The 144179-nt window shown below is 34.8% G+C and overlaps 10 protein-coding genes, 1 non-coding gene and 1 pseudogene across 15 annotated transcripts; 6 read left to right on the forward strand and 6 right to left on the reverse strand.

Moving 5' to 3' along the window:
- Positions 1-2326: 2326 nt before the first annotated feature.
- Positions 2327-17241, reverse strand: LOC109010309. Its single transcript, XM_018991093.2, has 19 exons — positions 16873-17241; positions 16525-16712; positions 16029-16133; positions 15865-15936; positions 15494-15641; positions 14645-14727; positions 13802-13857; positions 12822-12958; positions 12619-12709; positions 12457-12522; positions 12057-12279; positions 10167-10268; positions 9907-9992; positions 9698-9820; positions 3265-3334; positions 3087-3178; positions 2881-2985; positions 2673-2801; positions 2327-2589 (listed from the first exon to the last, which is right to left on the reverse strand). The coding sequence occupies exons 1-18, from the start codon at positions 17181-17183 to the stop codon at positions 2688-2690; spliced, it is 2172 nt and encodes a 723-aa protein (XP_018846638.1). The 5' UTR covers positions 17184-17241; the 3' UTR covers positions 2327-2589; positions 2673-2687.
- Positions 17242-25542: 8301 nt separating this feature from the next.
- LOC109010308 (protein MIZU-KUSSEI 1-like) lies at positions 25543-26976 on the forward strand. Its single transcript, XM_018991092.2, has one exon. It carries the CDS (start codon positions 26103-26105, stop codon positions 26793-26795), a length of 693 nt encoding a protein of 230 aa, XP_018846637.1. The 5' UTR covers positions 25543-26102; the 3' UTR covers positions 26796-26976.
- A 13041-nt stretch (positions 26977-40017) lies between these two features.
- Positions 40018-41289, forward strand: LOC109010305 (transcription factor MYB56-like). The gene has a single exon (XM_018991088.2). The coding sequence runs from the start codon at positions 40181-40183 to the stop codon at positions 41099-41101; it is 921 nt and encodes a 306-aa protein (XP_018846633.2). The 5' UTR covers positions 40018-40180; the 3' UTR covers positions 41102-41289.
- A 5448-nt stretch (positions 41290-46737) lies between these two features.
- On the reverse strand, positions 46738-47563 carry LOC109010307 (blue copper protein 1b-like). Its single transcript, XM_018991091.2, has 2 exons — positions 47328-47563; positions 46738-47161 (listed from the first exon to the last, which is right to left on the reverse strand). The coding sequence occupies exons 1-2, from the start codon at positions 47512-47514 to the stop codon at positions 46905-46907; spliced, it is 444 nt and encodes a 147-aa protein (XP_018846636.1). The 5' UTR covers positions 47515-47563; the 3' UTR covers positions 46738-46904.
- A 656-nt stretch (positions 47564-48219) lies between these two features.
- On the forward strand, positions 48220-50675 carry LOC109010306 (thioredoxin-like protein HCF164, chloroplastic). Of its 2 annotated transcripts, none has more exons than XM_018991089.2 (3): positions 48220-48581; positions 48664-49236; positions 50350-50675. In XM_018991089.2, exons 2-3 carry the CDS (start codon positions 48775-48777, stop codon positions 50506-50508), a joined length of 621 nt encoding a protein of 206 aa, XP_018846634.1. In that variant the 5' UTR covers positions 48220-48581; positions 48664-48774; the 3' UTR covers positions 50509-50675. The 2 variants fall into 2 exon arrangements, with proteins under 2 accessions (XP_018846634.1, XP_018846635.1); XM_018991090.1 differs by having other exon boundaries at positions 48695-49236.
- Positions 50676-50869: 194 nt separating this feature from the next.
- Positions 50870-62661, reverse strand: LOC109010304 (CST complex subunit CTC1). 4 transcript variants are annotated; one of them, XR_001999186.2, is made up of 18 exons: positions 61482-62661; positions 61161-61279; positions 60708-60782; positions 60503-60581; positions 60314-60376; positions 60145-60222; positions 59833-60030; positions 58223-58327; positions 57806-58084; positions 57107-57598; positions 56406-56987; positions 56225-56316; positions 55301-55508; positions 55047-55158; positions 53708-54042; positions 52859-53028; positions 51282-51448; positions 50870-51191 (listed from the first exon to the last, which is right to left on the reverse strand). XR_001999186.2 is itself a non-coding variant. In XM_018991086.2 (18 exons), exons 1-18 carry the CDS (start codon positions 62607-62609, stop codon positions 51445-51447), a joined length of 4029 nt encoding a protein of 1342 aa, XP_018846631.1. In that variant the 5' UTR covers positions 62610-62661; the 3' UTR covers positions 50870-51444. The 4 variants fall into 4 exon arrangements, 3 of the variants coding, with proteins under 3 accessions (XP_018846631.1, XP_018846630.1, XP_018846632.1); XM_018991086.2 differs by having other exon boundaries at positions 50870-51448; positions 57806-57927; positions 58018-58084; XM_018991085.2 differs by having other exon boundaries at positions 50870-51448.
- On the reverse strand, positions 55839-55957 carry LOC118348799. The gene has a single exon (XR_004801807.1). It is a non-coding gene; the product is annotated as a 5S ribosomal RNA (ribosomal RNA).
- A 3090-nt stretch (positions 62662-65751) lies between the features above and the next one.
- On the forward strand, positions 65752-69449 carry LOC109010275 (glutamate receptor 2.3-like). Its single transcript, XM_018991051.1, has 5 exons — positions 65752-66025; positions 66285-67600; positions 67758-68070; positions 68221-68627; positions 68720-69449. The coding sequence occupies exons 1-5, from the start codon at positions 65752-65754 to the stop codon at positions 69362-69364; spliced, it is 2955 nt and encodes a 984-aa protein (XP_018846596.1). The 3' UTR covers positions 69365-69449.
- Positions 69450-92433: 22984 nt separating this feature from the next.
- LOC109010338 (glutamate receptor 2.3-like) lies at positions 92434-98316 on the forward strand. The gene is made up of 5 exons (XM_018991135.2): positions 92434-92760; positions 94557-95902; positions 96281-96593; positions 96949-97358; positions 97470-98316. Exons 1-5 carry the CDS (start codon positions 92487-92489, stop codon positions 98073-98075), a joined length of 2949 nt encoding a protein of 982 aa, XP_018846680.1. The 5' UTR covers positions 92434-92486; the 3' UTR covers positions 98076-98316.
- A 708-nt stretch (positions 98317-99024) lies between these two features.
- LOC109010303 (mitogen-activated protein kinase kinase kinase 5-like) lies at positions 99025-110725 on the reverse strand. The gene is made up of 11 exons (XM_018991084.2): positions 109924-110725; positions 108712-109485; positions 108528-108615; positions 107880-107942; positions 107617-107780; positions 107194-107269; positions 102291-102350; positions 102085-102210; positions 100143-100352; positions 99850-99947; positions 99025-99732 (listed from the first exon to the last, which is right to left on the reverse strand). The coding sequence occupies exons 1-11, from the start codon at positions 110310-110312 to the stop codon at positions 99495-99497; spliced, it is 2286 nt and encodes a 761-aa protein (XP_018846629.1). The 5' UTR covers positions 110313-110725; the 3' UTR covers positions 99025-99494.
- A 9016-nt stretch (positions 110726-119741) lies between these two features.
- On the reverse strand, positions 119742-132927 carry LOC109010273 (annotated as a pseudogene).
- A 1255-nt stretch (positions 132928-134182) lies between these two features.
- LOC109010302 (probable disease resistance protein At4g33300) lies at positions 134183-137802 on the forward strand. The gene is made up of 5 exons (XM_018991083.2): positions 134183-134999; positions 135204-135592; positions 136003-136358; positions 136451-136653; positions 136794-137802. The coding sequence occupies exons 1-5, from the start codon at positions 134312-134314 to the stop codon at positions 137624-137626; spliced, it is 2469 nt and encodes an 822-aa protein (XP_018846628.1). The 5' UTR covers positions 134183-134311; the 3' UTR covers positions 137627-137802.
- The last annotated feature ends 6377 nt before the right edge of the window (positions 137803-144179 follow it).

A 144179-nucleotide genomic window follows, 5' to 3' on the forward strand; every position in this document is an offset into this window, starting at 1 on the left:
ATAAAAATTTGAAAAAATTATAACGATAAAATGAGATAATTTATGTATCCAAACGAGCCTGCCCAACAACAATTATCCTATAATTTTGTTGAGATGGAACTCAAATTTTCTCGGCCAGATGTGTTGGAATGAAGACAATGTGGTAGTTACCCATTTTTTTTCCGTCAGATGTGCTGATTTACATTCTTGATTAAGAACCAAGATTTTAACGGTTAAGATTGATGCAAAATTGAAGGTACAATCTTAATGGATTGTGAAAATTCGAATTTGGGGTACAAAATAAAATTGGGTGATAAGTTGTGGGTTAAACGTATATTTCCCTAAAAATAGTTACAGAAAAAGGTGGAAAAATAATTCAATAATGTTGTCTATTATTGACCATTTACGTGGCTCAGCCAACACCAACCATCTAGAAAGTCAAAAGATCTCATAACATGAGACGAGCATGCAGCAATCTTTGGAGTAAATTTCTTGGTTTATAATTTATGTTTAGTAAAGAAAACGACCAGATTATATAAGAAATAAAGAGTCAAAGATAATGAATTGGATATAAGAAATTGAAAAAATCTATTCATCCATTTTCTCATCATCTCATGATGTAGTATAAGATGACAGATTCACAAATGTAATATAATAAATAATCTCCAATCATCTAATGCCACATCATGAGATGATGAATAAAATTATTCTAAAAAAATATTCTATTTATAAGCCGATATGAATAACACTTAGTAAAGTACTTACATGGCATAATTTGATTTGAATTTTATAAATCAAATCTTATCATTTAAGTGAAATGGATCGTTGAAAATAAAATAACTCTAAATATAAAGATTTTCTATTTCAGCCTATGAATTTTATTAATAGAGTTGTCAATGAAAAGATTTGGCAACTTCTAGAAGTGGGAAAGACAGCAACTGATAAGCCAAGTTGGATGAGGGGTATACCAATTCCACACCTCAAATGCAACTGGGAAGGCTACCAACCCTCCTCCCTCCCTGCAGAAATCATTAAAAAAATAAGTCTTGATAAGGATATCATGTTAAACTGAATAATATCCGTCTAATCTAGAAGACGAGATATTTTGGTCATTTTACTCTTAAGAGTTTTGCCACTTGCAAGTCTAGAGCGTCAACATACCACTTCTTCTTACACCATTTATTGTTATTTAAAAGACCTATTTTAGTGGTGTATTAAAAAAGCTTGTAGATAGATTTTTTTTATCTTACTTGTAAACGTAATGTGAAAGCACTACAATATCTCATATTTTACGCTAAATGAATACTATCCATTTGAAATGAAAGGATCATGTTCTAACTTCTAGCCATACTTCTCCCGTCATAGGATGTAAAGTATGAGATAATAGGGGTATAGGCTAGTTTGGACAGTAGAGTATTCTCATAATACTCCACTATTATTCATTATTTTATTATTACTTTTCACCTATTTTTCATTATTATTCACTACTATTCAATATTCTATCATTACTTTTTCACTAATATTCACAGAATATCTGAGATCACCTCACTTATAGTTTGGGAAGGTTTGGGACATAAAACAAAACACAAAATTCTCATCTCATTTCATCTCATCATTACATATTTTTCAAATCTCCATACAAAATATAATAAACAATTCAACTTTTTCAAATCCCGATACACATTTTTCAAATCTCAAAATAATAATAATATTAAAACTTAATATTTTAAATTTCAAAACAAAACACAAAATTCTCATCTCACCCCCCAAACCTAAAGAATACCTCTCAGAATATCTCATTACTATTCATTATTTTATTATTACTTTTCATTTACTTTTCACTACTATTTAATATTCTATCATTACTTTTTTATTACTATTCACAGAATATCTGAAAATACCTCAAGTGAACAGTGGGTAGAAGAGCAATAGCTGCTAAAACTGTATTTGTTCAAGGCTAAAACTAAAACAACCCAAAGAATAAAAAAGCTAAGACATTTGGCCATGGAGTAATGATATTGGAACCAAATTGTGACCCTAGTAGCTCCATTTTAGGTCCTAGGGGGAAAAAAAGCCAAATTGTATGGACTGGCATGGGCGTAGGGAAAAGAATCGCCAAGGAAACTCCCACATCAGACAAAATTTAGTAGTCTTGAAGGTTTTTAGCTTGCTTAAAATTTTGCAACAATCAACATCTAAACTCAATCCCACATGACCTAAGAAACCGTAGAAAAAACCTTGCTGGATCTGGCTAGGGTTCCACCGAATTGCGCTTCTAGCGAGTCTGAGCTGTCTTTTCTAATAACAATTCATATAATAATGTCATATATTTGAAATGAACATCGAATCAAAGAAAAAAATCCTTCATTAGAAACTCAATCAAATATGTCATATAATTGACCAGGAACAATAATCTCTATGCTTATTTGAAAGATAAAATTATACAGAACGTGATGCAGTCATTTTTCAGGTTTTTGGAACTACTGGATAACAAGATAAGGAGATTGCGCATGCCTGTACTCACTTTCGAGACCCAAAGCTTCAGCTTGTATGGTGTAGTAAAAAATTCAAGGCGATGAAAGCTTATTGAAACCAACAAATTGATTGCTCCTGTCAGATTGCAAATGTTAAACTCTTGGCCAGTAAATTTATGAAACAGAGATGCAAATGCCAGATATTCTGGAATGCTGTACCTTTTCACTCACAGCTCAGTCGAAGTTATCAATTTTAATTGGATTAATCTCGTCTGCAACATCGAAGTGTCCAACCAATCGTGCAAAGAAAACCATTTGTTGTTCCAGTGTGAACTTAATGTTCTCAGCCTGTGCAGAGCAGTAGATCAATCTTTATTGTTTCCCTCACAGTTTCTTGTTGGGTAACAAATAATATTACGTTATATACCTTGCGAAAACCATGTTGTTCTCCTTCATACTCTACAAGAGCAACCGGAAGACCCTTTTCTTTCAATGCCTGGTAAATTTTACGGGCTTGGTCAGGAGTTACAACCTGCAAATGAGAACATATGTTCAACTCATCTATCCCAAGTTTGTCAATTCTTAACAACAAAAAACAAAATAAAAGAAATGCAAAGGAAAATATTAATGTACTTTGTCCTCCAATCCTTGGAATAATATTATAGGGCAGGAAAATTTATCAACAAAATTAATTGGAGACCTCTCGAAGTAATCCTTTTCACTTCCTGCAATCAGTTAAGAACTGCCTCAACATAAATGAAGAAAATAAAATCAATGAACAAACGGTGTCAAATGTAATCTTTTAACTTACCTACAAGATTATCAATATAATGGGATTCAAACTTGTGTGTTTCTGCTCTCAACAAGCTCAAGTCAGCTACCTGTTCATAGAGCAAGAAGACATTTGAAACCTGTCAGTTTCCTATTTCAGGTAGAGTTCTTCATATTTTTTTTTTTTTGATCGGTAATCAAAGATAATATATTCATAAAAATAGGCATAGCCCAGGTACACAGGAAATATACATGAAAACACGCCTAGTTAGAGGAAACAATAGAAAGAAGAAGATCATGGACACTACTTCCGTTACAAACTATAGCCCCCGCCCATAGGAACAATGTCTTAAAAAAGAAAACTTTAAGCTCGTCCCTTGTTCTCTTTTGATCATCAAAACATCTAGCATTTCTCTCCCTTCAAATACACCAACACATGCATATTGGTACCAATCTCCAAATTGCCGCTACCTGAGAATCTCCGTGTAGTCCTGTCCAGCTTGCGAGGAAATCCACCAATCTCCAAGGCATAACCCAAGACAATCCGACTCTTAAAAAGACATCATCCCATACAGCCTTAGCCACCTCACAGTGTAAAAGCAGATGATCGACAGACTCCCCCTGCTTCTTACACATACAACACCAATCTAGGATAATGACCCGTCGTTTCCTCAAATTATCTATGGTAAGAATCTTGTCCAAAGACACTGTCCAAACAAAGAAGGCTGCTTTTGAAGGAGCTTTCGTCTTCCATATACTCTTCCACGGGAATATAGACAAACCGGAGTTCATAAGCTTTTGATAAAAAGAACTAACCGAGAAGATACCTTTTTTAGAATGATTCCAATGCAACTTATCACCGAAGCCCCCTGGAATACTTGCAGAATATAAAGCCGCAAAGAACTCGGTAAAAGACTCCAATTCCCAGTCATAGGCTGCCCTAATGAAGTCAATATTCCATTGAGGGGTACCATTTGCTAAAGAATGAAGAAAGGCAATCGATGTCTCCTTAACTCTTGCAAGCGCAAAGATGGCAGGGAAAGTATCTCGTAAACAATGGTTACCACACCATATATCAAACCAAAACGGACATGCGAACCATAGCCTACAACAAAATGTTCATGTTCACGGAATGTCCCCCAAAGACTCCTAATGTTTTTCCATAAACCCACTCCATAAGTGTCTCGTACCTCATTCAAACACTATCCTCCCCAAGCTTCCCCAAATTGAGAATCTATGACCGCCCTCCCTTTCATTTTGGTACCTCCACAACCACTTATCCAAGAGGGCTTGATTGAATTTCAGCAAGTGGCAAATCCCCAAACCTCCCCCAGAAATTGGGGTACAAACTGTAGACCAATTAACCAAATAGAATTTGAACACTTCCCCCGATCCACTCCATAAGAAATCCCTTTGTAACTTCTCAATTCTATTAGCCACCTTTGTGGAAAGCGGGAACAGAGACAAGAAATAGGTGGGTAAGTTAGAAAGAGTGCTTTTAATCAAAGTCAACCTACCACCTTTTGACAAGTAAAGCCTCTTCCAAGCAGCCAATCTACGCTCCACCCTTTCGACTACATCATTCCAAATCCTTTCAGATTTAAAAGAGACACCCAACGGTAAACCAAGATACTTCATAGGAAGCAAAGATATCTTACAACCCAATGTAGAAGCAAAAATCTCCACATCGGGGGTGGCCCCCACTGGCACTATTTTCGACTTAGCGAGGTTAATGCTCAATCCTGACACGACCGCAAAGCAAAGGAGTAACGCCCTCAAGTCTTGGACTTGACCAAGGTGTGCACCACAAAAAATAAGTGTCATTAGCAAATAACAAATGAGAAATGTTAAGATCACCATTCCCTACCGAAAAACCATGGAGTAACCCACCATCCACCATCCCCTCAATCATCTTGCTGAGAGCTTCCATGACAAATAAAAAAAGTAGAGGGGAGAGCGGATCTCCCTGTCTCAGGCCACGAGAGGAGCTAAAGAAACCCACCGGAGAGCCATTTACCAAGATGGAGAAACGAGCTGAAGTGATACAAAATTCTACTCATTTATGCCATTTCCCCCCAAAACTACATCTTTCAAGTAAATAAATAATGAACTTCCAATTGACATGATTATAAGCTTTCTCTATGTCTAACTTGCAAAGTAGCTCAGGCTCTCTAGACTTAAGCCGACCATCCAATACTTCATTTGCAATAAGAACCGAGTCAAGGATTTGTCTATTTTTGACAAACGCATTTTGCGGTTTCGAGATTAGTTTTTCCACCACCAAGCTTAGTCTATTTACTAACACTTTGGAAAGAATCTTGTACATCCCATCCCGTTCACAAGACTAATGGGACGATAGTCCCTCACATCCCTAGATCCCACCTTTTTAAGAATGAGGACTAAAAAGGTGGCATTGAGGCTCTTTTCAAATCTAGCATCAAAATGAAATTCAAGAAAGACTTGCATAATATCTTCCTTGACCACCTCCCAACAAGCTTGAAAGTAACCCAGGGTAAATCCATCCGGACCGGGAGCCTTATCACTTGACATACTTCTGATAACATTGCCCACTTCCTCTTCTGTAAAAGGCCTTTCTAACCACCCTACAATGTGCTGATCTAAAGTAGTAAAAGACAACCCATCCACTCTCGGTCTCCAATTATGCTCTTCTGATAATAATTGTTGATAGTATTGTAGAATGTGGTTTTTGATAACCGTCTGATCCGAAGAAGTTGCCCCATCTACCATCAGTGTATCAATAGCATTATTCCTCCTGTGAGAGTTAGCCATCTTATGGAAAAATTTCGTGCATTTGTCCCCCTCCTTAAGCCAGAGTACCCTTGATTTCTGTCTCCATGAAATCTCTTCCATCAAAGTAACCCTTTTAAGATCAGCAACTACCTGGTTCTTTCGGATTTTGTCAGAATCAGAAAGGGATCTGGCAGCCACCTCACCTTCCAAGCCCTGAATTCCTCTAAAAGAGAGCGCTTTTGCTGAAGCACATTGCCAAAAATTTGTTCATTCCACTGTTTCAAGTCCTGTTTCAGTGCTTTCAACTTTTTAGCCATAATGAAACTTGGAGAGCCTTGGAAACTATAGGAAGTCCACCAATGTCTGACCCTGTCTACAAAACCGTCAGTTTTAAGCCACATATGTTCAAATTTAAAATACCTTCTACCCCCATAGATGCCTCCACAATCTAAAATGATAGGGAAATAATCAGAACATAAACGGGGTAATCTTCTTTGAGCCACATCCGGATAGTGTGACTCCTAATCGGGTGTTAGCAAAAATCTATCGATCCTCGACCATGATGGGCAGTCACGGTTGTTGGACTAGGTAAAAGTGCCTCCTGATAGTGGAATGTCCATGAGCTCCTGTTCTGAAATAAAATCAGAGAAATCTCTCATGACAGGAGTGATGTGAGAAGATCCCGACCTCTCGCTTGGAAAGCGAGAAGTATTAAAGTCACCCCTATGCAACTCGGTAGCTCCCACCAACTGATGACTCCCGCCAGTTCTTCCCACAAGAATCTTCTCTCTAAATCAAGATTAGGGCCATAAACCCCAGCAAAAGCCCACTTAAAGCCGTCTTCTAAATTAACAAAAGAGCATGACACCGAGAAATCACCCACACTCCTCCACCCTTTCCACCACCCTTGTGTCAAGCATAATTAAAACTCTCCCGGAAGCACCTTTTGATGGTAGGAAGGACCACCCATTATGTTGTCCTCTCCATAAACTGCGAATTACTTGTCTAGTAATAACTTCCAATTTAGTCTCTTGTAAATATATGATGTCCCATTTCCACTAGCGAAGTAAATTTCTAACTTGGAGCCGCTTATTAGGATCATGCAACCCCCTCACATTCCAAGAAATTATTTTTGGCTTCATGGGACAACCAACCATCTTCCCCCTACCCTTACTACGCTCCCAAGTAAAGCTCTTCTCACATCCACCCTCTTTCATTGCCCAATCTAGCCTTTTGAGTTCTCTTTCCCTTTTTTTGGCCGAAGCCAAGGATTGATCGGACTTTGCTTGGGCATTCACCACCTCTACGGCTGTAAGGCCATAAATTCAGCTTCAAAATCCCCATAAGAAATTCCTACCATGTGCTTAATTAATGTCCATTGCTCTCCAGATAACCCAGTCTTACACGTTGGGATGAAAGGAATAGAGTGGAGTAGGTTCAACCTCCCCATCCCTGTTAGCCGTAAACAGAACTAAAGAACCAGTATTTTCGAGAAAACCGGACTCTTCTACCACCTGTTCTGACGCAATGGCTACTATTTTTGCAGCCAGGGAAACAGAAAACAGCCCAGAAGGAGCTGACGTCTCTGTCTATGCCATTGCTAGGCCCAAAAGTTCAACTACATCCAACAAATGATTATGAGACGGCACCGGCAACGTATTCGTCACCAGAGGGTCGTGAAGTAGGCCAGAACATACCAACGGCAAAGTTTGTGCCACCACGAAAGGTGGCAACCCCTCCAAAAGCACCCCGTGTTCCAACGCAGCTTGCGCAGGGCCGCTAGCTTCATCAAGGACTTCCATGGAATGGGTTGGCGTATCAGTGGCTGCCGACGTTAGAGTCACCGTCGCGAGGGAGACCATCGGCATCTGTTTCAGTGAGGATTCCGGCGAACCAAAGACCCCATGTTCCAACGAGGCTTGCGCAGAGCGACTGGCTTCATCGAGGACATCCATAGGGAAAGTAAGCGTATCAGTGGCTGCCGGCGTTTGAGTCGTCGAGTTTTATTTCAGGGATGCCGACGTTTGAGTCGCTGACACGAGGATTCCGGCAGTACTAAGAATCGGATCATCAACTCTGCAACCTGCCGACACCACCTTAGGCAACACAGAACTCACCGGCGGGCCCACCACCGCCACCGCCACCGTCGAACTCGCCTCCACCGACGAGGATCCCTGACCCGCCACCAACGATAGCGACGACACTGGGCTAGCTCCGTGGGCTTCCCTTCGTCTCCACGTAGGCTTCGAGCCCTGAGCTACAAGCTTAGCCAAATCGATGGGCTGCTAGATAAAATTGGCTTGCAAATGAGGCCCAGCAAAAACGGTTCCCTTCCCCTTAAGCCCATACTCAAACACAAGCCCATTAAAGAAGCCTTCACCCTGGCCCCCCACGAAAATCTTCTCCCTCTGAAGTCCCTCCTCAACGCAGCGTTTTAATACACCCATATTAAGTATTAACCCACCCACTTGCTTCTCCATCTCTGCCAACGACAGTAACAAAGTTTCCAAACTTAGCCCCGACAAAGGCCTGCGTACACTTGCTTCTTCACAAGGCCGCGTCTTCACCAAAGGACCTAACCCCACTGCAGGTTTTGGAGCTCCAAACAGAGCCTCCTTGTACGAAGAAAAAACTTCATGCCCCTGTGGTAGTGGAGGCGGCAGCGTCCATGGGTGGTTCCCTCTATTATCCCTTCGCAAAACAGAGGAGGTTGCGGTTACAGTTGCAGCAATTTCCTTCAACAACTCACCAAAATTCCTCCAACCAACACCTTTCCTCCCTTCCGGAATCACTAGTAAGCCGCGCCGTTTCTCATGACCGAACTCTGATGGGGAGAAGAAACTCCCATAAGAGTTGCTTCGTCTCTGAATCACCAACACGTGAGAGCCAATTCTACGCGACCTGATGAAAACAAAGGGGCCCTCTGAAACTATACCTTCCTCTATCATGCCAGCCAGCCACCCCAAGGAGTCTTGCTCAATGAAGATGTGATTCACCGCGCGACAACTGCTCTCGGTGATTCTCCACCACCTTGCATTCGTCTTCATAATCTCAAAACATTTTTTATCAATAATAACATTCCTACTCAACCCCATCACAAAACAACTACTCATAAAATCCTGAAAACTCTAGGCTAACAAACACTGGTCTCAACCAGCAAAAACGGAAAACCAATGAGAAAACACAGCATTTTCCCTCAAGTGTACGGAGAGAAAAAACACTGGTCTTCATATTTTTATTATTGCCTTTCATTTCATGAACCAATTGCTTTATTTCCTAATTCAACACCAAATAACAAACAATTTTGTATTAGTAAACCGAACACTAGTGAGAACCGAGCAATGATAATATCAAGAAAACGAACACTAATCTAATATCAAACAAACCATATATTTAAAATGGTTATTATTTCATACTAAAAATGTAAGAGAAAAAAATTCATACAGGCAACAAAGTTTCTTCCACCGAAACACATTTTATTACAATGTAACACCTTCATAAGAAAATCTTGAACTAAAAACAGCTTCAGGTATTCGTAAGAAATAAGAAACACAATACAGGCAGGATCCTTCAGCAAAAACTTATAGAAGTGCGTCGCATGGTAAACCAAAGAAACCAATGAGTTGATACAGAGCTATGTTGACCAGTGGCACAGTCTTACTAATGGCTGTCTTGTAAGACTAGCGAAAAACAATATCACAGTCTGTCAACACAACACTTACACCATACAAGGAAGCTCCAGCCTTAAAAGTTTCTTTAAAGGCAAGAGCAGCTAAGGTTGTATATCCACCAGCAGAGCCCCCAGTTATACATAGTCGTTCCCCATCTACCTTTCCAGAGTCCACCTAAACAAAAAATGCATATTACCATAAGCTGATAGGTACACATGAATCTCATTCTAGAGAGGAAAATAATTATAGAACATAATTACCAAAAATCTAGCACAACTACAACAGTCATTAACATCAACAATTCCCCACCGCCCCAAAAGCCGATCTCGATATTCTCTACCATAACCTTCAAAATAAAGTCCATTCACCTTAGCAACAAGTATGCATATTTGTAAGGCAACAAAAAGTAGAAGATTGAGCAGGATCAATCCAAACCTAGAGCTAAAATCCATTGTTTAATAGCGAAATTATGTTGATATGGAATCCAAAATTTAATAATAATAGATTAGGAAGGACAAACCAGTGCTTCCACCATAGTTGACATCAACAAATGCCCAACCTCTACTAGTCCAGTACTGAATGTTCAGATTTAACGACCCATGTGTTTCAGATGTGGGGCCTCCTGCAATATTTCATGATGACATTTATGACAGATATATCTACATAGTTGGATGAGTATCAAGTTGCACTTGGAGTAACACTTATACAGTCAAACACCATTCAATAACTTCTCATTAAATCGATGTTTTGCCAGTCCTGCCATTAGTCACATGATCTCTACATGTTGATCTTGCTCCATAAACAACAAGATGATTAAGTATACTTTCTTACATTTTAAAAATCTGCCAAACTAATGAGTTTCAGATGGTATAATAAATGACATCTGAAGCAGGTTTTTCAATTGTGTCAATATTTTGCTAAACCCACCACTGGTTACCTGATCTCTACATATTCATCATACTTCACTAATATCAATATACATAAGAAAATTTAGAATAATCTCATCTAAAAAAGTGTGTGAATTTACTTATATTTGAGAAAACTAAAAAACATGTGTTTCAGACAAGGCTGGCAATCTTTTTTTTTTCCTTTTTTGATTGGTAATGTAAAACTTTATTGAATCAAAGTAAATAAGCATTGCCAGAGTAAATAGGAAGTATGCGAAAGAGAACACCTAGTTACAAGTTAATCGCTAGAAGACGATACAAGAAAGTCATGAACTCTAGTTTCATTGAGTACAATAACAGAACCACAGAAATATAAAGCAATCTTTGATATGACTCGTGAATCTGACACAAATACGACATAAAATAAAAGAGTTAGAATGATACTTAATTGGGTTCGGTTTGACAGGAATTGACCTGGTTAATTATCTGCTCTATTTTTGTTATATTTTTGGCAAACATTCACAATTCTTGTGTTTTTTTCTTTTCAACACCTAATCCTTTCATGCCTATTGTTCTATGGTTTTATATTCCTTTCATATCGATGCTACATTGTACTGATGTATACAAATGAATGTCAAAGCAAATGAGGAATGATGTAGTGAAGAAGCAGATGCTAATGATATAGTTGAAGTAGATTAAAAAAATGAGTCTGGGCATTGTAAGAAGATCCAAAAATGGCTCAAGCCACATCTGGGCTATACTCTACATGGACTAGCCAATGGTACAATTGGAGTTCATTGGAACCATTATAAAAAGCAAGAAATTCTCACTCACAAGCAATGGAGGATCCCATTCACACCCTATAATCACTCAATATGGGGTATCACATTCCTCCCTTCAATCCCAATGTTCTTGTCGGACCATTCCACCATAGGTGGCACAACTCAAATCCCAAGTTTATGGTTGGGATAGGCTCCAATATATTTGTAACAACCCAAGGAAGACCCCAGCCATATCTAGGTCATACTCCAAAATGACTAGTTAATGGTACAATTAGACCCTATAGGAATCATTATAAAGAGCAAGAACTTCTCCCTCCCAAAATGCGAGATCCTACTCACCACCCATATCACAAGTATGGAGAGTGATAAAATGGACTAATTTGACACGAACCCAATTGGATCGTTTAGCTATCTGGGTTGGATATGAGTTTACTCATTTATGATCTAAACCCAGCTAACCTAACATTAAACTGAATGACTCAACACGAGTTGTCATCCCAAGTTCCAGATTCAATAGTAAATGGCATATGATGAAAAGGTATTGTACAGAACAACATTACAAAGAGTTACACTATGTATAACTTGAACTCAACCTTGTGCGCGCGTAAGTGCAAGATTTTGGGTACAGAAGAAAGTCCCATTTTAACATACAAGTTTTAAGTGGAAACATTAAATACTATGGATTTTGAAAGCCAATCCTAGTTTTTTTTTCTTTTAAAGAAAAGATTAACCATAACGTACCATGGCTTTTCAATAGCAATGGGGGCTTTTCTCCCAAACTACCTTGGAACACAGCATTGGATGGTGGATAGAAGTATGCATATGCATTTTGACCAGGCACTTCTGTTGGGAATTCTATGAACTCAGGCACACTAAAGTATGACTTGTAATTTAAAACATCAGATGAAGAACACCAAATAATCTCAAATTCAACTGCTTTTGTTTTATGTTCATCTAGAGTCACCTGAAAGACAAAAAAAAAGAAGTGAATATTACAAGACATTGAATTAACTAATCATTTAAATCCACTGAATTGCCTTTGCTGGTAGGTATTGAAAAAACAATAGCCTTCGAGTATTTCTAGCTAGTAAATAGCAGAAACCACGATAGAGGTTACAGGAAGCAAAAGTAAGAGGCATTCCTTAGCTACTGATGGCGGATGAAATGTAGATGCTCCCTCCACATACAAGCATTGATTCCCTGAACTCTGCATTCACAAATAGGCACATTTTACAAAATCATCACCTTCTTAACAAATTTTCTCATCTCAGCAACATATTGAGGATCAGGATTTGGAAAGTACGATATTATCTATATCTGTGAAAGGAATATCAAGCAGAGATAATGAACTCTGAGCATCATCCAGAATTGCAAGATATGATGTCCCATTCTGCCTACATGCACAATATTTCGATCAAAATACAGGAAACAAATCATGAATTACAAGCAAAAGCAAGATAAATCCATAAAATTAATCATGTGAACCAGTAGCTATGTCAGGGTTACCTATAGCTGCAAGCAATTAAATTTGTCTGTTCATTGCTCTGAATGAATTCATAAGAATTCATGCCAAATACCCATAATGGTCTGGCAAACTCGGCATCCAAAGAATAAACTGCTACTACCTTATTCTCAGACTCAACCTGCCCTCAAGGAGGAAAATATAAGATAATCAGTACCATACAATGCCATCTGCCTAAAAAACATGGCCAAGCAATGTAAATTCTGCATGAGGAAAAACTATGCTCGGGAGTTTATAGACAAAGAATGGTTTAGGGAAAATAATAATTAGTCACAGTACAATTGTGTTTGCACCATAGAGTTGTTCATTGTATTGCATAGCAGTCTTCTCTACTGTGCAGTTGTACAGTTGTCCTTTTTAACTTCGTGTTCTCTACCGTGCAGTTGTACAGTTGTCCTTTTAACTTCTGTCATTTTTCCTTTTGTGCTTTGTTGTACTTTATCTCGCTTTTGTACTGTATACAGCCCTTTAAATATATTCTATGGGATTATATCAGATTATTGAACTCCATTTTTTGAATATCCACATAATTTTCTTTGCTTTCAACCTAGCTGTCATAATATCAGAGATTTTTAGCTCTCAATAATCTGTTCAAATTTAAAGGTACTTGGTTCAAGTCCAAATTATCATTTCAAAAAGTTATGTGGCTGTGTATGATCACTTTTGATCCTAGATTTGGGAAGAGTTCACTTATTAAAAAAATAAAAAAAGATTTGGGAAGAGATCGTTCAGCTTTCATCTGAATGGTTGATCAAAGTTGTGGTCTCACATTTGGGAGCAAGTCATTGGGATTGCTGATGCATTTCATAGATCTGAGTTCAATGGCATTAGAGAAAGCAAACACATCTCAGTAAAATTCAATGCATCTAATTATTTTGCACGAAGTTTCACTTTCAGTTCTTCTCTGAATGTACTATGAACTTAGTAACCTAATGATATATACAATTCAATGTAAGTAATTTACCCATTTGTAGATATTCCAGAAGCCACTTTCTCTATCAGTAATAAAAAATAGTTCCCCTGCAGAAATTCAAACACAACAGATTATTTTAAGCAATCAAAGCCACTAAAAATTTAAAAATTAGCTAACTTATAAACATTTCATAGCAACCATTGATCATATATATGAACCATTTTGTTCTATAAGCTAACACAAGACTCCAGAAAAAAAAAAAAAAAATAGAAGAGAATGGAAGAGGAACTCGAAGGCATTTTATAGCACAAAGTAGTTTTCATAAGTAATTTTTTTGTTGGTAGTTTTTCATAAGTAATTAGTAAAAAGATTGCACAAAATGGGGGGCAACCAATGTAAATGGTAAGTGTACAAGAAAAACAACCAAAAAAAATTCCCTAGCAAAAAGCAGGCCAGGAATTTGCCTTCGAATGAGGAATTATTTATTGATATCATAGAATTTATTAAATGGCTGTGCAAGCTCATCAACATCAATCCAGTGAAACCGTACACAAATACATCCATGAAGTTCGGTCCCATATGTGGAACATGTGTCCACGTCATGAATGGCCAAGACCATAAAATTCCTCAGATGAATGCTAGGGGAGACATTCAAACTGTTGTTGATTCCGTAAAGATTATCTGAAGAAAAATGGAATTTTATTTGGGAAAGAGAAAAGGATGCAAGTGCAACCTTCCCCATGATAAAAGAGGGTTTGAGGAATTTTGTTTGTACATATATAATGAGATTTACTAAGTAGATAAATTTTTTTATAAGTATTTACTAAACAGATAACTTTAACATGAAATTTTGCAATTTAGTTTGTTCATCAACCAAGGTGATCGGTAGAGTACCATTAGCGGACCACTTAGGTTCGGTTGGAGACTCCACAAGCGTAGAATCCGAGCCAGCAACACAGATGCGCTTGTAGACCTCTCTAAATGACAGCATACAGAAAGTTAATGGTGACAATCTAATGATAAATAAGATTTATGTTAATATTATATGCAAAAATAATTTCAACACAGATAAGTGTTGATAGAACTAAGGCTCTGTTTGGATACAGAAACGATTTCATCTCATCTCATCATTACAACTTTTCTCCAAATTTCAACACAAAATATAATAAAAAATTAAATTTTTTCAAATCTCAAAACAATAATAATATTAAAAAAATAATATTCTAACAATATTTTATTCAACTTTCATCTAAAATCATCTCATCTCACTATCCAATCGGGGCCTTATACATTGAGCTATCAGTAAAACTAACTAACTAATAGTACTGCAGGGCGTGTGGGAGTGGGACTGCAGAGAATTAAGCTCTATGCATGCAGCTGGGAAAAGAAAGTGCCTGTCTACGTATAAATGCCATGTTTTACATCACATGTGGAAAAATGTCTCCAACCATGGAGCCTAATTATTCTCTTCTATAAACTTAATGTTTTGAATGCGTATACATAATCAATGTAGCATGAGAAGTTGAAACAACATCCAACGATTTTCATCAACTGCTCTCAATGCCATTTATTTTTGCCTCTACAGATCTTGTGACTTTCTGCATGACAACAAACAAGTGGAAATTCCTGCAAGCCCCTACTGGCAGGTGTACACATAAAGTCCATGTGATCAAGAAGGGAAATTTAACACCTAGCACAAAGATATTTACTGAAATATTAACCTATGAAGGGAATTGTGCTCACCCACTTTCAGAAATATAACCAACCCAGAGTTCTGATTTATCCCATGGCATGTTAGGGTGACACCATTCAATCCATGCCATTTTTTCACCCCTGGAATCCAAGCGTGGAAAAGCATAGAAATCGTTCCCGCCTACTAATACTTCTGGCTCTGAATATAATATGATCCATACATAGAATGCAATGAACATCAAATATTGAAAACAATAGATAATAAAAGATTGAATGAAAAAATAAAAATCAACAATCTAAACCTCTCGCAGACTTGGTAGCATAGGACATAATCTGCAGCATCTTAATCATTTTCAATACATAGACACACAAATGAAAATTAAACGGTTAGTTGTGCCCCTGCTGATGCAGTTTCATCTTACCCTGAATATCCTTGTCGCCAATCCCTATTGTCACAATTGTTGTGGTTGGATTCAAACTACTTTCACGATGGTCTGCCAAGTAATTAACCAGCATATAGATTAAATACTTAATGCTGTTTATAGAAAATGGTGATCTACTAGAACAATAGCAACTCCCAATTTACCTTCCTGTACAGTGATATAACGATTAAAGCGTGCATCAAAGACTCCATCTGCATAACTGACTAATGGTCCGCCATAATCTGGGGTAAGTGGTAGAGGAGTAGAATCTGCTTGGAACCAGTTAATAACATCAGCGACTTGCAATTGAACATTTAAATTAGCAGTCGTTTTCTTAGATCTCTCAGAACTTAGAAGACAGGTTTTAGTGCCCTCACAAAAATATAAGGGAGATTAATTAGTCTTTGCAGGGTCAACTAAGGATTAAAAATCCAAGAAAACGCATGAACTAGAACCCCATTAAAAGTGTCGTTTGACGATCTCAAATCCGCAGTAGTGTTATTCTTTACAACACGAATGACATTGTTAAATAACAATTCCATACCCAACCCATATAACATATATATCTGCAAAGGTATGTGCTCGCATGGAGCGAACAGGTGAAAGAAAATAGAAAGAAGACTAAGCTTCGGCAGAGTATATGCAAGTGATCAAATATACCTTTAGCATTTAATGACTGCTTGTACAGTCGTTGGTCCTTGTAATTCGAAAATATGACCGTATCACCAGAAACCCTGAAAGCTCCACCACCATATTCTTGAGCAACTGTCCGTACCCCAAACTCCTTAGGCGTGATATCAACAGGCTCATCCCCCGGTTTCCCCGGCTCCTTCACCAGAACCCCTCGTCTGAATACATTACAAGAATACCCCAACTCAATTACTTGATTCCAGTTTAAGAAATGACTCTAGGGTTTAGGAATGAATTGAGAGATAAAAGAATTGAGAGATAAAAGAATCTCGCGCACACACATGCATGTATAGTTCATTATATTTCACATGTACGCACCCTGATTCAGTGGGGCGCGATTCAAGCCAGATGAGGCTGCCATGGGCGTCAACGGCAGTGCCTCCGAGTCGCTTGGAGGAGCCAGAAACGACGTCTGCGGTGATGGGGGACTTCCAAGAGCCGTAAGGAGCAGGGATTTTGTCTTGCTGGGGGAGTGAAGAAGCCGCCATTCTCTTACAGCTGCAGTGATGCCTTCTAGTGGAGACTGCCGCGATAAGTCTTCGACTGATTTGGTTCAAGCGGAGAGCAGAGTAAGAAGATGAAGAGGAGGCAGCAGAGGTGTAGAAGCGAGTGATGAGACTGACCGCCATTGACTCAAAAGATTGTATATATTATCTTTATTTGAGGACACTGATAAGCTCAGAAGATGAATTTTGATCATTCCGCGTATCACACGTTACGCCTATTTTTATTAGATCAAAAGCCATCTAGCATGCACCATAAACGTTAAAAAAACATTAGATGAACAAAACAAAAGATACCAGACCCAAGTTGCACTGCCTAGGCATTCAAAAACATTTGCTGTCGTGAATGCATAAATTGTGTAATTATTTTTAAAAAAATAAATATATATAAAATTCTCGTGAAAAAAAAAATATTAATTTTTTAATAGTAGACCTCACTTTTTTTCAAAGTGACTGTATGGCATTTACGCACTCCACGACTGCATGTAACATTACTCTAAACACTATAGACCTAAAGCAACACAACTCCAAACACATTGTCATTAAACTCCAATATCATTCCCAATTACTTGGCAACCAACCAACTATAATAACACAACTGTAACATGTTCCCAACTCAATTATAACGAAATATCAACACAACACAACTCTAATAATTATATTGGTCATTAATTATACAATTGCAAAGGTTAAAGTACACTTCATAGTATAAAAAATGACGAAATAAAAATATGTAAGAGGTGGTTATGATTTCAATAATATTACCATAGTCGAATAATTTTGACTTGAACATATCACATATGGATGTAGGTTTCAACCAATTTTGAATGCACATAAGAGCCTCCACCATTCTAGGATCCAATGAACTACTTTGAAACAAATCCAACACGCGACCTCTTATACTAAATGTTGACTCAGAAACTACAATAGTGATGGAAACAATTAAGGTATCTCTTGCCATTTGAGCAATGATCGGATATTTGCTAGTGTTAATCCTACACCAAATTAATATATCAAATGTATCTGTGAGAATCTCAACGTCCTCTAATAAATATCGTTTTAGCTCTGATTTATAGTCCATCCAAGATGTTGATTTTCACTCTTTATGAAAGTTTCTCAAAAAAGTCAAAAGGTCAACTGAACAACTACTCCTCATCGATGTATTACCCTCACTACAAGTGTGAGAGATAGCCGAACTAAAACTCCAAGAGTGCCCACCACTGAACCTACAATATTGATCATTCAATAATTCAAAGTCCCTCTTGGGGATTTCAACAAATTCTTTACCTTTCTCGTGTCCAATGTTTGATTAAGGCCCCGTTTGAATATTAAAAATGTTTCATCTCATCTCATCATTACAACTTTTTCAAATTTCCACACAAAATATAATAAACAATTCAACTTTTTCAAATCTCAAAATAATAATAATATTAAAAATTAATATTATAATAATATTTTATTTAACTTTCATCTCAACTCACTATCCAAACGGCACCTAAATCAATATGCTTGAGTAATCAACTTATAAAGGAGATTAAGAATGGTAACAATAAACAACAACCTATTGATTTTGTGAAGGTCCCCCAATATTTATCATACTTTAACTTCTTTTTATAGGCTATTGTACTCAAGCATGAATCACTACTATCACAAAAAGCACGAGTTTTCATGAACATTAATAAGCTTTTAAAAGTACAAATATTAAGTAACATACAATGATACATGTACTCATAAGTAATATTGTAAAAGACATGCATAAATTTCGTAAAATTTCTGATATTATCCAAATCCTCAAAATTAGGAGAGCCTATATCCTTCTTTCCCAACCCATCCTCAGACAAGTAATAATATAGGTACAGATCCTCATTAGCTATAAGTTGGAAGGCTTTCTTATACTTCTCAACCACATCCAACATAAGATAAGTTAAGTTCTATCTATTAAGTATATCAAAACACAAGAAAATAGAACATAAAACTTTTGACCTATCAACGCTAGACTTGAAAGTGGCAAGTCTTTGGAAAGACAATCTTTCATATACCGATTCAAATTACAAACCCTTATGATTGAGTCATCAACATCTTTTAATCGCTTATTAACAATAAGGTTCAAGATATGTGATCTAAACTTCATGTATATGAATTTATGATCTCTAGCACAATATGCACTTCCAATTTTCCTTTTTTCTCAACAAATCAATGACAGAGTTATTAGAGGTAGCATTATATACTGTAATTGTAAGAATTGTATCGGTATCAATAATCCAATCAAGTATACACTCCTCCAATCTCCCTCCCAATTGTTGCCCATTTTTTATCGATAATCTGAGTAAATGAAATTATTCATTTCTACAACATTCACTTGCTATCAATAAAGTGAGTTATAACACATATGTAATAAATATTTTGAATAGACATTCAAGTGTCGGTGGTCAAACACTTATTGTCTAGTAGTTAAAAATATTTTCTTCAAACTATCATTCTTCCTCAAGAATAGCTTCATATAATACCTCATTACCATAAAACGAGAAAGTATAGAAAAATAAGGATCAAGGATTTTAGTATACTCTCAAAACCCTTGGCTCTCAACAATCATAAATGGCAACTCATCCACTATTACCATCCTAACTATGATAGCCCCTTTTTTTTTCTCATTATACTTTGTCATCCTAAGATTCTTCTTCTCTTCCCTTCCTCCACATTTTTCTTCTGGGACCAAGAATTGTTGACCCTTATCCAATGTATATTTACCCTTATGGTTTTTACGGTAAAGGTGGATGCGTTGTCTCATGACTGAAGTGCCTACCTTTTGGGATGGCATTTTCACAACTTCTCACAATGGTTACAAGTTTCTGTAAGTTCATCGGAATCACAATCAGGCACTCTTGTGAATGGATCCTATACCTCATACCTATTCTTGGAGTTTTTACTACCTTATGGAGGGTAGAGATAGAACGAAAGATAGTGGGAGTGTCTATCAAAGATGTAGAGAATTCTCATTGTTTCTTTGTCATAAATATAGAATCTCAATTTTTTCTTTGTTATAAGTATTAATAAAACCCAAGATGTCTAACAAAGAATTGTGTATATATTTCTTATCAAATTAATTAGATAATATGATCATCATGGATTATGCATCATCAGATATCCATTACTAATAACTAATAGTTAAGGCAATGCAACACCTCCTATATAGATTCATGCTTAAGCATATATACAAATTAAAACCACGTTTAAAACAATCTTCTACTAAAAAACTAGAGTCACTAGACCTAAGACCATCACTAACAATAAGTTTATAAGCTAACCTAAGATAAAATAGAGAGAAAGTAATTTATTCAAATCCAACATTTGGCAAAAGAGATGTTAGCGAGAGGGGAGAGATGATGTTGGGATGCCCGGATGAGGGGAAGTGGAGGTCGTCGAGTGAAGGTTGACAACTTGGACAAGACACAAGAAAGGAGCTGCAGACACAAGGATAAGAGAGAGAGGGGAAAGACCAGTAGTCTGAGGTTGCGGGGCTTAGGGTTAGGTTTTAGGGTCCTATATCTAAATGATGTCATCTAGATTGGGGCACACAATTTTGGTCGTAATGGGATGGAGCACCAAAATTTTTATTAAGACGATGCCCTTTTTTCAAATCCAAACGATGTCATTTTGTTTGAAATGAGTTGGGCAATGGATAAAGTAATCAAAACAATGCTGTTTTAACCCTAAATTTGGGCTTCGACTAGGCTGATTCGGTTTTGAGCTTCATTTATTTTCTAAACTTTTTTTTTTCTAAACCCTAAATTTCTTCTATGTTTTTTGAAACCCTAAATTTTAATCTTTGTTTTAACCTTAAGTTTTTATTTATTTATGAATTTTACAATTTTTTAAACATTGAGTTTAATTGTTTGTAGTGATTATTAACAATGACTAATTTACTAATTTCTAGTATTGAGATATGAGTATATCCAATTACTAATTATATGTAGTTTATAACTATTAAACATTGCTCTAAATATAAAATTAACACCATTTTTCTAATTACATACCATTATACCAGATAATGAATTGCTAGTATTACATTAATACATATTGTACATGATTAACTATAATAATATACTTGACTATGTATGATAGGGATAGTATGATGTGTACATTTACTAGACTACTAGTTTGTTAACATTAAATAATGAATACTATAAGTATATTACTGTAGAATAATCATCACATACTAGTATAGTATTGAATATAGATATAAGCTATAAAATTTCAAAATGAGTATATATGATCACTATATAAATAATGCATATTTTCTTGTAAAAAAAATATAATACATATTTGTATAACTTATGTATACTAATATCATAATCGGAGGTATAAGTCGGAGGCAGATTTTTTTGTAGAGTCGAAGTCTAAACTCGGAGTCAAAGTTGGTCAAAAAATAGATTCAGCTCTGACTCTAACTCCGTCCAAAAATGCAATAAAACCTCCAAATTTGACTTTGTTTTCTCGGATTGAAGAGAGGATTGCTAAACTGCATTATTAATTGATGTTGTGGCTTAAGGTAATAGTAGATAAAACTACAACATAGTGGACCACTTCAAGGACATTCCACGTCCTAACCTTCCATTCTCGAGAATGGAAGAAAAAGGTTAATATTTTCTTTTAACATAATAGAAAATATAAAAATTTTTATTAGAAAGGCAAGAAAAATCAAGAAAAACTATTGAAATGGGTGGCGCCTGGATCCCATGTGCTGCCTCAAGCCCTACAAGCCATGTGGTGAAGGTTGGTAGTTCAATGTGCCTCTAGGCTACACCAAGGTGTGCCCGTATGGTTGGTGTAAGTAATAGGAAAAAAGATTGAGGAAGAGCCCTACAATAACACAAAGAGGATCAAGGGAGGTATAGGGGCATTGTGGTGGGCAATGTGTGAGGGACATATGCTGGTGGGTTGGTTTTGGCAATGGTAGGGTGTGGTGAAGATCATGATTCATGAAAGAGACTCCATGGATAGAGCCTGTGCATAACTAACATGGATGAAAGATAATAAATCTAGCCTCCAAAGTTTGAACCAAGATGTTGAAAACAAGCTAAAAACCATAAAGAGAAAAATAAATAAGGAGGAAAAATAGTAGCGTAATTGTTAAAGATGAAGTAAAGGGAAATTTTGAGGAAGGCAAATGGTGTAGAGGGGGAAGGAAGGGATAAGAGCTTGTCTCCCCTCCTCCCCCATTTTAAACCATCAAGGGGGTTTAGAGAGAGGGAGAAGGACCTTCTAGAGAACCCGATACTAAAAAGATACCTAATTTATTAGCCAATTGTATCACAGTGAATCCTAATTTTCTAAAATTTTCTATTGAAACAAGTTTTGATTTGTAAATTTATTTTTATAAAATCCTTTTGTGGATCTAGCACTTCTCACCATTATATATAAATATTTATATATATATATATATATACACGGGCAAATTCTTCTTTCTTGACACCTAAAAAAGTGAAGTGCGATTCACAACCACAATACACACACACACACACATATATATATATATAATTCCAAGGCAAAGACAAATAATGCAGCTTATATGCAACTTACGATAGATCACTTTTGTTAGTCATTGAAGCTGCTTAAAAAATAATCTCGAACTTAAAAAAATATACTCACACTGCATTATATATCCTCCGTTGATCATGTTTTGCTAGCTAATCTCTACTTTGTTTACGATGATCACTCATTGATTTATAGTACCATTCCACTTTATCTATGTCTCACTTGAAATGAAACTTCAAGCGTAGCCTTTTTTTTTCTTTTTTGGTGAAAATTTATGTCCGGTACGAAATAGAAATGTGCCCAACTTTCAAAACTCATTATACATATTTGATTTGTTATGTGTCTCGAATATATAGTGATACTTAATTGAGTAATATTAGATATAGTCATAAAGTACGCAAACGTCGTGCAATCTTTTTATAAAAGTGTGTACTCTACTATTGAAAAATTAAATTTTTTTTTTCATGTGGATCCCGTATTTACTCAATTTTTTTAAAGAGATTACGCAATACTTGCATATTCCACGACTGTAAATGTCATTTATCGGCTTAATTTATGGGAAAAGTATGTATTGCATCCTCCAACTACATGCTATGAGTTTTAATTTGTATCTCTGAATATTTTACAACTAACACCTCAAACTACCAAAAGTTTACAGGACACAATTCACACCCCAATTGAATTATGTTTTGTGATCGAGAGAAAAGAAAAATAGATCATGTAACACAATCTTGACCGTCGGATCTCAATGAATAGTGCAAATGTCACATTTTTATAGTTTGAGGTTACAATGTATCAATTTTTTGGTAGTTTGGGATGTAAAATGCTAAATCCGGAAAAGTTTGAGGGCACAAATAATGGTATTTTTTCCTTATCTTATTTAATTTGAACGGTCATAAATCAAGTTTGAGATATTTAAAGAGATATAAGAGCGAGTGTAGAAGTGATCGCTCAATATCTATCCTCGATTGAATTTGATAAATTTAAATGATCTTGTCATGAAAACCTATTTGCTTGTAGCTTTGGTGCATGCTTCAATTTGGCAGTAAAAGAGAGAAGCCAAACTGTAAAGGCAATACTGTTCGGCCTTGTTTCGGATTTATTATGCATCAGTCACTATTCATTCTCACACCCTATACTTAAAGTTTTTCATAGGATGTGGAGGTATTTTTCATAAGGTAATAAGGTGTTTTTTATAAGATGTAGAGTGGTAAATAATAGTAGCTAATAAGAATAATTTTTCTTTTATTTATAATTTGAAGAGATGAGATTTATTATACATCAGTCACTATTCATTCTCACACTCCACACTTATAATTTTTTCATAAGATATGAGAGTGTTTTCTATAAGATATAAGAGTTTTTTTTAATGTGTAGAGTGTGAGGTGATAAATAATAACTGATGAAAAAAATTTTTCTACGTACATTCCATAATATCATGTGTTGTATGTGAAGAACGTGGAATTCTAATATTAATTATAGCGAGATGGAAAATGTTAGATTGTCCATTGATTTTGACTTTTAATACATTTTTATTTTTTAAAATGTTAAAAAAAATTAAAATCCGTCAAAATCATGAAACAAAACCAGTGGTCCAGGCCGATATATCCGATTCACATGTTTTGTCTATATATATTTACATGAAGAAGGTTATATATATTCCTTGAAACAAGGGATACTGATTAATCTATCTGTCCCAACGTCACATAATCATGTACATTGTGAGGGAAACTAATCGCAAGATCATGTGATCATTCCCTTTGAAAGGACTAACACTTTTGCAAATTAAAACGTAGCTCGCTTTGATTTTCAACTTCATAAATAACATAGATTAGTAATATCAAGGGTTACGATCACTCCAGCTAGCTAGCAACACTTTGACTGCTATGTATCTATCTGCCTATTAATTTGCAGGCCGTGACCCTTAGTTGAAATTAAAGTACTTGATTCGCGCTATCAAAAGGATCATTTATTCCTCCTTTGAATAGTGAGATAAAATAATATAATTTTAAATAAAAATTAAAAATTAAATAAATTATTATTATTATTATTATTATTTTTTAAAATTTTTTAAAAATAAATTATTTATTATATTTTATATAAAAATTTAAAAAAATTATAATGAACTAAAATGAGATAAAACCGTTTCAGTATCTAAACGGGACCTTAGCCGGAGGTGTTTGAAGAATAAGATGAGATAAAATTTTATGAGTAATAATAAAATTATTTGAGTTAAAATGTTTTATTGAATTTTAAGAAAAAGAAGAATAAATTGAATAAAAAATATTTAAAAATTAAAATATTATTAGAATATAATTTTTATTTTAAAATTTTAAAAAATAATATTATTTTTTATATTTTATTTAAGAGTTTAAATAAATTATATTTAAATAATATTTAAAAAATTATAAAAAATTTTGAAATGATAAATAAAATAAAATATATTTTTTAAACAAGCCCTCAAAGTTTGAGCTAGCTACCTCCATTATGCAATAAGAGATGTAGTACTAGTCCAAGTACCCACAAATGAAATAGATATATATAATATATCTAATACAATAAATATGGTTGAATCTATTAAATGCTCATGCAGGTACATGGCAGTGCATGCCGACACTGCTACTTTCTTTGTAAGTCATGTCATGGGTTAATTTTTATGTAGACCCCTTAAATTCTGTTTGTATTTTTTTCTTCCTCCATCAATAATTGTAGGTTGTGCAAGAAAAAAACTCAACATCATCGCCAGCTGTGTACCAGACATGGGTTAAACCAGACATTATCTGTGTCGACTCTAGTTCTGAGCTAATTAAACAAGCTCTGCATGATCATAAAAAATAATAATAATAATAATAATAATAATAATAATAATAAAGAACTAGGAGTTTTCCAGATGAAATGCTGGACCCTCCTTTCTTAATTACAATTGCCTGGCATGCCTCTAACTAGTGATCTGAACTATACGAAAATATTTGTATATATGATATGACATTTTGGAAAGAAGGAAACTAAAAAGAGGGTCACAAGGAAGAGAAAAATCCATGGATAAACAACAGGAGAGGAGATGTATTTGCGTTTGGAGGAGTGTTCATGAGCTGCTGCACCTTCAATAATTAAGCGAGGGTTTTGGAATGTGTTTTTGGTAAAAAAGCAAGTGATGTTGATGCATGCTCTATGTAATGATCAGAGAAGCACATGTCAAACCAGCATAGCCTCAGTCCCTAGCTTTAATTTCCTTGTTTTTCTTGAGTTTTTTCTTCCATCCCTTCCCCACTTCTTTGTAGTCCGACCTGATCTCTGACTGATCTTATCAGGTTTGAAGTTCAACCCTTTTCCTTTCTTTGCATGCTAAATTTGGCACTAACTTCAAGCTTTTCTGATCTCTCACTTCAAAGATTCCAAGGACAACCCAACCTAGCTAGAAGTTTCCTGACACCCATCTCATCCCGACAAAGCATTATAGTTCGTTTTCTTGAACCAAAACCTTAAAACAAAAGACACAGATCTCCAAAAATGTCTACTGTGCACTCTAGTCCGTTCTTCCAAATGGAGAATCCGGCAATACTATCTTTGCTCCGGCATAAACCAGGAGATCATCAGAAACGCACAAAGTCCACCGGAGGGCTCTTTAAAATGTTCAAGATCTTCCCTATGCTGACCTCAGGGTGCAAGATGGTGGCACTTTTGGGCAGACCCAGAAAGCCTTTACTCAAGGACAATGCTACAACGGGGACTCTTTTCGGCTATCGCAAAGGGAGAGTGAGTCTAGCCATACAAGAGGACCCTCATTGCATGCCAATCTTTGTTATCGAGCTGCCGATGCATTCAAGTGCTTTTCAAAAGGAAATGGCATCAGATATGGTCAGAATTGCTCTAGAAAGTGAAACCAAAACTCACAAAAAGAAACTGTTGGAGGAGTTTGTCTGGGCTGTTTACTGTAATGGGAGAAAAACTGGTTACTCCATTAGGAGGAAGCAAATGTCTGAAGATGAACTGTATGTGATGCAGCATTTGCGAGGGGTTTCAATGAGTGCTGGGGTTCTTCCAAACCCTTCAGAGAAAGAAACAGCAGATGGAGAACTGACTTACATGAGAGCAAGATTCGAGAGGGTTGTTGGATCTAAGGACTCTGAAGCTTTGTACATGATAAATCCAGATGGTGCAGCAGGGCCTGAATTGAGTATTTTCTTTGTGAGGGCTCATTAACTAGACTAGTTTTAAGCTCTTGATTCCATGTTTATGTTGTAAACTATATAGGAATTACTTTAAAAGTCACATATTAAGATGATTTTCTCAAGCATTTTGCTTTGTTCTTGGCTGTACTGTACGTACCCAGTCCCTGGTTTAAGCCTGTATATGGAATTAAGAGCCTGCCTTCTTTCGTTGAGATGATTTCCAGAAGGATATCATAATATCTTCTTCATAATTTAGATTTGGTTAACATTCATTTGCCAAATCTTTCTGCACCCCCCTTCTGCAATTGAAAATTTGTTCATTGAATATGATTTTCTGGACCAAGTCCCAGAAGTTGATTATTGGCCCTTGAGAGGTGGAGGGTAGTGGTTGTGAAGAATTCTCTCTGTTTTTTTCTTCTTCTTTTTTTCGGCAATAAATGTGTGTATGCGCGCGTGTGTGGAGGAGAATTGTTTCGTCCAAAACGTTGTTTATAAATTGACCCAACTTACGTGATTCCTTTGACTATAGGATAAACCTTAAAACAGGATGCGGCTTAAAAGGCTTACTTACACCCTCTAATAACTAATTAGAGGTTAACACCAAAGTTTTGAATACTGTTTGGATTAAGATATTAGAATAAAATATTTTAATATTGGTATTATTTCAGGATAGTCTATATATAATAAATAAATTATATATATATAAATTATATTTCAAAATAACATTAATACAAATCTTAAAACGTTGAAATACATATTTATAAAATTCAATAATACTTTTAAAATTTCAATCCAACTATTAAAAAAAATAATCATCCATCTTCATCACGAAAGGGGAGTAGAGATTTCATTTTCAGTTCTCAAGAAAAAATGATTAAAAAAAGTTAAGAAAATAGTCTTTAGATATGAGAATTGGAGTGAAAATGATGAAAATATACTAGAAATATAAAATTTCAACTGATATACTGAAAACCGGCCGGTATACCAAAAATAGCCAGTATTGACCGAAACATACCGAAATGGCCGGTATTTGACCTGGTACAAAAAACCTATCTCCCTCGTGCCGGTTACTGGTCCAAAACGATAAATACCGGCCGGTACGACACGGTATTCAAAACCTTGATTAACACTTTACTTTTTGTCAATAAATAAAATACTCCCACGAATTCCGCCAAAGGGGTGCAGTTGGCCTCCCTAGAGTGGCCAAAACCACCATGCATTAGGGTGGTCTGCAAAGTAACGGATGTTGAAGAAAGTTGTACAGATATAATAATCTAAAAAAATAAATGTGACTTTGAGACTTGTATAACACTATCTTTAAGGTGATAATTGCCCCCACTCGAAAGAGTTTGCTACCGGGTTACAAGCAATTCATCTATTGGATACAACAAAGTCACCAACTGCATATAACAATTATGAAGTTTTTCCTTTAGAGTTTCTCTACAAAGTTGCGTAAGTGACTAAAGATATGGGAGAATTGAATGAATAAATTCATGGGTCTCATCCCCTATTTATAGAGAATGAAGTAATATCATGTGAAAGATCACAACTCTTAACTTGTGACTTTTCAACTGGTTATTACTGGTTTACAGGTTATGATGTTTCACTTAAAGACCAAAGGGTATGTGCCTAGTCTAGTGGTTAGCAGGTGCCTCCTTTGGAAAAGGGAGGGCATTGGTTTGAGTCTCCAGAAGTGCATTTTCAATTAAATTGATTTTTGAAACATTGCATCCTATCAAAGTGCCTATTCGGCCCATGCGCAAACATCCAAGGGTTGTGACTCTTTGACCCACGTGCAAGACTTGGCCGGCCCAAGCATTGTGTCTGTCCAAGTCCAACACTTCACAAAATTATAAATCAAATTGCACTTGTGGAGTTTTGAACTCCTATCCTTTCATTTGAAATAACACACCATTACACTAAACCAATACATCTCTTTGAGATAATGGTTCACGTAAATAAATAATAACTCATATTCAATAAACTCACATATTTAATATCACAATCTATAATAAATATAATAATCCCCCACTTAGATTGCGATATTGAATTTTCAGTCAAACACTGATATCTTCATGCATACAAGAAGGTATCTCTCGACTTAAACCTTCAATTAGTGTAAGTATCTCAAATTCTTAACAAAGTCAATGGTAGCTTAGGCTTAAACCAAGACTCTATATGCTAAGAATGGAAATACCACACATGATTCTATCGAATTTTAGCAAGATAACTCACCAATTATTTGCACTAATCCACGTGCCCCATCCTGGAATTCATGAACATTTACAAAAGTAAATCTTAAACTTTTGCTAAAAGTTGTCCCCATCTCTTATGTTCATATAGGTAAAGTTCCTTTTGTGACTCTGTTACTTTAGACACTTATACAACTATTGAACTTCATTAAGAGTATAATACTCATCCTACATTTAGTATAACAGCCAACACTGACCATCCTGGAAGGGTTTCTCAGATTAAATTAAATTTTAATGCTATCTCAGCCACATAACTGTAACTTGTTATTACCCATTAAACCTTAGACTATTTATTAATAATGTAAGATTGGGTTCTTATTTACAGGTGACTTTTAAAAGAAAGGCTTCAAACCAATTTCACTAGATGTACTATTCACCATATCTCTCGAGAGTCCCTTTGTGAAAGGATCTGTCAAGTTTTTACTTGACCGCACATATACAATAGTGATAATACCATCACTTATTAATTGTTTAATATATTCATGTCGCAAGCTAATATGTCTAGATTTTTCATTATAGACCTTACTATAAGCCCTAAACATAGTAGCTTCACTATCTTAGTATAAAGAAATGGCCGACATTGGTTGTGGCCACAACTTTATGTCAAATAACAAATTCCTCAACCATTCTGCCTCTTTTCCCGCTGCCGCCAAGGCTACAAATTCAAATTCTATTGTAGAATATGAAATACATGTCTGTTTCTTAGAAGCTCATGAAACAGCTCCACTACTAAGGGTGAAAACCCAAGCAGACGTAGCCTTATTATCACTTGAACTAGTAATCCAACTAGCATCACAATATCCTTCTATTACAGTAGGAAAATTGGTATAATACAATCTTAATGAACTAGTTCTTTTAAGGTACCCAAGAACTCTACCAATTGTTTTCCAATGCTCCGTACTAGGATTACCCAAGAACTTACGTGATGCCTTCAATTATAGAATAAACCTTAAAACAGGATGCGGCTTAAAAGGCTTATTTACACCCTCTAATAACTAATTAGAGGTTAACACTAAAGTTTTGAATACCGTTTCGGTTACATTAGAATAAAATATTTTAATACCGGTATTGTTTTGGGATAGTCTATATATAGATAAATTAATTATATATGTATAAATTATATTTCAAGATAACATCAATACAAGTCTTAAAACGTTGAAATACATATTTATAAAACTCAATAATACTTTTAAGTTCTCAATCCAACTATTAAAAAAAATAATCATCCATCTTCATCACAAAAGGGGAGTAGAGATTTGATTTTCAATCTCGAGAAAAATGGATTAAAAATTGTTAAGAAAATAGTCTTCAGATTTGCGAATTGGAGTGAAAATTATGAAAATACACTAAAAATACAAAATTTCAACTAGTATATTGAAAACCAGCCGGTACACCAAAAATCAGTCGGTATTGACCGAAACTTACCGAAATGGCTTGTATTTGACCTGGTACAAAAACCTATCTCCCTCGTACCGGTTACTGGTTCGAAACTATTAATACCGGCCGATACAGCATGGTATTCAAAACCTTGGTTAACACTTTACTTTTTGTCAATGAATAAAATAGACTCCCACAAATTCCGCCAAAGGGGTGCGGTTGGCCTCCCTAGAGTGGCCAAAACCACCATGCATTAGGGTGGTCTGCAAAGTAGCGGATCTGGCTAGATTTGTGCCCAATACTGTAAAACCATGTCAGATCTTGTCGAGACCGATGGTTTTCCGACCAAGTTCTTTCCAGCGTGGGGTGCATGGTCAACTGCAACCTTACAACAAACTGATTTTTCGATTGCTTTCAAAGTGGCAATCGCCACTCAGAGTGACAAATAGTCGAAGGTGGCTGGCGATGATGAACAAAATGGATTAGGGTTTGGATGATGGGTGAGCACTAGAGCTGAAGAATTTTTGGTCCGGACTGGAAAAATAGACCGGACTAGACTGGACCGAAAATTCTTGTGGTCAGTTTCAATCTATCATTTTTTTTATTTTTTTATTTTTTAAAATAATTAATAAAAAAATTATTTAAAATACTAAATTAAATTAAGTGACTTATTAATGTGGATTATGTAACAAACTCAATAAAAATATATTTTATATGGTCAATGATAATAAATTAGATGAAAATTATATTATTAATTTATATAATTACTATATAATTAACTAATTGATATTATATATTAGTTAATTCATAGAATATTAACAAGTGTTAATAACATATTTAAAATTTTATATTGTTAATAGTGATAGCTTAGATGAAAATATATATAAAATATTGTTAATTGTACAATTATTATATATAAAATATTTTTTTAATTTTATTTTTCATTCAGTCCGGTCCAGTCCGGAAAAACCCTAGACTGTAGACCGGATCAAAATTTTTCAATCCTCTAAATGTGGACCGAACCGGACTGGTCTAAGTCTCAATCCGTTCGGTCCGACCGGACCGTTTATCACCCCTAGCCCTGACTCCCGTCGATCACTCACGGGATTTTGTATTTTCCTTGGCTCATCACTTATCTCCTGGCAATCAAAGAAACAAGTTGTTGTTTTCCTATCTTTAGCCGAAGCCAAATATAAAGCCATGGCTACAACTTCTTGTGAACTACAACGGCTATCTTATGTTCTTAGTGATTTACATATGTCCATTCCTCTAACTATTGACATGTATTGTGACAATCAAGTCGCGCTCCACATTGCAGCAAATCCGGTCTTCCAGGAGTGCACCAAACACATAGAAATGGATTGCCACCTTATCCGTGACAAGATTCAAGCTAGTTTTCTTCGCACTTGCCACATCCATTCCTCATTCCAACTCGCAGATCTTTTCACCAAAGCATTGCCCTTAGCTCAATTTTCTTTTTGGTTATCCAAGATGGCGATAGAAAATATCTACGCTCCATCTTGCGGGGGGATGTTACCAGCTAATATACAAGCTGTCAAGTTGCTCATCACTCAGCAAAATGAATCAGAAAAATAACAAACAAGCAAGCAGGAGTATATATGGTTATTTAAGGGCATTTATGTATTATCATTCTTGTATAGAACATTCATTTTTCTTTTATAAGTAGGACACTGTACAACATAGTTTCTTTATATTTTTTTACAGAATTTATCAAATGGAAGAATGTTTTCCCACATCTCTCTCATGCTCTGTTTCTTCTCCATCTTCGTTTAGCATCAATTAACTTCCCTCTTTCGAGCCAACTCTGACAGCAAGTACTGCCAATGGGTCATAAGCTGATCTTCTCTTTACAAAAACTTCCCACCTTGGGCCAAAGTGGGCACGCCACCCTTCCTGTGTAGTGCAATGGAGCAGATATTGCTTGACCCCTAGATGGGTTGTTTCACAGAATTCTAGAATTTTTTTGTTGTTGAGTTAAAATATATATGTAACTTCTGATAGGAAATGTGTTGATGTAATATAGCTAGACTGAGACATGTAGTTTTCAATTTCTTGCATAGTTAAACAAAAACATGTCAGTGTCAGTAGGAGAAAGGGAGATTGCTCTATATTTCTTGCTCGAGTTCTCATTAAGAGTTTCTCTTGTAAACATGTTAGCACAATTTTAGTTATTTTTTTGAAATTGTTATTAGTATCAATTTGAATCTCCAAGGTTTGTATATAATTTTTTAACTTATATTAGACAATTTTTCTATGATCATTTTTGGCTATCTTTTTTTGCTTTTACAATATATTTTTTCTAAATTCTTTTAGCGTTTGCCGCAAAGACAACTCACGGCAAATGCTACTTTGCCTACTCAATTTGCCTTCTTATTTTGACACCTCATGTATTTTAATAATTTTTTACTTAATAGTTAAGGAATTGATTATTAATGTATTGTTTTTTTTTAATATTGTTTAAAAATGTTTTTAAATGATAAAAAAAAATATGAATAAAAAAAATAGATCAATTTAGCCTAACGATCAAATGGAGCTCTAGGTTATATGAGTAGTAAAAGCAAGGACTAAGTTCAATGAACTCAATTACATGTGAAAATTAACATAATATTTATTCAAAGTAGAGCTTGTAGTAGTTGAAATGGCTTTTATTAGTAAGGCAAAATATAGCATTTAATAGTAAGACTAGTCTTAGGCTTCATTTGATTACGCAGTTCAAATGAGATGAGATGTTTTATTGAGAGTTGAATACTTTATTGTTAAAATATAATTTTTTAATATAATTTTTATTTTAAGATTTGAAAAAGTTAAATTATTTATTATATTTTGTGTGGGAGTTTGAAAATATTGTAATAATGAGATGAGATGGTTTTGTGTATCCAAACCAGGCTTTACATGCAAAATTATCCAAATTAATAAGCTAGAGAGATCTCTTCATGATTTGGGGATGTATGGAAACATGTTTTATTTCATCTCATAGCATCTCATTCCTAAACAACATTCAAATACAAACACTTCCAAACTAATCATTACAATTTTTTCAAACTAATCATTTCAATTTTTCCAAATTTTCAAATAAAAAATAAAAAATAATTCAATTTTTTCAAATCTCAAAATAAAAATAATATTAAAATATTATATTCTAACAATATTTTAGCTTTACAATTTTTTTATTCAATTTTTTCTTTCATTTTTAAAAACTCAATAAATATTTAACTTAAACTATTTAATTACTATTCACAAATCTCTTACTATTATTCATAAAATTTATATTTCATCTCATTCCTCATCTCTTTGATTTTGATTTGAGAATGGGACTAGTCTCTTGGGCACCTATCCAAACAAACAAGATCCTTCTGTGAGAAAAATATTAATCCGTGTAGAAGTCCAAAATTATTCATATGTGGTTGGGCTTCTTCTAGACTCCTGGTAGTGGACATAATAGCATTCCACACTCTCTCTCTCTCTCTCCCCTTTTGCACAGAAATTTCAATTTGCACGCATTTCATGCGGAATTGGGCTTTGGCAGATGGGGGAGGTGAGACTATCTCTGGTTGATGCAGGTACACACATATTCGTGGAAAAGAGGGTAGCATCCTGACAAGCTTTTCCTATCAGCTTATTAATTATGATTCTTCTTTTCCTATATGTAACAACAAATGGATGTAGTAGATCTTTTTAGGCTTCAAGGTCTAAAAGAAAAGGAAATACACACATGAAATTAATTCTATAGTATTTAATGAGCACATTATAGAAATTTTCTTGATAATTATAAATATTATAAGACTCATATTATGTGTTTATCTTTTTTTTATTTTAAATTTTAGAGTTCGGATCAAAACTGTAGGTGATCTGAATCAGTAAAAATCTATTGAAATCGGACTACAGCTACTCTACTTAAGTTCTATTTGGATAGTAAGTTTAGATGAGATGAGTTAAGATGAAAATTGAATAAAATATTATTACAATATTATTTTTTAATATTATTTTTAAAATTCGAAAAAGTTGAATTGTTTATTATATTTTATATAGAAATTTAAGAAAGTTATAATGATAAGATGAAATGAGATGAAACACTTATTGTAACTAAACCGAGCCTTACTCTTAATAAAAAAAAAAAGAGAAATGATAGTTACAGTCGTCAGTGTGCAAGCGCCGCGCAATCATTTTGAAAAAAATGAACAAATACGATACCCACATGAAAAGAAAATTAATTTTTTAATAGTAGACCCCACTCTTTTTTAAAGTGACTGCACGACACTTACACATTTCAAAACTGTATGTAGCATTACTTATCATTGGATATTTTATTAAAATATGATGAAAATGTATTATCAAAACGGGTCATGCTCACTTTGGAGTTTGGAAGAGTAAACTTCATGAAGTTCCAAAGCTTTTCCCCAAAACCCAAGTCCATATTGCCTGTAGTATAGACAAGGGTGGGTTAAAACAATGTGCATAAATTTGCCTCGGGTCCTCTACCAAAACAACAAAACAGAGTTAGTGATGCTGTAAATCCTAATCCTTGATTCTTTCCTGTCTATGGGCGTCACAAAGTCGAGGTGGGGTAGCTTTTCTTTTCCTTTGCATCTCTTTCTTTCTTGTGTATCAACAAAGCTTTTACCATCTTGCTTTTCTTTTCTTTTCTTTTCTTTTCTTTTTTAAAAAATCAATTTTCTTTTATGAAAGTGTTAGATTTATATAAAGATCCTATAAAAATGAATTTTTAACCTGATATAATTTGATGTGAAATATTAGATCGACTTCATAATAAATACAATTTTACAATATGACGTCTCATATCAAATCCATCAGTTTATAAATTCACTTTCATAAGATTTATGAAGAGACCAAACATTTCTCGTAATTATTGAATATAAGTTATATTTTGTTCAAATATAAAATTTTCTCTCAACATAAAAAACAAACAAAAAAACACCATCAAAATGGAATTTCTTTCTTGACACGTGTTAATTGTAAATTGAAAAACTAGCTCGAGGTATCAATTAGTTTTTTGTTTTTCTATAGGGCTTGAAATTTGAACACATTTTTGGGGTAACTAATGGTATTGTTATTCATTATTTTAATCTCTTTCTTGAAAATAATTGTATTTTCTCAATATTCAAAATAAGTATATTAATATTTGAAAGAGAAATACATAAACAGATAAAAAGAAATCTAAAAATAAGGCCATAAAAATAGATGCGACATTAAAAATAATATCACAAATTGACATGTTTTGATATGGTAAGTTAGATTTTAAGGCTTCTTTTTATTATAAAATAAATTTAACATATCACATGATCAAGACGTCCCAATTTATTATTTTGTATTTGTTATATTACAAAACAAGATCACAGATTGGATCGATCTTTTTCATAATCAAGCTGTTTTAGACTATTGAGGGAAAGAGAAGCAGCAATTGATTACATATCAAAGGCGAAGAAGGGACAAAACAAACAATAGAATCAATAAAATAAAAAATTATAAAATATATAAATATTTTATATTTTTTTAAAAAAATAAATAAATACGAGATCAGAAATACTGCTCAACTACTATTAGCATAAGGACAAGGACAAATCACCCACGCGGTTTTGGTTTTGTCATTGGTATTGGAATTGGGCACGAGGGCTTCTGTGGACCAAACCGACCGGCAAATGGGTTGGAAGGGAACATCTTGTGTTTCAGCAAATTTCAAATGGCTGCTATAAGGTCTTTCATTTCTTTTGACAGATAAGATGAGTTAAATTAAAAATTAAATAAAATATAATTAAAATATATTTTTTAATATTATTTTTATTTTAAAATTTAAAAAAATTATATTATTTATTTTATTTTATATAAAAATTTAAAATAATTATAATAATTAAATAAAATGAGATGAATTAAAAAGAATTGTAAAGACAAACGAGACATTCTCATTACATTTTAATGGTGTGGATTAATATATTTGGTGTTAAAAGTATTTATTTTATTAAAAAATTTATAGATAACGACACTTCACAATATTAAACGATCGTAACAATCAAAACTATATGATATGCTTTTGGACTACGAAAATTTGGCAAGTTTCGCCCTCATACTGCTTACTGGCTTGAATTGAACGAAAGTATGATGTGCCAGTTTCGTGTACCTATACACTGATTTTGATATTTTATTTTCTTAATGTTTATTACGATATTTAAAGAAGTTAAGCATGGAAAATATCTAATAATCTAGAGGATAATAATAAGAAAAATCATTATTCTCACACGCATAATTTTTTTTTTTATCAAATATGTGTTATATGAATGATGAGTAGAATAACTTAATTAATTTAAAAAAATAAAATAAAATAAAAATTTAAAAATAAGTGTGGTGTGTGATATATGATATAATGACTATAAAAACTCTCCTAATAATCTTAATTAATAATCTCGATTCGATGGTTTGTATAAGTATATGATTGTATAAATCTGACCTCCAAATTATTAGAGATACCGTATTGAGAAGCCAATCACTTAGGCCTCGTTTAGATATAAAAATAGTTCTATCTTATCTTATTATTATAATTTTTTTAAATTTTTATATAAAATATAATAAATAATTCAATTTTTATAAATCTCAAAATAATAATAATATTAAAAATAATATTTTATTTAATTCATTTAAAATTATTTTAACCAATCTCATCTCGTAAACGGACTTCAGAGATTTTTACTTGAAATATTATTTTTAAATAAAATAAATAGAAATGATAAAGTTGAAAAAGGAAGAACAGTTATTTTTATTAAAAAATAATAAAAAAAAGACCTTTCGATGTCAATTATCAATTACAAGGTCCCACAGTGCAACCGCTTGCGGAGAATTATTTGTGTCCGAACATCTGAGGAAGGCTTTGTCCTTTTTTTTCCTTGCAGTCCAGTCCAAGTCCACTGGTTTTTGAAAACCCTTGCGAGCAAGTCGGTGACTTACAATTAGCTGCCAGCTGTAATATCAACTGCCCAACTGCCTCTCCCTAAACTTACATCACTGATCCTCCAATTTTCCATTCATATGCCACGTGGCCGGCTAAGATGCAATCATATAGCTCTACCCGTTCAGATTGTCCAAACTCAATCCCCTCTATTGTATACAGCGCGTGGTCTCACGCTCCAAAACATCCTTTCTTTTTTTCTTTTTTTCCCTTGGTTGGGATAATTCCTCCATCCTTTAATTTGTCTTTTTTTAAATCAAAATTTTCAATTTAAAATTGATTTAAATTATTAATTAAAATTTTTAATATTGATTTAAAAATTTATAACAAGACTTATTATAATTAAAAAAAAATCAAAACAAAAATAAGTTTTTAGAATTGCTTTCCACATTAACAGTGTGCTGAATATATAAAAGATAAGACTTACAAATAAATTTTTACGTGGCTAATTATTCTGTTTGAAATGCTTACTAGATGATAGAGTATAAAAGATCGAATGCTGCTTAACAACGAACTTCTTTGTTAAATGAACGATATTCTCCTTAATGAAGTTATTTCTTTTTAACATTCTGTTTGAGAAATTATTATTGCCTTTTGAAAAATGACACAACTTAATTAAAGAAGATTTATATGCCTTTAAAACCAAGTTCAAGTTGTTGTGAAAACTATGCAAGAAAAGTAAAAAAGGCAAAATAGGAAATCAATTACACCACACACAGATTTACGCAATTCGATAGCATGTCTACGTCTACAGAAGTGCAAATGATTTTATTATCTTGAAGAATGAAAAAATATACTATTCAAAACAATCATATAATTCTCAATAAACATATATATATAAAGTTATATGGCGAAAATCTTAATTTCATAATTACTAGGTTAGTTATTCGAACGAAGTGTTGAGCGAATTCTCAGTCTGAAGTTCACTCGAGCGATTTGTCGAGTGAGCCTATTTGAGCAACTTATCACGTGAACATCGAATGAATTTTCTTTCTAGTTATTTTTGAGTCACAAACAAGATAAAAAAATCTTAATCGTGTTTGCTTTGTCTTGGGCCTCATTGAAAATTTACCAAAAAATATAACGAATCTTTATTGGATCGGATCATCAAATTGATCTACCACAAGAATAAACCAGGTTTCAGAAACCCAACACAAGTTAGTATGGAAATGGTAGGATGGAGCTATAATTGTAGGAAAAAAACAGCATGGGTGAATTTTATTTCATTAAAGAAATAATAAAAAATGAGTAGGCAACCCTATTGTTTAGAACTTTTTTTTATACTCTCCATTATTCTTACAATTCTCTCTTATCTATTTTCTCACATATTTCTTTATTTACCTAAAATCAAATTAGCATACTATATCTTTAAGTTATAAAGAAGTTATAATGTTAAGATCCGGCCTTAATATATACAAGATCACTTGTTTTTAATTTATTTAAATAATAAATATTTGACCAATATTACATTTTTTAAATATTTCATCCACATATATATATTATAGTTTTGGAAATATTTGTTTTTTTAGATTTGAATAATTATTAATATAATTATCATATTAGTAATACTAAATACAATTTTATAATATATATTTAAAAAGTTATTATTAAAAAATATATTTTTCTATTTTTTTTTAAAATTAAAATACATGAGAGTTGTACGATTTTAACAACTTGGTTGGGAAAAGTTGATGGAAACAGTGTCACGCTCCGGGGGGAGGGGTGTGGGAGAGTACCGAGTGAGCATTCTTTAGATAACACCAAAAAAGTCAAAGGGATTCAAACTCAAATCACGTGAGATTCTTACAGGCTGTTAGTGGGCCCATCCGACGTGGAAGACGTTGAAGTCATCTTCAAACTAGTTATTTTAAAAGAAGTGGCTGCCTCTCTGTGTTCCCTTTGGTTATCGTCTTTGCGACGGTTGATTATGGCCGTTGATTGGAGTGAGCCAGCGGCTCTGGATTAGGACTTACAGCTAATGAGGTTGGCAAAGTAGTCAAAAAGCATGCGGTCCCACATGCCGTTTTTTTTTTGTAAATAATAATAATTATTATTAAAATATATATATATATATATATATATATATATATATATATATCGTTGGTTATGTGTTCGTGTTAACAGCTCTGGCTTTCCTGTCATGTTTTAAACGCTCCCAATAAGCACTCCCCATTTGTGACGGTACGATAATTGTTTTTATTCATTAAACTTCTCTTTCTGTTTACCCGATTTTCCATTTTTAACCCCCCAGTAGTGTATTATATATAATATTCACATAAAAAAAAATTATATAAAATTTTTTTTATAAATTAACGTAATTTTATTTAATCTGTTAAATTTATTTTATAATATAACAAATTATATTAAATTATATCAATTTATAAAATTTTTTTATAAAATTTTTTTATGATTAAAATATTTTTTATTTTAAAAATATGATAATCATGTTAGAAGTGAAAAAAAAGCATGGTAGCTATTGAACTTGATAGAATACCAAATCGATCCGTACCGAAGATTTGCGTTCATGTACTGATGATATCAATGGAGGGGTAAAACCGTCAAATGAGATAGTAGTCCAGAGTCCAGACAAGGCAGAATCAGACCGCGACAAAACTTGCTCGCCGAAAGAAAATCCTTAAAAATAAAAATAATAAAAATAATAAAAATAAAGAGAAATAGAAATGAAAATGAGGAGGGAGGAGGGGATGCGTAGATGGTTAGAAACTTAGAATCCCCTACCCACTTTACAAAAGCCAGTTTCCTAGAAGTATCCCACCTCTAAAAAGACCTCCATTGGCGCTCATCAAGTGCATGCACCTGATCTTCTCTCTCTCTCTCCATCTCTCAAACGCTCTGTCTTCGCGTCAGTGTCTGTATATAAAAACCCAAACACTTCGCTCTCTTCATTCTGTCCACGCCCCTCAGCTTCTTCTAAGAACTTCACTCTCATCAGCTAAATCTCTCCTTCTCCTCCTCCTCCTCCTGTTTGTGTTTCTGGTTGTGGTATTTTGTTTTCTCCGAGTTTCTTTCATGGAAAGAATTAATAGGTGTTCTTCTAATTCTTCCACTTCCTCCGACTCTTCCTCTTCAGATTCTTCTTTATCCAGTAAGACACACAGAGATTGTAATAAACCAGATAGGATCAAAGGTCCTTGGAGCGCGGAAGAGGACCGGGTTTTGACTCGCCTTGTCGAGCGTTATGGCCCCAGAAACTGGTCCCTCATTAGCCGTTACATTAAGGGTCGGTCGGGGAAGTCGTGCCGGCTCAGGTGGTGCAATCAGCTGAGCCCCAACGTGGAGCACCGGCCATTCTCTGCGGCCGAGGACGAGACCATCTTGGCCGCGCATGCCCGGTACGGGAACAGGTGGGCCACCATTGCCCGCTTACTCCCGGGTCGGACCGATAATGCCGTGAAGAACCACTGGAACTCCACGCTGAAGAGGCGGGTCAGGGGTGGGCAACACATGGACGGTAATGGCGGCGGCGGCGGTCACGACGGGTGTGCCTCCGGATCCGTGCAGTGCATGGGAATGGAGGAGGACGACAACCCGTTGACCGCGTTGACTCTAGCGCCGCCGGGGATCGGCAGTGGTAGAGGTGAATGTTCGGCGACGGAACAACGGACGGAGAGTATGCCGGCGGGGTTTTTGGATTTTATGAGGGATGTGATTGCGAGGGAAGTAAGAGATTACGTGAGCTCTACCATGTCCGAAAACTCGGGTTTTCACTGAACGACGGATGTCTTAGCAGATCGGGTATCGGGTCGACTTATACTAGCTTGTGGGTGGTTGGTTGGATTGATTTTTGCTGTTTAAGATGTTAATATAATTTTCAATTTTTCCAGAAGGAAAAAAGCTCTAAAAACAAAGCATTTTAATGACTAAGCTTGAAGACTTGTTTGGCTTCTCAAAACATTTTTATTCATCTCATTATTATAATTTTTTTAATTTTTTAAATAAAATATAATAAATAATTTAATTTTTTTAAAATTTTAAAATAAAAATAATATTTTATTTTAATTTTAATTTTCATCTCAATTCATCTATGATAAACCTTGGCTAAAAACACTGAACATTTAACAAAATTATTATTATTATTATTATCATCTCTTGCTGCGATAATTATACTGGCTTTGAGCTCTGAATTTGATCATGACCAAAATGACACCTCCCAGCCTGTTTCAGGTCATTTATATAGAGATTGACATGTTGGTATTGAAACAGAGCTCGATGAATTTGCATCTGGATAAACTACCTGCTATTAATTAGGCTCATACGACTGGAATTCTTACAAGAAATGTGCATGCAGATCATGTTTGTGACACACATCTAGGATTATATAAATATTAGACGTGACCGATTAAACTTAAAAGTACCAAATGTTCATCTTATATTTTCATATTGCATAAGCATTTATATGGTTAAAAAGATCTCTTCAGATAATGTTTGATCCAAACTCCTCTTTAGATGATGATGATGTACGTAGAATCATTCCAAAAGATAAACTCAATTTGTAACAAGAGAATGAATACTAAAGGCACATTTATTTTAAAAAGATTAGGCAAGATTACTGTTGATGACCTGTTTCACTACTACGCACTCCCGAACTCCTGCAACCAAAGGATAAGAGGGATTGGAGGTTGAAGAGGGCCCTTCCAATGCCTAAGTCAGTAATGATATGAATAACCTACGAGCCAATTTTCTAGAGAGTTTCATTAGTATACCTGGATCATTTAAATAGAGAGCTTATCTTCTTGAGATCACCTAGATTAATTGCCTTACCTATTATTTGAAATCTGAATCCCAGTTCCTTTGAACTATCTTCTTGTTTTGAATGAGTGAATATCCTAATAGTCTCAGGATAAATGGGTGGTCATTCCCCTTAACGATTGACCTAAACCCTATTGGGTCAGAGGGTGTTTAGGCCTTGAGTGACTTGTTGGGCTCCCATGGCCCGGGCTTAGGGTGGCACTCCGCGAGTCCTTATATATGGTGGTATTAAAACCCTTCTATTTACCTCGCGAAGTCTAATTACATATAGTGTGATGTGACTCTAGTATTAAGTAATTTTAAGCCCTCTCGGATAACTTAATTTGTGCCCCTCTAAATACAATGGGAGCGCCTTAAAACCATTAAGTTTTTCCCTTCTAAATAATATGGGATGGCATTCGCCTCATTCTCAAAAATAACTTGGGCGTACTATTACAATCTCCTTTAATTTCTTGATGTATGAATTAGTCATTCTATCATATAAAAGTATGACTTAAGTCCCATAATTCTATCTGGGTTTTGACTTTGATACTATCCGTAAAAATTCAAGAGAAGTTAAAATCACTTATGGGCTTATATTCTAAAAATACTAATAAATGTTAGAATTAAGACCTTATGAAATCATTATCAAAACCTTAAATTCTCGATTCATATTAATACGAGGTCTTATTCACCACTGGTGAATCACCAATATCACCATCATCCCATCCCATCCACGGCTATTGTACAATTTGCTACAATAAATTTGATCTCTATCATACTCGGATTTGTTATCTAAGATTGTTTTAGTCCATCGCTACAAAATACAAATGTACATCTTTCCTATGTTCGAGGTTGAGATATTATTTACCAAACATATTTGGGTAATTCCATATATACACTTACCATTAATTGGTAATTCATGCTACATTAATTACGGTTATAGACCATGAAAACTACTAAACTAATTTATTATGATCCTTTGTATTGAAAAACAAATAAATAAAGAGCAAATAAAAGGAAAAAAAAAACCATGAATTAAATGGGATTCCACTTGGGAAGAAAAAAAGAGAGTCCAACATTCCTTTTTCAAGGTGTGATTATGGCATTTCACATAATGGTGTCTCACCACACAAGAATTCTACTTATTGAATTACAAAATGTCAATAATCTAGAGAAATTTAAAGTAGAACTACTCAATCATATTATTCCATGCATACAAGTCGGCCGTCTCCAATAAAGGCTGCTTAGATTGTTTTTGGATACTGAGGTGATCTCAAATGATTTCAATTGATATGTGAATAATAGTATTTTGTAAGTACTATTGAGATGTGTTTAAATGTAAGTAGGATGAGATATGTATTTAAATGTATAAAGTAGGTTGATATGAATTTAACTTTTTTATAAAAAATTGAAAAAGTAATAGGTTTCATTAATGATTGACTTGAGATGAGTTGAGTTGATTTCACTAACCAAACACATCCGTGAGTAATGTTATTCATCCTCCTTTAATATTTTATTCTCTTATCATCTCATGATGTGATATTAAATGATTGAAAAACTCTTTATTATATTTCACTTGTTAAACAATTAATGTTACGAAGATGATGATTAAAACTTAAAAGGATGATGACTACATTTTTTAATTAGATAAATATTAAATTCCCCCCTCCAAATTTGTAAATATATTTTTAATCCCAAATTAAATTTTCTAGTTCCCAATTGTTAGATTGTGGTCGAAGGTAAGAATTTGGAAACCCTTTATTTATTCGAACATAAAAGTTTTTAGAACTTAAGATAGATATGAGTCTTGAGGTGATCATGATGAGTATAACCATGTGTGAGAGCATTCTTTCTCGTGCATTGTTTCAAGTGGGTTAGGCTTATTTCATCATTTGACCCAACCATAGTTGGAGTAGTGCCTTACCAATGGTATTGGCCTTGTAATAATATTGAAGATTATATTCTTTGCGAGATTCAAACTCATAAATTATAATTGAAGATGTGAAAAAAATATCGACATGTTCATCAACCTTATGAAATGCTTAAAGCAAATTATGGTTGTAACATGCAGATAATAAATAATAAATTATGATTTGCTATCTTCAACAAAAACTTAATATTTTCGTTCAAAATCATCAATGAAAATTGTTTATTTGTGACCAGTTATTTTTAGTAAAAATGATTATTTTTTATCAAAATGAGTCTGTTTTTATCGTAAATAGTCGTTATCATCGCAATTTGTCGTTAATACTTATTTTTCTTGTAGTAGTTGAAGGAAATAAGAAATAATAGAAAAAAAAAATTCACCCGTTGGTTGAATATGCATGGGTCTAACTAGGAAATTACATTTTTTTTTAAAAAAATTTTAGAAGTTTTTTTGGGTCAAAGTTTTGAGTTAGAAAGATCAAGAGTTTATTAAATTAAAGCTGATTCTGGCTAAATTATGTGTTTTACAAAAAAACCTCTATATATTTCTTAATTACATTTTCCAAAGGGAGATGTGAGGTTTTTCAAACTGGTTCTTAATTATGGGATTATTTTTAGTTTTTTAAGACTAAAAATTTTTTGAAATATTTTTTTGAAAATAGGAGAGAGATTTTGGGGATTCGAAAGATTTTGAGGTGTCAAAAGTTATTTTAAAATTATAAGATGCAGTTTTTTGAAAACTATTTAGAAGAGGGATATGATTTTTTTTTTGGATAAAATCAATATTTTAAAATTAATATTTAAGGATAAAAAATTATTTAAAATTTTTAGAAATAATAAAAAAAAAAGATTTTAATAGGTTTTTTTATTATATCAAGTTACGTCAATTTATAATTTATTTTTTTCAATTCTTTATTATTAAATATTTCTCTTATAAATGAAAAGAGAAAAAAATGACATATTTTTGCAAGTTTTTTTTGGCCATAATTCTTTTATAATTAAATGCAGAATCTTTTTGATATTTTCTTGGCAATACAGCTTTTTATAAAAATCCGACATGATGGACCACACATTAGGAGACCAGATTGATTTACCCAAAGAAGAGTCCCGCTTTACATTGACACTTTTGGATTTTCTAAGTTCATGCAATGCATGTTTTAAATGTGTATGAGTAATTGATTTTGGGAATGCAATGAATAAAGTGAAAGTGAGAATAATTTCAGTGGCTTATAAGGCATTTGAATCATGAACATGATGATTCCTAGCTACTTGTAGGGTCCTATGACTTGTGTTTTTTTTATATGGTGATACATAGAGGTGACCATGGTAATGGAAGTACATGGGAACAACCCCTTCCCCAACCAAAAAAAAAAATAAATAAAAAAAAAGGAAATAAAGAAATTTATCAGAAGGCTTGGCAGGATTGTGGAGGAACTTGTGAAATTACCATAAATTCATTTCAAAATCTCAAACTCATGGGAATATATATATATATATATATATATATTTTATTATTTATATTTATGTCTTAACATTCACCCTCACGAGTAGATCATATTCTCCCTTACAAGCGTATCTAATACGTAAAATATTTAATTAACACTTAGTGAGGTGTTAAGTTGATCTCAGATGTTTTATTAATTGTTATAAAAAAATAATGATAACATATTAAATGATAATAAAAAATAGATAAAAAATAATAATAAAATAATAAATAGTACTGAAATATTATTATAATACTCTAGTACCCAAACGAGCCTAATTGGGCTCGACTTAGTTATAACTGATTTTTGTGTGTTTCGTTTGTATAATGGGCCTAAATATCAACTGATTGAGAAATATGGGCCTCGGAAGTATTTTACACCAATATTTCGATAGTATTTTTTAAGTAGTTTTCGAATACCAATATCTAATAACATTCATCTAAAAAAAAGAAGTAAGATTTAACATTAAAAAAATAATTTTTTCATCCACTTTTTTTAAAATTGAGTACAAACTTTACGCATCCTATAACTGTAAATATTATTTCTTATCTTTCTATTATATCATAAAATAATATGTTGATAAACTTGAATTCTTATATAATTTTATGATAAGATAGCTTAGATTGGACTATGAAGTCGTTCGTATTTCGCAAGTATTTAATAATTTTTCAGTTTTTAGGATTAAATATTTAAATAAATACTCTTGTGATTTTCATTTTAGATAAATTGATTTTTTATATTTAAATTATATATATGCTAAAATCACATGTCACGTGTAAGAAGACTTATATTCTTATTATATTTGATTTTTTTTTTAAAGTGTGTCATGTGGCATATTATATCAAACCACATCTATTCGTGAGTTTATTTTTGTGAACTTGCAAAATATTTCTATGAGATTCAAATATGAGAAAAGATATCTGCAATCGTGAATTGTGCAACTGCCGTGTAATTACTTTGAAAAAAGTGAATAAAATATGAGACCTATATGAAAAAAATTATTTTTTTAATAGTAGATCCCACTTTTACAAAATGATTATGCGACATTTATGCACTTCACGATTATATGTAGAATTACTCTTAAAATATTTCTCTTAAGTTAGTATAACAATTAATCAATCAATCATACAGTTTAAAACTCGCAAATTTAAAAACAAAGTTTTATTTTTTTTATTGAAATTTGCATAACATCCAGGAGAACCACAATTCACCTCATACTTTTTGCTATAAACCCTCATAATAATAATAACAGTAAAAACAGCAATATTAATACAACCATTGCATAGAGATGGTCTCCAAATGAGCAAACCCTACTTAAGCAGCACTGCGTCTTCCCTGGCCCTAGCCAGCTCTGTGATTTCTGTGAAGACAGATTAATAATGGGGGCGCGGCCATGGAATAGCAAAGAACTTCATTTGGCCTTGGCTGCAGTGAACGCCATTGTTCACAGCACATGCAAAGTAGTATGGCCTCCACTGTTTCAGCACAAACTCAAACCCCTTCCCACTCCCCTGTTTTGCGTCTGCCACAATCCTTGCCTTCCTGAAGTCACAGTTTATATAGCTCCACAGGTTTGGCAGTAGGTATACATTGTGGGAGGAAGTGTTGCTTGGTGCTGCATATTTGAACACTGCATATATATATATATATATATATATATGCATATATAAGCAGATCATGTCAGTGTTCAAGCTTAAAACACATGATACTTTAACGTATACTATCATACTATGTTAATTCATCTTTTGTTCTTAAAGTTTAAGCTAAAATTAGGGCTCGTCATCAACAGTACTTACCTAGTTTATCGTTTATGTAAAAGGGACTGTTTTTGATAGCCCAATCAGTGTAGTTGAAGCCGAAACTCCAACCTTTTGACCCTCCAACCACAATGGTTTCGGCCTCACTCATGAGTACCAACAAAGAGGCAGTGAAAAGAAGCAAGATGAATCCTCCTCCTTGTGCACTTCCCTGACTAAAAGCCATGATCTTAATCCTGATCAAATTGCTCTCTTTTGAAGGGTTTTAATCAAGGAATGAAGGAGAGATTGTGGCAAGAGAGAGTGAACTGATGTGGGTTTATATAGACAGAGACATGATTTTCTTGGGAATGTGGGGGGTCAAGAAAACTGGCTAGAAAATTTTGGCTGGCCAATCTTTTTCCACTTAGCTTTGGTTGGTAAGTGGAGGAAAATTGTAGGATGCTTCCAATTCAAATTCCATGTTAATTGGAATCAAATTACGTATGTACGGATGTACCCCTGGGTTTAGGTGAAGTAGTAGGGGAGATATGTTTTCTATGTTTCGGGCATAGTGGTAAATTCGAGGGGTTTAGGAGCACAGTTTAGTCTTCAAAATTTGGGCAAGTCTCCATTAAGGAAAAAGGAAACGGTTATGATTAGTGAGGCATTTAAGTCAAATCCAAAGCAACTGAATAATAAGTGTGGGTTGTTGGGCCGTTATAACGGGTTCATCGGTCAACTGACGGCACTCCTGTTCACACTTGTGGGCCTATTGTTAAATGGGCTGATAGCCCAAAACATTCTTGCAAAATTGCACTATTCAAGTTCAACAATAGGCCCAAAGCTGATTTAAATGTCCAAGCTCTAATCCAAAGCTCATCTTAGAGCCCAACCCATTTGTTAAAGAAAATGGGAACACTAAAACGAAGCCGTTTTGAGTGCACGATAAACCCCTTCTCGCATACCCCTCCCCATCACACCCCCGTAGCCTGCCTCCACGCCGTCCGTCCACTATTCACGCAGTGCCTCAGCGCCCACTCCGTTCGTCCTCTCCGGGTTGCGCCTCCACGCCGGTAGCCCTCTACGGCTCCTTCCGTATCTCTCTCTCTCTCTCTTTTCCCTCTGCAACAAACCGAATGTCCCTTGTTCGCTCTGCCCCCCGCCGTCCCAGCCATAGCCAGGCTACACGCCGCAAGCCGGTTTCTGCGCCTCCGTACGTCACTCCTGGCCGATCGACCACGAGTTTCCGCCGTTAAGCTCCTCGGTTCCCTTCTCTGTCTTCCTCTATAGCCCTTTCTTTTTGAACCAGAGGTTGCTACTGAAAAGTTGTTTACTTTTTCATTATTTTTTAAAGTGGTATCAGTATCATTTACTTATATTTTTTTCCTTCCAGGCTGACCATTTCCTTCCTCTATTGCATTTAGCATCCTTGGATTTGTCACTGTTGGGGTAGCAAACGAAGGATCTTGAGGTCCTCCTATCTAGGAAAGGGAAGTTTGAGAAAATGAATCCTTTTCCCAAACAACCTTTGTTTTGCCTGAAATTTCCTTGGGACAACCATCAAAATCCAAGAAATGCCAACATCTGCAGCTTTGAGGGTCCGTGGGTATTCAAATCCATGCAGAGTCTTGGATCTGCTGCTTTCAATTTTGTCAGCTCCGTTTCAAAATCCTCGTATCCATGGATGGGTACCTTTAAGCCTTTCCAATTGGATGCTGGAACCAATCAAAGTCAGAGTTTGAAGTCAAGAAAGATCTTGACTCCTGAAGAGCAAGGAGAGGCAGAGCATAGAGCGTTTGCTGCAGCTTTGGCAACAGGGAAAGAGGCTACAGTGATTGAGTTTTACTCACCAAAATGCAGACTGTGCAATTCTTTAGTTAACTTTGTTTCCGAGGTGGAGGGCAGAAACTCAGATTGGCTCAACGTTGTGATGGCAGATGCAGAAAATGAGAGATGGTTGCCTGAGGTACCCTACGTTCCTTCCGTTTTAATTATATTTTCCTGTTTTTGGTTTTCATAGCTTGGCTGATTTTTGCTGAGCAATTGCTGGTTCTCCTGGGGGTGGTGTCCCCACTCCCTATGACTTGTTGCAATTTTTAACTACAACAGTAACTGTAGTTTTTTCTTATAAGTAGAGGAAAATATCTCGTATTAGCCCATCTATTCACTTCTGTGTTTGAACTCTTCCAATTGCCTGAGAGGCCATTGATCACTCCTCCTAACATTCCTGTAATGCAGTTCTCCTTAATAGCTGAAACATATTTGGGTTAGGTTTAATGCAGTTCTCCTTAACAGCTGAAGCATATTTGAGTTAGGTTTAATGTATAGTCACCGCATTGTTGGATTTTTCTTACATTGATCTGTTTGTGTTGAAGAGTAATATACTAGCTTTAACGTCTTCGTGTCACGATCTTGCCCTTGCCCTTTGAAACGGATATAACAAGTCTAGTATGACTCTGTCGCTATGTCTCATATGTTTTCCAGATGAAGAAAGTTCTGATGGCTGATATGATTGTTAAATGCGTTGGCAAAATGTTAAACAAGAGGAAACACTTTTATCTGTTGGGGACGACTAAGATTTAGGATTATTGTTCTTGTATTGTAGGATTTATGCATTAACTTGGTATTGATTTCTCAACTTGTTTTATTATATTTGTAGCTATTTTGTTTATGATATTGGCTGCAATCTTGTATGTGGAAATGCTATGGAAACCCATGTCTTGATTCAATTTCCAAGCAGCATTGCTTGCAACGCTCATGTTTAGCCAGCTGAAATATGGGTTTGAATTAGGGTCAATCAGCGTTCCTTTTTCAGCATAAGCAAAGATGTTAGGGTGATATGGCTGGTGGAGGTTTTTATTATTTTGGAGTATGACAAACAGCTGAACAACTTTTTAATTCCTTATAAAAAACTGTTTAATTTCATTAGATTAATATAAATTTCCAACTGTCTCTGTTTCCTTCTTTCATAGGAAGTTAAGTGCCTGGAATTCCCAACATTGTTTGGTTCCCCCATGATATGAATTGATTAGTATATGGCTTTAGATGATTTTTATATCCTTATTCCTTGTCAATGCAGCTTCTTCATTATGATATCAGATATGTTCCTTGCTTTGTGCTGCTGGACCAGAAAGGGAGGGCACTAGCCAAAACAGGTGTTCCAAGCAGTCGTTTACATGTAGTAGCGGGTCTCTCACATCTTCTCAAAATGAAACGTTCCCAGAAAAATAATCACTAGTTTCGCATTGTGCCCATTTGTAAGCAGCAGCAGCAGCATGTAATGTTTCCAACTGATTGGAATAAAGATGGTGAGTGGGTCATTATGGATACACTTCCACACGGAGTCCTCATTTGGATATGGACACAGACAATTGCAAACCTCCACATATATGTGGCTTTTGGTTAGGTCTGGTTCTGATGAAAACGACGAATAGACAGTTGCCACTTCAGCAAAACGACAACATATAGCAACCAGACAGATTTTAAATAAAAAAACCTCCGATTCTCAAATACCAATTCTTATTAAAATATTCTAAATATGAAAAAAAAAAAAACTAAAATTAAAGATGTTAACTTGGTAGAAGCAATAAATACTCCGTTAAATTTCCAAACATTTGATTTGAAAACAATGGTGGAAAGTAAAGAGATTTACGTGATTAGACATCTTTTGATCCAGTATTGGCTTCAAATATTCATATAATTACTGAAAGAAAATGGCCTTGCAATCCAGGAGATGCATTCCATATAGAACAGGGAAGAGAAGAGAGTGCAATGGAACATCAAGATTAATGGAGATAGCCAATCTTGCCATATCATGAGCCACCGTATTAGCAAAGGAATGGATGTTGTTAACTTCCTCTGTATTCCAACACAAAATCGAATCCCACCAGGGGGGATCAAGGTGGTGGTAGTCTGGCTATCCTGTGCATACAAAAGGAATACGATTTCAAAATCTCAGCGACAACGGTCTGATCGGAGTGGATGGCCATATCAATCTAGACTTTTAGGAACCTGTATAGAGGGGGTGAACGCCAATGGGAGATTATTGGATGATTTCAGGCCATTCAACAAAGTGTTGCAGAGACTGGATGTGCTCGATGCCAAGGATAGAGCATCGAGGAGGACGTGTTCATGAACCACTTGATTCCATTCGCTCCATATATTGTCCATGGCATTAGCTGCAAAGAGAATAGAAATATTATGAGTCGTTTCCAAGATTGACTGAAATCCATTCAACTATTTATATTCAAATGCTAGAAAATGTCGATGTTCAGCGTCCAAGGATGGCAGGATAAGTTATTGGTCCACTTTCTTAGTGGTCTTATAAAGTGCAGGTTTCTCACCCCCGAGCCCCCATAATTTCTTCTGTGTCTCTCCTAACATTCTCCCCCTTCTGCCTGCATTCTCTCCTACCAAATTCACTCTACCCCTACAAACCTGCCCTATCCCTCTAAACTCCAACCAAATCTTACCAAACCTTCCTCTTACCCTGATTCCCCTAGCAAGGGTCTCATCTCTTTCTCTACCTTCCCCAGGCCCAGCACTTGTACATACCTAAACTCATCTCATCAAACCCCCGTGTGATCAGAGACAGTCACCCCCTCCCCCCTATAAGAGATGCAGAATGGGGGCTCGCTCACAGAGAACTATTACATTCTACTATATAGAGATCAAACTTAAATAGCTGCGTATTACAAAACATCCCCCCATATACTTCCCATAGTAGAAATATATTCTCCATAACATTCCCCCTCAATCTGGACCATATGTACAAGCCCAACTTGCAAGAAACAAGCAAACTAAAACAGTAAAAACATACAGAAAAAAAAAATCTACTACCTCCCCCTCAAGCTGGAGGGGAGCAAACAATGACATAAAAAAACCAAACAGAAAGAAATCGTATTGATAAAGTCCCACAACTGGCTAATTGTTTTGAGAACAGGATTCACATCAGAAAGAAATCGTCAGCAGAAAGAAAGAACAAGTAGGATAATTTTTTGACAAGTTGAATCATTTTCATAAAAACTAACAGAAGGAACTCCAAGCTGAATAGAAAGCAACCACCAATAAGGGAAAAATGTACCTCTTCTATTTTTTAAGATGAACTAAAGAAGACTATGAGCAGCCAAGAAAAAAAAACAGTAGAGCCATCTGCCTGGAAGGATTTAATAGACAGGAACAATGGCTTCACAAAGGGAGATAGATCTAGAACTCAATTCACAAAGGGAGTTCAAAGCAAAAAGAGAATGGATGTGAAATGCTGGTAGAGGAACAATGGCTGTGATGCTAGCCTCAGCAGATAAAATATCAATTATAGCCTTAACGTTTAAACTCAATGAAATAATTTTTCCACTACGAGCTCAAAATGAGTAAGCTAGACGATGTTATAAAGTAGGCACGTAAATAAATATACAAATCGTCCATTCCTTTCTTATTAAATTGGGCCAGTAGACAACAGTTACATGAGACAACTAGGACCACCACAACAATGCTCTGGATTGGGGAGGACATCATGCGGGAAAACAATAACATATAGAAGATTTGATTTCTCATTCCACACCCAGTATTTAGTAACAGAAAAAGTTTACCTATTAAGCAGTTCTTGGATCATATTCCTACCATCAGCAAGTGGGTTCGTGTAGCAAACTTCCATAGCAAAAATGTTTTGCATGGCATCCACAGTCATCTCCATTTCTGCAAGGTGTTCTTTCCCCAATTGCCAAACAGCTTTCCCATCAATCACTCTAGCAATGACAGTCTGCCAAGATGAAAGAAGTACCTCATTGAGCCATACATTCTCAACACGTGAGAAGCAATATGATTAGAAGATAACAGATAATTCAAGACAGTTAATTCAACAAGACTTGTCAAAATTTGTGCAAAGAAGAGGAATGATCAACTCAGAATGCCTCTCTTTTGTACACAAACTTAGTTGCACCCCTTCGCACTTTTTAATAAGATGGACTGACAAATAAAGATCAACCAGAATGCATGCAAACAGCCAGGACAATAACAATAAGACTAATAACAACTTCTCAAGCAAAAGTAAATCATCTAGACTAATCATCACTTAGCCAAATTAAAAAATGCAAAAAATTTTTGCATAAAGGGCACTCAGGCAGAGCATGTGAAATTGTGAATTTGATATGCTTAGTTTGTCAAAACATTTATGAAAGTAACATCCCCACAACGGTAAGAAAGCCTTGGTTTCATTTTTTTTATACAGTATATTCATCCCACTTTACATCAGCAGCTAATGTAACATTCTGCAATAGGTGGGTAACAAGGTTTAAACCTAAATTCCCAGAAATCATAACCAGATCATTCCACCTCCATTAGTGTTCAATTATCCAGTCACAAGTCATATAACCATTCTATCTGTAAGGAAGTAACAGAACTTTATTCTGTAAGCAGTTAAAAATTGGATGTAAACTGACCCAGGATGAGCTAAAGGAAGCATTTAAAATCATGAACTTAAGAAGGCTCTCATCCAAGGCACTAAGGGCATTATCTGAACTGGTAGAAACAGCAAGGTCTTGATAAGAAGAATCAAACATTGACCCAAAGTTCTTCACTGTAATTCTATCATGGTTTTTGAAAATCCTCTCAAGATGATGAATGGCAGAGCTGCAGGCACTGTCATCTATCCCAGCCCACTTATGAGTCCAGTGGCTGCTTTCAAAAGCTCGCTGTGGGAGTTTTTCATGCAGCCGAAGCATGGTAGATGCTCTTTGGGCATTAGCCCAGCAACGACAAGATGACGACCCATCATCTACAGGGGGAAATAATATATAAAAACCAAAAGGAGATCAAGATCATACAAAAGAAAGTACGATGATAACAGCAGATAAGTCACTTGCAAAGCTGAGAACTCATGGAAAGTGAAGATTGCAACTTGCTAGGAATTTTATTTATGCAGTAATCACAGGAAGAAAAGGCTTGCTTCTGAATATTACCCAGCGGTCACTGAAAAATCAACAATATAAAAAATGTAACAATTAGCATAAACATCTTGTATGCCCCACTATATATTATTCATTTTGATAGGAAGCGTATGATGCAGAGAATTTGGTCTTGCCTCTCCATGTTAATACCAATGAGATTGAACCCAGGAACGACAACGTTCAATAGGAGACAGTTTCAGATTATGAATAGAGTACACAGATGAATTGCAGATTGAGTTTTTTCACATATCCTTTTTTCTTAAAGGAGATAAGGTAACCCTAAAATTATTTGAGATGTTCCACGATGAGATCCAAATTCGTTTCACCTTTTGAAAAAAAAGGAAAACTTCAATTCAATATACTTTGATGAATTCAAATAACTGCATCTTACTCTCCCCAATTGCATTTTCATACACTAGGTATTAGAGGTTCAATCTTTAGCTTTGTATCGTAACTACACAACTACAAAGCTCTCAGTCATTTCAAGTAGGTATATGCATTCAAAAAATGCAAATGATGCATAACAGCAAAAACACTACCGCGTCATATTAACATATGCCCAAAATTCCTATGATCTGAAGAACCTAACCAAATGTAACAAGGAATGCAAAGAACAATAAATGGAAAAAAGACAGATGAAGAGAGGCCTAAATGGTAAGGCACAAGACCATGTCACCAAAACTAGCTGGTGCACAGAACCCAAAAGGCTTGCCCTGGATATGGGAAGTGGACAGTAGTGTCAAGCAGCCACTGCTTTCATAACATTGACTAGACCTTAACTCTCCACAATCTCAACATCTTAAAATTAGACAAAAATAGACAAATAACATACCTAAAACGAAACAAGCAAGGGGAATGTCAACAACAGGTGGCCTGGACGCAGCTTTTGATAGTAAACCATCATATTTTACCTTCTCCAGAACCAGTAAATGGATTGCAACAACCTGCAATGACCAAAAGGTAAATCACAATTCACAGCCCTAACAGAAAACGAGTGCACTTCATCCATCAGGAACAAGAACCTTTTGAAACGGAGGAAAAATTAACCTGCATATAAATCATGTCAATACTAAGATATCAACTTACCCTGCAGTGAAACCGCATTGGCTTGCAATCTGAGCACTGACTCAATTCTGAAAACTGACCAGAAGAAACAGTATCTGGAGAAGCATTGCTGTAAACATCTGGTATAGGCTGAAAACTAAGATAGCTGTCACTGTATGGTCCACTGACAGCACGGATGGAGTTGATTACAATATATGTTACGGGAGTCAACATAAATCTATTCTTGCTCCTGAAGCCAAGGAACAAAGTTAAATTAAGTATGTGAGTACATATGACTTCAATAGATAGAGCTTGGGCCACAACTTCAAATTTGCCATTTTGGAAAAAATTATTTATTTGATCGATAATTTTGATAAAAAATTATGATTATGGAACAGTTATCTCTCTCACCACTGACAAAAATAAATAAAGAAAGATCTTAGAGCCACTACTTTAAGTCTACAACAGGAATAGATAAAGAAATCCATCTCGAACCTCATTTAATTTAACAATTACACTTCTCTCTTCTCACTCTGTTGACTCAGTTCATTTTTGTATTATTTTTGATAGGTAAAAATGAGGGGTGCAACATGAGGACTACTCAAGAGGTCACTCATCCTAGTACTACTCTCGCCCAAGCACGCTTAATTGCGGAGTTCTGATGGGATCCAGTGCATTTGTGCTGGTATGATCGCACCCTCATTTTTGTATTCTGAGGCAATGACAATCCCACCATATTTGCTTCTTCAAACTAACCCATTAACCATAATTCCATTTGCAATATACAATTTCCCCAATCATAGACCATTGCACGTTCTGCAAAGCAGAGGCTAGGAGGCAAACAGAAACCAGATTCATAGAAATAAAAGCAAAATAACACAAACATTTGAAAAAGGAACCACAGGCACTAAAAAGAAAGGACAATTCAATCTATAATATCAAATCACAACAGAACTAAGTGCATACCCCAGTTCAAGAACCCGATGAAACGTTGCATATGTTCCAGGTCCGAATCCAATAGGACAAGCATGCTTATTCAGGGAACCAAAAATCCTCACCTAATGAATTAATAAATGTAATGATATAACATGAAAAATATGTAAAAACTAAATCCAAAAAAAGAAACTAGAGTGAAATAGGAATTTACAACGTGATTGTCCACCAAAACATGAATACAAAAACTTTGTATAGTTCTCTGAAAGGATCTTGACTGTGGAACATCACTGTTTTCTTGGCTCAGAAGTACATCAATGGAGCTATCATCAGTGCTATGAACAGAAATCACTTGCCCCTGGAGAGAAGAAAACTTTCCCTCAGGAAACAGGCAATTAGGGGACCCAATTGACAGAGAAGCATTAGCAAGCTCTTTGGTTGTTAAAGTTGCCTTGGCTAGGCCTTCTTCCAATCCCTTAATATTTTCCTCAAAGAGATCTATTAGATGGGCCGGGAGACACAGATGAACATCTGAACAGGTTCTCAGAGAATTTTGAGTGGACACTTGGAGTTCAATTCGATCTTCAGACAGAACCTCATTATTTCTGAAAAAACTATCTGATGCAGGGTAGTATGATGAATTGTTCTCTGGGATGACCTCATCAGAAGCATATGAAAGACTCCACAAATGTGTTTCAGAAGTGACATGAACTTTGACACCACTGACGTCCTTGAAATTACAGAAAAAATCATCTCTATGATGCCTTGTTATGTAATGACCACCAATCTGCAACAACTGGAATTCAGATGAAAAAAACAAAAGTTCGATCACATTAGAAGAAGCACAATATAGCACAATCTTCTCATCCCCACAATAGGAAATTGCCATGAAAAAGAAAAGAAATCCAAACATACCTGATACTTGACGAAACTTTCGGACTTGAACTCCAACAGTACCTTCTGCATACTTGATCTGCAACTACCGCCAGTATTCAGATTGAGTCTTGTGCAGTGCATGATACCTGAGCTAACTGCTCTGTTACCATTAACACCTCTAACAGTAACCAAACAAGAAATTTCATAAGAATTCGAGTTGCAGCATCTTGGCTCTTCACTGGACTGAGTAGAAGAACAAGAACAAGCACTTAGTTCACTGCTAGACTTGCAGAACTCAAACATTACACCTGAACTCGATTCCCTGATCGATGCATGATCACTTTTACGTCTCTTGAGAGAGAGACGCTCATAATTTTCATTAGCACTATGTTCTGGGCACTCCTTCAGCTGTTCCCCTGAAACCTTTTCTAGATTCACTAGTCCATCTTCAACAAAATATAAATCCCAAGGCAAAACTAAGGCCTCAACATATAGGCATGACCTATCTGGAATAGCTGGATCACCATGTACCTGTGACATTACATGAAACTAATATTTTCATGATGACCAAAGTAATGAAAGAAAACTTTTCTTTTCAAACAATTAAAGTTGATTCACCTAGACCTTATTTGTTTTCTTTCTTTCCTCATTTCCAATTTGACAACGTAAATGAAAATTGCTTGGAGCATCTTCTAAGAACAAGACAACAATAATATAGAAAACACAGTTGAAATATACCTTGTACAGCACAGGAAATTTGTGTGTTACATAAAGCAGATGAAATGTTCCACCCTCAAGTTTCTTGAGATCATCCTTCTGGTCAATACTAGGATAAAAGGGAAGATTTTTGCAAGTCACTTCTGCCCAATGAAAATAAATATATACTGTTAAATTTATCTCTCTTGCTGGTGAAATATGCTGAAAGATGCTTCTGCACGAGAATGGCTCACTGTCAAGCAATCCCAAATGATCTACCAGATTAGGCGCACCCTCAATAACAAGCCTATAGTGAATTACCTGAAAAGCAAGAAAACGGAAGTCAATATGGAGACCAGAAAAATATAACTGGTGTATACAGAGAACCTCTTATCCCAGTCAAGGGAACTGCAGTTAAAAGAATGGAGAATAGGTTCCAGCATCATCACCGTATATGACCTCATATATACTGTTGGCATTCCATGTTGATGGAAGATCAGGTATAAGAACATCAATGCTACCAGTTACGTCAACCAACTGTAATCTTCCAGAAGAGGGAGAAATCTGAGCAGAACGTATTGTCATGATGATTAGATCAACAACAGTTCAAAACAAGATCGGCAACAGGTCATAACTTAATTCATGTTAAATTGTAACACAGAAACAACATTTAGGCAACATAACAAACCACTGCTAGCAGAACCCATCTGTTTAGAAATGAACTCCTAATTGGATAGACTCATTGAGATAATCACAAAGATTCAAATTATAGAAGAAAAATCAGATTGGCTACAGAAACTGTTAATTTGTTTTCAACCTCTGCCAACTTTTCTCCCTATGAATAAACAGCTGTATTGTCAGCCAATGGAGAGCATTCTGAGAGAGAGAAAGGATTAAGGCCTGGTTTGGTTTCACCAACCTTTCAAACCATCCCATCTCATCTCAACATCCAAACACCATTCAAACACAAACATTTTTTAATTTCAAATTTTCAACTTTTTCATCTAATCATTACCAAATCATTACAACTTTTCCAAACTTCCAAGTAAAATATAAAAAACAATTCAACTTTTTCAAATTCCAAAACAAAAATAATATTCTAACCATTTTTTAACTTAATAATTTTTTTATTCAATTTTTTCTCTTTCCTTTCCCAAAACCCCATAACAATCTTAACTTAAACCATTTCACTACTATTCACAAATTTCTCATCTCATCTCATCTGTGTAATCAAACTTGGTCTACAACTCTGCTTGAATTTCTTCAGAATCCACTGCTGCTACAGAGAGCAGGTGAGGAAAACTGGTGAAGGAGACAAACAATTTCCTGTTCTATTCTACAATGATTCATTGTGTTCATAAGGTTTGATCTTCTCTGAATGCCTAGGATTAAATATCTACGTGAACGCCTCAAAATCATAGATAAAGCAGAAAGTTTGTTTATATTTTATTACTTATGCTCTTGTCATTTTTTCTAGTCCTTTTCTTTTTGAATCAGAGGTTGCTACTGAGTCTAATTGAGATATGGATTAAGAGTAGAATTCTTTCATCTCTTTAAAAAGAAATTTGGTTATACTAGTGTTAGTCATATTAAACCTATAGCACCTGTGCAAATGCCCAAAACAATTTGACCACCCAAAAGTACTATCTATTTCTTTGCTAATTATCGACCTGACTTTTAGGGGAGGTTTGGATAGTGAGTTGAGATTATATGAGTTGAGATGAAAGTTGAAATAAACTATTGTTAAAATATTATTTTTTAATATTATTATTGTTTTGGGATTTGAAAAAGTTAAATTATTTATTATATTTTATGTAAGAATTTAGGAAAGTTGTAATGATCAGATAAGATGAGTTGAGATGAGTTGGGAGACTTTTGTATCCAAACCGGGCCAGTCACAAATGGTCTTTGCCCTCTATATTAAAATATTATACACTTTGCAACAAGGGATGCATCCTACTGCTTGTGTGCAGCAACCAAACCTAAAATTGAAGAAATTGATATAAACAAGTCCATAACGCAGTTTTTATAATAGAAACTAAGATAATGTATCATCTCAGATTACTAACCTTAAGACTTCCAAGCAAAATAATGCCAATATCGTCACTTGTAAGTATTTTCCTGACCGACCGTTCATATAATCTCCCTTCACATGATTGAAGGCTGAACAGGTTGTTTTCACACAGTTTCTTACAATCATTTTTTAATTGTAGAATTCTCATCCATGTGGCCTCACAATGATGGAAAAAACAAGATATGGGTATAACCTGAAAGAGTGGCAAGATCATCGTATTGGGTATACACACTAGAAAAAAAATACCATCCAAAAAGTAAAGCAGCTAATCCAAAGTATTCTAACTGAATTGATAGCCTGGCTTTACCAGTTTCAGACTATCAGAATACAGTTCACTACCACAGCCACAATGGTTGTGTTTAAATATTTCCATGAATACTCCATGCTGCCAAAAAGAATTCAATGCAGAATATAAGAAAAAAATTAAAAATATAATGAGTTGTATTCAATTATCTAACTGATAATTACCAATTTACCCGAGATAGAAACACTGAGGTAGGCAGACGTAAACTAGCGTACACCTGAGCCAGTCCTTCTTTCTGGTAACACCTTGCAAGTGCCAAAACCATCTTATTGGAAAACCGCATGACAATGGTAATCGAAATGAGATGGCTTCAAAATTAAACAAAAACAAGAAAATCTGTGACCCAAAGCTAGTAGATTACATGTTTTGTTCCCAAAATCTTCTTCTCAGATATTGTACCTGCAAACTTTTTCCTAAGGCATGAAACAAGAAGTAATACCCTGAAACCCAACCATTCAGTTAAGAGTAAATTATATAGAAACATGACATATATCAAAAACATTCTATCGAAATAATATAAGTTAGAAAAATAAACTAGGTATAGAAGCTTTAAGACAAATGCCTACCATAGTCTAGCAGAAAAGGCTAGAGACGCAACAAACTTGCCCAGCATACTCTCTGATTGTGAAACAATATGACACCTGTGGCACAAAGTTGGGGTTATTTTTAACACACACTTGGCACGAATGGACATCCCAAGGGAACTCAATGGTTTGAAGGGACAGTTCCATCATCCACAATGAGGCAAACAAAGATAACTGGCCTCATCACATATCTGATGGTTTGGGACCATTTAAGGCATATGTTCTGATATGGTTTAACAACCACATTAATAATAGTGAGAACAAAACACAAAAACAATGTGTGTGTGGGTGTATTTTATAAGTGACGCATGTTTTATTAGTAAAAAATGGTGTTACCCCAGTATAAAGGAGATATACAACAGATATGCCATAGGTGATCACACACACCCCAGGAACTCATCAAGATAACAAAATTAATTTTTCAGTAACCCGTACCCAGCTTCCAATGGGGAGAAGGACTCCACGATTATGTTAGTCTTGAAGCAAGCCCCAAGAATAAGCATTTTCTTCCAAGAAAATCTTGGATTCACAAAATGGACATTTCTCACGGATATCTACAAACGAGCCAACAATTGAAAAGAAATGAAAAAAGTCACAAACACAGACGCTAGCAAGAAATATCACCCTTTTTTTGCTTATGTGTATAATTGGATACATTTTTTTTTTTTATAAGTATGTGTTACAATGTATAATTGGATACATTGTAACACAAAAATAAATTTGAGGTAAGAAAACAGTTATTTCATTCTTACTTACAAAAGCACCAACCCTAAGGCTATGGGGCTGAGAAATTATATGATCAGTAAGTAACAGCCACACTTCATTATCCAGCTCGACAACCATTCCTTGCATGTACACGCCTCTGATTATGCCCTTATACGAACCACATTCACCCTTCCCCTTAATTACACTTCTCTCACACGGTACCCGATTGTCGGATAGCCCTGGTAAGTGCAAAGTAGATTTCTCCGTTGTTACATACATCAAACGAGACTCTTCCTTGTCAAAATATATCAACTTCTTCTTCAAGCCCAATAGCGTAATAGCATTACCAATAAGTTTCATAATCACGGGATGCCACGATGAAGCGGAACCACAAAAATATACAAACCAGGCTTTGTTGTAAGAATGGCTCCTACTCCGACCCTGTTCTTGAATTGAATCATTCAAAGCCATTGCCGCAGTTTTGCAAGTACATACTTTACACTCGCAAGCCAAAACTTGAAGCAAAAATCCTCTTAAATTTACCGAAGTGCTTGAACTTAGACCCATATAGCATGGAACTAAGGTAACAGGGCTTACTGACTCTAATAAGCCGTGAATGCGGTACCGAGCTTTGGAACTGTCCTCAGAGGAAGACGAAGAGCCGGAAACCAATGGAAACAAATCGACATTCGAACACCGGCCGAGTCCGCCGCTCAATTGCGGAAATCCCCATTTGATAATCTCCAAGAACCCGGCGCCAGGTTTCATGGGAACGAAATTCCAAGCAAGAACGTTGATTTCCTTCCCAAGAATCCGCAAATCGAGGTCAATAATGTCGCAGCAAATCGTAGCCGAAGTGTCAGAGAATCGGAAGCAGTTGTTGTACGGGCAACGAAGAGTAGGGTTTGGAGCGAAGGCAGACTCGTCGGTTGGGAGAGTTAAAGTTCCGACAATGATGGCGGGGTGGTCGAGAGGAGTTAGAAGTTTAGGGTTAGGGTTAGAGCCGGTGGGATCAGGAGGTGATGGGGGCCGGCACGAGGGCTTGAATCTTTGGTTTTTTAAAACGGAGAGTTTGGGGAGAGGACGGGCACGATGGGGCGAGTGGAGAGAGTTCGTGGCGGTGAGAGGACGACCAAGCCGGAGCAGCTCTGCGATTGTGAGGACTTTGGGGTCTTCCATTTTCTGTTGCCTCTGTTTACTACTCGCTGGCTTTGATCCCGGGGGAGAGCAAGAAAACGAAAATGACGCTCCAGAGCGGGAACATAGTGACTGCGGTTTTAAAAAGTAATGCTAGATGTCGTGTGACACTTGCTGTACGGTCATTTTTTAAAAAAAAATTGAATTTTATTATTAAAAAAAATCGTCCTACTCATAAACTTCACACTTATTTTTAAAATATATTATTTTATATTTTTATCTTATTTTATTTACAAATATGTCTAAAATTATTTTTCGGATAAAAAAGTAAGATGATATATTTTTAAGTAAGTGTATAAAGTGTGAAACTTATGTCTAAAATTTTTCTTAAAAATATATATATTTTAAACATATTATATATATATATATTTAATTTTTTTAAAATAATTATATAATAATTATATTTACAAGAAATATGATACTTACGAACGTAGTGAGTATTGTATAAGTTTTTTAAAAAGATGAAAAGATGTTAAATTTATATAAAAAATTATTCTTTAATAATATATCATAATTTTTTAAAAGAATTGTTTTGAGGACTCTATAATTATATTTAATATTATTTATTTAGAAAATTTTTACTTAGCCACCTAGCCGGTACTCATGATCTTTCCCTCTCTCATTAACCCAGTTGTCAATTCGTTCATATGTGGGAACCTTGATAAGATCTTGATTTCCATTATAACCTCTTTTTTCAGTTGTATTCCATTTTCAGGTGATTTTGTTAGGAAGCTCGTGGAGGAACGATGGCGGGAGCTAGGAATTAGATGTGAAGCTCTGGTCAGAGAAGCCACTGGAAGAAACTGAAGAGGAGATGAAGATGAAGTTCGAAGTTAGTATAAGGATTTTATGTTTGAAGTCTAAAATACAGTCGTTTAGCTCTTATTATGTTTTTAGATATTGAAACACAGCGTTCAATTTAATTGAAATGCAGCGTTTCCTATCTTACTGTTTGTATTTTTATAAAAATAGTGTTGGTTAGAATCTCTGACATCCTTAAGGTATAGGAGGTGGAGGACGTGATGAGAATATCTGGAAAATTATCAAATGCTTTGATTTACGTCTGACTCTCTTCAGCATTTCTACAATCAGCTTCCATCCATCTCTTATTTCCATTGCAACAAACCATTGTTACTACTTCCATCATTTCCTGGGTACATAATAATACATTACAACAATTCACCATAGGTTCCTAACAGATTTTCTATAAATTTTATATTAGCTCTAACAACTGATAGATGGTAAAATACATGCATGTATCTGCAAATTGAGATTCACTAGAATGAAAACCCTTTTGTTCTTTGCTTACTCATAGTTTTTAGAAACTATTCGACACCATTAATTGGTCCCACCTCATGGTCTTAGTCTTCATCTTCCTCTCCCTTCGATTGTTTTATTTTGTCACAAAAATGTGTATGAAGAACTTCAAATTTCTGTAAAGTTTGGTTCCTGGCAATCTATATTAAGAATTTGTTATGGGTCTTTAAAATCCTAGTTATTCAACTTTTACAAATCACAAAATATAAATAATATTAAAAAATTACATTCTACCAATATTTTAATTTTATAATATTTTTATCCAATTTTTTCAATCTTTTTCTCCAAAGGAAAATGCTAAATGTACTTAATAAAAACTTACTTCTCCACATGTCAGTTATTGATATGTTAAAAATCATAAAACTTGAAATTCAAAATTAGAATTTCAAAAGAAAACTAACAAAATGAGTGTTGTAAGCTGTAAAAGTAAGAGTGAAATTATAAATACATGTAACACTACTCTTTCTCAAAATATCACAAAATATTTTAACTCAAATCATTTTCACCACTATTCATATATTATCTTACTACTATTCACAGATTTCTTATCTGAATAACCAAACAAGACCTGGCATGCGGCTTGCAAAAGAGGTTTCGAGGATCAAAATCAATAAAAGATGAAGATGGAATGTAAAGGGGTTGAACAAAATGTAAAGGCAAAAAAAAAAATGCCACTCGACCAGGGGTAAAAGATAGGCACTTGATTATATGAATTGTGGGAGTTACTCAACGTGATCAAGCCACATGCATGATTGAAGGGATAAATTGAGATGCCACTCAATAATGGGATAACAAAAGCCACTCGTCTAATTGTCGATGTCACTCAATAAGACCAAGTCAAACGCTTGAGATTATGAGAAGGAGATTAGTCAACTTCAAGAGAATAAACGTCAGAAGTTTGAAATCAAAGGGCACTGATCAATTGAACTGCAATAACTTTACCTACCAGAATGCACGTACCTTATAATATGATCATGAGTATAATGTAAGTCATGTCACTTGGTCCAAAATTCATTATAGAAAATATATATGGTATCTTTGATCTATTCAAAGTAAACGAAGATGAAGACAAATTAATTAATGAATACTGTGTGTCAATATATAATATTCATCTAAGATTTTATAAATGTAATCAAGCTTAAATGTCTTTATAATATATCTGTCACTTAAATGAATCTCTAATTAAAATATGACAAATTAGGAATGACCGCGTCAAAAGGATAATAAATACTCACTATAAAAAATTTGTTTAATTGTGACTAGTTATTTTCTACAAAAATGATAATAAATAGCCTTAAATAGTCGTTCGCGTTGCAAATAATCTGTCACAAATACTCCCAACAACATGTGACTTGTCAATGAGTGGCACTACAACCACCGAAAAAGTGGTCCGAAGAAGTATCCCGAATAGTATATTTCACTTTTTAAATTTTTTTAATTATCATAAATATTTTTTTTAAAAATAAAATATTCATTTTTAGTGTCACTACAACAACATGTGACTTGTTAATTGTTGCTGGCATTGCAAGTTTTGACAACTAATATATGTATATTTTTGTTTTTGGCAGGCACATTAAATTAAATATCATTACAATTAATTAAGCATTCGTGATCCTTTTAGAGTTGAAAATTAACAAGTTATTAGTTGGCTGCTTTCATCTTATCATCCCATTCATATCATATAATAATTAGCAAGATTCTTATTCTGACAGCTTGACAGCTTGAATCTTATATATATATATATATATATATATATATATATATATATTAAAACTTCCTTCTTGGCACTGCATGTTCAAACCTAAACATGGGGGTGCCTACCAGACTTGCTTTTTCTCTTTTCTTCTTCATTAATGTTATTTCTGATACGATTATGTTGGCCAAGGCACAGATCAACACGACATTAACTCCAGTTAATGTGGGTGTGATTCTGGACATGGATTCGTGGTATGGGAAAATGGGGTTCAGTTGCATCCAGATGGCTCTTTCCGACTTCTATGCCTCTAATAGTCTCTATAAAACCAGGCTGGTTCTTCATGTCAGAGACTCCAAAAGGGATGTTGTTGAAGCAGCTGTTGCAGGTCTCTCTCTCTCTCTCTCACTCTCACACACACACACACTCTAGGGTTCCATTCCTTTCTGCACTGATTTTAGAATCATATTATTAAAGGCAATAAAGTAATAGATCATGATATAGAGCAATTTCATGTTGTTATATGCGTTCGCTCTCTCCATTTCATATTTTCTGTTGTAACCCTTTGGTTGTAGCCATGGACTAACGAGATCAACTGATTTTGAATGTGATATTGCCATATTTTGATCTTTCGTTTTGGAACACAGCCCAAAACCTGATTAAAAATACAGAAGTGCAAGCCATCATAGGGCCACAAAACTCGATGCAAGCCAACTTTGTCATCAGTCTTGGACAGAAAGCTCAGGTGCCCATTATATCATTCTCAGCAACAAGCCCTTCTCTTACTTCACTTAGGAGTGAGTACTTTTTTCGAGCCGCTCAAAATGACTCAGCTCAAGTGAAAGCAATAAGTGCAGTTGTTAAAGCCTTCGGATGGAAACAAGCCGTGCCCATCTACATAGACAATGAGTATGGGGAAGGTATCATACCCTTCTTGATTGATGCCTTGCAAGATGTTGATGCTCGTGTTCCCTATCGGAGTGTCATTGCTCCATTGGCCACAGATGACGAAATTAGTGAAGAACTTTACAAGTTAATGACAATGCAAACTAGAGTCTTCATTGTGCATTTGTCACAGAATCTCAGTTCTCGGCTTTTCACCAAAGCGAAAGAGATTGGAATGATGAGTGAAGGTTATGTTTGGATCGTTACCAGTGGGATAGCCAATTCCTTAAGCTCGATAGAACCTTCAGTACATGACTCAATGCAAGGAGTATTGGGTGTAAAGACTTACATTCCCAAGACAAAAGAGATTGAAAATTTTGCAGTTCGATGGAAAAGGACATTCCAACAAGAAAATCCCAATATTACCAATGTTGACTTAAATGTCTTTGGCCTATGGGCTTATGATGCTGCTTCAGCACTAGCCACAGCAGTTGAGAAGGTTGGGGGTGAAAATCTTGGTTCTGATCAACAGATGAATGCTTCAAGCAACTTAATTTCCCAAAATGGTCCAAAACTTCGTGAAGTGCTGTTGGAAGCCAGATTTAGAGGCATAGCTGGGGAGTTCAGCCTTCCTAATGGGCAACTGAGATCATCAACTTTTCAGATAATCAATGTGAATGATAATGGAGAAAGAGTAATTGCATTCTGGACTCCAGAGAATGGACTTAGAAGGAAGTTGAATTCAATGAACAGTACAGGCGAATATTCCACTTCGATGAATGATCTAGGACCCATTATATGGCCAGGTGATCAAACCTCTGTCCCAAAAGGTTGGGAAATTCCAACAAATGGAAAGAAGATGAGAATAGGAGTTCCAGTGAGTTCCACTGAATATGTTAATTTTGCACATGATCTTAGCACTAACACAACGCATGTCACTGGGTATTGTATAGATATCTTCAACGCTGTAATGGAATCATTGCCATATACTGTTCGCTATGAGTTTATTCCTTTTGCAAAGCCTGATGGTCGAATTGCTGGTACTTACAATGATTTGGTCTATCAAGTATTTCTCGGGGTCAGTATTATTAATCTTCATCTTATTAGACTCTATCTCTTAGCTTTCTTGATCATTTTCCCTATAGATTTCACTTGCTATCTAAACGAAGGCACTTGTTCTGTTAATAGAAATAAAGAAAGTAATTAAAGAGATTTTTCTTGACGCGTGCATGCAGAAGTTCGATGCTGTGGTTGGAGATACAACAATCATAGCAAACAGATCCAAGTATGTGGATTTTACATTGCCCTACACAGAATCTGGAGTATCAATGATAGTACCACTCCGAGACAGCAGAAGGAGAAATGCATGGATATTCTTGAAGCCTTTGAGCTGGGACCTTTGGATTACGAGCTTTTGTTTCTTTGTTTTCATTGGCTTCGTGGTGTGGCTTCTTGAACACCGAGTAAGCGACGATTTCCGTGGGCCTCCTTCACATCAGATCGGGACAAGCTTATGGTATGCCTTCTCCACCATGGTTTTCGCACAGCGTAAGTTCCCACTTCCCAATTTTCTCGCATCCCTTTTGATTGCCATGAAAAATATACTTGTATGAATTGCATCTCAAGTGCCTTATTAACTAATTAGTATTAATGATGCAATCAAGTTCTATTCTAAAACCCTTTCAAATTTATTTACAGGGGAGATAGTGATAAGCAATTGTGCTAGGTTTGTGGTGATCATATGGGTTTTTGTGGTGCTCATACTTACTCAAAGCTATACTGCAAGTTTGGCGTCCCTCTTAACAGTGCAACAGCTGCAACCAACAGTTACTGATGTTAACAAGCTTATTAAGAATGGGGAGAAGGTTGGCTATCATAGAGGTTCTTTTGTTTCTGGAATCTTACAAGAAATGAAGTTTAAGGAATCTCAACTCAAGGAATATGAGTCCAATGAAGGATGTGATGAGCTTTTGTCTAAAGGAAGTGCAAATGGTGGTATAGCTGCTGCCTTTGATGAAACCCCTTACATGAAGCTATTTCTAAGACAATATTGCTCCAAATACACCATGGCTGCATCAATATACAAAACTGACGGATTTGGCTTTGTAAGCTTTCTCATTTATCATTTGCATGCAGTTTGTTTTTGTTAGCCTATAGTTTCCCAAGCAGATTTCGTTTGTTTTGTCATGACTTGCAGGTATTCCCAATAGGTTCCCCTCTTGTAGCCGATATTTCAAGGGCGATTTTAAAGGTGACCGAAGGAGAGAAAATGAAAAAGATTGAAAGTGCATGGCTACATAAACAAACCAATTGTCCAGACTCCTCCAACACCCAAGTTTCTTCTGACAGTCTCAGCCTCGCTAGCTTTTGGGGCCTATTTCTCATTGCTGGTGTTGCTTCCTTATCAGTTCTCATCTTCTCCATATCTATGTTCCTTTACAAGGAGAGGCAACACATCTTCATACCTTTTGATCCAGATCAAGGCTCTATATGGAGTAGATTATGTCATATTTTGATGATTTTCGATGGAAAAGACTTAAGCTCGCATACGTTTAGAAGGAAAGCACTGCAAGACCAAAGGAGCATTGATAGTGCGCATTGTGCAGGTGCAAGTGAAGCCTCAACAAACATTAAATGCTTTGCATGTACATCAAGCTATTCAGCACAGACAGACAACCACCCAGCTATTTTCCTGGAAAGTCCAGAAACACCTTCTAGAGAATATGGTGATCCTAGTACAATGAATTGTCAATTATCTCAATTAGCAACATCTATTGAGCTAGTTGGGTACCCAAATCAAGAGAGACAAAAACCCATAGAAATAGATCTTAAAAACAGTTGAAAATATATGCATTTCCTAGTCTTATCATAGTTAACCATTATACCACTTTTGTATAGGGTTCGTATTCTTTGTCTATATCATAGTGGTGGAGAAATAAAGGCATATATATAGTTGATTTGGCATCTAGTAAGGAATTATTGACCGTTTCTGTAACGCCCCGTACCCGAGGGTCCGGAGAGTTAACTCATGTCACTAACAAACCTGTCTCTCCCAGCACTTAAAACTCCAAGGACTTCATGTTTAGCACACAATTCATATTTTTCCAAATAGCCATAACAAAACTCCATAAGTTATCATTACAAAACATAAACCAAAAGGGGTCCACAATCTCCCAATAACCTCAAAAATATAACAATACACCTTTAGGTATCACTAGGTCCAAACAACGTAAAGTACTTCAAATGCTCAAGTTAAATCCATCTACTAACAATGGTACTCTAGAGTACCCAATCCTTCCATCCATATCTAGCCAGCTTCAATTCTATTCCCGACCCCCAGCTGGGAAATCAATATCATCTGAAAATATATGAAGATAAGGGGGGTGAGTTATCAACAACTCAGTAAGCAGAGAACATATACTAGCATGTAAACATGAGCCTTTTCAGAAAGTTCAATATGCCGAAACAAAACATTTTATTTTTATATGCAGATCTCAGAAAACGTGTTATCAGAAAATCAGAGCGACTTTTCAAACATTTCATACTCAAGTCAACAATTCATATTTGAGGATCTATTTCATATTCAAAAACGCTTTGGCATAACATAACTGAACATATTCATCTTGTCATATCATATCATATACCATGTTTAACCCCCGTGGTAGGGTTGTGCTATCCCCGGTGGCCAAACCAGGCAGTATCATGTGGTGAACTTCCCCTTTTTCAATCTCGGAGCCCCGAGTGTGCACACAGGAAAGAACACGTAAAAAGACCACTTTGTTTCCAAAGTGGGTGCACTCATATCATATCATGGTGGTACCAACCATATCACGTGAACAGTATCATCATATCAGAACCATATTCAGAACAGATAAGTATGCCAAAGTTTTATCATATCCATATCATATCAAAACACGTGCGAAACATATTCATATCATTTCTATTTGATCAAAAACAGATCCATATCATTTCATATCACATGCATAAAAATTTCATTGATATCATATTCGCTCTTCTGTATATTTCAGAAACATGTCAAATATTGCTCATGTCTACACAATGCATGTCAGAAAATATTTTCTCTTTTTCGTTCAGATTTCATGAGTGATGCAAATAAACGACCGAGGTTGAATTTTTCTCAAGTTTTCATTTCATCACAAAATATGTAAAGTTTTCAAGAAGTCAACCTCAGTCTCGATAGTTCGTATAAAACCTAGCATAGGAACCCCGCTTACCTGGACTTCTTAGCTTTTCGAAAAATTTCCTCAGAAATGCCGAACTAAGAAAATTTATTCGTCACCTACAAGATAATCACGTAAATTTCCATAAGTCTCCAATTAATCTCGTATTTTGATATTCAAGCCTACCGCTTCTAAAATAGTCCATTTTTAATTCCTCAAACTCAAAATTCTCATTATTCTCAACATACCAGCATCACTTTCGAAACTCATCAATATCCGACTTCGACTAAACATTTAATTCTAACTTATTTAAGAAAGAGAATACAAAGTAACATAACTATAATAAATTCATGCATCTACGCCTAAATAAAACACACTTTACAATCCACGTATCATACTTATGATTTCAAATCCGAATTACATAACCTAACTTAATTAAGCTAACACCCCAACACTACTTTGGAGGCGCACTATAAGAGAACAGAAAATAAAATAAAATAAAATAAAACAAAACGATATTATTTTCTACTATTAATTTAATATGATTTTACATATACATCCGTATATATATATACCTACATATATTTACACCAGAAAATCCGTATATATATATATGTACATATATAAATATATATATATTTACACCAGAAGAAAACAAATAAATTTACGTATACATTCATGCATATATATATATATATGTAAGTACACGAGAAAAAGAAAACTCACTTCACACGGTGCGGCGGAAGCACTTACGGAGGGTAGGGATAAACACGGCGGCGTGGAGTTGGGGCTGGCTACGGCGGACGAGAGTGGCTCCTAGCTGCGAAGCAAGAGAAGGAAATGAGAGAGAGAGAGACACGGTGAGGGAACGAGGGAGAGAACGGAAGGCAAGGATCACCACTGTGAGTGGTGCGAGCTCACCGTGGGATGAGGCAGCGTGAGGCGGACCTGGGTGGAGGAATGACCTCGCCGGTGGTTTCTGTGGAGGCACAGCACGGTGAAGCTCTCGGTGGGGGTGATTGCAGCGGCTGTAGGATGCTCTGTTTTAGACAACTAAAACAGGGGATTTTCGGGGCTTGAAATGGAGGCTACGAAAGCGTCGGGCGGCGGCTACGGGCTGAGCTTCCGCGTGGCTAGATCCGTGTGCGTGGACTGTGTTCGGCGAAGAATACTGCACTGGCCAGGCTGTGCGGGTGGTTGGACAGCTGAACGAGGCTTGCGGTTTGATGCCTTGAGGGTAGGGAACTGATGCAATGGCCACGGTTCAAGTGTGTTGAGGCGTGAAATGAGGGCTGCGGCACACGAACTAGGGTTGTAGTTGCTTCATATATATATATAGACCAAAATAGAAAGTAGATCAAACCTAAATAAAAGGGAAGAAAAACATGCACGAAAATGGAAACGAACCGTGCGATGCGCGGCATGGCGTGAACCCGTGAAACTATTTCTGAACATGTGAACCCCGTGCATGGGTCCAGTAATGCTGGGTCTTACAGTTTCTCACGGAGACGTTTGTGAGAATGAGTCTATTGCTTAAGAGTCCTTGAAGTGGTCCACCACTATTCCATCACGTTCATAACTGATCCCATGAAAATAGGATCACATGGGACACGTAACACCGAAGCTTGATGGAGGTTTCGGCTATAAATACAGTGTTTGGCCCCCAGACTCACTCACTCAATTCCCTTCAGTATTACACCATCTAAATAGAGTGGAGAAGAGTTTGAAAGCGCCAAACACAGTGAGAAACGCAACAAAATAGTGAAAAACATCATTGGTTGGAGATATTATTCTTGGCATTAAAACCTATCAATTCTTGTTTCTAAAGTGTTATTCAACATTATAGAATTATTTTTAGTCTAACAGTTAGTATTAGAGCAATATAAACCTCTGCCTTGGTGTTTAAAATTATTATGATTGATTAGGATCCCATAAAGAATATTAGGCATTAATTGTAATTAATTATACTTAATATAATAAATTTTATCCCACAGGAATTTTTATTATATTTTTATTATTAATTAGGATAAAATATCAAGTTATTCATAAATTACTCACATGAATTATGAATTAAGTAAATAATTTGATAGTTTTATCATAAAAGTTTAAGATAGAATATAAATCAAATCATAATATACCCTTTAGAATTATGAATTAAGTAAATAATTTGATAAAATTCTATCATAAAGATTAATTGGATCTACTTGAATTAAAAATTTAGCCCACGTTCAATTTTATATCATTAGATTCAATTTTTAAGCATGATTTACATTGGTAAAACATGAATATTTATTTAGGTCTCAATTTTAATGTAAGCATGTAATCTATATGCAGTTACACAACCTACAAATTTCTCTGATATTCGTTATGATATCCCTGAACTTAAGGGAGATAATTATAAAGTCTGGAATGAGAGAATTCTTCTTCATTTAGGGTGGATGGACATAGATTATGTTACTAGGAAAGACGAACCACCAGCACTCACTGCTACTAGCAATGCAGCGGGCATCGCACTTTATGAGCGATGGGAGCGATCTAATCGCCTCAGCATGATGTTCATTAAGACTACAATTTCTGCGGGTATTCGTGGTTCTGTCGATCAGCATGAAAAGGTCTGAGATTTGCTAAAGGCCATTGATGAATAATTTGTCACTTCAGACAAGGCACTAGCAAGCACCCTAATCATGAAGTTCTCATCCCTAAGGCTCACCAGTGTGAAAGGTGTGCGTAAGCACATCATGCAAATGATGGACAATGTGACTCAATTGAAGAAACTCGAGGTTAAAATGTCGGAGTCCTTCCTGGTGCACTACATCTTGAAAACCCTCCCGCATCAATATGGACTCTTCAAAATCTCATACAACACACATAAAGATAAATGGTCAATTAATGAACTCATGACCATGTGTGTTCAAGAGGAAGGGAGACTGATGATGGAACAGGGTGAAAGTGCAATACTGGCAACGCATGGAAAGGGCAAATCTCAAGCCAAACTGAAAGGAAAAGGCAAAATACCTCCCCAATGTGGTATTAAGAAAGATTCCAGGTGTTTCTTCTGTAAAAAGAATGGACACATGAAGAAGGAATGCGCCAAATTCCAAAAATGGCTTGCAGACAAAAGTAATCCAACTTGACTTGTTTGTTATGAATCTAATATGGTTAATGTCAATATTAACACATGGTGGATTGATTCTGGATCAACAATCCACATTTCAAATTTCTTGCAGGGTTTGCAAAACCTAAGGAAGCTAGTGGGAAGTGAGCGAAGCATCTTATCAGGAAACAAGATGGGCTCACATGTGGAAGCTGTAGGAACTTGCTATTTAATTTTATTTAGTAGTTTTATTTTAAAGTTAGAAAAGACCTTTTATGTTCCAAGTTTCTCTAGAAACTTGATTTCAGTTTCAAGACTAGTACCTTTTGAATATTCCTTTAATTTTTTAAATTCATCATTCAGTTTATTTTATAAATCTGATTGTGTTGGGAATGGTACTTTGTCTGATGGTCTTTATTGTATTAATTTACAAAACAATACCACTTATGATTCAATGCATGTTCACACTGGCACTGAGATATGTGTTATTAATGAGGATTTCTCTAAATTATGGCATCGGAGATTAGGTCATGTCTCCATAGATAGAATTAAAAGATTAGTAAATGAAGGGGTACTTAATACTCTGGATTTTACTGATTTTGAGACTTATGTGGACTGCATAAAAGGAAAGCAGACCAACAAGTCAAAGAAAGGTGCCAATAAGAGTTCAGACATATTAGATTATTACATACTGATATATGTAGTTCAGACATGAACTCACATGGTCAGAAATACTTCATCTCTTTTATAGATGATTACTCACGATATATGTATCTCTATATGCTTCATAACAAGAATGAAACATTATATGCCTTTAAAATATTTAAGACTGAAGTAGAGAAAAAATACGGTAAACAAATTAAGATCGTGAGATCAGATAGAGGTGAAGAATATTATGGTAGATACACAGAGAATGGACAAGCACCTGGGCCATTTGCAAAGTTTATTCAAGAGCATGAGATTATTGCCCAATACACCATGCCTGATTCATGGGACCAGAATGGTGTAGCAGAAAGAAGAAACCGAACATTATGGGACATGGTGCGGAGTATGCTTAGCAGTTCCAATCTTCCTAAATCATTGTGGGTTGAAACACTTAAGAAATCAGTGTATATATTAAACCGAGTTTCAACCAAGGCTGTTCCTAAAACGCCATTTGAGTTATGGAAAGGTTGGAAACCGAGTTTGCGACATATGCGCGTTTGGGAATGCCCGTTTGAGGTGAGAATTTATAATCCACAAGAGAAGAAACTAGACCCAAAGACCATTAGTGGGTATTTCATTGGATATGCTTAAAGGTCTAAGGGTTATAGATTTTATTGTCCATCTCACAGTACTAGGATTGTGGAATCAAGAAATGCAAAGTTTCTTGAAAATGACTTTATCAGTGGGAGTGATCAAACTAGGAACATAATTTCTGAGAATGATCATTCAGAATCTCAATCTTCCAACTCAAGTGATAGATTGGTTATTGTTTATAACACCCCCTCAAGTACAAACTGGTGTTGAACAACCAATCATTGACGTTCCACAAGCTGCTGATGACATTCCAGTAGATCAGGTAGTTCAAGAGTTGCCAACAACTTTTGAACAACAAGTTGAACCACATACTTATCAAGAAGATGATGGTGCAACATTAAGAAAATCTGTTAGAGCAAGGAGATCAGCAATTCCTAGTGATTATGTTGTGTATCTGCAAGAATCTGACTATAACATTGAAGCCGGAAATGATCCTGAGTTCTTTTCACAAGCCATGAGTTGCAAATAATCAGAATTATGGTATAATGCCATGAATGAAGAGATGAATTCTATGAAGAGTAACAAAATCTGGGATCTTGTTGAGTTGCCTAATGGTGTAAAAGCCATTGGATGTAAATGGGTCTTTAAAACTAAAAGAGACTCATTGGGCAACATTGAGAGATATAAGGCAAGACTCGTTGCTAAGGGGTTCACTCAGAAAGAAGGAATCGATTACACGGAGACTTTCTCTCCCGTATCTAAGAAACATTCCTTGCTTGTTATTTTGGCATTAGTAGCCCATTTTGACTTAAAGTTGCAACAAATGGATGTGAAACAACATTTCTCAATGGAGATCTAGAGAAGGAGGTTTACATGAAACAGGCTGAAGGATTCCCCTCTAGTGATGGTGAGCAATTGGTTTACAAGTTCAAAAAATCCATATACGGTTTAAAACAAGTATCACGCCAATGGTATTTGAAATTCCATAATGTAATTTCTTCATTCGATTTTGTAGAAAACGTTATAGATCAATGTATATACCAGAAGGTTAGTGGGAGTAAAATCTATTTTCTTGTTTTATATGTGGATGACATTTTGCTAGCAACCAATGATAAGGGATTGTTGCATGAGGTGAAACAATTCATCTCTAAAAATTTTGATATGAAGGATATGTGTGAAACATCTTATGTCATTGGCATTAAGATCCTAGAGACAGATTTCGAGGTATCTTGGGTCTGTCTCAAAAAACCTATATTAATAAAGTTTTAGAGAGATTTCGGATGAAGGATTGTTCACCAAGTGTAGCTCTCATTGTGAAGGGTGATAGGTTCAATTTGAAGCAATGCCCAAGGAACGGCCTTGAAATGGAACAAATGAATAACATTCCATATACTTCTACTATCGGAAGCCTAATGTATTCTCAGGTCTGTACAAAACCTGACATTGCATTTGCTGTGAGAATGTTGGGACGATATCAGGGTGATCCAGGTTTAGACCACTGGAGAGCTGCAAAGAAAGTAATGAGGTACCTTCAAGGAACCAAAGAATACATGCTTATGTATAGACGAATGGACAATCTGGAAGTAATTGGCTATTCAGATTTTGATTTTGCTGGCTGTATTGATTCACGCAAATCAACATCAGGATACATATTTTTGATGGCCGGTGGAGCTATATCATGGAGGAGTGCCAAACAGACTTTGACTGCCACTTCCACTATAGAATCCGAGTTCGTCTCTTATTTTGAGGCTACTTCACATGGTGTATGGCTTAAGAGTTTCATTTCTGAGCTTAGAATTATGGATTCGATCTCTAGGCCATTGAGAATGTATTGCGACAATTCAACTGCTATTTTTATGACTAAAAACAACAAAAGTGGGAGCCGGAGTAAACACATCGACATTAAATATTTAGCCACAAGGGAACGTGTTAAAGAAAATAAAGTGCTCATTGAGCACGTAAACACTGAACTAATGATTGCTGATCCTTTGACTAAGGGCATGCCCTCGTTGAAATTCAAGGATTATGTAGTGAACATAGGACTTGGTTCCATTATGTAATTTTTCATTGTATGAACAATGTTATTTTAATGAAATTCTTAAATATTTTAATATTTTTTCTCATATTGATGTGCACCTTAATTTAAATTTTGAGAAAAAGTCATCTGTGTTGGACCAAGAATAAACATAGGGTTTATTCATTAAGAAATTGTTCCCACATAAATTATAATGTTTAAAGAATAAATATATAGTAATACATGGAAGGTAATACTCATCATTAGAGGACCTATCGCCATGATTCATGTATTTACTACTTAAATGAAGATTATCGATGGGTTTAAGATGAAATCTTAGATTAGGAGTGTGGACCAAGTGGAAGAATATTGACCGTTTCTCATGGAGACGTTCGTGAGAATGAGTCTATTGCTTAAGAGTCCTTGAAGTGGTCCACCACTCTTCCATCACGTTCATAATTGATCCCATGAAAATAGGATCACGTGGGACACGTAACACCGAAGCTTGATAGAGGCTTCGGCTATAAATACAGTGTTTGGTCCCTGAACTCACTCACTCAATTCCCTTTAGTATTACACCATCTAAATAGAGTGGAAAAGAGTTTGGAAGTGCCAAATACAGTGAGAAACGCAACAAAAACAGTGAATAACATCAATGGCTAAAGGTATATTTTTGGCATTAAAACCTATCAATTCTTGTTTCTAAAGTGTTATTCGGTATTATAGAATTATTTTTAGTCTAACAGGAATCACATGAAACTACATGGGCTTTATTCTCCATGTTGGAGTTGCTTAGTAGTCATGATCAATTGTATAGATTTGGGAAGACTGTGAGTGAGAAGGATCCATTGTAGCCTATAAATATTACATTGTGTAAAAACACTATTGTCATCGTGTTGAATAATAGAATCAAAGTCCTTTACCTAATAATTTCTTCAATTCTTCCTCTCTTTTAGTTTATGTGTTTTTTAATACTCACTTGAGCTAAATGCATGGGTACCCAATTCAAGAGGGACTAAGAATGTAACGCCCCGTCCCTGAGGGTCCGAAGAGTTAACTCATATTACCTGATAATCAACTCCAACATTGCTAATACTCTTCCAAAAGTTTCAAATCAAACGTAAACATTTTAAATTTAATTAACCACACATACTCATATATAAACTCCTCAATATAGTAACCCCAAAAATTTCCAACTTCTTTACATGTCACTTAAACTCACATTTCAACAATATAATTATCAAAAATCACCAATACTCATCGAAAACTTTCCATTCCTAATCCACTATTCTTAAGTCATCTCATCCAATTCTTTATAGTCTTGATCCTCAGCTGAAATATCCAAAAATTATCTGAAAATATTGGAGATAAGAGGGGGTGAGTAATCAACAACTCAGTAAGCAGAGAACATATACTACTATGCAAACATGAGCATTTACAGATTTCAGAATGTAGAACAAAATACTTTATTTTCAGAATGCGGAGTCAGAACATGTTATCAAAAATATCAAAACGAAAGTTCAAAAATATTCTTATTCAAATTCTTTTGGCATAGCATAACTGACCACCATCGTACCAGAGCATCATATCACATCAGAAGCCATGTTTAACCCCCGTGGTAGGGTTGTGCAAATCCCGGTAGCTAACCGAGCAGAAACAAAATGTGAATTTTCACCTTATTTATTCTCAGAGCCCTGAGCGTGCACACAGGAAAGACCACCAGAAAACCACTTTGTTTCCAAAGTGAGTACACTAAAAACAGAACAGTTGATACCAACCCAAACAAAAGCTACTATTAGCACCCGTGGTAGGTCAAATAGGTCACCATCCACAAACCACATCCTGATTCAGAATGTCATGCCAAAAGCTTTTAGAAATTTCATCATATCAGAGTACAGAACATTTTCAGAACATAACAGAATTTTCAGAAATCACATCATATCAGAATACAAAACATTTTCAGAATAGAACGGAGTTTTCAGAAATCACAAAACATAATTTTATGCACAAACTTTCATATTTGCTCTAGTTTGCACAGTTCAGAAACAAAATGCAAAATAGCTCATTTCTACAACAATCATGCCAGAAAATACTTTATTTTTAAACAAAATCTCATTAGTAATGCAGAACAAATAACTGAGGTAGTTGAAATATCTTTTCATAACAAAACATGCATATTTTCAAAAATCAACCTCAGTCCATTTTATTTTTATGCAAATCTAGCATAGGGACCCCGCTTACCTGGACAACTTAGCTTTTCAGAATTTTCCTCAAAAATGTCGAGTCGACTATAAATCGTCACCTATAAAAATAATCACATAATTTCCGTAAGTTTCCAATCAATCACGGATTTTGATATTTAAGCCTAAACTTCTTAAATAACCTATTTTAATTCCTCAAAACTTAAAACTTTCATAATTTCAAAATATATCATCACTTCCTAAAATCACCAATATCCATCATAACTCACGTCAAACACAAAACACAAATATTTAAACCCGAAACAGCCAACAAATCTTGTAGCATAAACCAATCACACAAACAACTCTATCATCCAATCCAACCGACCCTCTTACTCCTCGGACTCAGTTCGGCACAACCAACCAATTCACAGTAAATATGAGTTAGCATGGAATACATTTAAATCTCAAAAGTTCTTTGGGAAAATACTTACAATGCCATAATATAATTTTTGAAAGATCACGGAGCTGCAAGAAGCGACAATGCAGCAACAAAACAGTGCCAAATGCACTATGGCCGTGGGTCTCAAAAATTCATTTTTGAACGGGGACAAACCAAGACCCGAGATTGCTATGGTAGGGCTCAAGGATGTCGGTGAAGCTAGTGGTGATGGTAGTTGGCCGTGGGTGGCGGCTTAGAGGGTGGTTGAAGTGCAAAAATGCCCAAATCGGAAATGGAGTTGATAGGGCTTCACCGGTGGCGGATCGGAGCTGGGGTTGGGTGCATTGGGTTGCTAGGAGGTCGAGGATGAAGTGGTGAAGAAATGGTGGCCGGAGGTGGTGCGACAGCGGCGCGCGAGCGAAGAGAAGGCCGAGGCTTGGTGATGCGGGTGGGGGCTAACAGCGGCGAGTTAGGGGCTGAGATCGGAGGGTGGTGGTTGCCGGCCGGTGGGGGAGGCAGTGGGCTGGGCAGTGACGGTCACGGGTGGCTCACGGCGAAGGGTTGGGTGGAGGAGAAAAATGCATGGGGAAGAGAGGGAGGGGCCGTCGAGCGAGAAGCAGGGGAGGAAAAAGAAAAAAATGAGGAGAAAATAAAAAAGAGGAAGAAAATAAAAAAAGGAAAAGAAAAAGTGAGGGAAAGAAATGAAGTTCAATCCCCACATCTTGGGTCACAAAAATAATCCAACGGAAACGATTTCAAAATAACAAGTAAAATAAAATAATTCAAACGTAGTGATTAAAATGAAAATAAATAATTAAACCCAACAATAAGTTAATTAAATATGAAAAGTAATTTAAATGTATAACAATAATTAATTATAAGAAAGCACTTCAAAATAATTTTCACAAAATTAAAATCATAAAAATAAACCCACTAAAAATCCAACCAATTTTAAAATAAGAGAATAAAATTTTAAATTAATAATAAATAATCTTTCAATTAAAAATACATTAAAATATGAGGTGTTACAAAGAAACTCAAAATAGATCGTTAAAACGATTTAGTATACATTTTGCATTCTTATTTGATAATGACACATGAGATAATTAGAGTATTTTATTATAAATTGATCCTGTAATTAGTATGTTAGAGAGAAACAAATACTTTAGGGGCTTCAAGGTAGTACTTGCATGTGCAAGTAGGAGTGGGAGCTAGATGAGTCAAATTATTGGGTTTCATGCCTTGAGCAAAGGCAAGCTAAAAGTTTGTTTGACTTTCGCTCGACACAATACTTGAGAAAACTTCAGAAAGAAAGTTTGCTTGAAACTCATTTGTTAGTTGACTCGAGCGAAGTTCAGACAGAAAGTTCGCTCGAGACTTGTCCGTCAGTTGGCTCCAGCCAAGACTAGACATAAAGTTTGCTCGAGGCTTACTTAATAGTTGGCTCGAGCAAAGCTTAGGTAGTAAGTTCACTCGATTCTCGCTCGACAGTCCCTTGAGCAAATAACTCAATAACTGTAAAATGTAGGGTTTTCGTCGTATAACTTTATATATATATATATATATATGTATATTATGAACATTATGGCCGTTCTGAACATTGGATTTCACCCAACAATGTATTTTGACATTACTCAATAGAATAGAATCCTATGCAGCTCTATAAATTTAGGTATATTGACGAACCACGTAAATTTTGTATCTTATGTGATTGATTCTTGTTTTTCTTTACTTTTCTATCATCATTTTTCGCAACAATTAGTATCAAGAGCTAAGGTTTGGGTCTAATTAAGAAAGAATGATGGTAGGATAAGAAGCGAAGGTATCTGAAATCGAGAAGTTTGATGGCACAAACTTTGGGTATTGGAGGATGAAGATCTAGAATTATCTTTACGGAAAGAAACTCTATCTTCCTCTATTGGGGAAGAAGCTGGACAACATGGAAGATACTGATTGGAATCTATTAGATCGATAGGTCCTGGGAGTTATTCGGCTAACCCTATCAAGATCAGTTGCAGACAATGTTATCAAAGAAAAGACCGAAATGGATCTTATGGCGGCTTTGTTTAGTATGTATGAAAAGCCACTAGCGAACAAGAAGGGCTCGCATCTGATGAAAAAACTATTCAACTTGAAGATGGTAGAATGTACGTCAGTTGTCCAACATCTGAATAAATTTAATACTATCACAAAGCAATTGTAGCTAGTCGAAATTGAGTTTAATGATGAGATTCGAGAATTGATTCTATTGGTATTAAGGGTGTAAGGAATTCGGTCTGGACCGAAAAAACAGACCAGACCAGACCGGACCTAACTCCTATATATATTTTCAATAATTTAATATATTATTTTTATAAAGTAATTATATAAGTTAATGATGTAATTTTCATCTAATTTATTATCATTGATCATATAAAATATTTTTTAATGAGTTTGTTACATAATCCGCATTAATAATTCATTTAATTGGAATTTAGTAATTTAAATAGTTTTTTTATTAATTTATTTGGAAAAAAAAAAGAAAAAAATAATTGGGCTAGAACGAACGGATTAGACCAGACCAATAGCTATTAGTCTGGTCCGGTCTCTATGGATGTTCGGTCCGGAAAAAATGATGAACCGAAAATTTTCAATCCATCACCCCCCCGAACCAGACCGGACTGATTTACACATCTAGTTGGTGTCGTTTCTGAATAGTTGGGAGGCCATGAGAATGACAGTGAGTACTTTTGTTGGTAAGATAAAGTTGAAATATGACGATATCCGAGATCTGATTCTTGCTGAGGAGGTGCACATAAGAGATTCTAGTGAGATCTCGGGTTCGGGTTTTGCCATGAACATTGACACTCTAGGCAGGGGACATGACAGGTCAAAGTCCACTATCAATGGTAGGAGCAAGCCAAGGTCTAGGCAGCAAATCACTTGATGGAACTATGGCAAGATGGGGGCCACTTCAAAAGAGACTGCAGGAATCTGAAGAAGACTGAGGATGCTAATGCGAACACTGTGACTGAGGAAATATAGGATGCTTTGCTTCTTGCAATTCATAGTCCGGTTGATGATTGAGTTTTGGATTTGGGGCCTTCATTTTACACCACTTCACATCAAGAAATCATGCAGAACTATCTTGCAAATGATTTTGGTAAGGTGTATATGGCTGATGGTGAAACATTGAATGTAATGAGAATGAGAGATGTGCTTATTATACTCTCAAACATGATTGTTTGGACTTTGCACAAAGTTAGATATATTTATGAGCTAAAGAAAAACTTGATCTCTATAAGACAGCTTGATAATCACAGTCGTTCAATTATTTTTGTGGGTGGTACGTGGTAGGTGACAAAAGGTGCAATGGTCTTGGCTCTTTGTCAAAGAAAATATATTGTGTATATGACATCTAGACCGAGTGATTTAATTGCTATCACTGAAGTAAGGAATAATATAGAGTCATGGCACCGCAGGATGAGTTAGTCACATTAGTCAGAAGGGGACGAAGGGACTTAATTCTAACGAATCCGAGTTCGGGGAAGCAAAAAAGTAATGTCATTTTTGTAGTTTCTCACGAACCTGAACTTGTAAGCCTGGATATACCTACTGAGATCACAGTGCAAAGCAGAGGTGTGAGTGATGGGGAGACTGGATCTAGTGCACCCATTCGTATTGTTCCATAGTTAGATCCAAAGCCGTCTACACTTATAATTGATATTCGTACATCTTCCAAAACTACCAGACCTTCACAATAATTCTCACCCACCTTAATTTACGTATAATTATAAATGTAAATATTGTATATATCTATATATATATTAATAGATCATAGTTATATTAATTTTCTATATATGGGTGCATGTACATATAGTACCAAATTGTTATTTAAATCAGGTAAGGTACGGCTTCGATTATTAATTATTAAAAATCTTTCAGATGTAGGACACATATATTGTTATATATATATATATATATATATATATATATATATATATATATATGATAGCGTGCAATAAGGAAACAAATGTCCCTCATCCAACGGATCCAATTACTCCTATCGAAACTGGATTAAAAAACTGGATCAATCGATTGATCAACCTGATGATCAATATCATCTTGTGGACATAGCTGGCTAGTTAGCTTGGGATCGAATTAAGGTATATATCTTGACCTGGGAAATGATCATTTATATGTGTGTGTATATATATATATACCTTCACCGGTGCCAACCTAAAGGTTTTAATTTAAACTCTCAACCGCCAGGCCATGCGTAATTTCGGAGCAAATTCAGCTAGCTATAGGTATGCATTGATATGAAAGTCTTTGATTTCTGAGGTCACACGTACAGTACATCATGAAGTAGTCAATTTTATTTTATTTTATTTTGATAAAGTCAATCTTTTAGATGACCCGACTCATGTAATTATTAATTATTATTTGAAGAGGTTGCTTGTCCGAGTATGCTGAATTATCGGGACTGAATATAAGACCAAGTATTAACGAGAAATGACCAAGATCACTTCCCTCACCCTTTCCGGTAACGAAAATTAAATTAAAAACACAAGACATCAATTAAGACTAAGTACTAGTTGAAATATTGAGATATATATATATATATATACTTGAGATATATATATATATATATATATATATATATATATATACTAGGTGAAAGTAACTTGCAATGCATGTTTACTTAGTTTATATTTAATTTTTTTTTTTGTTAAAAACTATTTTTTTTTATTGATAAAGACGTAATGTTTTTGGTTAATTAAATAACGATGTAATATTTATGTAATTTATAAATAATTACACAATATAATATTTTGCTTTCTACGTTAAATCATAATCAATTTTTAGAAGGAATGCTTTTGTAAATATTTTAATTTATTACTAATAAAATAATATTTATTGCCATGAGTTGCAAATTTTAATTAATTAATTTAATTTATCTTCATTTGTAATTTTTTTTAAAAATATTATTTACAGAATCTTACTGCTTCTCATTATGTTAATGAAGGAAATGATTGTTTCAACTGTTGGATACTGTTCTACACAAACAAGATGAAATAAAAAAATAACAATTATTTCCTACGCTCAATTAAATAAATAATCAAATGATAAAATACTATGAAACTGGAATCTAACAAAAACATATTTCAATATCACATACAAAAACTGTTTTAGAAACTATTTGTCAAACTTAATTCTCCATTCCAAGCAACTACCAACTATTTCTCTACTAATTATTTTAAAAAATTCCTCTACTAATTTTTATTTTTTATTTGGATGTTATGATTTTTTAGTTTTTTTTTAATTGTTGATTTTTGGGGGAAAGATGATGGTTTGCGAGTGGACCCAGATCACCTCGAAAGGAATAAGCAACTTGCCCGCCTGTCTATAGGCCTCAAAATTTAATTAATATATATCCGGACTCTTCAATTCTTAAAAACTTCCATAAATCATGCTCACTTTAAATATATGATTAGATTTATTCATTCAATGTGTTTGAATGCTAAAATTATTGATTAATGTTTACTAATCTTTCTCTTAATTAAATTAAAATTTATGATAAATTATTTACGAAGAAAATAACTATTTATAACATAGAGAATAGATTCATTTTTATAGAAAATAGCTGACAATAAATAAATAGATTTCTTATAGTGAGTTTGTTTCTTAATTAATCAATACATGGTTTCACAAAATTCCTGATTTAATAATATGACTTGTGTGAATCATATTTTTGTTGTTTAAATTTGTTTTTCGTTTCTAATTATGGAACTTAATTTTATTTTTCTATATATTATTTCACTCTATTAAACCCTATTTCGATTTTCCATCCTCACAAATTAACAGATCGATCAATGCATGTGATTTGTTTCATTTGGTTTTCAAAATCAATAGAAAAAATATATAATTGAAACCGCCCATTAGCAAGCAATTTAATAATCAGCACAAAAATCAATCTACATTAATGGGGTCAATTAAATTTAATGGAGCAACAGTAAAAATCATTAAAACAAGAATTCACGAAACTCATTGAGGCACTGAACGGAAGAAGGAGCAAACCGTCCTTTACAAATTTGCATGGGTAAAATCGGGAAGCAGAATGGAAGACGAAAAATTACTATTAAAATGACAATAAAAAAAGGCATGACTGATTTAGAAAAAAGGCTTTAAAGTTAACAGAAAACAATAAAATCTGTTAAAACGAGAATTTCTATTAGATAGTCACTTTATATATATAGATATATATATATATATATATATATATATATGAATGTATTGAATATATATAAGATCGATTGATCTTTTACGGTGAAAATTTTACTGCAAAATTTCACACATTAGAGATGTGTCGTTCACCTGCAATACAAAACGGTGACAAAATGCTTTTAACCACGAAAACTCTCCATTTACTTAAATTCATACTACGGAAATGGCTTAGATAATTGTATAGTTATCCGAAATTTAATAGATATATTATCATAAAAAAATAATCTTAACTTATTATTATAATATAATTTTATCAAATATGGCAAAACAACTTAAACTCATTTTGAAAATGAACATAATCATAATAAAAACTCATATCTGTATAAACTATTATTAAAACACTAATTTAATACTGCTAACATATAATCTAGTAGGAAGTCATAAATTTATTAAACAATATTAATTAATAAAATATTCGAATCCAGATAATATAAACAATGAAAAACTCATTTAGAAAAATATACTTAAATTGATTTAAAGCATATAGAATAAAATGCTAAAATCTTGTTATTTACTACTAAAAAATAGTTATAACTATTATTACTATATAACTAAAATTTTAGATCTTTAAATATTATCTATACGAAAATATAATTTCACGCTAAACATTACGCACATGAAACATCTCAAATAAATCAAACTCAATATCAAAATAAACATCAAATGGCAAGAAAGCATACTGACTTAAAAACTAGATGTAGTAATGTAAATATATTTAAAACAATTTCTTTACCATGCTTACAAATGCTGTACCATAAAGTATTAAAAGTGGCTTATTTATACTATCCAACAAATCTTTAGGTAGGGACCAAAAACTAGAATCGGAAATACTTGCGAAAATGCAAATGAAGTACATGAGAAATACAAACCATGTGATAAAGTCTGGGCAAACCGAGAGAAAGAGGAAGAGGAAGAGGGAGTTATGGACCATGCAACGGGGGCAGTAGTCCAACCATGGAATCTTGCTTCGTGATCTGCGGTGGCTCCACTTGCGGATTAGCGGCTGGGCTACAGTGCACAGACGGCAAGTGACTGGGCGGCTTGCATGGAGGCGAAGTTTGAAGGAAAGCATACTCTATTTTTGGCATGAGAAAACAGAGGCCTCTTAGCGTGCGATGGTGGCTTGGTTTCACAGTGAAGGGTGGCGGCAATGTGAAGCTCCCTTTATGAAGTGGTGGCTGGAATCGAGGGAACGTGGGAGGCTTGCAAGGTGGAGGTGTGTACTAGGGCTGTGCAGAAAAGGCCTTGGGCCCAATCCGTTAGTCAAAACCGACTTGGTCCACCCGAATAAAAACGGGTTCATCGGGTTAAAGTTTAATAACGAGTTTTAAACTATCAATCCGTCGAACCCGTCGAAACCGAAAGCCCTCTCTTCATCACTAATGCACCACTCTCTTTTCAATCCCATCCATTGCGAAAACCCTAGTCTCTGTCGCCCTTCTCCGTCCCCATTGCCATAACCATTCTCCGACTTCGAGCTTCCAGGCCTTCGCTCCAAGGTTATCTCTCTATCTCTTGGCTCTCTCTATTTTGGTTCTCTTTGTTTTTTTTTTCCAATCACTCAAGTAGAACAGAAAAGTCGATTTTCAATCTCTCTGCCTCGTTCCACTTGTTTCTGTCGTCCCTTAACACCATCTGATATGTAGATTTGCTTTTCACTTCCTGAGGTGATGTGATTTACCCCAATCTGTGAACCCCATTAACATAACTGTATCGTTGCTCGAGAGGTATGTCATATGGTTTCTGTAATTTAAAATTTGCTTCTGTTAATGGGACAGAGGTGAAGCCATAAGTAGGATTCGCACCACATGATAGATTGAACTTCTCCAATGAGCCTACTAGAACCGAAAAGATAAGAAGATAACTGAAGCAATTATTCATTTTTCTCGTTTACTCTCTGTATAGGAAGGTTGAAGCACTCTAAAGATGCAGACAACTATATGTAGTAGTTATGGTGTAATTATTTAAAGTTCCATGAATAAATAGGCTAATGGGGAAATATATATAGAGATTGTTTTATTTCTTTGGACTAGTGTGACTATTCTCCTATTCACCTAGTCTGGGAATATGACCTCTACTCTCTTGCCATTTCAATTTTCAGGCCTGCTGCTTGTCATCTAGTTATCTGTTCTTCGTTTTTTCATCACCGGTTGTGGGTAAGGATCAGTAGAAACGCTCGTGGCATTATAATTTTAGTGATTTTATATATATGTTTCATTAAACGCACAATTGTCTAGCTATATTAATTTGTCTAATGCTTTTTCACATTGACATGCATATAAAGGGGTTGATAGAGAGATTAGTAAGCAGGAAAATGATTATTAAGTGGACATGGTCGCCTCCAATTCTGGAAACTGCATACTGCATTGTAAATTGGAAGGAACTCACAGTAGCTGAGAATATATACAGAAGAAGACCCACGACAATTTGAGTGTGATGCGCGCAGCCAACCAAGTTAATTATATGAAAAGTACTGTTTGCAGTTTTTCATCTCAAGTTTTGGAAAAATATAATCATCTCCTAGATCTCGTTAAGTCAAAAACAAATTAAGGACAAAAAAACCTTTATAAATGATTAGATATGTGTTTAGAATAGTTATAATTAATGACGTTCCATATTATTGCATTCATATTCTTCTCATGGTCTAGAGGTTGATTTACTTATAAAAAAAAATGGCCTAGAGGTTGATTTGTTATTAGTCTCAAGGTCCAGAAAAGTAAGTTAAATTAGTTTGGCAAGAACAGAGAATGTAGCTTTAGATAGGTCTTTAATTTGTTACAAAAGCAGTATAGTAGTATTTTTTCCTGTATCTCTCTTCAAACTAGACCATTCAATTCAGTAGAAAATTGAAGAGGATCTTGATCCTTAATTTTATTAATAATTACCAATAGAGAATTAAAGAGAATCTTGATCCTTATATTTTTTTCTCTGAACAGAGCAGTGATATTAGGCATTACTGCTCTGTTTTCATTTGGTTGAGTTGAATATTTTGACATTTCCTTACTTCTTTTTGAGTACAATTATCTGTACTTTAGTTGAAAATGATCTTAAAAAATTCACTTTATTATCACATCTTGTTAGTCCATAATTAGCCATTGGGTTTCATAAGTAGTTACGTACGCTTATTTGATCAGTGGTTTCTCTTTCTTTTGAGTTTATTTAAATCATAAAAATAGAGTAATTTTCAGTTCATATCCTAATATCTTGATTTTTATATGTTATATTATATGTCAACTTATATATGGATTGATTCGAAAGTGACATTAATATAAATTTAAGAGATAATGAGACTGCTACTGATTTGGAAAACCAATCACAAATGATTTCAAATATTAACTTGTCTAGTGACACAAGTCTCCCAGTCCATTCTCGTAAAAGGAAGGCAAATAAGGATCCCTCAGCAGTGTGAGACTATTTCACTAAAATAGGTGGATGCCCTTTAAATAACCCAAAAGCAAAGTATAATTATTGTCACAAGATTTACTCTTGTCATCCCAAAAGACATGGTACATCAAGTATACTACAATATCTTGGTACTTGTAAGCAACATCCTTATAGAATCTGACTTATGGATCAACGACAAACTATGAGTCGTGAGGGGGCTCTTGAGGGAATTGGAGATAGTGATGTCAATAACTCAGCAAATGCACATAAGTCAAACAGTTCTAAGGAATGAGATGATTAGTGGTATCATGGGCAGTATGGATAAAGTTCATCCAAGGGCCTCCTTATTGAAGAAGAAGAAGTCAGACCCGCACAGTAACAAGAAGAAGAAGAAGAAGAAGAAGAAGAAGAAGTCAGACCCACACAGTAACGGGTCGGTTTGGGTTGGCACGCAAACAGTAGTGGGTCGGGTCGGGTCGAATTGGGTCCTGACCCGGTTAACTATCATCGGGTTGCAGCCCTAGTGTGTACAAGGCAGTGGCTAAGCGGTGCAAGTCTGTGGGGTGGTTTTCGTTTGAGGACACGGAGGTGCTATTCGTGGGGGTGTCCCATCTTGCTACAGCCAAGTACGACTGGTGGCTTCCAGTGGTGGTCTAGTGAGGTGTTGAAAGGCGGCTGGTTGGCAAGAGGCTGGGCTTTAGTGCTAGGTGATTCGTGGCAGTGGCGTTGCCTTATGGTCTGGGACAGTGGGCTTTGGCGGCGAGGGTGAGAAACTGATGTGAGGGAGAGGGAGAGAGTCTAATGAGAGTGAAACTTATGAAAATGAAGAAAAAAAAAATGCAATTGAGAAGTTGATGAAAAAGTGGGAGTGAGAATTGGAACAAGCAAAACTGAAAATCAGCGAGGGAGAGAGGAAGAAACCGTCGGAGGAAAAGAGAAAAAAAAAATTAAAAAACAAAACAAAACAAAGGCTTAAGTCTTACCTGAAAACGACGCCGTAATGCCCCTTTGGTGAGAATCAATCTGGGCTTGGGTTTTACATTAATGTGATTACATGATCCAATAATGATTATCTATATAACTTGAGTATCTTTGACTTCCGGTCGAAAAATACTATAATTATAAATAAATTAGTTGTTTGATGAGACAAATTGCATCTTTTGTGTATGATGATAAACGAATATATTTCGATCTTCGTGAAATATACTCAATTGATGACGAGGGTGGATTAATAATATAATCTTAAGTACTTTAGCTAAAAGGACACTCCAATTAACTATGATATATATTAAGTCATGCCAGCACTACCTATTATAATTAAAAAAAAAAAAAAAATGATCTTCTAGTCCCCGAACTATGGCTAGCTAGCTCATCATCATCGTGTAATTTATAAAATCTAGGGATTTCTGGATTTAATTCATCTTTTTCTTTAGCTCTACAACTTTCGAAACCAATTGTTTGGTAAATTAATCTGGTTGAATATCGTCTCTTCGGTTTAGCTAATTTGTTGTTTTTAGATTTGTTTTAATTCTATGCTGTATAGAATAACTTTTGTGTTTTTTTTTTTACTTGGACCTCATTTGGATAGTTAGATCAAATTATCTGTGAATAATAGTGAAATAATTTGAATTAACATGTTTTATGAGATTTTACAAAATAAGAGAGAAAAAATTGAATAAAAGTATTATAAAATCAAAATAGTGTTATAATATAATTTTTTAATATAATCTTTGTTTTGAAATTTGAAAAAGTTGAATTTTTTTTTTTTTAAAGTATGTGAAAGTTGTAATGATTATGCTTATTTGTAATCAATTATTTTCTACGAAATTGATTATTTTCTGTCAAAATGAGTTTATTCTTACCATAAATAGTCATTCTCGTCACAAATAATTCGTCACAAATATAGTATGATTTTCCTTTGAGACAACAAATTAAACTTAGGATCCAGGAGATCAGATCCAGAACGTCCTCAAGAAACATAAAATTAAGTAATAGTATTAATTGAGGGGCTATCATGAGCTGCAATGCCTTAATTAAGGCCGGATCGAGCATGAGTGTGCATGAGATAAATAATTATTGGACGTTGGTAAATCTGTGCATGTTTCCTTCAACACTGGCTGGTGGCATGGCCTGTAGGTTCATGCCGATCGATTGTATTACTAAAAACTTATATATATGTTCGTGGAGATTGTATTTAGGTGGTCGATCGATTATGTTTCTAATGCTTGTTTTATCATTTGTCTTAAAAGTTTAAGATTTTGGAGCTTGTGGTGATTTTACAAAGTATCGGAACAGAGGTTTTGAGTTCGAATCCTAACTCTATACTTCACTCATTTAATTGAATATTTCATGTGTTGGATCTACTTATTAAGAGAGAGTCTGACACACACATGAGAGTGGGCGTTAAGAAATAAAGATAAATAATAACATCCGCATCTTCCCATCAGCTTATGTGTGCCATAAAATTATCTAGCTTATGCTTTGTTTGGGTAACGAGGTATTCTCAGATTTTTTAAAAACTTCACATAATTTCTTTCTCAAACACAAAACACTTTTCAATTTTAATTTTTTTTATCTAATCATTATCCAAACACAAAACTCAATTTAACTTTTCTAAACTTACAGACAAAACACAAAAAATAATACAACATTTTTAAATTTTAAAACAAAAAATAATGTTAAGAATTATATTCGAATAATTTTTAAAACTTATAATATTTTTGTTAAAATTTTTTTTCTCAATATTTTTCAAAATCCAATAAAACATTTTAACTCAAACTATTTAATTATTATTCACAAATAATTTTATCATTATGTGTCGGCCATGGGCCTAGTCATCATGTCCAAACGAGCCTTATATATATTTATCATGCATTGAAATATGCATATGCAGTAAATTAAACATATATATTATGGAAATAATATTTTAAGTATCTTACGCCAATTTGACTTTTTTGTCACGCCAATTTGAGCGACTACAATTAATTAATTAGTTGCTTGCTTTCAGGATGATCTTCTAGTGATCAGCTTACGTGTTAATCTTTCTTGTCATGAATAGAATAAGATATATATCCCTATAAATAAGATTCTTCTGCTTGACAAATGAATGTAACTAAAAGCTAGCAGCTTCTCTACCACATGATTTCAAATTACCTAATCAACCATGAGGGTGGCTAGTACCAGAATTGCTTTGTCTCTTTTCTTTTTCATTGTTACTTCTGGAAGCTGGATTTTCATGGGCAAGGCACAAAACAAGACATTCATCCCAGTTAATGTGGGTGTCATTCTGGACTTGGATACATGGGAGGGGAAGTTGGGGTGGAGTTGCATCAACATGGCTCTTTCAGATTTCTATGCCTCGAACAGTCACTACAAAACCAGGCTGGTTCTTGACACCAGGGACTCCAAAAATGATGTTGTTGAAGCAGCTGTTGCAGGTTCCTCTCTCTCTCTCTCTCTCTCTCTCTCTCTCTCTCTCTCTCTCTCTCTCTCATTCATCTCTGCACTGATTCTAATTCGTAGATGATGATATAGATCATGATCAGCTTCCTATATATGTTCTTATATTCTTTCTTTCTCTCCAATGTTTTCCTTCCAAGCTAGGCCAGGGATCTGTAACCCTGCTCCTTTGCGGGTTTAGGTTTAACAATGGACTAACGAGATTTAGAGTGAATGCATGTGACTGCCATATATATATATATTAAAGCTTCACCACCACGAGCACATAAAAAATAATACTAGAGAAGTAAAAAGACTAAAATAAAAATAATATTCAAAAAAAATTTTAATTTTATAATATTTTTATTCAATTTTTTTTTCTTTCATTTCTTAAAATTCAATAAAATATCTTTATTCAAACTATTTCACTGCTATTCTTAAATATTTTCAGATATTCTAAATATCCAAATAGCCCCAAGTGTATTTATATAATATTATATCATCAACATGCAGCATGATCGATATATATATGATCGTAGCATACTAGTTTTAGTTCAGATTTAAATCGATCGATGACAAAGGCCAGAGCCCCTCACTTTCTTTGAAAAGAGATGGCATGACAAGCTAGCTAGCAGAGAATCTGATCAGGCTACAGGTAGGTGATGATCATAATGGAAAAAATAACATAAAATCATGATCGATGTAGATCATGAGTTGAATAACATTTTAGCGAATATTGTTCATTCATGCAGGGCGGCGGGATAAATTAATTAGTTATCATATATATATATATATATAATATTATCCATGTCACGCTTTAAAAATAAAAAGAAACATATGTTATTTAGATGTAATTTTCTCCATATAATTAATTAGTATTATCCTTACTACATGACTACTTGCTTTTGTCAAACCATATCATCATGATCACTGTACTGTGTATAAAAACAAATTAAGTAAAAAGCTAAACATTTAATGAAATGCCCGGCCATACCCTTGCTACAGATCATTAAAATGAGCTAAAATATTTATACCACAAATAACAGTTGACTAAAATGCCCATCCTCTAAGTCAAACAAACCAGACAATCCAGATCAAACTAAGCATCCACAAATCAAGCCGACCAACAAATCAAACCAAACGAACCCATGGCAGCATGAGGTTAAGAGATCGACGGTAGTAGATCCATAATTAGACACTAATTATATTAGTATAATCTTATTATTCAAATTTATTAATCTCACTACTAAATTAGACATTACTTAAATTTAGTATTGAAAAAGTTATAATATTAATCTTACGTAGTGTCACATTTATAAACAGTAAATTAGAAAATCAGACAGACCAAACTGTAATTAAATTGAAAAGATCGAAAGTTTAGGTTTAAGTTTTGATTTCGGTTATAAATCGATTCATATTGATTCTTAAATTTTTAAAATTAATATATACTAATTCGATTCTAAAAATTATCTAAAATTAAATCTAACTAAACCGATTACACCGCCAAGCTGGAGTCCAAAATTGAAATAGTCAGAGTACTTGCGTCTAGACTTTTAAATATTTGTGAGTTGGAAAGGATGGCACATATATATATATATATATATATATATAATATGTCGGCTGCAAAAGGTCATGATATGACTTCACGAGAGTAAAGTTTTATATATTCTTCCAAAATTATATATACACGTGTGTGTATATATATATACAGCAATAGAAATATGTATTAGAGGGTTTCAAAATTTACCATTAATTCCATTAAAAAATCGTTTTTCCTTTTGTTTTTGAATCACAGCTCTATACTTGATAAAAAATACAGAGGTGCAAGCCATCATAGGACCACAAAACTCAATGCAAGCCAACTTTGTCATCGATCTCGGGGAGAAAGCTCAGGTGCCAATTATCTCATTTTCAGCAACAAGCCCTTCTCTTACTTCACTTAGGAGTGAATACTTTTTTCAAGTCGCTCAAAATGACTCAGCTCAAGTGAAAGCAATAAGTGCAGTTGTTAAAGCCTTTGGATGGAAACAAGCCGTGCCCATCTACATAGACAATGAGTATGGGGAAGGTATCATACCCTTCTTGATTGATGCCTTGCAAGATGTTGATGCTCGTGTTCCCTATCGGAGTGTCATTGCTCCATTGGCCACGGATGAAGAAATTAGTGAAGAACTTTACAAGTTAATGACAATGCAAACTAGAGTCTTCATTGTGCATATGTCACAGAATCTCAGTTCTCGGCTTTTCACCAAAGCGAAAGAGATTGGAATGATGAGTGAAGGTTATGTTTGGATCGTTACCAGTGGGATAGCCAATTCCTTAAGCTCGTTAGAACCTTCAGTACTTGACTCAATGCAAGGAGTATTGGGTGTAAAGACTTACATTCCCAAGACAAAAGACCTTGAAAATTTTGCAGTTCGATGGAAAAGGACATTCCAACAAGAAAATCCCAATATTACGGCCAATGTTGACTTGAATGTCTTTGGCCTATGGGCTTATGATGCTGCTTCAGCACTAGCCACAGCAGTTGAGAAGGTTGGGGGTGAAAATCAGCTTGGTTCTGAACAGATGAATGCTTCAAGCAGCTTAATTGATCTTGAAACTATTGGGGTCTCAAAAAATGGTCCAAAACTTCGCGAAGCATTACTGGGTGTTAGATTTAGAGGCCTTTCTGGTGCATTCAGTCTTGTTAATGGACAAGTAAAATCATCAACTTTTCAGATAATTAATGTGAATGATGAGATTGAAAGAGTGGTTGCATTTTGGACTCCAGAAAATGGACTCAGAAGGGAACTGATCGATTCAGCTAACACAAACGCATATTCTACTTCCAAGAACAACCTAAGACATATTACATGGCCGGGTGATGTAGACCTTGTACCTAAAGGTTGGGAGATTCCAACAAGTGGGAAGAAGCTGCGAATAGGAGTTCCAGTGAAGGATGGTTTTAGTGAATTTGTTCATGTCACGTATGATCATAGCACTAACACACCACAGGTCAGAGGATATTCTATAGCTGTCTTCGATGCTGTGATGGAATCATTACCATATGCTGTTAGATATGAGTTCATTCCCTTTGCAAAGCCGGATGGTGAAAGCGCCGGTACTTATAATGATTTGGTCTATCAAGTATATCAAGGGGTCGGTAAAAATCTTCATATATGCATTCTTATTATTTATTTAGTGTTAACTTAGATATAGTTTTAGGGTCTGCAATCATGCGTACTTTTTTGAAAGAAAGTTAAGTCTATAAAAAATATATATTTTTTCACGTGATTCTCAGATTTATTCATTTTTTTTTAAGAAAATGCGCAAGAATTATACGTCTTAGAACTGTAAATGTCGTTTCTCTATTAACTTTCATAACTCACAAAACATCTCGCTGTGCATGCACTCATTCAGATTGAGACTCTGCATGCATGCATTCAAACCTTATGGTATATATATGCATTATTTCCATTTACAATCTAGACATAGAAACTGAAATTTTTAATGGAAATTAATGATTGATCTTGGCAGAATTTCGATGCTGCGGTAGGAGATACGACGATCATAGAAAACAGGTCTAGGTATGTGGACTTTACATTACCATACACGGAATCTGGAGTGTCAATGGTCGTGCCACTCCGAGATAGCAGGAGGAAAAATGCATGGGTGTTCTTGAAGCCTTTAAGTTGGGACCTTTGGTTCACAAGCGCCTGTTTCTTTGTGTTCATTGGGTTTGTGGTATGGCTTCTTGAACACCGAGTAAATGAGGGTTTTCGTGGGCTCCCTTCTCATCAGGTTGGGACAAGCTTATGGTATGCCTTCTCCACCATGGTTTTCGCACAACGTAAGTTCCCTTTACTTATTTTCTTATGTCATTGTTAATGCCTACTCAATATTAGCATGCACAATGCAGAAGCTGCATGAATGCACGCACATACCTTTTGTAGGATATGGTTACGACTGTTTAAGACCGCGCTTAAGTTCTCTCTGTGTCATCATGTGTCAAAACGTCCTTACGAATCTCCATGTGACTGAGGTATATATATGAGATTTAGTAGTCGAAGTCAAGAGGGCTGTAAGCAATAGAATATGATTAGTGTATACCTGGCTAATTGCTTCTCAAATATCATATGAAGTTCATAGATATTTACCATTAAACTACATTTCCTTTCTAAAACTCTTTAGAACTGAATTTACAGGGGAGATAGTGATAAGCAATTGTGCTAGGTTTGTGGTGATCATATGGGTTTTTGTGGTGCTCATACTTACTCAAAGCTACACTGCAAGTTTGGCGTCCCTCTTAACAGTTCAACAGCTGCAACCAACAGTTACTGATGTCAATCAACTTATTAAGAATGGGGAGAAGGTTGGCTACCAAGAAGGTTCTTTTGTTCTGGGAATCTTAAAAGAAATGAACTTTAAGGATTTTCAACTAAAGCAATATAATTCTACGGATGAATGTGATGAACTTTTGTCTAAAGGAAGCGCAAATGGTGGTATAGCTGCTGTTTTTGATGAAGTCCCCTACATGAAGTTATTTCTAGGAAAATATTGCTCAAAGTACACCATGGTTTCATCATCAGTATACAAAACTGATGGGTTTGGCTTTGTAAGATCATCTCTCACTAATTTGTTATATTCTATTCTTGTTTTAATTTGTAGGTCATGTAGTTTCTCAAGTAGATGATCATTTCCTTTGTTATTTTGTCATGACTTGCAGGTATTCCCAATAGGTTCCCCCCTTGTTGCAGATATTTCAAGGAAAATCTTAAAGGTGACTGAAGGGGAGAAAATGAAAGAGATTGAAAGTGCATGGCTAGAGGAAAACACCAATTGTCCAGACCCCAACAGTACCCCACGTTCTTCCCCCAGTCTCAGCGTTGCTAGCTTTTGGGGCCTATTCCTCATTGCTGGGGTTGCTTCCTTGTTAGCTCTCATTTTCTCCATATCTATGTTCCTTTACAAGGAAAGGCAGCACATCTTCATGATACCCTCTAATCCAGATCAAGCTGACTCGATCTGGAGAAGAATTCTTCATATTTTTAGAATGTTTGACAAAAAGGACCTCAGCTCGCATACGTTTAGAAAGAAAACAATGTCTTTCAGAGACATTGAAAGTAGTAGTACTCATGGTATACATGCAAATTATGTCTCGACAAGGATCAAATGTTCGCCATGTCCATCAAACAGTACAGTACTACTGACAGAAACCCATTCTGGATCCTTGGAATTTCATGATTCAGGTATGTCTTCCGGAGAATATTCTGATTCGAGTACAATTAACGTCGTCGGTCAGACATCTCAATTAGCACCACCAGTACCCTAGTGATCAGCTCATCAGGTATCAAAATCAAGATCAGGACCAAGAACCTCAGAACTTGAGCATAAAAACACCTAAACATGCATGCGTTTTGCACTGATCTTATTTTATTTTGTCCTTTGGTTTTTCAAGCATTATGTGGGAGCTTCGATCTTTTTGATTTATCATGCATATTAGAGACATTATATATCTATGATCGATGTAATTATTAAATAAGGTAAATGTCAACAGCTAGATTAAGGGTCCATTGCAGCTTTGAAGCACTTATCTAAGCAAACCACTTTCATTGCAGGACGACGTTGGATAATAGAATCAAAGTCCTGAACTAAAAGTTGCATCTCTTCCATTCTTATTTGATAATAGCCAGCATAGTTATCGATCCACTCCCTTACTTTCGTTTAGATGTTGTCTTCATTTACTACTAGTTATTTTATTCTCAAGCCGGTATGTAAATCGAGCATACTTTTACATAATTATTAATTAAATGGTTAAATTTGATTTGTAAAATTGAAATTTTAAAATTTATCTTCCAATCAAATTATAACATTTTATTATATAAAATTACTGTTATATATGTCAGAATCTTTGCACCGATCAAGACAAGTGAAAAACACATTGCCAAAACCCCGTGTTATAATCCCCGATTCATCATATAATTGTGAACGATATCGTCGTGTACGTAGTACGTACTTCTTTATGCATCAGTGAAAGATCAATATATATATATATATATATATATATATATATATTGATCTTTCACTGATGCATAAAGAAGTACTGAGTTTTAGCCCCATTTCCATATATATATATATATAGTTCCCAAGATTGCATAGGTGATCCCCAACAGATCAAGTACTTTAACATGAACTTCAAGATCAGAAATTAACCATTAATTAATTTTCCAGTATTTTTAAAAAACACTAGAAAGCAGGAGGCCTAATGAACTCTCAAAAAGTAGAGACAAAGAGAGTGATAGATATGAAACAAATCCTATAACATTTATTGTTATTCGAATCAATTTCTTGAATGGCATTTACAAAATCATCCGAATCCATTTATCATACAAAAATGTGACAACATTATCCTAACTTTTCCTTCCTATGTTTTCCATCCGTTTGAGATCATTTCCATTATCCGGAAGTACGAGCTCGTCTGTTAGTTCAAGCCCCAAGCTTCAGTAAAGAATCTAAGATGACAAACCTTCAACTGTGCCGGCCAACTTGATTTCCTGGTCCCCTTGTAACTTTGAAAGCGGCAGCAAAGATTCATACATGATAAATTCGAAACACTTCGATACCAAAACTCTCTAAATGGCATTGCGAAAATCCCGGTTAGAGGTCCGGCCTGCAGCTTTTCTAGATGATTGCTTCGATCTTCCAGGCTGTACACTAAGAGAACCATAGTTTCCATATCAATCTAAGTCAACTACATGTTTAAGAGGTGTGAGACTTCCCTTCCATGAGTCCTTAAATGTGCAAATGGACGGTGGTTGACAGCACCAAGGGTTGCATTTCTGGAAAGATCTGAAGAAGGGCTGCAACTATGTGAACTTTGCGTGAAGTCTATGGTAGATAGACGCGGCTGGACTGGAAGCATGGAGTGCGGACGATGAAACACCTCGGTGCAGTTGGAAATTTTATAACTAAAATGCTGACAGGTTCCACTGTAAGAAAAAACAACATTGACAAATTACATTGCATGAAGCTAAATTGAGTAGCCAAGCACAAGCAAATTATTAATACAAAAGTCATAATCTGAGTAGTTCTGGTAGTATTTTTACCAACTACAAGGCAGATTCCCATTCTTGATCCGTCTATCAGGGGAGACTGATATCAGATCTTTACGCTTAGTGCCATCTCTTACAGTATGCCTTTTATCCTAAAAATCAAGAACGCATACAAAAATATTTTTCTGATGAGTATAAACGGATATAAAAATCCAATTAAGCTATTCATGTATTTTTTCTCCTTTTCTCTTTGTTTATTTATTTTACATGCTGAGGTACAGTCGTTACATTTGGATGCCAATATGACTAATGACTAATAACCAAGGAGTGGTATAGTTCATACTTACTATAAGATCAATTGCAGAAAATGCCTGCAGACAGACTGAAAGATTTTGATCATTCAAATTTTGAATGAAAGGATGATCCAGTAGCATAAGAGCCGTTGGCCGCTCTGCAGGATTCCTTCGAAAACAACGACGGAGGAAATCCTTTCCCTCTGAGGATAATGTTTCTGGAATGGGTGGGGAGCTATTCAAAACTTTGAACATGGCTTGAGGCTGAAACATTGAAAAGAGTTAGGATACTTCAGCTATAAAGTTAAAAACATACACAGCTTAATTGAAGATTTTACAAAAAATGCATATGGGTATGTCTCATTTGTTGTAAGCAGATGACAGTACTTCAGTATTTTGTGAGGCCAACCGTAATGATCTCCATTACTTGCAAGTTTATTCCTATGCTCTGAAGCAGTATCTGGGTTTAGGGTGAACTTCACCGGGTCAGAATTACATTTGGGTGGTAGAGTTTAGAATGTCACTAGTTTGGCAGATGTCCAAAGGTGTAGGATTTCTACCATATCCATGACCTATCTTGGCCTCAGCCTAGGCAATCCCTTTAAAGCCAACGCCATTTGGAATGATATTATTTAGAAGATGATATCATCTGGCAAGATGGAAGTGGTTGTACTTATCAAAAAGTGGTAGAAGTAAATTCATTAAGAGCAAACCCTCTAATTGGCCTACACACTACACCTATTTCCACTTCCTGTGTGAATTGCCAATTGACTTGAGTAGTTGAAACGAAGTACACTTAAGAGTTTTCAACCGACTATATTTCAATTCTTTTGGAGACCAAGGTGAACTTTGTAAATTTTCTTAGGGACAAATGGATTCTTAAAAGTTTTGAGAAACTTTATGTGTTTTAGGGACTAAGGGGTTATTTTAATATTTTTTGGGAATCCTTAAAATATTGTTAAAGCTTTTGAGGGTCAAACATATATTTTATGAGCAAGTTAAGCTTTGTTAATGATCAGAAAAGCATAAAAATCCTATAAACAAGAAACGGAAAAGCTGAAATAAGTCATCATAACGTTAAAGGGATTCATTTCTTCTTCTCCAAATGCACCACAAGAAACAAGACGGAAAGATCTTCCAACAGGTTCCCCTTGGGAACAACTACACTTCCCTTTCCAACACTCCAAAAGATCTACCATACGAAGAAGCTGATGCAAACAACCCAAAGATAGTATTCCATAAAGCACTAGTCATCCAGTATGGACTGCCCTCAAAGAAAGATTAGGGGGCCATTTCAACTTTTTCTTTTTTGTGGGGGGATAGGCCCCCAGTCTCCTCCCCCTAAGCTCAATTGAAGACGCTAGCATATGGTAAGATTTATCAACAATAGCCAGTCAGTAATATAGGAAAAAGAAAGGTTCATATAATAAGAATAAAGAAGTAATAAAAATTTTGTATCCTATGCAACAAGACTTCAGTTTACTGGGTCCTAGAAAGGTAATCTTTGGTGCCATCACAAAGTAGAACATATTAAAGCTAGAGGAATTTCTCAATCCTTAAATGCATTCTTGTGGAACTAGGTCATGTTACCCGCAAAAAGAAAAGTTAGCAAAACTAGTTGAAAAATAGTTGCAAGGCCAGGCCAAACATAGGTTTCTTTTCTTTTTCTAATTTCCCCCTTGAAGACAGGACACAAAGAACTAGGCATCAGAAAATTAACCACAAGGAGTTTCTCAACAAAAGCATTATTCTATAATTGATCCCCTGTAAATCAGAGATAGGATGAATTTCTGCTGAGCAAAAGAAAAGTGGCATGTAGACAACTTTTACAAGCGTACAAAATGACCAATATCAATGAACTAGCCCGCTTAGGCGATGCTCTTGTATATGTACCGTAAACTTGGGCTTATGCCTATTCTTATGATTAATAAAATTTTGTTTGCCGATCAAAACAAAGAAAATTACAAATAAAGCATAAGTTTAATCATGTCCTCACCCCTGTAAACTCACTCCAAGGAGGTTTTCCATTCAGCATTTCAATGATGGTACATCCCAAACTCCATATATCAACAGCAAAAGCAAGATCAGGATTGGTATTGTTTTGCATTGCAGCTTGCATGACCTGCACAACCATAATCAGACTATATAAACAAAGAAAAAGAAGGTAGAAGCTGAGTAAAATCCAATTGCAAAGTGAAGTACCTCTGGAGCCATCCAGTATGGACTCCCCTTCAAAGAAAGGTTACAAGATTGTCCTGCAAGCTGGATACAGGCAAGGGTTCACGTATGAAAGAGCAAAAAGAAAGAAACAAGAAATAAATAAAAAAATGTTGGCCTGGCAAAGACTCGGACCGAATAAGTGAATATAAATTACAAAGAATGGACCATGCAGACGTGTTTGGTCTAGGTTATGCATAAAAAAAGTATGTGTAACACCCCAATGGAAGGCCCAAACCACATGTCCTATACTCCAAAAGGACTAATAAATGATGCAATTAGAGCCCCATTGGAATCTTATAAAGAGCAAGAACTTCTCATTCCTAAGCAATGTGGGATCTCATACACCGCCTACACTTATCCATATCTTATGGAGTATCACAATCTACCCCCTTTAAATTCTCGACGTCCTCGTCAGGCCTATCCATTGTAGGTGGCACGGCTCAAGTCCCACATTTCTAATTATGATAGGCTCTGATACCATTTGTAACGTCCCAATAGAAGGCCCAAACCACATAGCCTATACTCCAAAAGGACTAGTAAATGATATAATTAGAGTCCCATTGGAACCTTATAAAGAGCAAGAACTTCCTACTCCCAAGCAATGTGCAATCCCATACACCACCTATCCTTATCCATATCATATAGGGTATCACAATCTACCCCTTTTAAATTCCCGACGTCCTCGTCGGGCCTGTCCATTGTAGGTGGCATGGCTCAAGTCCCGCATTTGTAGTTGGGATAGGCTCTGATACCATTTGTAACGCCCCAATGGAATGTCCAAACCACATGTCCTATACTCCAAAAGGACTAATCAATAATGCAATTGAAGCCCCATTGGAACCTTATAAAGAGCAAGAACTTCTCATTCCCAAGCATGTGGGAATGTTGTTGGACCACTAACCACTGCAGATAACAACACAAATGTGGTACTCACTAGCTTAAGAGAGTCACAATAAGGGAAAAATATATTTTACCCATGTGGTCAAAACATTGAGCACATAATTTCCTAAAGTCTAACCATAACTTTTTGTGGTCGGGTTCAAAGTGCAAAGCTAATATGTCTGATCTGCGCGGGCTGCGAAAGACCCATCGGCCTTTCTCCGTTATCCCTCTTGTAGAATCTCTATCACTTTCCTCTTGTGCGGGGTGCGGGCGAATCAAATAACAAAAAGTGAACTACCAATATTCCAACGCAAAATACAGATTGTCAACTGCGGGTTCTAAATTAGGGACTAGATTTATTTTATTATTATTATTATTATCAGTTATTACTATTATTAATATGATTATTCTTTCCTAAGTGAGACTAATTGACTGAGATTTTCTGCCCCTTTCACACCGCCATGGTGATTTCTTAATTGGGAAGCAGCCTAAGTCGGTTAGGCACCGAAATCCTCACTTTTTATACACCACTTTTCCCCAGCATTATTCCTCCCTCACACCAATGAAGTTCTCACGGCCAGATTCCCCAACGTGAAATCGGTATTCCTTACCAATAGTCCCAAAAATCACAACAACTCTCTCCTCACTTTCTTTTCACATGCAGCCATCGGAAAACATAGACAAAGTTCTGTACACAACCAAACCGAGAAACGCACTCCCGCAGCAAACCCACTCATCAAACACGAACCACCGTAGTCCTCTTCCACCATTTGAGACCCTTTCCATGTGAAATCGACTTTCATCACAGCAAACCAAGTCACAAAATCTCATCGTCAACCACCTAGAAAACACCATTGCCACCGTCGACCACCACAAAGGAAGTCGGAATACCACCCGACAACACAGAAGCCGCCAACTAGTCACTTTCCAGCAAATAGGGCTGTAATCAAGCTGAGCTGAGCTGGTCTTTGGCTTGCCGAGCTCGGCTCGACTCAAAATACTCGAGCTCGAGCCCGAGCTCAATATTTTTTTTATTCTTTGTTCGAGCTTGACTCGATAAGCTAAATTCTCAATTCGAGGTCGAGCTTGTGCTCGTCCCACAAACCAATTCGAGTCGAGCCGAGCTCGAGCTTGAATTGTTTTTTTATATATTTTTTGAATAAGATTTAATAATTAATAAAATAAATAAATAAATAAAATAAAAGATCTAATATTAAATTTATACAACTAATAAGTAGAACCTCTATTGAATTATAAAATTATAAAATATCTAACTAATTAATATTTATCCAAAATAACAATATATTATATGCCTACATATATTATTAATACATACACTTAATATGATAGAATGTATCTATTTCATATATGATTCCTACATATTAGTATGTGAAATTATTAAATTTTATTGACTAACTGTTATTCAAATTATAAAACATATCTATGAAATATATTCATTATATAGACATAGGCAATTAGATTACATATTTTATATTTAATTATAAAAGTGGTATGCTTATATTATTAGCTAATCAAAATATATATATATGTATATATACATAGGTGTATGTATATATTTATCAATATATGAATGAGTTTTAATCGATTCGAGCTAACGTCGAGCATAAACGAGCGGGCCTTAACAAGCTTTAGCCGAGTCGAGTTTTGTCGGGTATGTGTCATTTACAAATCGAGCGGGTATCTGCTTACATGAACGAGCTTTTTTTTTCACGAGTCGAGTTCGATTCGAGTTTAACCGAGCGAGTACTGAGCAGGCTATCAAACAGACTGATTCATTTACAGCCCTACCAACAGACTTCCATTTTCCCGTAAACCCCAACCGAGATCTCCCTCGTTTTCCCTATATTCCGTTGTTATCTCGGTTCAACAACACCAATCGATAGTTTCTCTCTCAGTGCTCTTCTGTCGTTGTTGCACAATGATTTCCAGTCCAGCTTTAGAAATTTTAGTATATAACAAGATATTTATTAAATTATTCTCCATTGCATGAGTTTAAATAAGTAGAATATTACGACAAGTTTCATAGAAGATTTTCGTAACGTTTAGTACTTCATATAGGTAACGAACTACGAAGTGAGATTTTGCGAAGTGAGATCATAACCTTTATGTGTGCTGTAATTATTCTATTATGCATGAAAAAAAGAAAAGATGTTTACTTATGCTATGTACAGCCAATTCCAGGTTGGCCCCTTTTTATGAACCCTCGACGAACTACGACACTATGTTTGTGAATGAAATTATGTATGTCATGTTGATTGACTGTTTGATTGAATGGATGCTATGTTATGCTATGTAATGCCAAGTTATGCTATATCATACAATGCTCATGTTAAGCCATGTCACGTGATGCTCATGTAAGTTATGCTATGTAATGCTCACGTATGTATGCCATGTTAAGTGCTATGCCATGCATATGGGTATGACATGTCATGAAAGTTCACGAAGTCAACATGCCACATGTATCATGATATGATAAGATAAGTAAGAAATCATGTGAATGATGAGTAAGCTTTAAGAATGGCCTGATGTTATGGGTGGATGTGCAAGCCATGGACCTAAGTGTGGTCCATCATATGCTATGATGTATACGGTGACATAGACCCAAGCGTGTTTCACTATATGCTATGCCATGATGTATGAGGTGACACAAACTTAAGCGAGTACCACCATATGTTATGTTATGATTATCCAGCGCTACGGACCTAAGCATGGTTCATCATCTATATGCTATGATGTATGTGGTGCCATAGACCTAAGCATGGTTCACCATATGTTATGCTATGATTTCTACAGTCAATGACAATTGGACAGATGCACAGATGTTACGGATGTTACGATGGCCACTAAGTAAGTGAAAGGCAAGACGAATAAGTCATGCATGAATGATATGAAATGCATGGAGTCGGTCATTCATGCATCCATGTTACATATATTTCCATGATTATGTTTAATTCCACCTATGTTACTAATGAATGATCTATATGCTGTGTGTATGTATGACAATGCATGAAAGTTTTCAAAGTTAAGCCTAATATTAAGTTAAGTTAAGTTTACAGTATGATGTGCTATTACTGAGGCCTGGTTTGGTTACACAAACCAAACCATTTCATCTCATCTCATATAATCATTACAATTTTTTCAAATTCTCACACAAAATATAATAAACAATTCAACTTTTTTGAATCCCAAAACAAAAATAATATTAAAAAATTATATTCTAACAATATTTTATTTAACTTTCAACTTTTATCTCATCTCATTTGTGTAACGAAACGAGACTCATTTTTGTATGTTTTTATGTTTTAACCACCTCAGGTGAGGATCTTTATGATGATAGAACTACAGGATGGGACTAGGCCCAAAGAGATGAGACAGAGGCCTAGGCAATTTATGACATGCTAAGTTCATGATTAAAGATTGGCTTTATTTACTTATGAAATCTTTTGTATCTGGCGTTTTGTTAGGAAGAAAAACTTTTAAGTCAAGATTAGTAAAACACCAGTTCCCCGAGATTTTAAAAATGACTTTATTCATAACGCTAGGGGAATGTGGTGTTACAATAATAACTAATCTCATTATAACACATAATGGTTTTTTTCTATACCTTCACCCACACTACATCATATATACTCATATTGATTCTCTCCCCTTGATCAAAACATAAAAACTACATATTGGTGACAACATTTTTAAATAAGTATTAAAATGAGGAAAGGTGTAATAACTTATGTTACAGCATTTTCTAACTAGTTAGGATGCAATGAGTAGCATATATATTTGAATTTTACCCATTGAAAATGATGGTGAGGGAGTAAGTGCTACAAACTAAACTTTAAGGAGATTCCACAAACTAAACTTTAAAGGAGATTCTACAAGCTAAACTTGAAGGAGATTCAATGTGCTACAACCTATGGGACTAAATTTAATTTTGCTCTTATAATTACTACCACATTGTAAGATGTTGGGAGAAATTCAAACTCACATGTTTAGCTAGCCCAAAATCTGCAAGCTTAACGACACCAGATGCATCGACAAGCAAATTTGCACCTTTGATATCCCTGCAGAGCACAACCATCCAAGTTATCAAACTTCAGTTAAAAATTAGCAACCAAACTTCTCCAACAATGTGCTTTACTAACTGCTGTGTAGCTATAAACTGAAAACAAATCTATAAATCTATAAAAAAGAATTAAAAAAGAAACACTCTGAAGACCTTTCTAACAAGGCCCATTAGTGATCCTTGTATGTTTTCAAAGAATGAGAGTGAATCACAGGTCTATTTTCACAAAATTGAGTTTTTCCATCTTCTATTGAAAGGCATTTTGTAAGTAAATCTACAATGGTCAACAGGGAGGTAAATCTACAATGCCAGTTTCTGTTTCTTCTTATCAAACGTGATAATTACCTGTGGATAGTCTTTGTGCTATGCAAGTAAGCCAACCCGGAGAGGATATGGCGAGTGAAATTGCGAACTACAGATTCAGTAATAGCTCCACAATGCTCATGTACATATTTACTAATTGATCCAGGATGAACATACTCCAAATATATGTAAAAGTGATCATCAATCTGCTCATAAACGTTGTTCCCTTAATTAGTCAAGCCCGTGAAGAATCACAAACAATTAATTTGAACTATATAAATGAAAAGAACCAATGAAATACTCACTATCTCGCTGCCATAATACTGCACTATGTTTGGGTGCTTTAGTTGACGGAGAACTTTTATTTCCTGATTCAATAAATATGATAGAGAACAGCATAAGAAAATTTTGATAGACAATTGGAACATCTACAAAGTTAGAACCAAAATTTCCAATTATTAAGACAAGCTCTTTTTCCATGCACTGAATAGAAAACATAAAAAAGCGTGAACTGAACACCACAAACAACTATGCTATTCACTGTGATTTATCACGTGGGATCTTTATAGAAAGATAAGTGGTCTTAGGTCCCCAGCATTGAAGAGAGGAGACACAACAGGAGTATAAATAGTTTCGGGGAATGCCATTAATTGATTGGAGTCTAGCGTTAGGGCCATTATGCAGGCTGCAGGCTGCAGGCTTAGATCTCTTTCATTTAGTAGGAACCAATGTATCTTTCCCTTCCCATGATTTATTATAGCAACTCCACTTGATTGACTCCATCTGGCTGTCATTGGTTGATGAACCTTCATCAAGTAGCAGAGTGGACTACATGTATCTATTTTTCCATTATACCTTCTTGCTCAATTCTGCATCTTCCACTGACAGCAACTATGCCCCAAATAGAATAAAAACTCTAATGACTAGGCAGGAGGGGGAAGACTAACAAGTACCTGCTCCAACTGCTTTACACATTCAGCAGATTTAGGATCATCAGGAATGAGATCAACTTCCTTCATTGCACATGAAGCTCCAGATTCCCTGTAATATATAAACAGGGCAATGTTAACTGAAGAAGTTTGGGAAACAGCCACCACAATTCAGAAGCTTCACCATCATAATTTCAAGCTCACATACCGGTTGGTTGCAAGGAATACGCTTCCAAATGTACCACGTCCAATGAGTTTTCCCTTTTGCCATTGACCTTTAAAAGATGATGTGAACAGTTGTTCCGTGAAGTGATTTATGGTAGTTGATTGTGGTTGCAAAGATGGTTGTGATGGTAATATTGCTCCTGGTGGGAGGGGCAAAGGGTGGGCACTGATCTCGAGCCCCTCCATGTGACTCTCTGACATGAATTTATGAAGCGAAGGATATAAATATCTGTTTGGACTTTTCGGTGTGAGCTGGGGACTTTGGACTGTTGGGCCACGCAAAGGGGACTGATCAGGACTATGCATGGCTTTAGCTGGTGACTCTTTTGAAGAACATGTAACAAGGGTATCCTGAAATTCTTGAAAAGCCACAGAAGAAGGAAAGAGATCCCCAGAATTCAATCTTCGTGGGCTTCTAGCAGGACTTGATAAAACACTAGTGGGAGCGCTCCTGGCAGGATTTTTCAGCCGGAAGTTGCAATTAAAACCTTCATCATTTAATTCTTGAAGCAATCCCCTACAACAATTGTTTGAGGACTTGGCTGAACTTGTGGTAGAACAAGAAGGAAAACAATCAGTGCTTGCTCTATGTAGGCTAACTGCAGAACTTGATAATTCACTTGTCAGAGAGCTCCTGGCAGGAATATTTAGCCTCAAGTTGTAATTATTGAGTTCAACATGTACATCCTGGGAGAGTCTCCTATGATTATTGCTTGAAGATTTCATTGAAGTTGTGGCAACATTATCTGTGTTTTTCCTGAAGTTCATGGAGCAAAATCACTAAAACTGATGAACAGGATGATATAAACACATATGCGTATACATAGAGCATGTTATTTCTCAAACCTTAAACCTGCCACTATCTAGTAACTCAAACATTCTGATAAGATTATATAACAGTACAACACAATACTGACAGCAACATCAACTTATGCAACATGATTCCTACGAATAAGCCTTAACACTATATTTTATGCCAATTTTGCATTCTCAGATTAAAACACAAAAAAAAAAAAACAGCTAAATTATATAAATAAAACAAAGAAAAACAAACAACTCCATATTACCAAAGAATAGGGAAACAATAAAACTAATAATAATGGGAATACATGGAAATCCAAGGAGTCTAAACAGAAATGAAGGGAAAGAAGAATAAGCTTTTTTAAAAAACAGACAAAGAAGAACACGCTTTTACCTCCCCAACGAAGAGCTCGGTCCTTCATTCGGCGATCCGAGATGAGCCTGCCCCGAATTCAATGCCGTTGACTCCGGTCTCCAACTCGAAGGAAATTCAGGAAGCGGTAACCGTTGCGGCACGGCCGAGCACGACCAGTGCTCAGATTCACCCGACGACCACGACTTCCGGGCCGAACCGGGCGACTCCGACGGCGATGAACAAGACCCTTCACCCGGCTGCCAGCCAAGGTCTCGGTCACTTACGTGCCGGAGCTTCCTCTGCCGCGTGAGCCGCCTCTGAGTAAAGGATTCTGTTTGTCTCCGAGTGTTAACGAATTCACCATCAGCAGAAACAGAGCGAGACGAAGATTTCAAAGAAGAAGGAGAGGATTTGTGAAAAGAAGGCATTTGGGAGCTAAGGAATAATTGTGAAACCCGTCATGCAAAAAGTAAAACAACCCCCATATCTTGGTGAGCCAAATGGGAAACACCCTGGTGCTTTCTTGCTTCGTTTACTCTCTCTTTTTCTATATATAAATTTGAATTGTTTGGGTCAAACACTTGGACCTTAGCTGAGGAAAGAAAAACTCTACAGCCTTAAAGCTTAGACATTTCGAGATTTCTAGACCTTGAAAAACTCGGGACATGGTTGGAGAAATCGAAGTCAGAAACACGACACCCAGAATTACCTACGCTGTCGAGACGTGACCCAGAGCGAAGGGGAAGGAAAGGAATCACGGTGGACAGGCGTTGTTAAACAGCTGCTTGTCCCGACTCCACACCCAACATGCGTTTATGGGGGGGTGGGGTTGTGAATCAAGCAGTCTAGAGATCAAGTAAAAGACATCATTATACGAGTATGTGGTGTTGTCGGTCTGTATGGTTCTGAATTAGACACGAAGTCAAGATTGACAAAGCGTAGTTGGAAAACTATCACCTCGTTGCTCTATTTTTGTAAATAAATTAACCCAAAAAAAAATAAAATTTACCAATTTATTTATTTATTGAGATTGCATCACCGTATTTGACTCAAAAAGTCTATCACATTGATTAGTATTTAAAAAATATTGAGTTTTGTTATTTATAAATTATATATAAACACATGATGTTAAATGTATTTAAAAAAAAACTTATAAAAAACTTATTTTTCCCTTGATAATTTGATATGTTGAAAATCTTAAAATTTAAAATTTAAAATTTAAATTTCAAAAATAAACAAACAAAATCAGTCTTATAAGAAAAATTATAATTATATATAGCATTACTATAAACACATTATTTAATTGTTGTAAAATAAAAAATAAATATGCGAATTTTTTATATGATTAAATATTCAATAAATATTATAGGATTTTTTTAATTCAACACTCTTATTTTAAATAGTGAATTTTAGACAAAATAATTAAGTACATGTTTGAGATTGCGATGAGAAATATAACTTACAGTTTTAGGACTTATAACTTATAACTTAAATAATAAATTATATTATTAAAAAGTTATTTAGTGTTCGGTAACCATATCTTTAAAATACTTTCAATCCTGTTACTTTTGTTTGGAAACAAATTAAAAAAATATTTTTTAATGTAAAAATGACGATTATTTAAATTTTTAAAAATTATGATCATATCTTTAAAAATTTGAAAGCTGTAATTATTTGAAAGTTAAATAGATATTTTTGTCAATTGACAGTTTTTTTAAAATTTGAATTACGTTCAACATTATCTAAAAAAACTCTTTTAAGGAAAAAAAATATTTTTCCTCAAATGTACTTTTTAGCTTACTTTTTAGAATCCAAACAACTAAATTTATTTTATTAAAGTGTTTTTAAACTTATTTAATTACTTTAATTTCATTCATGCTTAAAAAAAAAAAAAAATCTTAAACTTATATAGAAGACCTTTTGCTTTTACCATGATATTTCAATATTTTACTAAAAAGAAAAGAAAAATAATTGTTTTTAGGACAATACGCGTGGTCTCAAAGAACTTTATTATTGAGACAAAATCATTGTTTGCTAAGAAAAGTAAAGGATTAAATTGCCGATTAGCAATCGTTGAAACTACCAGATTCAATATTATATGTAAACGACAACGACCTAAATTTGACTTCAAAATTATATCTCTTATATATTTCTCTTATATATTAATATAAGAGATATACGATATATGAACAGAAATAGATAGTATTTTTGTTTTGTTTAACACTTTTATTCCATTTATGCTCTTGTATGACTGGTTGTTATTACAGTTTTGCCCCTACCAGTATTATGAACAATTACTTTCCATCCACTATTTTTTGTCCACATATGTTCTTAATTTTGTCCATATTTTTACTTTTTCTTCTCTCACTCTCATTGGCTACCTGCCCCGTCATAGTATCTCCTCGTCTCAGTCCAAGGTTTGTCGTCGAACTCGCCTCACTCAACCATTGTCACACAAAGAGAAGAGCTTAGTGGCGTGAGGCGGCGCAACTTGTAGTTCGGGGTTGGACGGATAAGGAAACGACGGTGGCAACATGGTCTTGTTGGGTTCAACCACAGCCTCTTGCATCGAGAGCTTCTTCTACGTACAGTCCAACAATTGTAGTTCAAGGTCACGCCTAAGCCCCACCTCCCTCAACCAGTTTCATCAATAATGACCAAATCGAGTATCATCTAGACCAAACACCCCTACTCTCTCAACCAATCGTAGCCCAAGGTCACGCCACTGCTACTCACGTGACCAAATGCCCCTACTCCCTCAACCAATAGTAGGCCAAGTAAGTGCCCCTATCGAAGAAGAACAAACACACCTACTCCTTCAACCATTCGTAGCCCAAGGTCACACCCCTGTTGGTCACGGTGGTTGGAGGTGGTGCACGACATCGCTAGAGCTACCGAGAGAGAAAAGATAGAAGCCAACTGGGTGAGATGCAAAGGGAATGAGAGGGAATAGAAAGAAGGAAGAGAGAGAGAGAGAGAGAGAGAGAGAGAGAGAGAGAGAGAGAGAGAGAGAGAGAGAGGCATAGCAGCGGTGGCAGTTTGAAATGGAGCTATCAATGGCGGTGGAGGTTGCTAGAGTGAGAGAAGGGAAGACGCTGGGGGGGGGGGGGGGGGGGGGAGAAGGACAGCACAGGGAGAGAGGAAGAAGGAAAAGAAAGAGACAATGAGAATTAGGGTTTTGGGCAATCCGATTCTAGTCCTACACGTTCCATTTTTAATCTAAGAATGAAACTAATACATGGAGAAATAAGAGAGGAATAAATAGAGAAAATATATAAGGGAAATACACTAAATTTTAAAATAAAATTTGTTATTCTTGATCCAAAAATAATATTCTTTATCATCAAATAAAAGGATAAATTATCTAAGTAAGTAGAGTTTTTAACATAAAATAAAACGATGAACATTAAATAATATTTTTAAAGAAATAAAATCATTTAAATAAAATAAAATTTTAAAATTATATTATTTTCGAGTTCTAAAATTTAAAGAGACTTACTTGAAAATTAAGCTTGGTTCATTAACATAAAAAATATCCCATTTAAAATAATTTTAGACTTTTAAAATATTTGAAAGATTTTCAAACACTTAGCTCAATTTAAAAATTATCCACTAGATTTAAAATAAATATTTGAGATAGCATTATTTTTCTCCAAGATTTCCTAAAATTCTAAATTTATTTCATATAGGAACATTTTCTGTATTTGCAAATCATTGCGATGCAAAATTTAGAAAAGAATGGATCATTCATCTTGGTGCAGATCTAGATGAATTCTAGCAACAACAGCATAAAAGATTCAACATCATAAAATTGTCAACTAGATGAATATATTAAGATGATATATATATATATATATATATCTTCTAAATATATACATCAATTCTACACATATATTTCCCTCGAACCATAAAAATAAAAAAAAAATAAAAAACGTTTTTTTAACTTAAATTTTTTTTTCCCTTGTATATACTGTTGTTCAGAATCTACCTTTGAATAGCCTTTTTGACAATTTTTTTTTTTTATACATGTTGACTGTTGTTATGAGATGATGTTTTTTTATTTAAAATATTTTACTTAATTTTTTCATTTTTTTTAAATAAATTTCTATTATAATCTATTTTTGTGAAAAGATTTTACCTTCTAGAAGTTTTTTCATCAACCGGGGGCTACCTTGCACGTAACGCCCTTATTAGTGTGTAAATATATTTATATATATATATATATATATATATATATATTGTTTTATTACCTTTTTTTCAACAAGATGTACGCCACGTGTTATGACTTTTTTCCATTTTTCCCATTTCAATCCAATATATAGGATTTGAACTTTAGATTACGGACATATAGAATATTGTTGATGTAGAACATCAGTTATATTAAAAAATTATTGATATTTTTATTTTTTAAATTTATAATGCATCTCATTTATAATGGTTTGTTAATACACCCACTTATGCATAGAAAAAATTATTATATATATATACGAAAAATAATATTTATAATAGTAGAATATATAAATATCGTGCAATTTATTTAAGAGAATGAGTAAATACGAAATACATATAAAAAAAAATTTAATAATGGTCTTTATTTTTTTAAAAAAAATTATGTAAAATTTACGTACTTTAAAATTATATTTAATATTATTATTTATATATATATATATAATAAATAACCTCGGATTTATACGATTATCAAAAATTAAATAAATAATATGTCAATCTCGATGTGAAGGCGGAGATAATGAAAATGAAGGTGGAAAGTGAAACGACAGGAAGAAAAGTCCAAGTACGGAAGCCAAAGGCTAGCTCCAAAGAGTTGGGTTTTTTTTTTTTTTTTTGTCCTTTCTTTTCTTTTTCCTATATGTTTATATATAGCTAGCTGTCATTAGATTTAAGTGATGAATTTTGGAAAATTATTCTAATATTTAAGTGTATTCATGTGGTGATTGCTTTGAAAGAAACTTGTTCTTGACTATTGAACTGTGCATTTTTTAACCAAGAATGACTTGCTTCTAACCATCCTAATTGTGTGAGGAGATGGGGGAAATTGCTTGTAACAAGAAGGATAAATTCCAGCAATTCTTTTTCTATATATATCATAAAAATCTATAAGTCTTTTATGCAGGTCTTTTGTAAAAAAAATAGATTCTATAAAAAAAATTAATTTTTTACACTTTTTCATAATGAGATCCACTTTTTTTATATAATACCTACACGAGACTTGTATATCTGGACTTGTATATATAATTCTTCTAAGATAATGAATAGTTTGTAAATAGTAGTGAAGTAGTCTGAAAATATTTTAGAACAGTTGTGTTCCCAAATAGATATTTGAACTATAATAGTTCAACATAATTTTTGAGAACGGTAGTCATAAGCAATGAATATGATAATCTTATTTTTTTCACTCTGATTTAAAAAAAAAAAATTGAACATGCTTTCATTTTTTTTTTCTTTTGATTTTCTTAATGCTATTTTGTTGTGTTAGATAAAATTAAAAACATGATAGTTACATTTTGAAAAATGAGATTATTATAAAAATAGGTTAAAAAAATATTTTATTTGATTAGAAAGTTTAGATAAAAATTAAGAAAAAAGAAATAATATTTTATTATTATATAGAGTTTAGATGAATAATCTATATGAGATTAGATTTTGAGTGAAATATGCGAAAGATAAAACAGATGATATTAGACAAACTTTGACTACCATTTGGATAGTGAGTTGAGATGAGATGAGTTGAGATGAAAGTTGAAAGTTAAATAAAATATTGTGAGAATATTATTTTTAACATTATTATTATTATTATTTTAGGATTTAAAAAGTTAAATTGTTTATTATATTTTATGTAAAAATTTAAAAGAATTCTAATAATAAAATGAAATGAAATGAAACACTTTTACTATCTAAATAGAGCCTAAATAGATAGCCAAACTAATGAAAGTGTTCTAAGTTGATCAATTTGTATGGTAATGCCCAAGGGCTGTAATATCATTATCATAGCCTACAAAACTAGTAAAGCGGCCTTTCATCCTATTAAATGGGCCAAAGGCCCTTCATGGCCACAGTAAAAATCTTTACAATTTCAAAATGTATTATTTTTGAGCCTTAATTAGGAACGCAGCCCAATTCTCCTGCGAAGGCCGGCCGCCTCATCCTTGGATGCAAGCCCTAAATCGTTACTAATAAAATTATTCGCATAAGATGTCCACAATAGCAACAAAGTGTACATGCATGCTCTCAAGTTCCAGCACCCTATGTAATGGGTATAATCAAATGGGCTTACGATGTAATAATGGGTTGGGCCAAGCATTTTGAGTTTGTTTCAAGATTAGGCAGGGTTAGTTGAGTTTTTTCCTTGTGATCACTCTTAAACATATTGTCTCTTTTGTGATGGACAAAATCATATCACAAAAAACAAAATTGATACTAAATTCTTTTCGTGACACAAAAAAAAAAAACCATTGCCTAACCAATACAAGAATCGAGTCACTAAATAGATGTTGTGTTAGTTTATTGTTTAACTATCATAAAAAATATTTTTTTACGGTTTATCATTCGAACATAATACCCAAATTGTGACGGTTCATTTACATCACCGAAATAAAATTCGAACCTACGAATAAAGTGCTCGAACGTTATAATTAAATATTGTGGCAGATACACGTTCAAACGTAATGTGAAAAGTTCGATTATATTAGTGCGACCATTAAGTAAATAATTGTTTGAACATTAGTTAAGTGATGTAAGAAAGCTACAAACATCAGTTTAGATTTTGCTCGAATGTTAAGTTAGCAACATTCGGATGTACAAACCTACGCTTGCACATTATGTGCCACATCTTTTAACGTTGTCATGTTTGTTTGAACGTTAATATGTTTAAACATTTTTCAGCTCACATTTTAATTTATTTATGTTCGAATGAAGTTGTAAATTTACATTCAAACATAATTTTTATACGAATTAAGAAATACATAAAAGATATTGTATATTCAAAATTGTCTCCAAATTGTATCATAAATATATAGGCAATAATTAAAATTGTTTTCAAAGTTTAGGGAATAAAATAAAAAGATTATGTTTCATTTCTTTTTGTTCTTTTGAGCGCCGCGATCTTACAATAGTGACATTATGCATTCCATCTGCACCTTCAACTTTATTTGAATTTATTCTTGAACTTCAAGATGTATTCTTTCTTCCTACTCCTTTTGGTGCTTTCACAAACGCATTTCCAACTTTGACTGTTGAGACTGTTGATCCTCCAACTCTTGTTTTCTTGCCTTCAACTATTAAATTTATTAATGTGCAGGGTCCAAATTTTTTATAGGATTCTTCACTCCAAAACTCGAGGTCATGGAAGTTGAACCCAAATGCTTGAAAGAACTTCTTAGTCCTCTCACATAACTAGACTTGGTCCGAGGACCTGGGTAAATACCTCAATGTCACTGAACGATGATTCTTCATAAGCAAACTGAAACTTAATAATTTTCTCCTACAAAACTTTCGACCATAATGAGTAAGATAAAAAAAAATGAAGTAATTAATAATGAAATAATTTTCTGGATCAATCCACTAGTAGTTGGTAACAGTATGAGTCATAACATATACATGAATATGAGAAAAGTTTTTCGGATTCTGACATTTCTAATTAAATCATATTAGTAAAAATATATTAGCACTTAATTCATAAAGTAACCCATAAAAAATATAATAACTAATTAACATTTTCTATGCAAGACGTTAGAATGACCTTGAATTAGCCTGATGGGGGATTGTCAAATATGATATATTTTGTGCATTGTTAAAACTCAAGTGCTGCATGAAGAATGAACAAAGTTAAATATTCTCTATTAAATCATCACATAATTTAAATGATTTAGAGTAAAAAAAAATGTAATTACTAGATAATCGAGACTAGTTCGCAACACGTCTTTCAATCGTCTAAATTTATTTTTTTGAATGGTTTTTGGATCGCCATCTTGATAGGTTCAAGTTTCTTAAAATGTTTATGACACCTACCCTTATAATGCCAAAATAATATAGACATGCAACAACAAGGACAAAGTCGAGATTTATGTAGAGGGGCCTGTAAAATATATAAAAATTTATATATAACAAAATCTGGAAAAAAAAAATATTACTTAAAAGTGTGCATAAATATATAAGAAGTTCCAAGTTTGAATGTAAAATAAAAAATAAAAGCATTTAACATGCCAATTGATCTCAATATTTTTTCAACAAATAAAGATAATTAATTATCACACTCCTCAATATAGATTTGCAAATAATTTATAAGAGATTCACCATTTATTTTGTTTCGAAATCGTATCTCAACAATATTAAATGCTAAAAAAAATTTGTTCAATTTATTTTTATTTTGAAACCTAGTCTTAACAACGTTTATAATTTAAAGTTTTTGGTTTTTCTATATTGTCAACTTAAATTTTCACTATCATTGTTAATGGACTAGCATATAAGTGGTCATGAAAAATATATACATCAACTTAACTAAAAAATAATTACTACATTTATTCTTCATCATCCTCAAATGTATTGTCCATGGCTTTTTTAGAATCTTCTTCAGTAACTTCATTCGCGTCTTCTTCCTTATATTTGGATCATCATCATCCTCTTCTTCTTCTTCTTCTTCCTCACCATCCTCATTTTCTATATCTTCTGCTTCAAAGTCCTCAACATCTTTATTTAGCACATCACTTAATATCGATGCATCGAGATGCTTGGGTGGAACACCATCTTTGCTTAATATTGGTACGCATTAAAATTTACAAATAAATTCATACTCTATCCACTGTCTTGGTATACCTCTAGACTCGGACAATCATCCTCTAAGTCACTAAAATCATCCACTACTATTGAGGCATCATAAATATTTCGAGGGGCAAACTTTTGTATCACTTATTAGCTTATCTCCCCACTATCTTTATTACACTCCTTCATTGGATCAACCAAGTAATACACTTGGGTTGCTTGGCAAACAAATACAAATGAATCATCTTCATACCACTTACATGCAATGTTGACACTTGTGAAGTAGCTATCTCTATGTATTAATTACTACTACTGCTTAAATCCCTCCAATGATATTTAAATAAATTTTTTACATTTCCATCAAGGTATTCCAATCCAATAATGACATGAATGACACTATAGTAGTCAATGTCCTCCCATGACTACTCTCGACTAATAAACCATAATTTTGAGTCTTTTGATTACGTTCACGCTCCATGATATAAAACTTATAAGTCCCAACTGTGCAACCAATGTATCGAAAGGCAAGGTTTGCAGGACCACATGCAAATGCATACAACTAAGAAGATACTAATTCTGGATCTTGTTCATATTGTTGTAAAGCCTAAAATGTGTAATACATAACATTAGTATTTTTAATGTGAAGTAAAAGAATTAATAAATGACGAATGTAATTGATAAGTTAAATGCATACACATTATTCAATTGTTTTCTAAGTTCATCCATGTGCTCACAATGTGAAATAAAATCATACAATGAATACGTTCTTTCACTGAGTTAGCTGAACATGCCACCAAACTTTATAAAATTGTCCACCAATTAAGACATAACCCAACGATGCACTCAATGTTTGTATATTTTGGGAGAATATAAAGAGCTCACGAGTACATTTGACATGTGTTAGGGCTTATGGACTTTTCTCAAGCTGTAAAAATGATAATGAAATATTTACAACGATTCATTACTACATTTAATATATATATATATATATATATATATATATATATCAACATTATAACTTAGTAGATGATGCATGTGTGCAATACTCTTGGGGTATTGGGTAAAACAAGAAACCCAGGAAGCTAACTTAAAAAAATAAACCTAGCAAACCCTAGTTTAGAACCCAATTTTTGAACATCCGCTTAGACCTACTACTAGTATTCCCTAAACCTGAACTCTTTGTAGATTGTAGACTCGTAACAACTCTATATTATAGTGTCATATGTTGGACAAAAGAGATGTGTGACAGAGAAATTTCCACTACTAGAATCATAACCACACGGTGCTGAATGCTCACTATATATTATTGCTCCATGCCTACATGCATGAGATAATCAACTACAAACATAGTATGCAATAAAAAAGAATTATATTTCATGAAATATTTATCTTATCTCAAATTAGGTAATGTTGTAAAAGGAGCGAAATCTACCTGAAATAAGTTACCATTGTTGATAATAAGAGCCTCCAAAGTAGATTTAACTATATAATCCATGTCCAATCTCTCACCAATTGCAATCCACCAACTCGATTTTGGTGTAATATTGTGAAGAAGTCACCATCCGTGTGTGGCATTACGCCAAATACTTGATTTGGAGCGGTTAGGCCAGGTGGGCAGTGATTCATTTGAAGATAGGAAGTGCTTGGCAATAGTTTTCTTGAAAGAAAGTTGACTTGTGATCCATTTTTTTAGCCAAGATCTCAACTACTTTTTGTGTTAAACTCGATACTGTCTCGGCAAATTGTTGCATTGTTGTGCTGTATAATTACAAAACTAGTAATTACGTTAGAATAAACAAATAAATTAGTAAGGTGCCAAGTGACATGTACAGGATTATCTAATCTAGATTATATGGTACTAGCACTCCCAAACTTCCAATATTATTGGTATGTTAAAACACAAAACACTTAAAACCAATGTGTAAATCTCAAGAACGCATGAAAAGGAAATATTTTCTTAAAAATTCACGTGACCCATTTTCTCAACCAAGATCTCAACTACTTTCTATGCTAACTTGATACTGTCTTCACATATTGTTCTATTGTTGTGTTGGATAATTACAAGGCCAATTTGGTTTTGAACTTATGATGATCGGTAATGCATTGAGATGTTTTAGTTATTCTGGCATAAGTTCTGTTTTAACCCTTCTATCCGATGTGATTATTGCATACTGCTAGTTACATATTAGGATGCATTGTATATTAACTATGATGAATGGGGGTATGTAACCTTATGCTACATTAATTGATGCTCTAAGTCTCTGTTTCATCCCAAGCTAGGGTTGGTGGCATCACACTTTCCCTTTCTTCCTTATTTTCATTGAGTGAAGAACCTCATAAGCCACCATTACATTGTCTGTTATTTATCTACCTGGTACAAATGCACTGTGATTTCTAGAGATTATATTAGGCAATATGCATTTGATCCTATTTTCAAGCACTTTTGCAATCCGCTTATACAAAACATTATAGAGAGATATAGGTCTATAATCATTAACAGAACAATGAGATTTGAGCTTAGGAATAAGAGATATATTAGTATGGTTTAGATTACTAAGCATATTCCCTCCATCTAGAAAATCAAGATTAGCCTTGCATACCTCTTTACCTACAGTCTTCCAATGCTCTTGAAAAAATCTAGCACCATAGCCATCCGGTCCAGGAGATTTAAGAGGCTCCATTTGTTTTAATGCCTCAAAAATCTCATTTGAATTAAATAGCATCCGCAACTGCAAATTCATCTCCTCAGTGACTCATTTGTCTCCAAATTGTATAATAAATATATAGGCAATAGTTAAAATTGTTTTCAAACCTTACAATAGTGACATTATGCGTTCCATCTGCACCATCAACTCTTGCACTTCAAGATGTATTCTTTCTTGTTGCCCCTTTTGCTACTTTCACAAACACATTTCCAACTTTGACTGTTGAAACTGTTGATCTTCCAACTATTGTTGTCTTGCCTTCAACTGCTAAATTTCTTAATGTGCAGCATCCAAATTTTTGGCAAGATTCTTCAATCCAAAACTTGAGGCCATGGGAGTTGAATCCAAATGTTTGAAATAACTTCTTAGTCCTCTCACATAACCAGACTTAGTCTCGAGGACCTGGGTAAATACCTCAATGTCATTGGAAGATGCTTATTCATAAGCAAACTGTAACTCAATAATTTTCTCTTGCAAACATTTCAACCATAATGAGTAAGATAAAAAAAACAAAGTGATTAACAATTAAATAATTTTATGGATCAATCCACTCGCAGTTGGCATCAGTATGAGTCATAGCATATACATGATAAATAAGGGATAAGTTTTCAAGATCTTGACATTTCTAATTAAATCATATTAGTAAAAACACATTAGCACTTAATTAATAAAGTAAACCATTAAAAATATAATAACTAATTAACATTTTCAATCCAATACGTTGGAATGACCTTGAATTAGCCCGATGGCGCATTGTCAAATCTGATATATTTTGTGCATTGTTAAAACTCAAGTTTTGCATGAAAAATGAACAAAGTTAAATATACCCTACGAAATCATCACATAGTTTAAATGATTTAGAGTAAAAAATGTAATTTCTAGATAAACAGAAAAATTAACAACTAAATTCATACCCTGTCCATTGTCTTGGTATTCCTATATACTCGGACAATCATCTTCCAAGGCGCTAAAATTATCCAATGCTATTGAGGCATCATAAATATTCCGAGGAGTAAGCTTTGTATCACTCACCAACTTATCTCTCCACTATCTTCATCAAACTCCTTCATTAGATCAACCAAGTAATACACTTGGGTCGCTTGGCAAACAAATACAAATGAATCATGTTCACCTCACTTAGTTAACACTTGTGAAGTAGCTATCTCTATGTATTAATAATCTACTATCGCTTAAATCCCACTAATGACATTTTTGTTATATTTTCATCAAGGTATTCTAGCCCAATAATGACACGAATGACACTATAGAAGTCAATGTCCTCCCATGACTATTCTCGACCAATACGCCACTGTGCAACCAATGTATCGAAAGACATGTTTTCAAGACCATGTGCAAATGCATACAACTAAGAAGATACTAATTCTTATTGTTCATGTTATTGTAAAATCTAAAATGTGAAACACAAAAAATTAGTATTTTTAATGTGAAGTGAAAGAATTAATAAATGACGAATGTAATTGATAAGTTAAATGCATACATGCATGCCGTTCAAACCATTTGAAAAATTCTTCGTCATACTTAGGCTTTACATTTTCTATGCCTTGTTGTCTAAGTTCGTATATGTGCTCACAATGTGAAATAAAATATACAATGAATACATTCTTTCACTGAGTTAGTTGAAGATGTGAATTAAATTTTAAGCTACAAGAGTACATATTTGAGATATTTATCAATCTCACGATAATTATTCAACACATGCCATCAAGCTTTATAAAATTTTTCACCAATTAAATCATAACCTGACTATGCACTCAATTTTTGTACATTTTGGGAGAATATAGAGAGCTCACGAGTAAACATTTGACATGTGTTAGGGCTTATGGATTTTTCTCAAGCCGTAACAATGACAATGAAATATTTACAAAGATTCATTACTACATTTAATATTTCTCTCTACAATGTGTGTGTGTGTGTGTGTGTATCCACATTATAACTTAATAGATGATGCATGTGTGCAACACTCTTGGGGTACTAGGTTAAACAAGAAACTCAAGAAGCTAACTTTAAAAAATAAACCTAGGAACCCTATTTTGGAACTCTTTGTATATTATAGGCTTGTAGCAACTCTATATTATAGTGTCATGTGTTGGACAAAAGAGATGTGTGGTAGAGAAATTTTCACTTCTGGAATCATAACCACACGGTGTTGAACACTCACTATATATTGTTACTCCATGCCTACGTACATGCATGAGATAATCAATTACCAACAAGGTATGTAATAAAAAAATATTATATTATATTTATCTTATTTCAAATTAGGTAATATTGTAAAAGGTGAGAAATCTACATGAAATAAGTCTGCATTACTGATAATATATAAGAGCCTCCAGAGTAGATTTAACTACAATCCATGTCCCATCTTTCACCAATTGTAATCCACCAACCCGATCTTGGTGTAATATTGTGAATAAGTCACAATCTGTGTTTGACATTAGGCTAAATACTTGTTTTGGTGCAATTAGGCAAGGTGGGTAGTGATTTATTCGAAAATAACAAGTTCTTGTTAAATGATTTTCTTGAAAGAAAGTTGACTTATGATCCATTTTCTTAGCCAAGATCTCAACTACTTTTTGTGCTAAACTTGATACTGTCTCAGAAAATTGTTGTATTGTTGTGCTGGATAATTACAAGGCTAGTTGTAACGCCGCGGTCCTGGATGGGTCGGAAAGTTACTACTAGTCACTCATAATCATGTCTCATTCATATAGCCATAGACTCCAAAGTTTTCAATGACATATATAGCTCACTGTTTCAAATTAACCATTCCAATACAAATAATCTAAAACACCACAAAATCTCAAATATAAATCCCAACCTTCCAAAATACCCAATCGACAAAGCAAAAATAGAACTATTGAATAAAATGCTCAGATAACCAAAGTACTGTCGTTGTACTTATTCCACTATGCTCACGTAGCCTTATACAAGATTTCTAATCTTGATCCCAGCTGTACCATCAAAATATCTGAAAAATATTAAGGAGATAAGGGGTGAGTTATCAACAACTCAATAAGCAGAGAACATATACTAGTATATAAACATGAGCCTTTTAAAAAAGTTTGGTATGCCGAAATAAAACATTTCATTTTTATATGTAGATCTCAAAAACATGTTATCAGAAAATTAGAGCAACTTTTCAATCTTTTCATACTAAAAAATAATTGTTCATATTTAAAGATATTTTCATATTCCAAAAACCAACTGTTCATATTCAAAGATCATCTTCATATTCAAAAACGTTTTGGCATAACATAACTGAACATCTTCATCTTATCATATCATATCGTAATATATCATATCATATCATATCATATCATATCATATCATATCGTAATGTATCATATCATATCATATCGTAATGTATCATATCATATCATATCATATCATATCATATATCATGTTTAACTCTCGTGGTAGGGTTGTGCTATCTCGGTGGCCAAATCAGGCAGTATTATATTTTGAAACTTTCCATTTTTCAATCTCGGAGTCCCGATTGTGCACACAGAAAAGAACACATAAAAGATCATTTTGTTTCTAAAGTGGGTGCACTCATATCATGTTGGTACCAACCATATCACATAAACTAGTATCATCATATCAGAACCATATTTAGAATCAGAATCAAAATATATATGTATGCCAAAGGTTTTCATATTCATATCGTATCAAACCATGTGCTAAACATATTCATATCATTTAATAAAAAAACAAATCCAAATTATTTTCAAATAATATGTACAAAAATCTCAATTTTCATATTCGCTCTTGTGCACATTTTAGAAACATGTCAAATATTGCTCATGTCTACACTATTCATGTCAAAAGCATTTCTTTTCTCTTACATACATATCTCATGAGTGAATGCAAAACATATACTGGGGTTGTTTTTTAGCTATTCTTTTTAAAACAACATGCACATTTTTACAAACCAACCTTAGTTCATTTATTTTTATGCAAATCTAGCATAGGAATCCCGCTTACCTGAACTTTTTAACTTTTCAGAAAATCTTCATAATATTGCCAAACGAAAATCAATCGTCACCTATAGAAAATTCATGTACCTTGAATAAATCTCCAATTTGAATAGTTACTTTGTAATTACACTTGGAATACCTATTTTAATACCTTATGACCTAAAATTTCTCATAATCCCAAAAATGCTATCACTTTCCAAATTTCTCAATATCCACATGATATCTTCAACTAAGATATTAAATTCTAACTTATTTACTATTGAAGTTAGACTATAAAATTTAATACTATATAATATAATAAAAGTATTATACTTTATACTTTAAAACCTTAATTATCTTCTGTAATAATATTTTATACTTAAAACCAAGCCTTCACATAGTAAATTAAAAACCAAGCACAACGTATAACTAGGGGTATTTTGGAAAAAATGCATGTAATGCATGGATGATTTGGTGAGTACGTTACAAAAATAAACTTTTGAAAATACAAAACATAACCATGATAGCACTAAGCTCACCGAGAGAGAAGGAGCCATGATGGGACTGGCAGCTGAGGTGCAACCTCCAGCAGGCTGGGCGTCTATGCACTGAGAGAGAGAGAGAGAGAGAGATGAGAGAAAGAGAGAGCAAGAGAGAGAGAGACTCCGAGAGAGAAGGAGAGAACATGGTGTGGGGAGAGAGGAAACTAACCGAGAGGGAGGCAGTGAGGGGCTCACTGGTGGCTGAGTTAAGGTCTACAGAAGAGGTTGGTTGCGTGGTTGTTGAGCGAAGTATCACGTCCATGCTTGTTGCTCTGTTTTGAGTATGGAAAGCATGGGTGGTTTTCTTTGAGTGTTTACTGAAAGGAATGCGGCTCACGGTGGTGTTAACCGTGGTGGTTAGTAGTCTACAGGGGCGTCTCACGGTGACATCGTAGTGGTGAAGGGCTGAGGTTTAGGCTATGGGCTAGTGGTTTCTGTCATGCGGGGTGATCTCGACACGATGGATTCCATTTAGAGTTGTTGTGCTGCCTGATGGGGGCGGTGTTGCCGTTTATGGCAGGGGACAAGGTGATAGCAGTTTTCTCGACGGGCTGGGTAGGGGCTTACGGTGTCGCAACATGGCTGGTGGTCTGCCAATGGAAATGGGTTTTTTGGCGTGGAGGAGCATGCCGCGGGTTGGTTTCCGTTTGAGGATACGAAGGGGTTGGGCCGTGGGGACTGTCCCATCTTGTTGCAACTAGGCACGACCGGTGGCTTCCAGTGGTGGTCTGGTGAGGTGTTGGGAGGTGGCTAGTTGGCTGGAGGCTGGGTTTCAGTGCTTGGTGGTTTGCGGCAGTGGCATTGCCTTAAGGTCTGGGTCCGTGATCTTTGGGGTGAGGGTGAGAAACTAATGTGGGGGAGAGGGAGAGAGTCAGATGAGAGTGAATTATTTTTTTTTAAGAGTGAAGAAAATAGAGTTGCGGTTGAGAAGTTGATGAAAAAGTGGGAGATTCGAAACAAGCAAAAACAGAAAATTAGAGAGGGAGAGTGGAAGCAACCGTCGGAGGAAAAGAAAAAGAAATGAAAATGAAGGCTTATAACCTTACCTGAAAACGACGCCGTAAGGCTCCTTTGGTGAGAACTTGTCTGGGCTTGGGTTTTACACTAGTAATTACGTTAGAATAAAAAAAATAAATTAGTAAGATGCCAAGTGACATGAATAGAGTTATCTAATCTAGATTATATGGTACTAGCACTCTCAAACTTTTGATATTATTGACATGTTAAAATAAAAAACACTTAGAACCGATGTGTAAATCTCAAGGATGCATGAAAGGGAAAGATTTTCATGAAAATTCTTGACCCATTTTCCAGCTACTTTTTGTGCTAAACACGATACTTTCTATTTTTTTTTTCCTGATAACTTGTCTCATAAAATTTTTCCATTGTTGTGTTGGATAATTACAAGGCCAATAATTACATTAGAATAAGCAAATAAATTAGTAAGGTGCCAAGTGACATGAATAGGGTTATCTAATCTATATTATATGGTACTAGCACTCCCAAACTTCCCATATTATTGGCATGTTAAAATACAAAACAGTTAGGACCAACTTGTAAATATCAAGGACGCATGAAAAGAAAGTATCTTCTTGAAAATTCACTTGAATAATTTTCTCAGCCAAGATCTCAACTACTTTTTGTGCTAAACTTGATACTATATCGGCAAATTGTTGCATTCTTGTGCTGGATAATTACAAGGTCAATAATTACGTTAGAATAAACAAATAAATTAGTACGGTGCTAAGTGACATGAATATGGTTACCTAATCTAGATAATTATATGGCACTAGCACTCAAACTTCCAATCTTATTGGCATGTTAAAGTACAAAACATTTGGAACCAACGTGTAAATCTCAAGGATGCATGAAAAGAAAAGATTTTCTTGAAAATTCACGTGACCCATTTTCTCAGCCAAGATCTCAACTACTTTATGTGCTAAACTCTATACTATCTCGGAAAATTGTTGCATTGTTGTGCTGGATAATTACAAGGCCATTAATTACGTTAGAATAAACAAATAAATTAGTAAGGTGCCAAGTAACATGAATATGGTTGTTTAATCTAGATTGTATGGTGCTAGCACTCCTAAACTTTCGATATTATTGACATGTTAAAACAAAAAAATACTTAGAACCAACATGTAAATCTCAAGGACACATGAAAATGAAAGATTTTTTGAAAATTTACGTGGATTAGTGATAATTCAATTATTGATAGAGATATCAGCAAACATCTTTGCCGAGCTCTTGTAGATCCCTCAAGTATCTGAGACCTCATCTTTCTTAAATCAAGTTGAGCAAGCATCGGATGTTGGGACATCTACTAGGGTTGCCCCTACTGAGGACGAGCCAACGAATATAAATGGTGACCTATCAAACAATGTTGAGACTGTTGGTCGGGATGATGAGCACAACAAGGACTTCCAAACTCTCACAAGGAGATTTCATACATCGCTCGAGACTAAAAATTCCTTCAACATGACACATTGCACCAATTTTTTAAGAGTATGGGGAGATCCTATCGACTTGATTTTAAGGATATTTATGAGAATTCATCAAGAGTTTCGTGTCATCTCCGTCAACAATCTTCCATATGGGGTAATCATTAGTCGATTACTACTCTAGTAGAAAGTGACACCTCAAGTCGAGGAGTGGTTGGTAGAGCAGATTAGCCAAATTGACATGATGTCACATAGGTGTAGCATTGGATAAGCCAAGGAGCATGCTTACACCAGACCTTGTTCTATCGACCCAGATTGAGGCTGGTGTTGATATCCACGACACGGTCGGACTAATAGGGAGGGTCTCATTGGCACTATAGGGGACGCATGCCCTGCTTAGGTTGATGCAATGATATCGAAGATTATTGCAGCATTGATTGACACTTCAATGCAAATATTGGGCCTCCCTGGATAACATTAGAGGACAAGATATCTTTACTTGACCGTTGTTTAGATATTCAAAACGATAAGGTCAATACGTTGGCAAATGAATTTCATGACTTTATGAGCAACAACTATTGAGTTGTGAATCCTAATTTTGAGCTTTTATATATTTACTTTTTGTCCAAAAATGTTTTTCTTTTTAATGTAATGGACAATATCAGTTTGTCTAATTATCTCGTTTCTCTCAATGTTTTAAATATTTATTTTCCTTCAAGTAATATGTTTCTTATTATCATCTTACAATATTTTCAGATATTTGAATTTAAATTTTCAAACCAAGACCATACGTTCGTATATTAATACATATTGTGCATACAAAAAGCAAATACATGCGCACATTATTGCATGCTGCTCGAATGCTATTCACATGTCACTTGTAACGTTCGAATGCACTAAAACAATAGATATTATTACTTGCACATACTTCTATTCACGTTCAAATATATTCCAACATTGTTTGAGCGTATAAATAGACTAGAGGGCTGAATGGTCCCTCTTAAAGAGTGGGCCAAACCCATGACTTTATACTGATTTAGGCATCGTAGATGTTCCGTAACACACCGAGCCTCTCCTACTTTCTAATTGCAGGTCACTGGAAGTCGTTGGCAAATATACGAAACGCACCCGTAACATATACATTGTAACGTATGTTATGTGTTTGAACAAATAAAAAGTTACGTTTGAACATGTTATAATCTAAAAAGATGGTGAATCATTGACGTTCGAATAAAACACCAATGACGTGCGCTTGTGTCACTGTCATAAAAAGTATAGGTCAAACGTAAATCATATATGTGCTAACGTTTTTGGGATAATATCCCAACTTTAGTGACGATTAAATTAAACCGTTGCGAAATAGTAGATTTGGTGACGGCTTTGTGGCCGTCATAAATTATAATTAAATTGTCATAAAATGTCAAATCTGTTGTAGTGGGTTGAAGTCTAAAGTTTGATATATCATTTTAGTGCATTTTGCATTTTGGAGAGTGACTCTTGAATCCGTCAATTTGTTCATCTATCCATTCATTTTTTTCATTTTGTTTACACTTTCATCACAAATCTTGTAATGGCCCCAACATAGCAAATGATGGGAAATCTCAATCCTTCAAGGAGTCGCAATCGCAACTCTCAGCATTTGCCTTTTTCTATATAGAGCAAATGATAGGTCAATTGAGTAGGGTTTAGCATTTTGTTTAATTGCCAGTGAGCCATTCGATTGCATGATCAATTATTGTGTTTTTTCTTCACTAATAATCAATACTATGTTTGCTATAACACCTTAGAAGTTATTTATTTGATTCCTTATGGTTTTTATATACTTATGCATGCTTATCAAGGTGAAGCTAGCTGAATTGCAAGAAAATTAAAACGTGTTTACTTGTTGATGCCGGATCAGAATAGAAGATTATTCTGACGGCTAGTTAAACAACGAAAACTAGATATTGAAATTGAGAAAAATCGCAAACAGAGAGAAACTCTGAGATTAAGGTTTTAAATAACATAAATCAATCCTCCCCTTCTGAAGCCCACAAGCTGGGCTTAAATAGCTAATGAAGAATGACAAAACTGTAATTAAGGCCAAACAATAGAATAAGGAATAAGGTAACTATGACTAAAATGTAGGCTAAGAATCCAGAATAAAATTGTTAATAAAGATAAACATTATCATAAAATAGAATTAACCGAAAATAAAAGAGTTGACTACAGTTGACATTTCCGAGGTAAAGACGACTGACTTTGGGGTCGATAAGGGACCCACTAGAAGAAGCATGGTGACCATGACGTGCTCGCCAAATAGAGTTTTCCAGATTGGGATCATATGCGTGATTCTAACACATGTAGCCAAACTCATATTTTAAATATGGATGTCGCTACTTTTTCTCGCCCAACCAACCAAGAGGCAAGTCTCCTTGAACCAAGAGATAAGTCTCTTAGCACAACCAAGGGATAAGTTCCTCACCCAACAGAGGGATAAGTCACCCCTAGCCCAAATCATTCGCTTCTTGCCCAAATCCTATGAATACTCATATCATTGGGCCTGGATCCTCCTGCATCACTTGTGGCAAGTGTTCTTCACAAATCCATATCAATGGTGGGATAAGGTGGCTAGATTTCAAGCATAAGGATACTGGCGAAGTTCTTTGGTTGAGACCCAATTTTGATCTTCCATGATTAATTGAAAAGCAACTACATTTGCTTGATGCAAAAACTCCATAAAATGGCCAAGGTCATCGTGTAGATTCCTATTCACGTACCTCCATGTGGTTGTATGATAAATAAAGGATGATTCAGCAGGCCTTCGAAGAACTATATGCCATTGCATTTGAAATTTACCGTTCAGATGACACTTTTGACATGGCACCACCATGTGATGCCACGTGGTGTATTAAAAAAATTTAAAAACACAAAAACAAAAGGTGTAGAGTGAACCTAGAGTTTTAGTTTTTTTTTTTCTTTAATCCAACCCCACTTTCTTGTCACTTATTTCTTCATTTTTAACTTTTAGACATCCTTTTTTCCACTTATGTAACATGCAAATTATATATCAATGTCCTTTATAACATTACAACGATCAGGCATCCGTATGCAATTTAATAAGGCTATCAATTTTTTTTATACGATTTGCGAAACTAGCACGAACCCAATATGTAATAATAGCGTTAGGGTTGAACATAATCAAGTTCAGGTCAATTCGGATCATCCTATGCATGTGTTCATTGACTGACCCGAGTGATCCGATTAGCCAAAAGAAAAAAATATTATTTGGGTCAACCGGCACTACAAATTTTAACTAGAAATTTAACTTTCAATTGAAAAATATAGTACTTGTTTTGAATCTTTTCTTAAAAGTTTCTTCTATAGCCTTTCAATCCTATAGTAGGCCAGGAATGATTAAACTAAGTATTTTTCCATCTCTCATTTTTATGTTTATATTTTTAATTAAGTCAAACAGGTCGTGTCAGGTCAATTTACACTATAGCTATGCTGGATTTGAATTGAGGTGCTTGACTTGTTTAAATAGTTATCTCTTGTTAAGATTAACACGAAAATTATCCAAACTCAAATGACCTGACGACAGTGATTGATAGCCTTGATGCAATCTGGCACTGTTCGTGGGGTGTAATCTTAATGCACATGAGGAGAAATTGAAGTTTGAGTACTTCTTAGCTGAGTATTGCATTTACAGATTTAGATCCCTTAACTGCTTTAAGGTCTAGAGTGGCAAACATATCGATAGACACATAAATTGAGTTCCGCAACATTTATAGATGTCCGAGTGAATTTCTCTGGTGATATTAAGTATTCAAAAAATATTATAAGACTCACTTTATGTGTCTATTTTTCTTTCAATCTGGACACTAAAGTTCGATAAAAAAACTTTAAGAAATATCTTGCATTTACCGTACAAAAGATACGTTATATCAAAATGATGGGGAGTGCATAATATGGCCAGTTGCAGTTTGAAGGAAATTTACAAAGAACGCTTTCTTTTAGATTGATTTCTATATGGAAGCCGGGCCCCTCCACACTATTAATTGACTCATCATAATTTAATTTTTAAGAAATGCTTAAAATTAAGAGAATTTTTATTTGTAATTTTTATTTGAGGATTGTATATACAGGTCTTTTTTAAATAAAAAATAATATTATTTCAAGAGGGATAGTTTTGTAATTTTAAAAAATTTTAAAAATAAAACAAATTGAAACATTCATAATTATAAAAAAAATATGTGAAAAATAAGTTCCACGGCCGAGGTCTCCCCTCGCCACGTAACCTCCACGACTATGGTCTCCACAACTAGCAACCCCACAGCCAATACACTCGTTGGCCAGCACACTCGTTGGCATGCCACTCCACGGCCATGGACTCGTCAGTCAATACATTATCACGACCAATTGTCAGCTTCAATGCCTTTGGCTTCTTGCTCCAGTCCCATAATCCTCGCCATGCATCCACGCCCCCGCTAGAACTCATCAGCAAACACAGCTTGCGCAATGGACAATCGCTCATCAGGCAGAGTCCTTGGCCAGCTAAGCTCCCCTCAGCCTCTGCATGAGCATCCTCTGCATGAGCATAGTGGACCTCATGCAACATGATGCACCCACGCATGCATGACCATCACCGACCGAGTTGCTTGACTTGACGCGAGCTACCTCCAGGGCATGTTGCATGGCCCATGCAACGTAGTACCCTACAACTTACCCTGACCTCTATCACAGTGAAGAGAGGATCGGCTTCTTAGCAGTCCAACAACTTACCTCCCTAGGGGGAACAAAGAGGCTAAGGGCAGGTTTGGGGCTAAAACCAAAACACAAAATTCTCATCTCATCTCATCTCATCATTACACCTTTTTTAAATCTCCATACAAAATATAATAAACAATTCAACTTTTTCAAATCCCAATACATATTTTTTAAATCCCAAAACAATAATAATACCAAAACTTAATATTTTAAACTTCAAAATAAAATACAAAATTCTCATCTCACCCCCCAAACCTACCCTAAGGCATCCTGACCACTCCTCCAGTGGAGAGAGGGTTCAGTCTTTTGACTGCCCGACATAACTTCTGGGATGCCAACTCTTGCAACGGAATGCCAAACGGATAACGTCTCAGACCCTTGCCACACTCCATCTCCATTAAACGAGATGCCAAATGAGTAACGCCTCATATGCTCATAGCACCTGAGCAAGACGGCTCATGTTTGCTAATTTTGCACCCGTGATTGAAGACTGTTTATACTAACCAATTTAACTTTTGTATAGCATGATTAAACATTTCTACTTACCTTCTCTCTGAGCATCTGAGGGGGAAGGTAAGTACTACACAGCAAAAGCTACCAACTCGAAAAGTAGTTTTTTCTTGAATGAATTAATAGAACGATGTGTTACTTTACAAAAAAGAAAAATATTACTCTTATTATTTGTTTTTACTGCTAGTCTTTATTGTTATGAGTTATTTATTTATTTTTATTATTATTTTTTATTTAATAATTAAATAAGTGTTTTTTAATAATATTATAATTTTTTTTTATTTTTTAAAAAATATTTAAATATATTAAAAAATACATATAAAATAAGAAAATCCTAAAACCACTGGCGGAGCCCGAAAAATTTGGGTAATTTCTACGTTGTTTCGGTACGTTGGGAGGGGCCTACTAACTGCTTGTCCCCTTCTGCGCGACTGAGATGAACAGTGAGTCAATGAGATCGTAATGACCAATGGCCGCCCAGCCTCTCCATTGCAATAATTGGGTTGCTGACCTTTTGCAGACAAACCCTTCAACTTTTGCAATTTCCGGACCAACCGATTTCCGTTCTCATCGTTTGTTTTTATTTTTGTTTTCTTCATTTCGATTCCATCTTTTTATTGGTAATTAAATTCTTTACATCGGGATAAGTGAGTTTCTCTAATGAAGTAATTCATTTTCGTCCTCTCTCTCTCTCTCTTTCTCTCTCTAGACTTCCAGTATCACCAATGGCCGTGACGGACCTCTTCGCCGGCGAGATTGCCACGGAGCTCCTGAAGTTGATGGTGACCATAACTAAAAAATCATGTCTCTGCAAGGAGAGCGCCGAGCAACTCATCTCCGACCTCCAGGCACTCCAACCCATCATACATGAGATCAAGTACTCCGGGGTCGAGCTCCCGAGCGATCGTCAATTCCAACTAGACCGCCTCTCTGAGACCCTACGAGGCGGCCTCGAACTCGCCAACAAAATCATCCACTCGAGTCGCTGGAACATGTACAAGAACTTTCATCTAGCGAAGAAGATGGAGAAGCTTGAAAAGAACGTATCCAGGTTCTTGCAGTGTCTGGTTCCCGTTCATGTGCTGGCGGACGTGCTCCACATGAGGTTTGAGGCGGCCGAACGGTTTGATCGGCTGGAAGGGTCGACCATGCGGCTGGAGAAGCAGCTTGGCTCTATGAGTATTGGAGCTGGAGGAGCATGGATAGAGGAGGCGGCGAGGAAGGCGGAGGAGGAGAAGAAGTGGATGGAGGATAGTTTGGTGAATCTTGGGGTGGGGTTGGACTTGGGGAAGAAGAAGGTGAAGGAGATGGTGGTTGTGAGAGATGACTTGGCCGTTGTTGGGATTTTTGGCATTGGTGGGTCTGGCAAGACCACCTTGGCCAGAGAATTTTGCAAAGATCATCAAGTTCGAAGTGAGTTATGTTATTATTACTATTATGATTACTGCTTTGATTTCTCTAACTTTTTATTTATCATCTTTTCACTGTTGTTTCTTGATCATATCTGTTTAGTAGCTGAAATCAGTCTAAGGTTGTTAACAAATCAAAAAATGAGTATAGAATGATCTGATAACTAGTACGAGGTTTCAAACTGACTCGAGCTATCTTCATATGCAGGTCATTTCAGGGATAGGATTTTGTTCCTAACAGTCTCTCAATCTCCGAATGTGGATCAGCTGAGAGTGAAGATTTGGGGATACATCATAGGCAATGAACATTTGAACCCCAATTATCAGATTTCTGAATATAACCTACGATATGAATGCAAAGTTGCAACACGGACTTTGGTGGTATTGGACGATGTGTGGTCACAGTCCGTACTAGAACGACTTATATTCCCGGGTTGTAAAATCCTAGTCGTTTCCCGTTTCAAGTTCCCTACGATCATCAAGGCTACTTATGAAGTAGAGTTGTTGACGCAGAATGAGGCAATGGCTCTATTCTGCCACTCTGCTTTTGGACAAAATTCCATGCCTCTTCATGCAAATGAGAATCTAGTCAAGCAGGTACACTTCTTGAACTCTTCTCCAAGTAAAATACCATAATATATGAAAGGGAGCAATAATTTTCTTTCTTATGGAATCATAAACTCCATATTTGATGCATTTATTCGATTCGTTCATAGCTATTAGTGTTGCAGAAAGATGGATATTCCTGGCTCATTATCAAACAATCACTAGAACTAGTTTTTGAGGATTGTGAGTCGAAAATATAACAAAATATTTCTAGTGGAATTTTCACAATCACTGAAGAGATAGTTGAGATTGTTTCTCTAGATCCAGGGATAGGTACTTCGTCACATTCACTTATAGATCATGAATGTTTACTTGTGGGAAACTAAGTTATGTAATTTTCATGTTCTTATATAGCTGGTTGCCTACTTGCTACTGATATGAATTAAAATTGTATTGAACAGACTGTGAGTGAGTGCAAAGGACTTCCCTTGGCACTTAAAGTGATTGGAGCTTCACTCCGGGATCAATCTGAGTTGTTTTGGGCAAGTGCAGTGAATAGGCTAGCTCGGGGGGAGCCTGTATCCGAGCCCCATGAAAGACAACTGTTTGAACACTTGGCAACAAGTGTTGAGTGTTTGCCTCCCAAGGTCAGGGAATGTTTCTTGGATTTGGGATCCTTTCCTGAAGACAAGAAGATTCCCTTGGATGTCCTCATCAATATGTGGGTTGAGATACATGATATTGATGGGATAGAAGCATTTGCTATTCTTGTTGAGCTTTCAAACAAGAATCTTGTCACCCTGGTAAAGGATGAGAGGTATGCAAATTGCTCTTTTTTTTAATTGGCCTAAACAAAGGTTTCTTTTGTTTTAGCATTCTAAACCTTTTTGTTTTTGGTTGATCTGGTAGAGCTGGAGACATGGATAGCAGTTGCTTGGTCTTTATTACCCAACACGATGTGTTAAGAGACCTTGCTCTTCATTTGAGCAATCGAGGCCCCATAAATAGGCGCAGGCGGTTGCTAATGCCGAGAAGAGAGACAGAACTTCCGAGAGAATGGGATAGGAATTCTTCTCAGCCATTTGATGCCCAGATTGTTTCAGTTCATACAGGTATGATATCATCATTCCTTCTAGATTGCTTTGCCTTTCAGGGAAAAGGAGGATACTTGGTTTGCTTTATGTATTTTTTGGTATTGATGTTCTATCTGCAAAATACTCACGCTCACTCTCGCTCTAATCTCACAATGTAGGTGAAATGGAAGAAATGGACTGGTTCTCCATGGATTTCCCCATGGCTGAAGTGCTCATCCTGAACTTCTCCTCAAACAAATATTTCTTACCTCCCTTCATGGATAGCATGCCCAAGCTAAGGGCACTAATAATAATGAATTATAGCACATCCAGTGCTATACTTGAGAACTTCTCTGTTTTTTCTAGTTTGGCAAACTTGAGAAGCCTCTGGCTTGAAAAGGTTACCATTCCTCAATTTTCTAAAGTTCCCATGATCCTGAAAAGGTTATGGAAAATGTCCCTTGTCCTGTGTAAGGTTAGCAGCAGCCTTTGTCAGTCAGACGTAGACCTGCCCCAACTCTTCCCCCGCCTTTCTGAGCTCACAATTGACCACTGTGATGATTTGGTTGAGCTGCCTTCTAGCATTTGTAGGATGAGCAAACTCGAGCATCTGAGCATCACCAATTGCCATGGTCTATGCCAGCTGCCAGCTGACTTGGGTAAACTGGAAAAACTACAGATCCTGAGGCTATATGCTTGCCCAACTTTAAAGATGCTTCCTCATGGCATCTGTGAGCTATTTTGGTTGAACTACCTTGACATTGCTCAGTGTGTTAATTTGTCATGTCTTCCCGAAGACATCGGTAAGCTGCAAACTCTAAGGAAGATTGACATGAGTGAGTGTTCACAGATTAGGAGTCTACCAAACTCCGCTACTTCATTGAAATCACTGCGTCATGTTGTATGCGACGAGGAGGTTTCTTGGCTGTGGAGGGACGTGGAGAAAGCAATGCCTGAGCTCCATATTCAGGTTGTAGATAAATGCTTTAATCTGGACTGGCTAAATGAGTGAGCGTGGTAAAGACTGTCACTCAATTGTATCATTGGATTGTATTAGAAAACATGAATTAAGGAAATCTATCATTTCCTAATTACCTTTCTCTTCTTGGCTTTGTTGACTCTTAGGCTACATTTGGATGTTGAGATGAGTTAAGTCGAATTGTAAATAGTAATATTTTGTGGATTTCATTGAAATGAGTTTAACTTTTTTAGGTTGAGATAGGTTTAATTTTTTAAGTTAAAATGTATGAATTAAGTTGAGATGAGTTTAACTTTTTGTATGGGGAGTTAAAAAAGTAGTGGGTTCCATTAATGATTAGTTTGAGATGAGTTGAGTTTGATTCAACAACCAAACAAAACGAAAGTTTGTATTTAAAGTTGACACCTCAGTGCGCCCAAGGCGCCTGGCCAGATCTTGCGACCTAAGTGAGATCTAGGTCACCACCTAGGTCACACTGGCATCAAAAGGTCCGAAGTATCATATTTAATGGATTGTTAACAATAAGTTCATACTAGGACCGAAACGATCAAAGTTGAAAGTATAGATAGATACATCATCTACATTAGGCTAATGATGTATGACGTATGATGTATGGCTTGGCCGGGAAGGATTAGTCGGATCGACTAGTCAAACATTCAAAGGGTGACTAAAACTTCAAATTATAGTTGGAGTCTAAGCCTCATTTATATTCACCACTTCTCTCAACTCATCTCATCTAATCATTATAATTTTTCTAAATTTTTATACAAAATAAAATAAACAATTCAACTTTTTTGAATTTCAAAATAAAAATAGTATTAAAATAATATATTTTAATAATATGTTATTTAATTTTTAATTTTAATTTCAACTCATTTCGTCTACGAAAACAAAACGAAAGGGTAAAAGTTAGGACTGGATATTCTGAAGCATATCACTTCCCTACATACTACATAGCACTAGCAAGTTTTTTTTTCAAAGTTGAGGGAGGACCCATTGATTATGGCATCTCTCTCCTTATGAGAAGGTGGATTTCTGGTCTGTGTGGGACAGGGTTCCTCTATGTATTATCATTATCTTTAAAAAAAGCAACAACGCGGAAAGAGAGAGTGAAAGACCCTTCGGCATTTTCTATTTTGTTTGGTATCAGACGATCAATGTGCCCTAAATTATTCATTGTTTTTGTCAAATTTAGCGGTCTATTCATTGTTTGTTTTCTGAGGTAGATTAAGCTTTCTACAATGACCTCATCAAGATGATGATACAAAAATTGAAAATGGGAAATGTTCAAAAGGGTGATTATCGGACCTAATATATCTTTTCTAGGTCCACTCATCCTTTTGGGAAGATATAATATTTTATTTGAAGTGGGAAAAACAGTGACATATAACATATATTAGCCAATGAGGGTAAGGTTATAAATGGCCTTTGTTGATGATCTTATTGGTCTCTTCTCACTACTTGAAATACTAAAAATCGTAATATTATTTATGAAAAATTCTATTTGTAAGTTGACGTGCAAAACACACATTTTACACTGCTAATATGACATGATTTGATTTATAAGAAAAAATTTAAAATTTAAATATCTTACAGATCAAATACTGCCATGTTGATGGTACTGTAAATGATATATCATTCACATCGGCTTGTAAGTAGCATGACTCATTATCGATTATAAGTTATCATTTACCTCCCACTTAAAATATTTGCAGTATTTTTTTTTTTTAAATCTTCAACTTCAAATATAAATTCTCTATTTTTAATAAGTCTTTATATTTAAATTAAAGTAGGTATATATTGAATTGCATAATTTTTATTTTTCAATGGGATTATTTGACCAATTTGTTGGAGTAACCAATGCATGAATTTGTTTAGTAAATGAGACGACTAAGTTGTTTAGTAAAAGAAATGCTAACAGGCATATATAGATAGTGCATATATGGTCTCCTCAGAACTTTTGAGGTCAATATTTATTTGGCCATAATTTTCTTTTTGACTCGTTCAAGATATTGGATGGACCTTCTTGCAGGTTGCTTTTGCAGAGAAATCCTTGAACTCTTGTGCCATTTACTATCTAACTCTACATTATCATGATTTTTTAAATTTTGTTTACTTTATCCTAAAATAATAATAATAATAATAATAATAATATAATTTGAGAAACGAAACTTACAATATTATAACACGTTGGACTTTTTGTGACGGATGAAACCCGATACTAATACCCGATACTAAAGTCATGAAGTCTTGCTCTCGCTCGCACCCTTTACATGATTTTTAAGGTATGAGCTTAGTCCAACTCGGAAAAGAAAATGTAGGCATCGTTTGGAGCACAGGCTCATTTGGATTCAGAGATGAGTTGAGATGATTTTAAATGAATTGAATAAAATAATCGTAAAAATATTATTTTTTAATACTATTAACGTTTTGTAATTTGAAAAAGTTGAATTGTACGTTTATTATATTTTGTATGGAAATTTGAGAAAATTGTAATGATAAGATGAGATGAGTTTCCAATCTAAATCGGGACTTTGTTAATTGACTTCCCAAGACTGCATGCAAACATGCTGAAGTACTACTTTCCCACAAAATAAATCAAGGCTAAAAGTAGTAGTAGTTTGGGACGTAAAGCAAAATTAAAGGGGTGTAGGAGACGTTGTTGTAACAAGAACTAATAAGCATGCATTAATCATATGATCTGTTCCGGCACTCAAACAAATTCAGAACACACCAAAAGTACCTGATGATGATCTTAACCTCCTTTTAATACACCTGATCTTGGTATATAAATAGAGTCTAAGATTCATCCTCATTGCATGCTCATTATATCTCGATCTGCTGGAAAAACAATAAAAAAAAATGGCAATTCAAACCCTAATTCTAGCTACCCTTTTACTTCTTGCAATGGATCATGCACATGCAGACAACCCCTGCAAGCTCGAGCCAAACAGCTGCTCCATTAACAGCATTGGTAATCTCTCAGATCGAGATGTCACGACCATAAGCATCGAAGAGGTCCATTCTGTCAGAAAATTCATCCATTTAGTTCCGAAGCTCAAGAGTGTTAGGGTATACGCCTCTGTCAATGGCGACCTGAAGAAATGCGAGGAGGGTTTGAGTGATGGCTTAACAACCCTAGCTATAACACTCGAGGGTTTGAGGATGGCCAGTACTGACCCTACGAAGAGACATGTAACGACGGAACATTCCTTGATGGATATGGAGAATCAGATCATGAATTCCAACAACTTCTGCCACTCTGCACTGAGTGATGCAGACGATCTCATAATGCAGCTGCTTGACAAGAAGCTTGATAATCTTTCTTTGCTCATAAATAATTTGGCATCTCGTGTTCCTCCATTCAATTGATGATCAACGATCCATGCATTTATCCCAAACAATCAAAGAAATAAAGATGAAACAAGTTAATAAACTTAATTAGTTGTACCCTGATATATTATTATATGTTACACCAAGCTGATGATATATGGTATGCAAAAGTGTATCCAAAACTACGTACTAAATTCTCTCTTTATTGATCAGCTACTTAAATTTGGGTAAGTTCTTCACGATTTGCTTAATTTGACAGATCGATCAGATATAATTTTATGTAATTCTCTACCTAAATCGAATAATTCTGTTCGGATAGAGATAGATCACAAGAGCTACATTAAATACTTATTATATGAGATTTATAATATTAATTGCACTAAATCTTTTAAATGCAATATTATTAAATATTGCATTAAGTCACCTTATCATGTGTTTATCATGACTAGTACTCTCTATTTTTCTCTAAATTAGACCATTTAATTTAAGTGAAAAATTAGAGACGATGATCTCAATTTACCTTGATCCTACAATTGAAACTCTTTTGCATCTTTTGCGACGGATCTTTTGCGTCCACTCTATGGCGTACCTTTTTCATCGCAAATGATTTTTTGCAGCAATTTTTAGACTCTTTGCAGCGACTAAGGATCACCACAAGTTTTTAGACTCAACGTCTCTTATGTCAAATTGATTAGAACAAAACTCTTTTTCTTTTTTAATTGCTTTTTTCTTCTCTGAAAGATTATATATATATGTATATATATATATATATAAATACTTTTCACCTACAAATTAACTATCAATGATTTTCCCATATGTACGTACGTAAAAAACTTTAACGGTTGATCACTAACGATCGTTATAATATGATCAAAGGTATAAACTCTTGTAAACATATGAATAAAGATTTCTTATACTTTTCAAATTGAAGAGGGTACGATCGTCATTTTGTCTGTCAACGGGTATCCCATTTTTGTTGGGTCAATTGCTAATTTAATTTTTTTTAAAAACTTTATTTCGTTTATGTAATGTAAACACGAAGAAAAAAATCTATTTATTGTCTCATTTTTCATCATTCTCTTGTTATTTTATGACGTGTCATTAAATTATAGGTTCATAAATAAAATATAATAAATAGTTTCTAATCATCTAATAATACCACATCATGAGATGATGAAATGATAATAACAATTGAGATAATGAGTAGCATTACTCACGAAGCAAAGGTAGCTAATGTCATTGCATGCCCACATGAACACACAACATGCACCTTTAATTTTATAAATATATATATATATATAAATATATATATATATATATAATAATGCTAAGTACAAGTCTCTCACAGTTTTGTAAAATGAATAATTCTACTTAACATCCCACGTACCGTACCACACATCATATCTCTTTTAATTTTTTTTTTTTTCATAACAAGTATATGATGTATAGATAATAAGTAGAACAACTCAATTAGATTAATAAAAATATTAAAAAAAATTAGTTTAGTAAGAATAAAATAAATAATATATATATATAAGGTTATGTTACTCATCATTTCACAATACACACCATACATATTTTTAATTATTATTTTTTATTTATTTTATTTCTTGATGGGATTGCAATCCTCTCAGATTCTACGAGAAAGAATATGACTTGAGTTTATATTGTTTGTACTAACTCTTCTTAGGTATTATTTTTGTAATTAGGTCCACATATTGATGATACATCGGGTGTCATTTTTCTTCCTTTTGAATTCAATCATTTAAGTCAAACAAAGAAATATTTATTAGAAAATTAATATATATCTCACTGACGTAGATAGATTACATCAGATTTGGGTAGCTTAGAATTGTTAGTTTCTACTTGAATATAAGATCATAAAGTAAAATAAAATAAATATAATAATATTTATTAAATAATTAATGTTATCTGAAAAATTCACTAACGACATTTATAATTGTTTTGGAGTCCGCTTTAAACAAAACTCTAAGCCTAATAGGAACTAATCTAATTAAGAAATAGGCTGATCATGAGGGTGATAAACAAAGGACTCTAAGATTAGGAATTTCATTAGAAAATCTCTATTTATTTTTTTGTCACGACAAATGAGAAACAAACAAGCATATATATAATCCAACTCCATGCCAGAGATGAGTTGTTGTTGTTTAAAAACTCTACTAACTTGCCCCAAAAGGAGACAACTAGTTTGGTTCAATCACCACTCCGATGGTAGAAACCAGCAGAGTGAATTTATAAGCTAAATTGGGATGCAGCTACGTACTAAGAATGCAAATGGTAACATTGGCATTGGCGTGATTGCTAGGGACTTTAACGGCCAGGTTCTTGGCACTCTTAGAGCTCTTAGAAAACTGACTGAAAATTATTTCACTACAGAAGCATATGCACTATTGGTAGCAGTTGTTTTTTGTAAAGAAATTGATCTTACACAGATCATTCTAGAGGGGGATGCGTTGCATGTAGTTAATATATATGTTGAATAATGCTAATACAGATTGGAGTTTAGGGGGCTTATTGATTGAGGATGCAAGAAAAATCCTAAATTCCTTTTGCTAGTTGGTTAATGATCCACACTAATGGAGGTTCAAATATGGTTGCTCATTATGTAGCTAGAGATGCTATTAATATTCTTGATGAAGACGTGTATGTTTTGGAAGATTTTCCTTAGTCAACTGTTATCTGAGATGTTGCAAGTCTTCAATTTGCAATAAAGATCAATTTCATTTAAAAAAAATAAAAAATAAATTAGATGACCATTCATAATCACTTAGGAAAAGCTAGGATATTTGGATAGTCTTGACTGTTGGGTGGTCAAATTCTAGTCTTTTAGTTTTTATTCAAGTACTAATTAAGTTCTAACTTATTATTGAAATAAATTTTGAGCTAATTAATGAATGGTCTCTTTAATTGTTTTAAAGGAATTTGAGCTAATTGCTTACAAAATACTTAACATTTATAAGGGTTAAATATTAAAATGGTAACTATGGTTTGGCCAATTTAGATATATTAATGGTTCCAAAACTCTAATTTCTTACTTTTTATCCTTGTACTATCAATTTTGGTAGTTTGGATCCTCCTGTTACACATTTGTCAGATCCATTAATGGGTACTCCCCCTAGTGATGTTTAATTTTGTTTTTAATTTCATTTTTTGTTATTTTTCTTAATTTTTACTTATTTTTAAATGTTTTTAGTTTTGCAATTTTTTTAATTTGTTGTGACACTTAGATGGT

Source organism: Juglans regia, chromosome 6 (assembly GCF_001411555.2).
Source record: "Juglans regia cultivar Chandler chromosome 6, Walnut 2.0, whole genome shotgun sequence".
Lineage (NCBI taxonomy): Eukaryota > Viridiplantae > Streptophyta > Magnoliopsida > Fagales > Juglandaceae > Juglans > Juglans regia.

Bases quoted from the DNA above. Each gene is read 5' to 3' on its own strand.
- LOC109010307 (XM_018991091.2), bottom strand. From the start codon at position 47,514: ATGGCTTTTAGTCAGGGAAGTGCACAAGGAGGAGGATTCATCTTGCTT. The intron at 47,162-47,327 runs GTAAGTACTGTT...ATATATATGCAG, and splicing joins TTACATAAACGATAAACTAG to TGTTCAAATATGCAGCACCA.
- LOC109010275 (XM_018991051.1), top strand. From the start codon at position 65,752: ATGGGGGTGCCTACCAGACTTGCTTTTTCTCTTTTCTTCTTCATTAAT. The intron at 68,071-68,220 runs GTAAGTTCCCAC...ATTTATTTACAG, and splicing joins CACCATGGTTTTCGCACAGC to GGGAGATAGTGATAAGCAAT. The intron at 68,628-68,719 runs GTAAGCTTTCTC...CATGACTTGCAG, and splicing joins AAACTGACGGATTTGGCTTT to GTATTCCCAATAGGTTCCCC.
- LOC109010304 (XM_018991085.2), bottom strand. From the start codon at position 62,609: ATGGAAGACCCCAAAGTCCTCACAATCGCAGAGCTGCTCCGGCTTGGT. The intron at 60,582-60,707 runs GTAGGCATTTGT...GTTGGGTTTCAG, and splicing joins GCCTTTTCTGCTAGACTATG to GGTATTACTTCTTGTTTCAT. The intron at 54,043-55,046 runs GTATGTTATTTG...TTCCCCCTGTAG, and splicing joins CCTTGCTTGTTTCGTTTTAG to ATGATGGGTCGTCATCTTGT.
- LOC109010305 (XM_018991088.2), top strand. From the start codon at position 40,181: ATGCACCTGATCTTCTCTCTCTCTCTCCATCTCTCAAACGCTCTGTCT.
- LOC109010303 (XM_018991084.2), bottom strand. From the start codon at position 110,312: ATGCCTTCTTTTCACAAATCCTCTCCTTCTTCTTTGAAATCTTCGTCT. The intron at 108,616-108,711 runs GTATGTGAGCTT...TATATATTACAG, and splicing joins GTATTCCTTGCAACCAACCG to GGAATCTGGAGCTTCATGTG. The intron at 99,733-99,849 runs GTAAAAATACTA...TTTTTCTTACAG, and splicing joins GGGAATCTGCCTTGTAGTTG to TGGAACCTGTCAGCATTTTA.
- LOC109010308 (XM_018991092.2), top strand. From the start codon at position 26,103: ATGTCTACTGTGCACTCTAGTCCGTTCTTCCAAATGGAGAATCCGGCA.
- LOC109010309 (XM_018991093.2), bottom strand. From the start codon at position 17,183: ATGGCGGTCAGTCTCATCACTCGCTTCTACACCTCTGCTGCCTCCTCT. The intron at 15,937-16,028 runs GTAAATTGGGAG...ATTACTTGGCAG, and splicing joins TTATATCACTGTACAGGAAG to ACCATCGTGAAAGTAGTTTG. The intron at 12,710-12,821 runs GTAACCCTGACA...TTGTGCATGTAG, and splicing joins TTAATTGCTTGCAGCTATAG to GCAGAATGGGACATCATATC.
- LOC109010302 (XM_018991083.2), top strand. From the start codon at position 134,312: ATGGCCGTGACGGACCTCTTCGCCGGCGAGATTGCCACGGAGCTCCTG. The intron at 136,359-136,450 runs GTATGCAAATTG...TTGATCTGGTAG, and splicing joins ACCCTGGTAAAGGATGAGAG to AGCTGGAGACATGGATAGCA. The intron at 136,654-136,793 runs GTATGATATCAT...CTCACAATGTAG, and splicing joins GATTGTTTCAGTTCATACAG to GTGAAATGGAAGAAATGGAC.
- LOC109010306 (XM_018991089.2), top strand. From the start codon at position 48,775: ATGAATCCTTTTCCCAAACAACCTTTGTTTTGCCTGAAATTTCCTTGG. The intron at 49,237-50,349 runs GTACCCTACGTT...TTGTCAATGCAG, and splicing joins ATGAGAGATGGTTGCCTGAG to CTTCTTCATTATGATATCAG.
- LOC109010338 (XM_018991135.2), top strand. From the start codon at position 92,487: ATGAGGGTGGCTAGTACCAGAATTGCTTTGTCTCTTTTCTTTTTCATT. The intron at 92,761-94,556 runs GTTCCTCTCTCT...TTTGAATCACAG, and splicing joins TGTTGAAGCAGCTGTTGCAG to CTCTATACTTGATAAAAAAT. The intron at 97,359-97,469 runs GTAAGATCATCT...CATGACTTGCAG, and splicing joins AAACTGATGGGTTTGGCTTT to GTATTCCCAATAGGTTCCCC.